Below are 142100 nucleotides of genomic sequence, written 5' to 3'. Positions count from 1 at the left end.
CCCGTGAGCAGGGATTCCCTTTCTCTGCCCCCTCTAAGGGCAGCAGTGCTCTCTGCTCAGAAGGGAACCTTCATGCCCAGGCCTATGACCACCTTCGGGGAGCTGTCCCCCATGCTCCAGAGAGAGGGCTCCAGGGGATCTCCAGCAAGCTCTACAGGCTCCATCCAAACAACCCTGAAGCCTGTCCAAGCTTCCCCCATGACAACTCAACAAAACCCAGCCCTAGCCTGCCTTTCCTCCATGTTATTCCAGGGAAGAACATGCCCCTGGTCTTCCAGCCTCTCTGCCCTCCTCCCCTCCCATATTTTCTGCCTCACCTTGAAGGGCTGCCTGTAACTTGTGGGGCCTCCTTTCTCATCTCCCTTCACTCCCAACCCCCTCCACTCTGGTGCCCACCCCACATGTGTCCCTGGAATCTGGAGATCGTTTTCCAGCAGCCTGCGATGCTCTTGTCAATTCCCTCCTTTCTGAGGCTGTTTCCTCAATGGCGTAGTAAGTTCTACCTCTCCAGATTATTCTGAGAACTAAGTAACCCCTTCCTCCATGTATTCAGCAAGCATTTTTGAGCACCTGCTTGTGTGCAGGCTTTCTGCCAGGTTCTTCAAGATACTGACTTTGGAGGTGTCTGCGATTCCCCCGGGGTCATGGAAGCTATTAGAATAAATGTGGAAGAGCCTGGCATTCTGTCTACACGCTGTGAGGACACCCTATGAAGGTGGGCTCTGTCTCATTTTTCTGCCTTCCCAGGCTCTCAGTTTCAACATCTAAAAAATGGGAGGGTAAGGGGCTTGGACTTGCTCTCTGAAGTCTACCCAAGCCCAGATGGCCCAAGGTCCCAGCCCACCCTCTTCCTTGGGCTCGCCACCCCTCCTCCTTTCTGTGCCCTTCCCTCCCTCTCACCTTGTCTCCAGGGAAACCCTCCAGCAGGGAACAGCGATGAGGTCCCGGAACCTGAGTGTGGCAGCTTCTGTGTTTAGAAATTGTGAAGCTCAGGGGGACCCCCTTCTTCTTTTTTTTTTTTTTTTTTAAAGATTTTATTTATTTGAGTGAGAGAGAGAGAGATCACAAGTAGGTGAGAGTTAGACAGCGGGGGACAGGATGAAGGCTCCCCACTGAGCAGAGAGCCCAATGCGGGGCTCCATCCTAGGACGCTGAGATCATGACCTGAGCTGAAGGCAGAGGTTTAACCCACTGAGCCACCCAGGCGCCCCAGGGCCCCCCCCTTCTTGATAGGGGACCTGATGAGGGAGTGCTGCTTCCCTGACTGGGATAGCTAGTGGCCTGAGGGGAAAGCCCGGTGGATAGGTTGGAGGCAGGAGGGACCAGAGCTCTCAATGAAAAAGGCTGCCGGGGTCTCGCCCCCAGCTCAGTCTCTCCAGGCATCTCCAACCCTCCGTCCCAAGTCTGCACACCAGCTCAGACCTCATCTTCCTCCTCAGAAACGGGCCTCCGTGTGGGTAGAATTGGTGTCGTGGGAAGAACACACATGGGCTTTCGAGCTGGTTATACTTTGGTTCAAATCCCAACTCCACCAGCGAGCAGCTGTGTGATCTTGGGCAAATCACTTCATTACTCTGAACTGACTTTCCTCTTCTGGAAGCTGGGGATACTTTTACTGCTTCTCTCAACAGATATTTACTCTCTGCCATGGGCTGAAATACAACCACAATGAAATACAGGTCTCTGCTCTCCCAGTGCTCAGGGGATCAGGGAGAGAGACAGCAGCCAGGGGTCTCCCCCAGGGTAGTCGTACCTCCCAGGAAGGGTTTGGAAACCTTGGGGGATACTAACGCCTCCTCACAGAGCTGTGAGGGTGAAGTGACATAAAGTACACAAAATATTGAGCACTGGCCTGGCACACAGTAGGCGCTTCATAATGCTTGTTGAATAAAGGCACTGATAAAAGCAACTCTCTCTGAGCTCTGATTACCAGACCATAAAATGGAGCTTGGTAATCCTTACCTTAACAAAGTTTTTGTGAAGATATTGAACTTTGCTTAAAATAATAAATTTAAATCAGTTAATAGAATGTACTACTTGCCAAGTACTGTTCCTCTGAAGATTTTGTTTATTTATTTGACAGAGAGAGATCACTAGGAGGCAGAGAGGCAGGCAGAGAGAGAGAGGAAGAAGTAGGCTCCCTACTGAGCAGAAAGCCCGACTCGGGTCTCGATCCCAGGAGATCCCTGAGATCATGACCTGAGCCAAAGGCAGAGGCTTTAACCCACTGAGTCACCCAGGTGCCCCTTACTTATTTATTTTAAAGATTTTATTTATGTATTTATTTGTCAGAGAGAGAGAGAGAGCAAGCACGCACAAACAGGAGTGGCAGGCAGAGGCGGAGAGAGAAGCAGGCTCCCTGAACAGCAAGGAGCCCGATGTGGGACTTGATCCCAGGACCCTGGGACCATGGCCTGAGCCAAAGGCAGTGGCTTAATCGACTGAGCCACCCAGGTGTCTTGATGTGGGGCTGGATCCCAGGATCCTGAGATGAAGACCTGAGCCGAAGGCAGAGGCTTTAACCCACTGAGCCACCCAGGCACCCCAGTACTATTCTTCTAAACCCTTTGCAAATATTAACTCATTATTCTCATTTCACAGATAAGGAGACTGAGGTACAGAGAGGAAGTTAAGGAACCTGCCCATGGTCACACAGCTTGGATATGGCTGGGCGTGAATGTGCCTGGCAAACAGTAGGAGCTCAGCAGTTGCTGAGTGGCAGGGAGGTTTTAGGCTTGGGATCCAGTTCGAGGCAGGAGGCTCTGGAAGGTTCCCACGAGCGGGAGCTCTGGGTGGGGATGGGTGGAGGTGGAAGAGGTGGAATGTGATGGGTGGGTGAGAAGGACAGGAGGGCCCAGAGCGGTAAGAGGAGGCAGTAGAATACCCCAGACACTGTCCTGGAAGTTGTAATCCTGGGACAGCCAACGCAACCGTGTCTCCTGAGGCAGGGAAGGTCGTCACCAGGGCAGCTTCCCTCCCTGTATGTAAACTCGAACTTTGTTAAACGTCCTGGCTTGCCAAAGAAGCAGGACTAATGGGACATCAAAGGGAAGGGAGGGAAGAAGCTGGGCCAGCAGTAGGCTTCCTTCCTGAGCCTCCCCACCCCTCTGCTCCTGGCCCTGCAAATCCTCTTCCAGGAACCCCTCACCCCCCTCAGTCAGTACTCAGCCCCAGCCTTGCAGCTCTGCAGTCCTGGGTTGGAATCCCACTCCTGCCACTTAGAGGACTGTGATCCTGGATCGTCGCTGTGCCCCAGTCTGTGTACTGCGCGATGGCGAGAATATGTGGATTACAGGAGATGACCTGACCTATGCAAAGGGCTTCGCCCACCAACTTCATGCCCACCCTAGTTGTTAGTGTAGCACATCCAGACATTGGCAGTGCACAGCTCTTCACAGTTTGCAAAGCCCTTTTGCCTCTTGGACCTTGCATTTAATTTGCACAGCAGCCCAGGGAGATGGAGAGCAGGATTAGTAAACCTCTTCACACAAGAGGAAACCGGGGCTCCAGGGGCAAGTGAGTGACTTGCCCAAAGTTACATTGCCCATCAGGTGTGAAACATGGGTCCAAAGCCAGGACGATCTGAACCCATACCCATCACCCTTTCCATTAAACCCTGGCTAATGGCAGTGGCCTAGCATTGCTGAGGGGGAGCAGGGCCCATGAAGGGGCCTGTCCTCTGCCTGGTCCCCAGGTCTCTCCCTGTCCCAGGACTGAGGGCACCCACCCTGGCCAAGTCCAGCTCCTTGGCTGTGCTGTGGGGGCACTGCCCCCTCCCTGCGTGGTTGGGAGATTCAGTGAGATATGGTGTAGAAGGACCCAGGGCCTGGCAGGCCCCACAAATGGGGGCAGTTCTGGCTCCCTCCTCACTTTCTTCCCATGGCCCAGGAGCCAGAGGCTGTGAAGGTCACACCCTTGTCCAGGCCCTCTCGGAATACCTGGTCGTTGGCCCATCCGTTCTTCTGGGACATCATTCCTGGTATGTGGCTTTTGTAGCACAACCTTGGGAAAGAACAGGGCAGAGCAACGGAGAGAAAAACAGAGACACAGAGAGAGGAGAGACGCGGGAGGGAGGCAGTGTCCTCTTCACAGAGTCCCAGGTTGGTTTGTGGCTCCTGGTTTGTGAGGGACATCCCCTTTCTGCTGTCCCCACACCCCCAGGGACTCTCGTCCAGCCCACCATCAGCCTTGTCTCTGTCAGAACCTGCCTCTCTGCTTTCAGCTTTCCGCCTTGCTCTTCTCCCCTTCCCTTCATCTGGTCTCCTGGTTGTTGGCTGCCCTATTCCCTCCCGCCTCCTTTCCCCTTCTGCTCCTCCCACTCAACCCAGGCCCCCCTTGGCTTTCTAGGAGGCCCCAGCAGCGGTCTGGGAGGTGGCATGCCCATCCCCCACCCTTACAAGGCCAGTCCCCGCAGATATCCAGACATCTGGAGGAGAGGGTGTGGGTGCTCCCCAGGTGTCCCTCCATCCTGGCCTCTGCCACCAGGCCCATCCTCTCCGGAAGCTCTCCTAAGTCCCCAGGGCCCTGGCTAATGGAGAGATGTGACTCCCTGAGGCCCAGCCAGGAATCCCCTGGGGTGCAGGGCCTCCCTGCTCCCTGTGGTCTGCCACACCTCTTTTGTCAGCTCAGACCGGGAAAGGGAGGCTTGAGGCAGCACCCTTGCTGTCCCACGGTACCCGCCCGGTACCCAGGTGGAGTAACAGAATGCAGACAGGAAAACAAAATTGGCTTGGAGAGGATCCTCAGAGCTAGACGTGCCGGCCAGAGGCAACAACTGGGACACAGACCTATAAGCCATGTACTCACGGAAATAGACATGAGTTTATAACAATAAACACGGGCATGTGGAGCAGTGCTGATCCTCCGCCATGGCCACGTGCGCACACAGCTATGACATTTGCATTTGGACACAGATGGACCCCCAGGGAGGGACCGCCCCTCGGAAGTGCTCGTATATATCCAGAGAGAGCACTGGGTACATACAGGCCTAGATGCATATCCACAGACATGGAGACACGTGTCTGCGCAGGGACAGCAGTAGGTGAGATCCGGGCACGTGTGCAAAGAAGCAGTTCTGTGTACACGGTGTTGGGTGCAGGTGCAAAGGGCACAGGGACACGCAGAAACAGATAGTCATCCCCAGAGAGATTAGTGTACCTGGTGCCTGATGCATAGACAGTAAGAAAGGCTCATGTGCCTGAAGAAACCGCACGACCAGCGGATGACACAGGGGCACCCCGGGATGGACAAATTCACACAGTGACAGAGACCAGCATGTATGGAGGCAGCCCCCCACCCCCACCCCAGACATGCTGACAGCACTTCTCAGGGACAGCCCTTGCGGCTGCTAAGTGTCTGTGGCACCGCAGAGCCGGTCATGGGGACAAGAGGCATCTCTGCGCCAAGACACCTCCTGGAAGTTTGAGAGCGTGACCTCAGGCTTGGCTGTGGGAGTCTGCACAGCCTGGAACCAGAAGGCTGCCAGGCCCCCGGTGTGACTGTCCTGCGGGGCTCAGGGACTCCCTAAGGACCCTAGTGGGCAGGCCGCTTCCCTCCTTCTCCACCACCTCCCCTGGGGACAGACTGCTGATGGCAGGGAGGGGCAGCCAGCAGGGGACACCCCACCCAGAGGAGACTTCCAGGAGAGTGGAAAAGACCTGTGTGAGAGGACCTGAGGTCTGTGGAGCCCTGGGAGTCTGCACAAACAGAGGGCGGGAGGAGAGAGAGCACATCCCCGCGCTCAGCGCTGGCCCTCTTCTCCACACTCCAGGCGCTTTCCCCTCTCTGGTCCTCACAACGCCTGACAGATGCCCACCATTCTCATCTCACAGCTGAGGAAACAGGCCAGAGAGGCAAAGGTGACTTGTCCGAGGTCACACAGCTAGTAGCTTCCCAAGGTGGTCTTGGTTCTAGGAACTTCAGGCAAAATCACACCACCAGACCCCCTGCCATTCCCCTGGGCAGGGTTAAAAGCACACGCTTTGGACACAGGTGAGCATGGGCTCAGATTGACAGGGACACTTCCTAGCTGTGTGTTCCCGATTAGTGCCATCCACCGCTCGGGGACGGTGTGCCGCAGGGACGGAGACAGTGAGACTATGCGCTCTGGGCCAAGCCCTGTGCAGGGCGCTGGAGTGAAAGCCCAAGAAGACAGGATGTTTGCACAAAAGCCAGGTGGCCCTCGCTGTGCTATAGCTGGGCCCCAGGCACAGGCACTGTCCCAGCTTGGGGTGCAGGCACCTCCTCTCTGGAGGAGGTGGCAATGTTCTGAAGGGTGAATAAGAGTCTGAAGGGACAGAAAGAGGGGCAGTTGAGGTTCAGGACACAGCATGTGAGGAGTAAGGGAGATGCCGGCGCTGGCATGTGGGGAAGAAAGGAAGCAAGTCTGAGATGTCCTGGAGAATCAGGAATGCCAAGCAGAGGACTTGGGATTTTATCCTGAGCAGAGGGGTGACTTGGTCAGGTCCATATTTCAGAGATGAAGGCAGAGAGCAGTTTGATGGGGAAGGAAGCAGGCCAGAGCGGAGGGACGCCAGCCAGGAAGGTAGTCGGGCAGGAGCCGGGTGCTGAGTGTGGGGAGCAGTGGTTTGAGAAATTGTTCCAGAGCCTAAAGCGCTCGCCAAGCTCAAGTGCAGAACGGGAGGGAAGGGAGGCCGAGGCAGCTGAGACATTTCAGGCTCAGTGGGTTGGTTGTGCCACCACCTAGAATCAGAAACCTCAGAGAAGAAGCGATTTGGCGGGGGGAGGGGGTGGCGATGAGTTGGCGGTGGGCTGAGCAGCCTGAGGGGCACTCTGGTGGTTACTCCGGTTACCAGCACAGCAGCCATCTGTGCCTTGCGCTTTGCTGACCAAATCCTGGTCGGTTTTGTTTTTTTGTGGTAGCAATATCCCCACGACCCTGTAGACCCTAGAAGAGGGAGAGGAGGGGAGAAAGTAAAGATAAGAAGTGTAGACATGGCCTTCAAGATGCTGGGCTCTGAGAGCCAGCTGATGGGTAGGGTGGGGGGTGGAGGGAAACACAGGCTCCTGGAAAATGTTTGTACCCCAGCCACGCCTGTGATGCCTCAATGGGGATGGGAGAAGGGCAACCAGGCAGGCGAGGCCGGGGACCTGGGGAGAGGGGAGCTAACGCAGGATTTGGTCCCTGCGGCAGTGAGAAGGGTGGGCTTCCAGGCACAGGATGGGAAATTGGCCTCGGACAGGATGTGGAACAACCGACCCTTAGGCTGCAGGGAAGGGACACGTGAGCAGCTGGAGGCAGGGTAAGGGCTATGAGATTAAGGAGTTTCTGCTTTATGTCTTTTTGGCTTGTCAGGAAGGCTTGGGGTCATCCGCTGGGGAGACTGGTGACTATCTGGGATAATGTCTATGGAGGGTCAGAGAGAGCCACCTAGGGATACATAGAAAGGCTGAGGGGTGGAACTGAGACCCCAAAACAGCTGGAGCACTGAACAGGTCCTAGTGCCACCGCATGGTGACGGCGTGCTGCCCTGCAGTGCTCAGAGGCCCAGACCTATAGGGGAGGATGCAGCCATCTGGGCTGGTCCAGCAAATGTTGTGAAAGAGCAGGATGACCTGACCCTGGAATCTAAGCCCGAGAGAGAAGATGGGGCAAAGGGTATGCCAGCAGGGAAAGAGACCAGAGGTTCCAGGGAGTGCGGGAAGAGAGGCTGTTTCAGGGCTGGAATGAACATTTCAGGGGTGAGTGATTCCAGGGAGAGCAGGTCAAGGGTTGAAGCCGCGCTAAGGGCGACAGTCTTCTGTCCTGGACGACTCCGTTGGTGCCCCTGTGGCCCTGCCCACATTCCTGGTTTCCACCATTCCTGGGCTTCTGGCTGCAACCCCTGCATTTCGGGGCCCTTCCTCACCCCTCACTGGAACACCGTGGGGCCATGGTCTGCACTGCCTCCTGGAGGTGCTCGTGGGGGTGGAGCCTCAATCGTCCACAATGGCACCTGCTCTCCAGCATGCCCTCAACTGGCTTCTTCTCACCCCTGGCTCGCTTCCCCACACCCCTGCCCCTGCTTCCTGGGAACACCTCCCAAATCAGCTACTGACCCCTGAATCCTTGTCACAGGGTCTTCCTGTGGAGCAACTCGACCCAAGACAGGGCGCTCAAACCCTTTGGGTGTTTGTTTCCTGCTCTGTGAGGCGGGGAGGCTGACGTGTGCCTGGGATGTTGGCCGGGCACCCGCCCATTGGGGTGAGGCTCCCAGCACCAGGCCTAGTGCTCAGCGGGCACCAGGTCCAAGCCCTCTCTCATGCACATGGGGTGTGTGTGTGAGAGACAAAAGCTCCTGTCCCCTCAGATGGCCCAGGACAGCAGAACTTTTCTGTTGCTGCCAATCAAGCCCCACAGGTAAGCCAACCCCTCAGGCCCAACCATCCCCGATGCTCTTTGCTGAACACCTGCCAGGTGGCCTCTGGTGCTGGCTGCAGAGGGCTCCCTGGGGACCTCCTGATGCAAGGATGGGCCAGAAGCAACACGTGGTCTGGCCCTCTGAGTTCCTCCGAGGTAAATAAAAATCGTGCTTGCTCCCAAGCACAGAGCCAGGCACCGGTTAAGACTTCCCACACTCCGTCTCCTCTCATCCTCGAAGCAGACCACAAGCTAATTCCTCCTCTTTGTGCTCAGGAGCTGAGGCCTCAGAGAGGGTGGGCCACTTTCCCAGGCTGCCCCAGCCCGGCAGGAGTAGCAGGGCCAGGAATCAGGGCTCGTCGGCCTAACCAGTGCCCAGGCTCCTTGGGAGGCGGGAAGGTGCCACGTTTCCCTCAGATGCCCTGTGCAGCCTCTGCACAGAGAAGGAGCTGAGGAACAAGCTCTGGGTCGAATGGAACCAAATATGGCTCACGGGGGAACTAGATCCTGTTTCCTGTGGGAAGCAGAGCCCCTGAAGGCGTTCCTGTGGCCCCACTTCTAGCACCCAGCCTGGCACAGGGTGATGCTTAGGCAAAGTTTGTGGACCCGTCAAGGAGGTAATAGCTAATATTCCTGTGGAATTTACACTGTGGCCCAGATCTGCTGTAGGACATGCACAATACAATTTTCCCATTCTGTTACTCTGGCTGCTTTCTTCCATGAAAATAATCGTTTCCCTCATCAGCTGCGCACTCCAGCCTCCTTCGCTCTCCCTCTGAGCTAATCTAAGCATGTCTGAAAGATGCCTTTCCCCCTTGTCCCACTAATTAGAAGGTCCCTTCAGTTCCCCAGTGGATGGGGATGTGATAGCCATTGGGCTGCAGCACAAGGCACAACCTTCCATTTCCTACAGGTGGGGCTGAATGGCCCCACTGGACAGATGAGTAAGACTGAGACCCAGAGGAGCTAGATGACTTGTTCAAGGCCACCCGGCAGCCTAGAGGCCGACTTAGGGTGGTTTCCAGATCTGCCCAGCCCCAAAACTCACGCCCTTCCTCCACCACCAAATTCCCTCCCCGCCCTGAGATGCTTCTCTTCCCGATACAGTGTGGCCAATGCAGATCTCAGAATGTGTCAAGACAGTGACACCAGATCCGTCACCTTAGGGTGGAATGAAGGGAGCACCTGGGGATCAGCTTACTAATTCGAGGGGCCAATGAATTATTCAGGCCATCATTAACTTGGAGGCCCTCTCAGACTCACCTCTCTTTTCCCTGCTCCAGACCCTCAGATCCTGGCTCGGCAGACCTGCGGGGCCCCCCAGTGAGGAGATGCTGGCAGAGCTGGGGTCCTGTCTGCTGCTGGTGGTGGTGCTGCTGGGCCCAGGCCCCAGGGCCCATGCCATGAAAGGTAGGTGCTCACGAAAGGCAGTCTCTGTGAAGGGGTGGAGGGTGGCTGCCAGGGTCTCAGGAGGTTTCTATGTGGGAGGCCAGAAAGCAGGAGGCCTTTCTGGGGGGAGTTGACTAAGTTGAGGATGTCTTTTCTTCTGAGACGGTGAAAGACAGTATTTGCAGAGTGCCTGTAAATATGATTGCATTTAATCTTCACCACAAACCTCAAGGTGGGCATGAGTCCTCCATTTCACAGATGAAGAAACTGAGGCAGAGAGAGGTTAAGTAACCTGTCCAAGGAGGCATAGTTACCAAGGGCTAAAGGAATGGCTCCAAGAACAGTGGAAGGTTTATTGCACTTCCCCGCCGCGAGCCAGGTGAAATCAGAGTTCCTCCTGATGGCATTCGGCATCTCCCATGTTTGACCCCAATCTCTATAAAACATCTAGCCTCGGTCCCCTGTGTCCCTTGGGCACCCTGTGCTCTGGCTGAGGAACATACCCCTCCTGGAAATGCTTCGCCCTTTGTCTGGAAGGTCCCTGTTTTCTTTTGCCTTCTGAGAACATGGGACTCATCTATCAAACTCAGATCAAATACCACCTCCTCCAGGAAGCCTTCCACATCTTTCCATCAGCCTCAGAGGCTCCCACCTGGGAGCTCCCAAAACTCTGTGCCTGACCCTGGCCCCGGGTTGCCTTGTGCTGCTCCAGCCCTGTTGTGTCGTGTGCCTGTCTGTGAACAGTATCATTTCACTGGTCTTCAAGGGCTGTGCGTGTTGGAGGGGCTGGGCAAGTGGCCCTCAGTACCTAGTTTTCCTACAGGCTCAAGTGGGGCTTAAAGAAGGAAAGGGAAGGGGCGCCTGGGTGGCTCAGTGGGTTAAGCCTCTGCTTTCGGCTCAGGCCATGATCCCAGGGTCCTGGGATCGAGCCCCGCATTGGGCTCTCTGCTCAGCAAGGAGCCTGCTTCTCCCCGCCCCCACCCCGCTTGCTTGCCTCTTTGCCTACTTGTGATCTCTCTCTATGTCAAATAAATAAATAAAATCTTTAAAAAAGAAGAAGAAGGAAGAGGAGGAAAGAGAATGGGCCAGTCACTTCATTGGTGGAGGAGGTGGGCTGGGTAGCCAGGTGTCTCTCTCCTTCCTGTAGCGGGAGAAGCTAGATGTTCCTATTTTCCAGCCTCTGGGGCTATAGCGGCCCCAGGGTGACCCTGGGGTTCAGGGAGTCTGAGTCGCGGAGACGAAGGCCTCCCCTTGTGCCAGCACCTGGGGCTTCCTTGGCCACAGGAATGCTGCTCCAACACTCCCAGGGCTTTTCTTGGCCTGGCAGGGCTGGGGAAGGACAAGGACAGACACTGGACAGGCTGTCTCTCTGTCCTCTTGCCGTAACGGCACAAATCAGATAGGGTTCCTGCCCGGCCTGCCACAGGGGTCAGGCCTGGAGCCTGATCAGCCTGAGTTGAGTGTACATCTGCGGCTGTTGAGGGACTAGCTCTGTCTCATCGGTGCTCACAGCCACCCCATTTCACAGATGCGTGACTGAGGCTCGGGGAGGCTAGGTAACTGTGAGTTTGCACCACTTCCTCCCTCCAAATTGTCCCCAACTAACGATCTTCTTGTCCCTCCTGGTCAAACTCAAACATCACCTTCCCTGTGAATCTTGTCCCTCCCCTAACAGTGCTGGCACAGCAAGATTAGCCCCCCTTCCCTGGGGCCCCCTACGGCTTTGCTGACAGCTGCCCCCATTCCACAGTGCGCTTCCCCCCTCCCCAGGTGGGGGTGTGTGTGTGTGCTGAGTCAGCCCAGGCCCAGCACATGCTTTTTGGCCTTTTCAGTGAACAGAGCTAGGAAATTAATTTTTTTTGAATAAGAATAAATCTTAAATTCATACTGTCTTTAATTCACACTGAAGATCACAAGCATTCTATTTAATTTTTTAATTTTATGGTTGTATTGCTCTCCTCTTACGTGGAACATCTTAGCTTCTATTGACATTAACAGACATGCTTTATTCCAATTTATAAAATACTGTACGAGAGCAGTTCTGACTGTTACTACAAACAGTAAGTCTCCTGAGTCAAGTTTCAGATTTCTTTGTGCTGCATTCTGTCCCGGGGACATATCCTACTAGGAAGGCACAGTCCAGAAAGTATATTTCCAAGTCATTTGAGATCATTTTCCCCCAAGTGAATGTGTTTCCAACCTGATATGTAGTTAAGTTCTTTCGTTTCAGTTTGGGATTTTTTTAGGGGTTACTTAAAAAATGGATTTTTGCTCATTTAAAAATTGTACTAAAAGTCATTCATGATTCTAAGGTCAAAATTATAAAACAAGTCGCTTTGAAAGAAGTCTAGCTTCATGCCTGTTTCCCTCCCAGGTGTTGACTCCTTCCCTTGAGAGAAAATATTTTTATTTGTTTCCTTCCATTGTTTTCTTTTTTTAAGAGAAGATTTTATTTGTTTGACAGAGAGAGCGATCACAAGCAGAGGGAAAGGGAATGGGAGAAGCAGGCTCTCTGCTGATCAGGGAGCCCGATGCGGGCCTCGATCCCAGGACCCTGGGATCATAACCTGAGCCGAAGGCAGAGGCTTAACCCACTGAGCCACTTTGGCGTCCCTCTTTTTTAAATATAAGCAAACATGTACATATAAGAATGTACTTGTGACTACAGTGAAACAGGCTGTGCGCCTCTTCACTGAGGGTGGGGGCATTAGCATTTGTAATTTTCAAGTTCCTTACGGCACACGCCTAGGATCCGGCATACAGTACTGTTGCATCTAAAATTATAGGTCCACCTGGATGCTTCCATCTCCTCTCCCTGTTTTGTTTTTCTCCGTCGCACTAATCACTCTTCACGATGCTCTGTTTTACTCACTGTGTTTATCATCTGTTCTCCCATCAGAAGCCCACAGGAGATTCCACGAAGGCAAGAACTTTTTGTCTTTTCTGTCCCTGCCGAAACCCCAGCACCTGCCTAGCCCTCAGACGGTATTTGTTGAATGAATAAAAGCGTGCTTGATAAGTATTTGAGGATTCAGCAGATGAATGAGCAAACGTACACATCCATGAATTGATTTAGATCACGGCCTCATGCTCCCTCACCACATCCCAAAGACCCAGCTTTGTGGCCGGGTCTACCACCCAGGGCTGATTGAGCCTTTCTTCCCTCTTGCTCCAGGTGTCAAATGTGGGGGTGTGCTCTCAGCACCTTCCGGAAACTTCTCCAGCCCCAACTTCCCCAGGCTCTACCCCTACAACACAGAGTGCAGCTGGCTGATCGTGGTGGCCGAGGGCTCGTCGGTGGTACTCACCTTCCATGCCTTTGACCTGGAGTACCATGACTCCTGCGGCTTCGACTACCTGGAGGTGTACAACGGGGCCTCGGGGGACAAGGGCAGCCTGCTGGGGAGGTTCTGTGGCCAGGTGCCCCCACCACCCTTCACCTCTTCCTGGCATGTCATGTCTGTCGTCTTCCACTCAGACAAGCACGTGGCCAGCCGTGGCTTTTCTGCAGGCTACCAGAAAGGCAAGGAGGGGGGGCCCTGCGGGGATTGGGGGATGGGGGAAGAGAGCCAGGGGCTGAGGCACAGCTTGCTGGCTGCTCCCGAGCCTGGGTGACCCTGCTGCAGCAGCTCGGGGGACAGGACAGCTTCCAGAGGCGGTCGAGGGGGTCCCTACCTTCGCGGCAGCAGTCCTGGGAACACTGGGAAGGTCTCACTGTACCCAGGGCAAGGCCTCTTGGGCTAGCCGTCATCCTTTTTATCCCATGCATGGCATCAGGGTGAAGGGGAGGACACCATGCTGCCCCTGCTGCCCGTCCCTCTGCGGTGTCCTGACACTTACAGGCACAGGGACCACCCCCCACCCCGCCCCTGCACCTTCCCCCAAGTCCTCTGGAGTAGAAGTTGCACGAGGGCCATCTGTGTGGAGCTGGTGACAGTCTCCCTCCCCAAGCCTTACCTAATGCCCCTTACCTTGCGGAGCCCTACCCCTCCCTCCCTCAGCCTGGAAACCCGCCCCTTGGTCTAGTGAGGGGAGCGGAGGCTTTGCTCTCCTCCCCTTTCCAAAGATCTCCTAGCCTCTCTGCATATACTCAAACCTCTTCCCTTCTCCCAAGGCCTTATTCATGTCAGCTCAAGCCACAGATACCCACAGATGCTCCTGGGGCACAGGGTTCCCCAAACAATGATCGGGAGCCTCCGGTGGGACACCCCTCCCTGAGCTGGCTTTAGAGGTACAAAACTTCGGAATGCTCAAACACAAGAATCACAGACCAATCTCAATATGGTTTTGGAGTTTTGGACTCTTCAGTTTTTAAAATGTTAGGGTATCAAAGTTATAATACCATAAGCAATGTTTTCCAAATTTTTAAAAACAGGAGTACCATTCGACCAAATGGAAGCTTACGTTAATCCCTTATATAGAAAAGAGGTAAAGGGAGTATTTTCTTGGTATGCATTTACTGTATTTTTTAAGTTCAGGTTTTTAACATTTGCTTATTATAAGCCAATCACTGAAAACAGAAGTCAGTACAATGGCCTCCAATAAGTGAAATTTTTGCATATAACCTGTGACTGTGGATACTGTCGTCCAGCTCATTAAAGAGAGCTTAAAGACAGCACAGGAGTGAAATTTGCCTCACATGCAGGCAGATAGATGCCCTGGGGGGCGGCTGCAAAGCAGAACACAGCTCAAAAGCTTCTGCTAAGGATGTTACATGGAAAATGATCTCACAGACTGTCAAAACCTGCTGTCTCGTTTCACAAACAATGAAGTTAAGAGCAGAGAGGGGGTGTGCTTTCCCAAGGTGACACAGCTGAGAGTGGGAACACCAGGACAAAGGAAGTATTAGCCACCCCACCCAGAGCAATGCCCGGTTCACAAAGCCAAGGCCTGGGGTGAGATTCTGGAGTCTTGAGAAACCAGGTTGCCCCCCTCTCCACCTCCCCGGCCTCCAGCTGATGGGGACATTCATCACCACCCACCTTCTAGCTGGATGGGCAGTACTGGGCTCCAGAAGGCTTTCTTTCATCAGCCTGAGAGACTCTGCATGAGCCTTTGCTTGCTGGTTCAGGCTGGGCAGGTCTTCTGACCTCTCGTATTCCCACACAGCTCAGGGAGGCTGTCACTTGCCCAGGGTCGCACCCCTCCTAGAGGACAGAGCTAAAGACGGACACCTGTCTTCAGACTTCAAGCCCATCTCCTCTCTGCAAGCCTCTGTTTCCTCTGTTAGGGAGCTTTGGGAACATTCCTGAACTCAGGCATCTCAGCCTCTGTGTGCAGCCGGCCTGGTAGGAGGGTACAGTGAGAATCACAAGGTCAAGTGCCCAGGCTCTGCAGCCAGGCAGGTCCTGCCTTCCTGTTACCAGCTGGGGTGGGCGGGGCGGGGGGAGGCGCCTGCCATCAGGGCCCCGCCTAGATTCCCGGGGCCTCCTTACTTCAGTGGCTCCTGTCAACCTCTGCATCTCTATGTGAAGGCTTCTTCTGAAGTCTCAGGTTACCTCCATCTTCCCAGCCCTCGGCCTGGACTCTCCGGAGCTGGTGTATGAATGCCTCAGCTCCCTTTCTCTCAGGTCACATAACTCTGAGTGTGCGCCTGACGCCATTCCCAGAGTTCCCCCAACAGGGCTCGGCAGCTGGCTTGACAATGCCCTTTACTGGCCCTTCTATCTCCCGCACAGAGTCCTTGCGCTCACACCCCTGTCTCAGGGCCGGTCTGGGTGAACCCAGACTTCCCCAGGTAAGTTACTTACCTTCTCCGTGCCTCCACTGTCACAACCGTAAAATGGGGAGAAACACTGTGCCTTCCCCTAGGGTGATGGTATTGGTGTCAAAAGACAGTGTCATTGCCAAGTGCCCGGTTTGTGCCTGCCCCTTAGCAAGTGCTCAGTGATGGTGACAAGGCTCCCATGGAATGCCCATGGGGGAGGCACGTTGGGGGATATCCGGTTCCCAAGGGAGGGGTTTGGGGGGGCCACGGGGAGGAAGAAAGTTCAGCTCAGGAGGGCTTCTTTGCAGATGTGTGTGGTGGTGTCCTGACGGGCCTTTCAGGGGTCCTCACCAGCCCCGAGTACCCGGACAACTACCCCAACAACGTGGAGTGCCACTGGGTGATCCGGGCCTCTGGCCCCGCCACCGTCAAGCTGGTGTTCATGGACTTCCAGGTGGAAGGCAATGAGGAGTGTACCTATGATTACGTGGCCGTGCTTGGGGGGCCTGGCCCCGCCCACGGGCATCACTACTGTGGCAGCACGCGGCCCCCCACTCTTGTGTCCCTGGGCCACGAGCTGCAGGTGATCTTCAAGTCTGACTTTAACATTGGAGGCCGGGGCTTCAAGGCCTACTACTTCTCAGGTAGAAGGGGCTGGGGCTGTACCTCGAGTCTCTGTGCATGTTGTGTGTGTCCCTGCTCAGCCAGTGCCAAGGTAGAAGCATGTCACCTCCTCTTTGAAGTCTTCCCGAATAGCTCAGAATTAGTCCAATCTTTCAACTCCTTCTGGAGGTTGTTTGGTTTTGTTTTTGCTTTTGCAGCGTTAATCTAACATTTATCATTTATGTTTGAGGTTGGCACGTTGATCTCCCTGACTACGAGCTCCTATGGGTTTGTCTCTGTACCTGCCACATAAAAGGGATTCCATGTGTGTACAAATGAATGAATGAACCCTTGACAGTGAAATGAACTAGACAGTGGAAGAGATGGAGAAGGAAATAGACGATGACAACCCACTGTGATCTGTGTTAACAGTAAGAATCACGGATGACTTCCTGGAGGAGGAGACAATTGAGTAGTGCTTTGAAGGGGTTAGCCAGAGGCAGAAGGAAGGGAAGGGTATTCTGGGCAGAGATATCAGCATGCCTGAAGGCAGGAAGGACAAAGAGGGTTTAGTGTGCTTGCTAGGTGTTGTTTGGGGAGGCTAGAAGGTAGGGCTGGATGTAGGGCAGTGAGAAAATGAACAAAGTCCTGTCATGAGTCACCTGTCTGTCAAGTCCAAGTTTGGACTCAGCTTCAAGTATTAGGTCTGGTGATTGAATTCCTAACAGGACCAGCCCTTGTGAAGTGGACTGCCAATTGGAATGAGAGTCCTGGCCTTCAGCTAGTTTCTATTTAAAGCAGGCTTTGCGATCAGTTGTCTGGTTTGCCAACCATGGTACCCACCACCCACCAAGCTGGATTTAGGACCTTTATGGAGCCCACTGCCTAAGAGGGTGACAGTCTCCAACTTTTCTAATTGTTATTCCCTCTGTCCCACTCTCCCCAACCCAGGAGAATGCCAGGAGGTGTACACAGCCATACGGGGCAACTTCTCCAGTCCCCAGTACCCCAGCACCTACCCTAACAACATCCACTGCCACTGGACCATCCGCCTGCCTCCGGGCTACCGGGTCAGGCTCTTCTTCCTGGACCTGGACCTAGAGGGTCCCAATAGCCTGACCAGGACCTGTGACTTCGATCATCTGGCAGCCTTTGATGGGGCCAGTGAGGAGGCCCCCCTGCTGGGAAATTGGTGTGGCCACCACCTGCCAGCACCAGTCACCTCGGGCCACAACCAGCTCTTGCTTCTGCTGCACACAGACCGCAGCACCACCCGAAGGGGCTTCTCTGTGGCCTACATTGGAGGTCAGCTGGGGTGGAGTGTGTGGGCGTGCTGATGGCGGGGATGCGGGCCGAGTCTGGGGTCCTTCACAGCTTCCTCCCTCCATCCCACCAATCTCTTCTTGGGAGGCTACAGCATCACCGACTGCTGCTTTGGGACCCCTGAAACCATACCAATGTGGCCCTTGCTTATTTCCACCCCACAGAGCCCTGTCTCCCAGGCTTCCAACTCCACGTGCCCTAGGTCCCCGCTTTTCCCTCCTTCCCCCTTGGGCCCCTGGCATCTCTCATGCGTGGTTTGTCCTGTGTATCCAGGGTTAGTACACAAAATATGGCCATATTCCTTATGATAAACAGTTGATATAACCATGGAGATGTGGACAGGCTTTGCTTGTATCGGTCATAAATCCTGACTGGCAGTGGCTTAGACATGGCTTTTGTTTTCCTCACATAACAAGAATTCTGGAGCTAGGGAGCTGCTTTGTTGGGTTAGGGACTTAACACGGTCTCAGCTAGTATCTCTGGGATTCTCTTGACCTCATGCCTGCAAGATGGCTGCCACAACTCCAGACATCATGTCCACATTTAAGGCAGGAAGACCGTAGAGGAGATGCCAGCTACAAATGTCCTGTCATCAGGAAAATGAAGGCATTCTTAGAAGTCCTTAAAAGACTTTTTGGTCTTGATATTTGAATTTGGCCAGGTGTCCTGCTCAGCTGCAGAGGCGGCTGAGGACATTGGCACTGGGTTTTTCCAGCTTCTGTAGTGCCTGTTAGATTTGCCTGCCAGCAGCCTCCCCCATCTTCTCCCCTCTTCCCGCCACCCTTCCCTGGCCCATGGGCCCAGAAAAACCCCTGCTCTGGACCCATTTTGCCCTCTACCTGAGGAGGCGAAAGCTTCTTCTTGTGCTTGGTATGGAAAGGGAGATTCAAAGAGAGGAAACACTTCACTGTGGTCCCATGGGCCAGGGGTGGCGGGAGTCGGAGGGGGACAGCCAAGACTAGAACCCCTGCCTGCCTTCTTTGTGGCCCAACAGGGCCCAGGGGGAGGGAGCCAGGGCTGACAGACCAGGGCCACATCCAAATGCTGCTATTACCGACCATCCAGTGGCCTCCTCCATGCAAGGGGTCGATGAATGCCCTTTGCAGGCGGTCATTTGGATGAAAAGAGGGAACAGGAGATATCCTTGCTGAGGGTGGATTTCTCTCCCTCACGCGCACACGTCTAAAGCCTGGTCTCCTTTCAAACATCTTCCCTCTGTCCTTAGCCCCTACACAAGTGGTGATGGAGAAGGACTGTGCTATGCCCCGGGAAGCTAGTGGCAGTGAGTGGCTTGGGCAGACCCACCCTCCAGGGCCCCAGGTGGCTCCATCCATAACCTGGGGGAGGAGAGCTGTCCCTTGGGAGAGCGACCCCTCCTAGGGTTTCACTCCAGAGAGTAGGGGACACGGGGTCTGTCACAGCTAGCCGGCAGGTGGTTTTTCTTCTCTGCGGGTCTCAGTTATCCCACTTGTAAAATGAGGAGACTGGGTGAAGGACCTTTAAGGTCCCCTTTGGTTCTGATAGTCTTATTTCCAGGCCTGGGTCCTCCCTCTCCCAGCGATGCGAGATCTTGGACAAGCCCCTTCTCCTTCTGGAGTCTACAGAGCCTGACGGTGGGGCAACTCTGAACCCGACTCTGTTCCAGGGGCAGGAGCCCCCACTCCCACCTGCCCCACCCCCCTGCCCAGATTCCTGTGGGACCTCAGGACCAGACAGGGGCACTCGTGCTGGGGCGAGGCTCCGGAGGTGGCCCAGGCTGCCAGTGGCCTCCCAGCTAGAGGACAACCTCAGCATCAATCAGGGTGCTGCGCCATTCAGCGCTGCCGAGATCATTGTGGGAGACAGCGGGCCCATAAATCGCTAGCTGCCCAGACACCACAGGCTGAAATATGTCTGAGGCATTTCCCGGAGAGGGCCTGAGAGTTCCGGGCCTCTGCCTGCCCGTTCTTCCCTCGCCCGCCCGCTGGCCGCCCCGCCCTCCACCTCCACTGCCCCCTCCCTAACCCACACTGCCCCCGTACACACACATACTCCAATACACCCAGACACGAAAAGCTGCACCGTCTGGTCCTGGAGGGCTGCAGGGGCCCCCCAGATAGGATGGGGGGGGATCATCGATAAAATCTCGGCTCAACCCCTGCACACAACTTCACCTCTCAGAGCTTCAGTTTCCAGAAGTGTAAATTGGGTTTCGTTGTGCCCACTGCATGGGGTCCTCGTGGGGAGAGAGTGGGGCTTCCTTCTCCGCCCTTTGCAAAGCTGCCGTTCTGCCCCACCACCATATATACTCTGCCTTTCCCTGTCCTGCTTCTCTGCTTGATTTTCCCTCAGCCCGCTCTGACACATCTTTCATTTTATGTACATATCGCCCCTTGCACAACTAGAATGTCAGCTCCAAGAAGGCAGGAAGTTTTGGCTGATGGGGTTGGTTTGGTTTTTTTTTTTTTTCATTTCTTTTTCTGTGGTGCTTAGAATAGTGTCCTGCACGTAGTAGGCCATCAAGAAATATTTGTTAAATGGTTGAATGAATTGCTTGGCACATGGTAAGATCAGCACATCGTAGCTCTTCTCATGATTAAGAATATTCATTCATTCATTCACTCACTTACTCACTCACTCATTCACTCATTAATTCACACAGAATTCGCAGCACCTGCCAAGTTCAGTGCCGGGCTGTGAGGACACAAGAAGGCCAGGTGCCTGCCCTGGGGAGCTCCTAGTCTGATGGAGTGAAATGGAGTAACACACATGAAACATCCCCATTAGGCTGCATAGATGTCTCCCGACTCTGGGCCCTGGTTTTCCCGCACATCACCCCTTGGATGGGGTCTCAGGGCCTAGTTCCTGCCCGTAAGACCTCCAGCAGCTCCTTCCCTCCGTCCCCAGTCGTGCCCATGAATGTGAGCTGCTCCCGCACGGACTTCCAGATCCTGATCTCCGCACAGGCGCTGGCACCCCTGGAGCGGACCAAGGTCTACCTGGGCAGCCGCAACTGTGCCGCCCAGGAAGCCGGCGGCACCTTCCGGATCCAGGCCCGCTTTGACACCTGTGGCACTGAGTCTCAGGTAGGGGCTGGGTGGGGGTTGGGGAGGGCAGGCGGGAGGGAGTGCGTCTGACCCCTGCTGAGAGGCACCTGCCATTCCTGAGAATTCAGCTTCTTTTCCTGGCTCAGTGACTCCACCACCAAACTAGATCAGTGTAGACAGCGACAACCCTATTGAAGATTCCTCCTGCAAGGCCCCAACCCTGACCATCCCTGGAGGCCTTCCTGATCTTCCTTCCCTTCTCCCAGGAACTCCCCATCACCCAGGCCTCACCCCTTCAAGACTCAGAGCTGCAGGAGCCCGGCTGCCTCTAGCTGCCCTTTCTCCAACCTGTGATCCAAATGGCCCCTGTGCTCCACAGAACAAAAGGGCCTTTCACGTAACAGGATCCACTTCCCTCCAAAGGCAGCATGGCTTACAGATGAATTTTTTCCACTCTCCGTATATTTTCAAGGCCTTGACCCCAGATCTGGGGCCCTCAGAGTCCCTGGGCCGTGGCCCAAGTATCTCAGATGCCTGCATACTTAGGGACAAGTGAAAGGGGAAAGGAGAGACGCCCCCCTTCCATGGAGAGCCCCCCCCCCCCGCCGCCACGCCTTGGTGTCCAGGAATGTGCCAGACTGGCTTGGCAGAAAACATGCACTTTCCAGCAAACTGTGCCCCCCTGCCCCCCACATTAACCAAATGTCCCCTCTAGCCCACTTGTCCACTCCCCCAGCCTCCAGTGACCTCTGTCCTTTTGACCTGAGGAGAGAAGTGGGGGCAGTCTTGGCCACCAAGAAAATCTCCCCTCACCCTGATTCTGTGCCCTAAGTCCCCCAGGGGTGTTCTGTGGACACTCCACAGAGTCATGAAAGGACAGGGACAGAGAATCCCAGAGGCAGGGAACCAGGAAGTATGACGGACTCTCAGCAGCTTCAAGGCTGGAACCACCACCATAATTTGGAGCCACAGAATCACAAAATCTTGGGGCTGATACCATAGGACCATAAAGGCTGAACACCTTAGACTCCTGGATTCCTAGTGTCGCCCTTATATGTCCTACCTGCACGAACACCCGTCTCTGCCCTGAGTTGCTCTCAGAGGCACAGCTCGAACAGCCCAGGGCAATGCCAACCTTCCTGTGCATCTCTTCAAAAACCCCTAGAACTTCCACTTTATGTGATTTTTCCCCTCCTTTCTTTATCACATGGACTGACTTTACTGGGTCCCCTTCCACTCACAGTCCCAGTCTTCCTTCGCCCAGTGTCCCAGTTCTATACCACAAAAATCCAGGACACCGGTCCTCCTTAGAAGGTGTGGGGACAGACAGGTCGAGGGCACAAATGCAGAAGCCTCCTTTGTGGATGTGGAATCAGAGCCTTTTAGAAGCCCCTTTGTAACTCAGAGGGGTGGCCCAGTGTCCAGGGATGCCAGGTCCCTACTGCTCCTGCCTGCCCGCTCCATGTGAGACAACTTACTTATCTAGAAGCTTCATCTCAGAAATGCCACCACTGAACGTGGGAGGCCAGACAGCCTCAGGGGTCTAACGGCTGCTGTGGACATGGGGTGGGTGGGGAGAGTAGCCCAGTACAGCCCCCTGCCCCGGACCCCACCAGACTGCCCATCACAATGCTGTCCCTCAGATCCTGGCCCGAACACCCCATGGTCTTCTTAGCAACTTGATTCCTGCCTCCCTCATCTGCAGGGGTAGGGAAGGTCACCAAGATGTGCGCCTCTCATTTCATTCCTCGATGGCTCTTCCTAACCCTGGCTGGTGCCACTGGGATGGCCAAGGACTCAACAGGAGGGACACACCATGGCTGCAGGCGTCATTGGGGGGAAGGATTCCAGGAGGAAGGTCCCATAGCCAAGGGATAGAGCTTCCAACTGGGAGGCAGGAGACTTGGCTTCAGGACCCAGCTCTGGGCAAAGTACTGCCTTTGCTGGGCCTCAGTAGTCACATCAGTAAATTGCCAAAAAGGGAGATTGAACTAGATGCTTTAAAGCCCACTTTGGTTCTATCTTCTTTGGTTCTAGTGAGGCCCTGCAGCTAAGAGCTGGGCAGATCCAGGTGAGCGCATGTTCCCTGTCATCCCTGTCACTTTGTCATGTGATCTCAGACAAGGGATTTAACTTCTGGGCCTCAGTTTCCTCATCTGTGCAATGGGAATATTAATGGTACCAATAAGGGAGGGTCATAGTGAGAATGAAATGAGATAACATACTTAAAACAGAGCCTAGGACAAGGCAGATGTTCTTACTGTTACTATCTTTCATAGACCCTGTCTCCTTGAAGCCAGAGCAAGCATGGACTCATCAGATCTGATATCCTTCAGACACCCCATAGTGTCCCTTTGACAGGTTGGAACATTGAGGTTCCAAGTGGGGAGGGAGTCAGTGGCCAAGCTGGGCCTAGAACATAGGCTCCTAGAGTTCTTCTCCCTTGGCACTAGAATCCCCAACTATCTAGAGGCACAGGGTCAGGCCTGGCCCCTTCAGGTGTGAGTGACTGTCCCTTGACCCCCACAGAGGAGGAACAGCACCTCGGTGATCGTCAGTGTGCTGTACATCGACTTCTCGGCTGGTGGGCAGGAGGACATCCATGAGTATGAGGTCCGCTGTGAACCACGGCGCAAAGAGGCTTCTGTCCACCTGCTCTCTGGCTCCGACTGGCTTGGGCCCTATTCTGCGACAGCCGAGCACCTTCAGGAAGCGCCCCCCAGAGATGAGGTAGAGGCCCCAGAGGGCCCTGTGGCCATGGTGGCTCAGGACACCAGTGACATTGTCTTCCTGGGCCTTTGCATCCTAGCCGGAGTCCTCATGGTCATTGCCATCGTGGTCCTGATGCTGCTGTGAGTGGGCAGGAAGCTGGGTGCGGTCTTCCCTGGGGGCAGCTTGGGGTCCCACGGCAGGGGCAGGGCCGGGTGTCATCGAATTGTTGGTGGCTACTGGCAAGTCACCGTCCCTCTCTGAGTCTCACTCTCCTAAGGAGGATCCATGTGCCCTCTACCTCACAGAGTTCGCGTGAGGCTCAGAGAAGAGCCTGAACAGATCTGAACTTTGTAAACTATGGCATGTTGTGTGTGTGTGATTGTTACCGATTTCAAAGATAGTCTGCTATTAAAAGAAGTCTCCGGTGTGTATTACTTGCCAATGTGGAGAGCTGGGGACAGAGGGTAAAACTGACCTTCCATAAATACACAGAGCTTCACCAACTCGGGATAAAAATAAGGGCATCTCTTTATTTTTCCAACTCATCGCTATTCAAAAGCCTTCATTGGCAGGAAGCTCAGTAACCACCCAGGGCCCTCCATTCTCCGGAACTGACTCAGGAACCTTGAGGACTTTGTCCCCAGGAGACCCCAACTGCCTCCCAACTCCAGGAACAGAAAGGAAGCTGACGCCATCATCCCAGCCTCCGCCAGGTGGTGTCGCTGTTGGCGCCTGGTTGTGGCCCCCCCCCCCCCCCCGCAGTGGATCCTATTTGGGGAGGGGGCAGCGAGGCTGCTGGGTGGGATCCCTGTGTCAAACACTGGGAGGCCCACACTGCACCGCAGGGAGGCTGCAAGCAGAGGACTGGTGTCTCTTTCACGCTAGTATTTTCCTTACATCGATGGGGGTCCTTGACTCCGCTGATGTTCCCCTTCAGATGAGTTCTCTTTGGAGACTGGGGGACTTCTTCTACCATTGGACCTCACTCAGACCTACTCCAGCAACCCCGTGTTTCTCTATGTTTACCCTGTGGGGGGGCGGGGGTTGGGTTTCCGGTGCTTTCCTCTGAGGGGCTCTGGCATCCTCCTGAAATTGTTCCAGCTGTCCCCAGAGCTCTATGGATCAAGAAGTGGAACAAACTTGTTAATGAAAAATAAACAAAAAAACGCAGTTACAATAACACTGCTTTCCCCTGCCCACCTGTATATTTGCATAATGAATCCCTCACAATCAATAGAAATCTCCACATGGACCCCGCTGACCACGGGTATCAATTAAACATATTGTAGCCCGGTTACAATTCCTTCAACAACCCAGCCAACATCTGCTTGTTTCCAGCTTTGTCCCCACTGTTGTAATGGGTTCCGAGCACACAGCAGCGAAGAAGTGAAATGAGATTCCTGCCTTCAGGATGCTTAATTACATCTGGTGTAGCAGTGTCAGGGAGAGGAAGGAGACAGTTGCTAACTTGCAGAGAAAACACGAGAGAAAAGAGCTAACAAAGTAAAAAATGAATTAAGCAAGGGGAAAAGAGTTGTCTGGACATTAGGAGAACTGGGCTCAAGTCCAAGTTCTTCTTATTAGTTATGTGAACCTGGGCACTTAGGTCACTTAGATTGCATAAGCCTCGATATACCCATCTGCAATATGGGGCCACTGTTCATAGCGTGCTTCCTCTTTTTCTCCCACCCACCTTCTCCTTTTCAGACTCCTCCAGATGCTAAGCTAACTTTGCCAGCCAACCAACCACCTGGGTCTCAGTTTCTATGGACAGGACTTGTCACATACCAAATCCTCTTTGAGGGCATCCCACAGGGTCCGCCTTCTTGCCTGCAAATTGGGGTGATGTGAATAACACCTGCTCCGTCAGTTCTAGGGGAGGGGTACTACATGAGATCCTGCATGCCCGTGCGCAGCTCCTGAGAAGGATTCAACACACCTCAGTGACTACCTTTGCCCTAGGAGCTCACACAAAAGTTCTGGCCTAGAAAGCCAAGTTTTCAGCCCAACTTTGCCCCTGACTTGCTGTGTGACCTTAGGGAGACCATTCACTTCCCTGGCCTTGGTTTCTGTTTTTCGTATGTGACAAGCGTCATTATCACCTCTGACGCCCCCACCATCATAGCGACTTCCTGCAAGCGCTGACCATGTGGCAAGTTAGGTTGTAGATCTGCTCACTTAAACCTCCTGGTGAGGCAGACAGAATTGCCCCATTTCACAGATGAGGAAACTGAGGTTTGGGGAGGGAAACACCTTACCCAAGGTCATTAGGCGATGAAAAGCTGGAGCTAGGCTGAGAGGAAGCAGTTCTTCCCTGAGCTGGGGACTGTGAACCAAGAGGGGCTTCTTGGGACCCCAGGCCCTGTTCTCAAAACCCAAGGACTGTGTCTGGTTGGGAAAGGACTGAAATGGCCGACAGGGAGAGGTGGGGCTTATCTTCACGGAGTGTCCAGATCCTGCCACTCTCAGCCCTCTGGGCAGCCAGCACGTTGATTAACCTGCCTGAGCCGTGGGAAATGACAGTCTTTATGACAGTACAGTGTCTATTAGAAATGAAAGGGCTGAAATGATACCCATTAGCCAACACGCCCAATCCCAGAAAGTGTGTAGGCATGGCAGATATGGCACAGCTTTCCTGTTCACCGACCAGTGTCCCCTTTGCAGAAAGTGGGGGACTTGAACTGCACCCACTGGCTATGTGACCTTGGCACTGCCTCCTCCCAGCTTGGAGCTTTTGGGTCCTCTCACCAACCTGTCCCTGTAGGACCAAGTTTACTGAAGAGGAGATCCTTGCTGGGCAAAGGGATGTGCTGGCCCTTGGAAAATGCCTTCTCGCCTGTGGGTTGGGCAGACCTGGGTTCATTTGCACTCTTCCCTTGACTCTGTGACCTTGGGCAAGTTGCTTCACCTGTCTCAGACTTCGGTTTCCTCACCTAAGGAACAGGGACACAAAGACTCCATTCGCCGAGTCCCACATCTGTGGTATCATGGTCCCCTGGTGCAGTCCAAGTCGAGGACATTTCCCAAGTGTGTGCTCTGCGCTGCCACTGCACAGACACGCCCACCCCCCTCAGGTGCTCACTGGCCACGGGGAGGAACCGAGCATCTCAGGGTCAGGAGACATGCTCCCTGGAGGGACACTGCCAGCCAGGGGACCCCTCGCTTTCCCCCTGCCCTCCAGTTTCCCCACAGCACTTCAGGCTGAGCCCGGAAGGACGTGGTCTATGTGGTCAGCTTCCTAGGACATGGAGCAGGGTGGAGAAGATGGACAGCAGATCTTTTTTTTTAATCTTTTATTTTTTATAAACATATATTTTTATCCCCAGGGGTACAGGTCTGTGAATCACCAGGTTTACACACTTCACAGCACTCACCAAAGCCCATACCCTCCCCAATTGGACAGCAGATCTTGATGGGCAAAGAGGAACCAGCACAGAAATAAACAAAGTGTTTTCTTTTTTTTTTTTTTAAGATTTTATTTATTTATTTGAGGGACAGAGAGAATGAGAGAGAGAGAGCACGAGAGTGGGGAGGGTCAGAGAGAGAAATAGACTCCCCAATGAACAGGGAGCCCGACGTGGGACTCGATCCTGGGACTCCAGGATCATGACCTGAGCTGAAGGCAGTGGCTCAACTGACTGAGCCACCCAGGTGCCCCAAGTGTTTTCCTCTTAAAGACTTTGGGAGCAAGACAAGGTTTAAATTGATGACTCAGCTTGGGTAAGTGCCAGAGGAGCCCAGAGGGATGAGAGAGCACAAGCAGGGGGAGCGGCAGGCAGAGGGAAAGGGAGAAGCAGGCTCTCCACTGAGCAGGAAACTTGATACAGGGCTTGATCCCAGGACCCTGGGATCATGACCTGAGCCCAAGGCAGACTCAACCCACTGAGCCACCCAGGTGCCCCAGGAATTAGTTTAGAGACTTCGGATGTGTTTGCTTGTTTAGACCTCACAAGGGAGGCACAGCGACTGTTTCTGACCCATGGTCCTATTACTGCTTAGTGATGCCATCAGGCCTCTGAACAGGCGGCCTGACTTCAGAGTCCCCGCTCGTCAGCTGTGGCCCCCACTCTTCTTGGCACAATGCCTCATGCACAGCAGCTTGGTTAAGTAGTGATTGGTCTCAGTGTGAAGCTGCAAAATGGGCCCCCCGGGCTCCCGAGGTCTGACAGGCCCCGACGAACTGCGGCCCCTCACAGGTGCTTTGTCAGTGCTCTAGGCGGCTCCCAACGTTGTCACCAGGGGCCTGTGGCATCCCCAGCCTGCCTGTACTGCTCATGCGGTCGCCAGAGCATACAGCGCCCCAGCCAGGCCCAGCTGCGCTGGACACCCAGCCTCACCGCCTAGCACTGGTCCGCATTCCCCTCCAAAGTCAACGCCATCCTGGCTGGCTTCCCTCCTGGAGAATCAGTGGGGCTCACTGCCCTCTGCTGGCTTCATCCAAGCCCACCCAGACTCCGGGAGCTGCAGACACTTTGGGGAAGGCTGCTCTGGGTATCTCTGTGCCCCAGCCCAAGCCCGGCTAGCACCCCACCCATGCCCAGAGCTTCCCTGGCCATCGGGGCCTCCTCCGCCAAGATCCCTGAGGGAGATAGAACAGCAGGGGCTCCCAGTCCTTGAGCCCTCTGAACACTCTCGCCCTCAGGACCACCCTGCTTTACAAATGAGAACGCTGACAGGCTTGCCGGAGACCACCCAACCGGGACGGGGACTTGAGCCCAGTTCCTTCTGGGGGCTCTTTCCACAAAATCAGAACCACGCAGACTCTTCCAGATGGCCCCTGATCTTTGTGCTGTGGATCTTCAGAGTACTTATTCAAGACTTTGAGTGCCTGGCCCCAAACTGGTAGGTGTTGGGGAAACTGTGCCAGTGGAAGCGGTGTGGGGAGACCTGCCCATAAACCACCAGTAACACAGAGCGGGTGAGTAGAAGAGGAGCCCACACTGCCTGGAGGCAGCCAGGGGCCCTGGAGATGGTGAAGCCTGGGCAGGGTCCTGGGGGATGAGAAGACGTGAAACAGGACACAGAGGAGAGAGGCTGGGAATCTCTGGACACAGAGCACAGAGGAGGGCCTGTCAGTCAGGCAATGGCTGGAGATGAGAGATTTGGGAGACTCAGGGGAACCCCAAGTTCACCAGTTGTGCACAGCACAGAGTAAACAAGAACATGGAGGGCTCAAGTCCGGGAAGGTAGGTGGGGACAGAGGCTGACTTTGAGAGACTTCCCGTACAGTGGCCATGTCAGCTCTTGGCCCCCATTTGGTTACCCTCAGGATCCCCTGTGTATAAGCAGCTCCCCAGATCATAAATCCTGTACACTGGCTTTATAGCTAAAGCCTGGAGAGCAAGTGATTAGCCTAAGGGCCCCTAGAGGAGCCAGAATCACACTTGGGTCACCTGACTCCATGGGACACTCTGTCCCCGCAGCACAATCTCCACACCCTTCCTCCTTCCTGAGGTCTGAGTTCCCGCCTGATCATTGTGGGGGGCAATCAGGGCCACCAACCCCGGGATTCCCCTGGCAATTCTTTTGACCAAGCCCCGCCCCCAGCACCTGGGCCAGGGAATTTCCTTGTCTTTGAACTCAAACACAAACCCCAAACAGAAGCTGCCCCACACCTGAGCTCCAGGAAAATGCAGGTTGAGCCAGTGGGTAGTGCACACTTCTTGGCTCACACCCAGGAGAGGAAAGGTAGCTGTTTGAATAAAAACTCTCCTGGACAGGTGCCCAGCAATTTACAGTTTAGCGAAGTGCTTTCCCCAAACATTCTGTCTTTGATCCTCACATCTGTCCTGAGAAAAAGGGACTGCCCATTTTACATAGGGGGAGACTAAGGCCTGAGAGGTGAAGGGTTGTGGTCAAGGTCACAGAACAATGGCATTCTAGGATCAGAAACAAGTAGACCCGGGAGGTGGCACGTGCTGCCACACATCAATAAATGTCCCCCTCTGATGAGTGTAGACGGTGAGAGTGGAACGGAGGAGCCACTGAAACTGAGTCTTTCAAAAATGCACGGCAGTGAGGAGGCAGAACTTGGGAGGGGGGGTTTCTGGGGAAAGGAAAGAGTGATGATTCGCTGTCATAAAGGAAGCAAAGATTTCCCATATGCCTCTGATGTACCATGCCCCGTGCTGGGTTCCGTACAAACTCCTAGAAAGGATGATGGCGCCCGAGGTCCCCCAGACTCAGAGGTAGAAAGGGAACTGCAATCTAGATGGGCCAGACCCTGCAGGACCAGCGAGTCTTACACTGCCCAAGTCTCTCCCCAGGACCCCCAGGACCCCTTAAGGTCTGATAGAGGACAATACAGCCTCAGGGAGCCAGGGAGGGACCAGAGAGTGAGAAGCCTTGCCCGAGGTCACACAGCTAGGGGAGCAGGAGCTGGAACCAGGGCAGGGGGTGGGGGAGAAAGGCAGGAGCACATTTCCAGCCAGAGCTGAACTTGGGGCTGGCTGGGGGCAGCCTGGAGGTTTGGGGAACCCCTGCTTGGACACTGGGCCTCTTTGCAGCTCCGTTTAATAGCAAAAGGGAAGGAGGAGCCCGCTGGCGTCAGGTGTGAGGACGAGGCGTGCAGGTGTGAGCAGCAGGGCGGGGCGGCTGCTGTGTGTCCTTGTGCACCGTTCCCAGGCACAGCTACACGTGAGCACTGAGTGGAACTGGGGCCTGCGCCAAGGGGATGTGTGTTCGTACACATGCCGGTGTGATTGTGAACATACGTGTGTGTGTCTAATGTTACCCTCGTTGCACTCTCACGAAACCCCATCTTTTCCAGTGTCTTATTTGATCCCCACGGTAGGGCAGGGAGGGAGGCCGGCAGAGGTGGCGGGGAAAGGGAGGCTGGGGGAGGCGAGGGTCTCTGCTCAGTATGAGGGGAAGGGAGTCCGACTTCAGGAGGCAGCTCTGCGCGTGTGTTCGTGGACAGAGGTTCCTGTGTGTGCCTGGGTGGACACTGTGTCTAGAAGGGACCAGAAGCGATGACCCCTCAGGCCTGTCCTGGCTCTGCCAAACATGTTCCTGCAGGATGTCAGGGTCAAGAGTATTTGGGGTCTGTGTGGGCAGGAGGGCGTGTCCGAGTATAGGTGTGCCTGGTGAGAAAGCCTGTGTACGCTGTGCGTGCATCTGGGTTTCTTCTTCTACCAGACCGCTCCTGAGCGCCCAAGGCCACCCAGATGGACGGGGGAGCCAGCTCTGAGGGCTGGCCAGAGGCTCACCGGGTCCCTCTGCCCACCTGGCAGAGCCTGGGGCTGGCGTTGGGCGCAGCGCCACCTTGTGGGGCCACAAGGAGGGATCCATGGTGTCTCCAGGAAGCTGAAGGCCTCCGTGGAAGAAAGCGGGATGGGGCTGGGGACCAGTGGCGTGGGGGACCTGGAAGGCCACACCGCTCCCAGATCCTGAGCCACGAAATCTGGGGTGCACCGATTTCCTGGGATGAAAAAGATCCAAAATGGTTCCCTGAGGTTTTCCCCCTGCCTTCCAAACCAGTCCCTTAGCTGCTCCTGGTATCCTTCTCCCTCCCTGACTCTTAAGTGCTATTCCCATTGACTTGGGATGACAGACACGTGATTAGTCCCTACTGCTCTTAAAGTTACACCTCTAATCATTGCTCTACCTGTACCCACTGTCGGTTGGTTTCCCATGTTCTGGTGAGAATGATGATGGTATGTGTGGAATGGTGTGTGTGTGTGTATGTGTGTGCGAATGGTGTGTATGTGGGGGTATTGGTGTGTATGTGACAGTTGTGATGGTGTACACATACCATGTGGTGGTGGTTGGTGTGTGTATGGTGGTTGTGACAGTGTTTATGTGTGTGACTGTGATGGTGTGTGGTGTGTGTATGTGATGGTTGAGATGGTATATATAATAGTTATAATGCTATCTGTGATGGTTGTGATGGTGTATATGTGGTTGGGATGATGTGTGTGTTGTTGGGATGCTGTGTGGTTGGGATGCTGTGTGTGTGGTTGGGATGGTGTGAGCGTTGGGGGCACAGAATAGAGCGTTCAGATCCCTCACATCTTATTCGACCAGAGCCATTCCACTTGTGTATGTTTTATGGATTGGGGTTCCTTGTGACTTCTAAGAAGGCACGTGTGGCTTTGGAAGGTTTGCAAAGTCATTGCTTGAGGATGACCCGTTGTTTTTCGTTCCTTCTCCATGCCAAGCAACTCCATACCTCTGTACTTTCCCAATGACTGCCATCCCTGTCTAGAGAAACATTGCTCTCTCAAATGCCTCACCTCCAAGAAGCTTCTGGGGCTTAGTGGCATGGACAGGACCGCCCCCTCCTCTACACACCACTGCCCTTCATCTCTACCTCCTCTGTGCTCTTGTCTTACATGCCTAGATGAAGAGCTCAGTAATCTCAGTAATCACCAAGCTAACACTCTTCCCTTCTTCTCTGCTGACTCATGCATGGAGGAGAATGAAGCCTTGTCAGCGGTTTTGGGCAGCCCACAGACTGGTGGGAAAGACAGACACACAGCACTGTGACATCAGTGCCATAACGGAAGGGAGCCCAGAGACCCCTGACCTGGGAGCAGGGAGGCAGAAAGAGGCTTCCTAGAGAAAATAATCCCTAAGTGTAGTTTTAAAGAGGAAGTGTACACCTGGAGAGGAGGTGGGGAAAAGTGTCCCGGGGGTGGAAGGAACAACATGTGCGAAGGCCCACAGCATTAGAGAAAGTGGTTGGCTTGTGTGACAAACTGTCAGTAGCTGAGACTGCAGACTGAAGACTGTGTGGGGGGAGCAGCAGGGTAGAGGGCCTGACAGCTGAGGGAGTCGGGTTCCGGGGGCTGTGGGTGCCAAAATGTGGAGCTGAAACCTCATTCTAAGAGTAGAGCCATAGCCATGACAGGGAACTGAAGAGATACTGACAGAGTCAGATTTACTCTGAATCTTATGTGTGTGTGTGTGTGTGTGTGTGTGTGTGTGTGTGTGTGTGAAAATACACTTGAGTGGCACCAGGATGGCTCAGTCGGTTAAGCATCTGACTCTTGATTTTGGCTCAGGTCATGACCTCAGGATTGTGAGATTGAGCCCTTTGTGGGGCTCCGTGCTGAGCAGAGTCTGCTTGGGATTCTCTCTCTCCCACAGTAAATAAATTTGGCCCCACCCCCGCTCATGCTCTCCCTCTCTCAAAAATTGATAAATAAAATCTTGAAAAAAGGCAAGTAAATGCACTAGAATAAAATTTACCCTTGTAAACAAGTTCTGGGGTATTCGATGTCCTCACACTGTCATGCACAATCAGCACCGCCCACCCCCAGAACGCTTTTCACCCTGTAATATGGCAACATTGACTCCCTTCCGCCCAAGCCCCCCACAGAGACAGTCCTGTCTGTGAACCTGACCCCTCCAAGGACCTCATTCAAGGGGGATCACGCAGCATTTGTCTTTTGGGGGCCTGGCTGATTTCACTTGGCCTGGTGTCCTCAAGGTTCACCCAGGTTGTAGCCTATCGCGATATCTCTTTCTTTTTTAAGGCTGAGTCATATTTCGGCGTGGGTGTTCACATCGCTGCGGTCTATCCATTCACCAGTCGGTGGACACGTTTTAGCTCTTGTGAATAACGCTGCTGGGAATGCGGTCGACCGAATAGCTCTTGCAGATGCTGCTTTTCGAGTCTTTGCTGGGGCAGGGGGTGTACCCAAAGTGGGATTGCTGGGTCATGAGGTAGTTCTATTTTTAACTTTCTGAGGAGTTGATACCCTCTTTTGCAGAGAGGCCTCCCCCATTCATATTCCCACCAGAGGGGCCCGAGACTTCTGATTTCTCTACATTCTTGCCAGGGCTCCTTTTCCTCCATTTGGTCTTTTGTTTGTGTGTTTGCTTATTCTTGGTGGGAGCTATCCCGATGGGAATGAGGTAGTATTTAAAAAAACAAAAACAAAAACTAATCCACTGAGGTGAAATTACTAAGACAAACCTTTTTTTAAAAAAGATTTAGGGGCACCTGGGTGGCTCAGTGGTTTAAAGCCTCTGCCTTCAGCTCAGGTCATGATCTCAGGGTCCTGGGATCGAGCCCCGCATTGGGCTCTCTGCTCAGCAGGGACCCTGCCCCCCCACCCCGCCCGCCTGCCTCTCTGCCTACTTGTGATCTCTCTCTCTCTGTATCAAATAAATAAATAAAATATTTTTTTAAAAAGATTTTATTTATTTATTTGATACAGAGAGAGAGACAGCGAGAGAGGGAACACAAGCAGTGGGAGTGGGAGAGGGAGAGGCAACTCTCCCTGAGTTAACTGAGCCACCCAGATGCCCCAAAACAAACCATTTTAAAGTGAACAATTCAGTGGGCTTTAGTACCCTCCCAGTACTGGGCAACCATCACCTTTATGTAGTGACAAAACATTGTCGTTGCTCAAAGTGAAACCCCTTCCCCTCGGGGTAGTTTGTCCCCAGGGCCCCTCCCCATAGTTCCTGGCAGCCCCTATTTCTGCCTCTCTGGATCCATCTATTCCGGGCATTTCACAGAAATGGAAGCGTGCACCACGTGACCCTTCGTGTCTGGCTGCCTTCCCTTGGCTTCGTGTTTTCAAGGTTCACCAGCACTGTGGCAAGTACCAGGACTTCAGTGCTTTTTATGGATGAGTGATAATATTCCACTGTGTGGATAAACCACAGATCACCGATGCATTTATCCATTGACACACACGGCACTGTTCAGGCTTCCTTTTGATCCCTCTGGATGCTTTCGTGCAATGGCTTGGAGGGAACAAGCCTGGACATGGAAGGAGGGCTGGGGCCATGTCCATGACACGGGCATAGGGTACTGGCCGTGGGAAGGACAGAGCAGTGCGTTCTCCAGAAGGCAGATGGCTGTGAAGTGCTAGGAGGAGGAGTGAAAAATGTTTCCCGGGTTTTATGAGACAAGCTATAGAGGACAAGAGGTTAGAGAAGATGATCATGAGTTCAGTGGGGACCTTGCAAGCTTGACTTGTTTGTGGACCATCCAGATGGAAATGCCCCCATGCAGTTAGAGATGCAGGTCTGGAGCTTCAGAGGAAGTTCTTTCTGGGCAGAGCATGGGACTTGGCAGTCATCAGCGTGTAGCTGATATGATCAGGAGAGAGCAGGGAGGAAGGGCATGGAAGGAGCTCAGAACAGGACCCCGAGGGTCCTTGTACGCTGTATACTCTATAAGTCAGGTCCTGACCGTCTTGCTCACCATCGATCGCCAGACCCAACCACAGTGACCCATGACCACCACTTTAAAAACAGCCACTCACATCTGGTGGGATGAAGGGAGGAGTCCGCAAAAGCCTAGGACGCAAGAGGAGAAACCAGAAAAATATGATGCTGGAAAAACCGAGAGGAATGAGTTTCAAGGATGAAGTGGACGGCAGCTCTTGCAGCCATCAGTCTGCGTGACAACCGACAGCCCCGATTTACATGTGGGAATGGAGAGAGCCCTGGTGGCCCAGGCCAGTGACGTGTGAAAGGGGAAGCCAGGGACAGTGCCCAGTGAGCATGAGGTCAGGTTTGCAGAGCGGTGCCAGGTCGGGGTAAGCCCGAGAACCCTGCAGGAGAGATGCAGGCCCTGGAGACCAGAAGGCCTCATCTGGTCAGCCTCAGGAAGCCAACTGAGTAACCTTGGCTGAGTACCTCCCCGCTCTGGTATTCGAACGCGGCTGCTCTTGAGGGGTCTCCGTGACTCAGCTGCCTCCTTCACTAGCTGCTACCCTCGATGACGCTCTCCAGGACCAGCCCCGACTTGGTGTTGTGACCCAGGCCCTTTGGCTCTGCAGAAGGAAGAGCTCCTTACCTCAGGGAAACTTTCCCTTTCTTCTTCCTTCCTTTCTTTCTTCCTCTCTTTCTTTGTCAAGATTTTTTTTTAATTTATCTGAGAGAGTGAGAGCGTGCAGACGCAGTGGGGTAGGTGAGAGGGGCAGAGGCAGAGGGAGAAACAGGCTCCCTGCTGAGGAGAGAGCCCAATGCGGGGCTCGATTCAAGGACCCTGGGATCATGACCTGAGCCGAAGGCAGACGCTTAACAGATTAAGCCACCCAGGGGTCCCACCTTGGGGAAACTTTCTAAGAGGCCTTGGGAAGTAGTTAGGTTGGGAAGGCATAACTAGAAGTTTCTGGATGCTGCACCAGAGTTTCTAAGACTCCAAAAGAGTTTCCTTTCCTCTCTCCAAATTTTCCCATAAGCCCCAGGCACAGCAGATGGGGTGGGAGAAGCATCTAGGGAGAACTGACGGACATTAGACACCTAGCGTCAGGGAATATTGGCCTTGCATCCAGATGGCTCACAAAACCCCCCATCCCTCCCTCACTGCTAGCCCAGTGGGGACACTCATCAGTGGTGGGGGAGCTCTGAGGTAAGAGGAGGGACATCAGGACTTCGGGCTCAGCTTGCTCACTTGCTTGCTCCTCTCCTCCAGGACAACCTCTCATCAACCACGGAGGCACTTGACTTCCTAATGCCCTGACGTTCTAGGGCTCCAAACTGCCATGCAGAGACCAACAGCAGACACAGAACAGCATCAAAGATCCCCTAGAGGTGGAGTGACCAGAAATGGGTGTGGGGATCAAAGATTTCCTTGCTATTTACTGAGGGTCTACCAAGCACAGGGCACTGTGCTAAGGACAGATGTGCAGCCTAGGAGGTTGGAACTCAGGTTCTAGTCCCACTTTTGCCTTTAACTCCCTGGATGGCCTGGCTGCAAAAACAACCGTGCTCAGGAAGAGAATCATGGGGAAGGGGCACAGATCACTGGCCCTACACCCTGAGTTTCTGATTTAGTAGGTCTAGCCTGGGTCCCCAGAATTTACAATTCTAACAAATGTGAGGGTGACACTGAGGTTGAAGGTGGAGGGAATGCACTTTGAGACTGCCGGCCTAGCCTTTCCCCTTGTCTGAGTCTGAATTTCCTTGGCCAGTGACAGGGAGAATCATACCAGCCCTGTCTACCCCTGCTGAGGGGTGCTATGAGGTGCAATTCTGAAAACCAGGTGAATTGTGGAACTTCTCAGAGCTGACTGGGACCTCAAGATCCATCTGCTTTGAACTCCCAACTTGACAAGAGAAAAAACCGAGGAGCAGAGATGGCACAGACCAAGGTCACAGTCAATTTGAAGGAACAAAGCTGGAATGAGAGCCCCTATAAACTCCACCATTCTCCTGGGGTCTCCCTGCTTGAAGGAAATGTTTTAGTATGCACCTTCCTTCCTTCCTTCCTTCCTTCCTTCCTACCTTTTTCTTTCTAATATTTATTTCTAATATTTATTTATTTTCTATTATTTATTTATCTTTCTAATATTTATTTATTTCACAGAAAGAGAGACACAGCAAGGAGAGTGGGAGAGGGAGAAGCAGGTTTCTGCTGAGCAGGGAGCCCAAGGCAGGGCTTGAACCTAGGACCCTGGGATCATGACGTGAGCTGAAGGCAGATGCTTAACAAATGAGCCACCCAGGCGCCCCAGCATCTTTCCTTTAAGATGAAGTGACACTACATGGTGTTTGTAGCAGGTGCTCTGAGAATCTCACCTGTGTTCTTTGGTCACTACCATTTCTGCACATGCCAACCCAAGAGCTTCCAGGTGCCAGCTCTGGCAACTCTCCCTGAGGACTTTCTCTGGCCTTGGAGCCCTCCCCGCCTGGCCTGCATGCATGCAGGGAAGTTGCCAAAGACTCTACACCTACTTCCCCCGAGCAGCTCTCAGCCAATGATGGGGGGATATATACCCCAGCTCCCTCGCCCCTCCATTGGGAAAATTTTGAGGCACACTCTCCACCATTACCCAGGATTCCACAGTGGAATCGAGTGCTAGCTGGTTACAGCAGAAACTTGCTTGCTAATAACCTGCTTTGCTTCTTTTCCTTCCTTGTCTCACTTTCTAAAAACACCTCTAAGAGGCTAGACCTCTCAAATAAACTATTTGTTTCATATACTTGTTTTAGGGTCTGTTCCTGGGAGAACCAGTCTCAGACAGTATAATAATAATAATAATAATAATAATAACTTTCATTTATTGAGCACCTACTATATATATCAGGTATCACACACATATGACCTCATGTGATCCTCATGACAAGACTCATCACATCTAGGTAACTGCTGAGACGGTTCAGGTTCAGAGGCCTGGTCAAGGCCTGTTGGCTGGTAAGCTTTCAGTAGGACAGGGTGCCAAGGGACCTGGGCTTCCTCCCAGAAGGCCCAGCCCCCACTGGGTGGTCATGCCCAGAGAAAGGCAGTCTGGGGCACTTTTAAGCCCTGACAAAGTAGGCCCTATTCACAGTGGCAGCAGTGGGACTCCTTCTAAGGGTCTCATTAGCTGAGGATATTGATGGAGGAGGAGACAGCTGAGAGGAAGAACAGGCAAATACCTTACGGTGACTGCAATCGACAGACTGATTTGTGACCACTCCTGGAAATCCCCAGGAGTACCTGGGGGACACATGGAGAAGGATAGGCTCCTGCCTGTGTAGAAGGGGATTCAGGGCTGTTATCTCTGGTCAAAAACAGGACTCCATTGTGTAATCCCAGGTGGGTGAAGCTGGGCAAAGCTTCCTAGTGTTCGTGTGGACGGAATATGGTCTTTGTTCCTGGAAGTGCAATGTCTTGCTTTAGACTTAAGTTTCAACGCCAGTCTGCGCCATAGTAAATATTTTTATTATACAAAACGACAGCTATAGGGGTAATGATAAACCCATGGGCTCGTGTACATTAAAATATGCTCCCTGGCTGGTACTCGCCGGCCTGCAGTAGACTTCACACTGGGCCCATTTTCCCCGGTGGGAGCTTTGAGTGTGTCCCCTCGTTTCTGGCCTCAGTTTCTTCACGTGTCCCAAGCGAGGTGGCTGAATGGGCCCCAAGCTCTGAGGTCCCAGGTCTGGCAGGGCCCGTGGCTCTCCCCCAGGGCCACTTAGCAAACACAGGCAGGTTGCTGGCCCAGTCTAGCCTGGAAGCAGATCTGTAATTGAGCCTGCGGGGTCCCTGTGACAGGCACAGGCTGTAAATCTCAGCTGGGGAGGCAGCCCAGGGAGATAAATGGCTCTGCAGCTGACTCTCCTTGCACTCTCGGAGCAGCCCACCTCTGGGGTTAACGTGGAGAGAAGGGAGAACAGATAAAGCTATTCCCCACGGATAAGATGCTCAACAGGGGTGGGGGTGGGTACGAGGACCCAGGCCACCCCTGCAGGGAAGGAGTGGTTGTAGAGGGGGTCTTTGTTCCTTGGAGCCCATGGACATGGACGCAAGAGGATTTAAGCAACACAGTGATGTGTCATAGATGGAATGTCACGGAGGATTTACATGCCCTCCCGTCCCTCGGGCTCTGAGCCCGGACACTGTGTCTGAGTCAGCTCAGTGTGCCCAGCACCAAGACTGGGAGAGGGTAGGCATCAGTGAGTATAAATAATAGAGAACAATCATGATCACTAATGAGAATGCTGATTGCTACTAATAGCTAACACCAGTCGGTGCCAGGTCCTGGGCCTCCTGTTCTGCATGTAATCCCAGAAGGCGTGTCTCCATGACACAGAGATGTTAAGTCACTTGTCCAGGAACGCTCAGCTAGTAAGTGGCTGAGCCAGGAGTAGCTTGGCCCCCGGTAGCTTGGCCCCAGAGCCTGGGCCCCGATCCATTCTGCAAAATGATCAATACAGTAGCGACAACAACAACAGTGAAAATTCATTGTGTCGGCGTCTGTCACGGCGACTGTGGGAGGAATGGATGAAGGATGGGCCGGCGTCCACTGGGCAGCCTGGCAGAGGGAAGCAAAGGATGAGGGTTAAGAATGGTCACCGCCTGTCTGAGGAATGAGGAGACACTTGGAAAGACCGGGGCGTAAAGGGGCAAGGAGAGAGATGAATTTGGGGAGGGAGGCAGGGGCCAGGACCCCACGAGCCTCGAGGTGCCAGGCGAAGGAGCACAGGTTCAGTCACATGGGTGAGGGCAGGGAGTGACGGGCAGGACCGCACCAGCTCCCACTAGCTCTGAGACCTTGGACAAGGCAAATCCCCCTCCTGGAGCCTCAGCTTTCTCATCTGTCAACTGGGGGTGATAATCCCACACTCTGCCTCACAGGGCTTGGGCAAGGATTAACAAGGCCACAGATGGAAAGGATTTTGTAGACTGTAAAAGATTTCACACATGCAGGTTGGGGGCTGGGATAGAAAGAAGTGGAGGGACAGTAGTTGTGGATGTAGTCAACTGCTTTTCACAGAGAGCCTGTAACTTTACACCAGCTCTTCCTGTTATGAAAAGTAATGCCATTTGCACAAGGTGCTGCTACTTGTCATTTGGCCTTTATGGCCTCACTTGAGGATCCTCAAAGCTTGAAGTGAGATGTAATTATTCCTGCCTTACAAGGGAAGACACCGGGGCATGGAGAAGCGGCCTAACCCACGCTAGCTGTGTAAGCCAGAAGGGAGTTGATGCATGGTATAAGTTTACAGCTGTGCTGTAACTTTCTTTTTTTTTTTTTTAATTTTTAAAAAAGACTTATCTAGGGGCACCTGGGTGGTTCAGTCACTAAGCACCTGCCTTCAGCTCAGGTCATGATTCCAGCGTCCTAGGATCGAGCCTCACGTGGAGTTCCCTGCTCAGCGGAAAGCCTGCTTCTTCCTTTCCCTCTGCCTGCTGCTCCCCCTGATGGTGCCCTCTCTCTTTCTCTCTGTCAAATAAATAAAGAAAAATCTTCAAAAAAAATTAAAAATAAAAATAAAAAAGACTTATCTTTTTATTTGACAGAAAGCGAGACCATGAGTTGGGGGTGGTGGAGGGAGAGGAAGAGAAATCCCCAAGCAGACTCCCCACTGAACCTGGAGCCCGGTGCAGGACCCATCCCAGGACCCTGAGATCACGACCTGAACTGAAATCAATAGTCGGACACTTAACCAACTGAGCCACCCAGGCGCCCCTGCCCAGTCGTGTTCTTTTTGGTCTCACAAAACCTGACTGACACCGAGCTGCTTGTCAGAGGCCAACACCTCCAGAGGGCAAACCAAGGGCACAAAGGTGCCAGACGGCCAGACACAGCAAGAACTGTTGGCAGAGGCATTCTGGATTGGACTACTTGCGGTCCTGACTTTCGGTCAGTAACCTGGGAGGTCTGTGACAGGTCATCACTTGTCATTTAACGGAGGCCCCAACTTGAATTCTTTGTTCCAAGACTGGTCTGTGGAGGCAAAGCCCTGCCTGGCCTCTGCATCTCAGCTCAACCTATGGTTTTCTCCCCCTTGGGAGAGCCAGGGTAGTCTGGGACTAGGAGGCACACGGGCTCACAGGCAGTCCATCCGGGGCGCAATCCCAGCTCTGCCACCCAAAGCTGTGTGACCTTGAGTAAGTGGCCTCCTGTGTCTGAACTCCAGTTTCCTGATTTGTAATACGAGGATGATAATGCCTGCCTCAAAGTTCTGTTGAGGATTAAAGAGCTCACAGTGGTTCGCGGCCCCTACAGGAAGCCCCGGGGAACAGGTCAGAGCGTGGGCTCTGGAAGAGGGAAGGGGAGACAAGAGCCTTCCCTTACACCAGGCACCTTTTCGTAATCTCTTGTTTTTCAACCACGGTGGGGGAGGGGGGCTATCCAAAATAATGCATGTAAAGCTCTTAGCACAGTCTTGACAGATTACTCTGTAAATGTTAGCTTTTATTGTTATTATACACATATTATTATAAATTGGTTTTTAAGAACTCTGTTTCTTTGTGGAAAATGACTCCTGCCCCACCCCCCAAAACAAAATGCTTCCTGATGGAGCGAAACGGAAGTGGCTAAAGCAAGTGATGCTTCTTAGTCAGAATAAAGGAGTTTCATGGGGCCACCACCTGCCTTTGACTTGGCTCCTCACTGAGTCAGGCAAAGCGGACACCCGAAGACCGGGAGGAACACGGCAGCTTTGCAGAGAGAAAGGCTGGCCCACTCAGGAAGGGCCTTGAATGACCGTCTATCCATCCACAGCCCAGGGCTTGGCACCTGTCTTTGTGGTTTGCTGCCTGGGCAATCCTGGACCAGTCATCAAACCTTCCCGAGCCATCAGATTTTCACTTGCCTAATGGGGACAATGATACTTCTAGGCCTTGCAGGACTGCCAGGCGGCTTTGAGAGAGTTCTGTGGAAGCTACCATGATCACATCTTCATCTTCATTGTTAGAAGGCATTTGGGCTTCATCGGGGACAATGTGGACCAGGACAAGGCTTTCTGCCTGCTGTGCTAAGTTTGGATTTTAGCAGTTAGAGAGGTCACTCTTAAGGCCAGTGTGGAGCAGGGACCGGAAGGGAAGGGCGAGGTGGGGACTAAGTAGGACTGTGCGTGTGACCCTCCCGTATCTACCCCATTTGGCCTCTCTGGACAACACCTTTAGCCATGAATTGAACTCACCCAGCAAAAGGATGGTTCTGGATTGCAACAGGGAAACAAAATCTGAATGTAACTAACAGAGCTTTACCTTATCCACTTGCCTGGGATGGTATTTATGCTAATCCTATTCCAAGCAAAAACAACTCAGACCTCAGCTCTGGGTTCTACACCATCTGTCGGCCCACACGCTCTGGATTAGGGTTTCCTGTGTAGCACAGACAGGGCTGCTTGGCTGTGTGGGGACTCATGGGCCAGCTCGAAGGTGTGGAGGGGAGCCACTCATTCAGCACCCATGTACGGAGCCCTGCTAGCGGCCCAGCCCTGTGCCAGGCACTGGAGACCCAGAGGAGGGACAGACAAGTTCCCCTATCCCAAGAAGTGTGTGCTGTGGTGGGAGTACGCCAGAAAAAGAAATAATAACTGAGTATAGTAAGCAAATAAGTTGAGATGGGGTTCAATGCTGTGAAGATGTGCCAGAGAATGGCTTGGGCGTGAGGGCCTAATTAGAGAAGTTGGTGAGGGAAGAGCTCTCTGAGGAGGTAAGACCTGCACAACAAGGAGTCACCACGGGGCAGTCCGAGTGTGCCAGGGAACAGTGAAGGCCAACACCCCAGCAAAGGGCCAGAGTTGATGAGTTTGAGGGACAGAAAGCCAGAGCAGCTGGAGCCAGGGGTAGGAGATAAGATGGCGACGGGGCCAGAGAGGTCAGGACCTTGGGGACATTGTAGGCCTCCTGTGTGATGGGAGCCACTGAAGGCTTTACACAGAGGAGTGACATGACCTACAAGTCTGTTCTAGATGCTTGCTCCGGCTGCTGGGTGGAGAACTGATTACAGGAGGGACAAGAGCACATGCGAGGAGACAAGACAGAGGCTCTGGCACTGGGGTGTGGAGAAGAATAAGGGTGGAGGTTCCATTTTGGAGGCAATAATGAGAGAAAGAAAGGGAATGTTGAGTGCCCAGCACAGTCTCTGGTGGGTAACAGGAGTGCGCTGTATGGTAGCTGGGATTGTGATGATTTGATTCTCTACCACGCAGCGTCTCCAGAATAGTATCTGATCAGCTTGAGGAATGGCCCGGGGGCCCCCATGATAATGATCGATGCATTTCCCCTCATGGGCTGTCCTCAAATCACGTCCCCCATGGCCACAGGGACTGTTTGCCTCTGAAGGGAACCTCCTCCCAACGGCCATGCGTTTTCTGGCTCTGAGGGAATCCAATCCTGAGTGCTTCCTCAGGGAGCTCTGCTGTCTGCCATCAGGTAGGAGAGGATGGGCCTCGGGCATGTACGGAGACGCACTGACACAGCAGAACCACAGGAAACTCAGGGCCGATGGCAGTCTCGGTCCCTGTCTAGCATGGTGAGATCCCGGGCGGGACCTCGCCTGGTCTTCCAACGCCCTCACTCAGTGTGTGCGCACTGAGCTCCTGCTCTGTACTAGACTCTGGGCCAGGGACACGGGACTGAATCAGACACATCCCTGCCCTGAAACTCAGGAAGGTGGAGGAGGAAACAAACAGTGCCCGAAGTGTCACAGGTGCTCAGGCTTTGCTGAGTAACCGTGACCTGAGTAGCCAGCCCCTGAGAATGTTCCTCTGCTTTTCCTTATGTCTTTTCCTCATCTCAAAAATCACAAAACACTTCCCAAGTAGAAATTTCGAGCCCACACTTCGGGCCCTCACAGACGTCCCACACCTCGTTCTCCCACTCTCCCTTCAGGCCATTCCTCCTCTGCCTGCACGTGGGCTCCAGCCATGTGACGCATGTGATTGCTCCCTGGTCTCTGGCATTCCTCTGACATGCATATACCTTCCTCGTACCTGGAGCACCACTTGTCCCACTTACTTCCTGGTAAGCTCCGAGATACCCGGCAAAGCCCAGTTCCAGAGTTGGCGTTTTTGCAAAGCCTGATTCTCTCCAGACCACAGACAGGGTCAGGCCGTCCCTCCATGAGGCTCCCATAGCCCTCCACCCACTCCTCTCTAGGGTAGATTGCTATGGACTGATGCCTCAGTGTCCCCCCACTGGAAGATGAGCGAGGATATAGAGCCGCCGTCAGCTCCTCTCATCTCAGGGCCTGGCATAGAGGAGTGGGATAGGCGGTAAGCTTTTTCGTTCATGGGGGTGAAAACGGCAGGAGCGTGGCTGTAGAAGACATAGACGAGAGGCATAAGTATGAGTGCAGAGAGCTCAGGAAGTCTCCAGACAGATTTCAGCCACTGGAGAAAAAGCTGGTGGAGAAGACGAAAACCAGATCCCACTCAGAGAGGTGAAAAAGTAGGACAGGAGAACTATTTGGGGTTGTGATAGGGGATATAAATATTGATTATGTTTATGTGATGCCCTCAAGGGCTATTAGCTCTGGGCTCATTTTCCAACATAAATAAGAGAAGATAACGCTTGCCATTAAGGACTTAAGGTCTATTAATAGGGAACAAAATACCTGTACATACAAACATCCTCCCCTTCTTTACCTCGAGACCATTTCGTGATAATACTCTCTTATTCAGATGTGGGGATTGAGACCTGGAGGGTTGAAATAGCTTGCCTAAGGTTGCCAGCTGAATAGCAATGAGCCAATGATGATCCTACTCGAAGGCAGTCATGAAGAGCTGTGGAGGAAAAAGTCTTGCCAATCACAGAATGTGTGTCTCACACAGCATGTCTGTATATTTTCTGCATCAAAAACATTACAATACGTGAATTTATATTCACTGCGCAACAATAATCTGATTGGATTATAACCCAAAGTATAAAATAGATACATGTGAGCCCATACTGAAAGGATAGGTAGAGAGACAGACAGACAGACAGATAGATGGATGGATGGATGGATGGGAGAAAATGGACAAATATTCCTTAAGGAAGAATTCCAAATAATAAGAGTAGATACTCCACCCAGGAAGGGGAGTTTAACCATGACCACCTTTGAGTAGGGCCTGGTGACTTCCCCCAAGGAACAGAGTATGGAAAGGCAAAGAGAGTAACATTACAGTGGAGAAACTGGGCAGACAGTTCCTTAACCCAGCCACGGCGGGTAACATCCCCAGCAATAACGTCAGTGGATACCATGTGCCCCTGTCGTGCTGTGATGGGAAGGGCAGCTCACTCCTGGGGTATTCCTCCCCCATGACCCATAACCCCAGTTCAGTCAGCAGGACTTCTTCAGACAAACCCAGATTGAGGTACCTTCTACAAAATACCTGGTCAGCACCGCTCAAGACTGTCAAGGTCAGAGGAAAAAAGGAAGACAGGGAAACTGGTCACAGAGCAAAGAAGACTGGAGAGGCAAAACGAGTAAAGGCAATTCAATCCCAGACTGAATCCTGGAACAGAAAAGGAACGTTAGTGAATTTTCTGGTGAAGCTGGTGAAGGCTGAACGAGGTCCGGAGGGTAGTTCATAGCAACATAGCAATAGCGGAGTTCTCGTTTTGACAAACGTACCCCACTACTGCACCATGTAACAACAGGGGAAATCGGGTGAGGGCCATATAGGAGCTCCCTGGGTGATCTCTGTCACCCTTCTGTTAAGTCTAAAATTATCTCCAAATAAAAACTCTATTTTTAAAAAATCAGGTAAGGAGAGGGAGAGTCCCTCCCCCACCACTTTACCCAAGCCTCCTTCTGAACTGGGTACACACACATACACATCTTCTTCTTCAATATGTTCCTGCAGGTTTCTCCCCCTTATATAAGTGGTTCAGCCAGTCTCTATTGTTCAGTAACTTCCCTTTCTCCGTGGACAATACGTATCAGTGGTGTGTCTGTGTCAGTAGATTTTCAGTACAGATCTACGCTGTCCAATATAGTAGCCACTGGCCGCAAGCGACTATTGAACGTTCGGAAATGCAGTTAGTCCAAACTGAGATGTGCTGATGTGCTGTGCGGTGTGAAATACACATCAGATTGTGAAAACTTAGTACAAAAAAAGTGAGTAAAATATCTCAATTGTTATGCTGATTACATGTTAAAGTGATCCTATCTTCAGTGTATAAAGCTCAAATACGTCACTAATTTCATGTTTCCCTTGACAGTTTTTCCACGTGGCTCCTGGGAAATTTAAAACCACATATGTGGCTGGCTCGTGTTATATTTCTCTTGGACAGTCCTGCTATATAGATAAACTCATTCTTTTTCTCAGCTGCATAGGGTCCCCCAATCTGTAAGTACCACACTTGACTCAACCATTCCTCTTCGACTGGAAATTGAGATAACTCCTAAAATTTTATTACTGACCACGCTGCAATTAAATCTTTGCAATGCCTACTTTGTGTGCTCATAAGAGTCTTCCTCTAGAGCGGGGGCTGGCTAACCAAAGCCATGGACCGAATGCCACCTGCCACCTGCTTCCATCAAGCTTTACTGGAACACAGCCCCACTCATTCATTTCCATATTGTCTATGGCTGCTTGTGCACTCCAACATGGGAGCTGAGTAGTTGTGAGAGGCCATATGGCCTGCCAAGCCTAAAATATTTACCAACTCTCCCTTTATAGAAAAGTTTGCTCACACTTGATATAAGAGTTGTTAACCGACAATTTGGAGGCTATGCTGCAGGTCCGATTCCCCGGAGAGGAGACCAAGAGATGGAGATTAGCAGACAGGAAGTTTGTTAGGTATTGTGCGGCCTTAGGATGTCGTGGATTTGATGGGCTCCAGCTTACGGTGAGCAGCTGTGGCTGCACAGTCCAAAGCCATGGGTTCTGCCGGATCATATGGTTCATGCAGCATGGCCACTTGTACTTGTTTAGTGCTTCTTCCCTGGTGGGTGTGAACATGAACTACAGTGAACTTCACATTTGGTGTCTGCTCTCATAGTCCATCCACATGCCCGTACCCCAGATCTTTGTCCCCGATTTTCCGATCTTATCTTTCCAGACCCCTAACCAACCTGCCAAGCCATTCTCCACTGCCCATCAGATCCATGTCTAGTCTAACCGTGGGCCCCCTTTCCTTCACAAAAGGTGGATGACTGAGTGCTACTCAGAGCTTGTTCACTGGAAGGATTTCCTCCTCCACCGTCTTTCAAGGACACTGCAGTGGGCCCTGCAGTATAACAACAGTCTATTTTTGGCTTGTTCACACGTACTGAGCTGACCCACCCATCAACAAAGCTTGGCTTTTTTTTTTTTTCTCCTCCTCCTCCAGCCGGAGGGAAGGAGCTCCTCAGGCAGCCATAGGGGACCTCAGGGAGAGGCGCTAGTGCAAAGATGGAGGCTGACCTAAATGGCTGGGCCACCTGCTCATGCAGCTGTCTTTTGCCCTTTGGCCCTGCTGTGCCCCATCCCGATTATACCATGTCTATCATGATAAATTGCTCTTGGCCTTGTGTGACCTTCGGATATGGTGGATCTGATCGAATCCAGCTTATGATGAACACCTTTCGCTGTATGGTCGACGTGATGAGCTGTGGTCAGATGATCTGTCTCTACCAGAATCCTTAGCCGTGAGGCCTCTGACTCTTCGTAGTGTCTTCTTCTGATCTCTGCAATGGCTGTGTCTCATGAAGGCTTCCAGTATACATGTCGTTCATTGCCCATCTGGCCCAGTTTGATGTTCTGCAAGATGTCTAGGCAGGATAGGTCTTCTCAGACTGGGTTGAGAGGGGACAGGGAGGTTAACAGCCCTGGGGAAGGCTGTTGCAAACGAATATGAACTCTTTCTGTTAGGGAAGGACATGAAAAATGCTCCCCAGGCTGATAGCCACACGGCCTGTACCTGAGGATGGGTTAACGTGCTCTAGGAAAGATGCCACGTGCGGCACAGAGGCTGCAAACAGAACTACCGATGATTGATTTCACTGTAGTTCATGGTTGTCTTCCAGGATCCCCCTCATTTGTGCAGGGACCAGACGGGTGAGTGGAACAGAGATAATAAGATCACCGTCCCCGCATCCTTTAGGTCTTCAAGGATGGCATTAATCCTTGCCCTTCCCCGCTTATTAGTAAGGTTGGGCATCTTCTAATATGTTTATTGGCTTATTTCCTTTTCTTTGCATTCCCATAATTCATAATTATTTGTCTGTTTCTCTCATTAGACTGTGAGCTTCTTGGGGCCAGAGACAATGTCTCCTTTATCCCCGTGACCCTTGGACCTGGCTGGTAAGAGCTCAACAAATATGCACTGAATGAACAATTTGAACAGGATGAACAAGCAGCATTTGATTGGACATCCTGGGTTTCTTGATCTTGAAACTAAGCTCCTTAGCTTATGGGTAAGGCTGTCCCTGACAGCTATTTTATCATTTTGGTTGATTTAAAAGAAAACACAATGTCATCCAATCAAACTATCTCTCTTTTGAAACCAAGGCAGTGTCACCGACCTAATCAGAGCTCCCAAAGCCTTGTTTTCTGGATGGACTCCCTTTGATAGCAATAATGGGCAGTAACAAGCTGAGCCCCCTCCCCATCTGGCTGTGATAAACGCACCCAAAACACATTACAAATCTCAAAATGAGGCTCTGGGGCCTGAGGCTGCAGCAAAAGAAAACCAAGGTTGACAAGCACAAGTTTAAGAACCTGATATTCTATAAATGAAAAAAGGCCAGCTGCCTGTTCCTTCACTACTGAACAAAGTAAATGCATTATCTGAGCTTCCTGCCATTTTTCAAACCTGGGACTCTCTAATGATATCTGTTTGGTCAACTCTAAACTTCATTTGTTTAAAAAAAAAAAAGATCTTTTATCGACTGAATCTCAAGTGTGTCTTTCCTTTGCCTTTAAGTTTTTGGCCTTAAATTTTTAAAAATTTTTCTTAAATAGGCTTACATAGGAACATTTTTATCTTTGTAAAACACACACCTTATTAGGTTCCTCACCTCCTCAAAAACTTCTCATGCCTCCCGTTATCTGAAGGCCAACATCCAACTCCTGCACAAGACCTCTGAGGCCCTGGCTACATTCTTTTTTTCCCCATTTCTCTCCACCATTCCTAAGAACTTTATGCTCCCACCACACATTACTTGCCTCTACTGAAACAAGCCATGCCCTTTCTACCTATGCTTTTGCACACACACTGCTCCCCCTGCGAAGAACCCCTGCCTTTTAAGAGTTAGTTCAAACATTAACTCTCTGTGTAGACTTTCCTTCCCTTAGAGCAGTGTTAATTGTTCCTTTTCCCACTCTCTCAACATTTTAAATAAAAATCTACAGTAAATATCTCCTATCTTATAATTATTTACCTATGTGTCTGTCTCCCCACCAGACTAAGAGCTCCCCAAAGATAGAAATTATATACCATACATTAGTTTCCCCAGCCCAGTCCCAGAAACGCAGCCGACAGGCGACACATGTTTGCTGATTGAATGCATGAAAAGACCCAGTCCCTACCCAGGGGCCCAGAACCTCCAATTTAACCACAAGGAAAGGACCAAAAAGCTATCGGAGTGGACTTTAATAGCACTTATTTTCCCAATTTCCTCTAGCAACTGAACACACCAGGAAGACATATTGATGCCTAGACTTACAGGTAACTCAGAGGTCTCAGGAACCTCTCCGATCCCAGTTCAGGATCAGGATCTGACCCTTTCACTGTGGACAGGGTGGAGCTAAGAGGCGCTTCTTAGTGGCCGGGCAAGCTTACGTGAATATCTGCGAGCCTCCTTCCCTTTGCCAAGCACTCAGAATAGCTCCATTAACGTTCATGGAAATTCTGCACATGCATCAAGGAGAAAACAGCCACAAATAACACAGCCTGCTTTCCAAATCTCCAAAGCACATCTCTGCAATCACTCCACTTTCTAACTATCACCACTGAAGCCTTTCAGCCAGACAGCAATTTGTTTTCAACTTACTCTGGGTTCCTAAGTTAGCAGAACTCTTTGGATGTTTATAAATGAAGCTTCCTCCTTCCTGTCCCTCTCCCTGCTCCAGCTTCTCTTCCACACAGCCCAATAAGAAACTACACAATTCCTGCTTGCAATCAGTCCAGACTCCTTCACTTTGTGCTCAAGACCTTTCAAATTTGTCCTGGTCCTTGCCTTTCTCTCCAGCCTCATCTCCAGGTACTTTCCTGCAGGTGTCTTCCACTCTAGCCATCCCAATCACCTCCCAGGTACCACAGTTCTGAGGTTTCCCATACACCTCAACCACCTAATTACCTATTTCTGTCCTTTCAGACTTCACACAGGTAACACCTCCTCCAGGAAGCATTCCCTGACTGGATCAAATGCCTTCTCTGTATGCCTACAGCTACTCATTCAGCTATTCAGTAAATGGTCATGAAGGCCTAGTTTGTTCCAGGGCTCTGTTCTAGGTGTTGGACGTACAGCAGGAACAAAACAAAGACTCTGCTCTCAAGCTTAAATTCTTAAAGGAGGTGTAGGTGATGGATAATGAAGAAATAACTGTTTCAAATGGGGGATAGTCTGAAGAAAATAAAACAGGTTAGGGTCTTAAACAATGCTTGGGAGAGAAGGATGTTTTATGTAGGGCAGTCAGTGAAGGCCTCTCTGATAAGGCAAACAGAGACCTGAATTGAGTGAAGATAGGCACATGCAGATATCCACGGAAAGAGCACTGTGATCAGGGGAAGAGGTAAGTGCAAAGTCCACAAAGCAGGAATGTGTCTGGTGTGTGTATCTGGAGCAGTAAGGCAGCCAGTGGGACCACACAGGGGTGAGAAAGGGAGAGAATTTTAAGAAATGAGGTCAAAGAGGCAGCCAGGAGCCAGATCAAGTTGAGCCTTGCAGGACATGGTAAGGGCTTGGGATTTTGCTCTGAGAGAAGGCACTAGAAGGTTTTGAAAAGCTAGAATCTGTTTTACATTTTTGAAGGTTCATTTCAGCTAATGTGTGGATTCTAGACAATAAAGGGAACGAGGGTGGAGGCAGAAAGGGCACAGACACCTGCACATCCATTAATTCCACAGTTATGTACTGGGTACTACTATAGGACAAGCACTCATCTAAGGACTGAAGATACCCAGACTAGAAACAGGAATTCCGAATACTGGCAGGATTTCTGAAGGAAGTTACAATCGAGTGCAGACAGGATCAAGAGCATAACCATAGAATATGTGGGTATGTACAGATCAGCATACAGGGTATTACAGTGGGGACAGGGGAGAGGATTAGGTAGACAGTAGCATTCCAGAGAAAGAGAACAACATGAGAAAATGCTCAGAGTGGGGGGTGACACGATGGACCTTCCCATTTCGATAAGTCACTTTATCTCTAGCACAGAGAAGTCAGTTGGAAGACATTAAGACTGGAGGCAGAAGGACCAGTTAGGAGGCCATGTGGTCATCTGGACAAGAGAGGATAAAGCCCTGAAGTCGTACTAGAGATGGAGAAGAGACAAGAGAGTCTAGATCTAGGTGAGAAGTGAAACCATAAAGACCTGACTGGGTTGAGGGCAGCAATGAGGAGCCTAGGCTGACCCCCAGGTGTCTACCTGAAGTGCCAGTATTGTCAAGTGAAGAAGACAGGTCACATTTGAGATGCCCACGAGACATCTGGGAGATAGTGTCTGAAGCTGAGGGGACAGGTATGGGCTGAAGATACAACCTGGAGTGTCCCCGGCGTGCACACAGTGCCTAAGAACATGAATGGGGGAAATCGACCGGGAGGACCGTACATGTCAAATAGACTTGAGTTTTGAGTTGTAAATCTGCCACTCACCATCTGTGTGACCCTGAGTAGTTTACTAAACCTTCTGAGCCTCACTTTCCTCATCTTTAATTAGGTACTAGTATTATTAATTTTCTAAATGTCTCCCACAGTGCTGAGCACATGGTTAAGTGCTCAGTTATTATTCCAGCTCTAAGAGTTTTGAGCAGTGGGGAAATGAACAAGATACTCTGCTTGGTGAGCCTCGAGGTCCCATTTGTAGCTACTGCTAGGGATCCCCAGTGCCCCGAGGAATGGGTGGTCAGTGAGTAGGTGCTAAACAAATGAAGAAGTCTAAAAAACGGAAATACAACAGATGAGAGGGTTAAACAGGATTATTAAACCACGACGTAAAGATCAACGTCAATGCTAATAAATTATCTTAGAAAAGGTATCTAGTACTTAGAAGGCAGATGACATTAGGCCCCTTCCTTTTGTCCTTGCTTTTTAACTTAGCTCCTCTATTTTTTTTTTTTTAATTTTAATCTCCCCCATTCCACTGGCCCCTTCTTTTCAGATTATAGACATACACTAGTCTCCCCTAACCTAAAAAGCCTTCCTTGGGTCTTATTATCACCCTCAAACTCTTATCCCATCGTTCTTGATTTTCACCAGCTGTCCCCTTTCTCATCCCCCGAACACTTTTCAATGAACAGGACACATCTTTTGTGTGGGGAAAAAAAAAAAGCCCCAGTTTATTATTACAAATGCCATTTACTTAACTGTTCAAGCAGCCCTATACAGCGGCATTTCATTTTAGGATATAGATGTATTTTTTTTTCTTACTATGATATTCGTTTCAAGAGAAATTTCATTATGTATCTTCTGCGAAGCCCTAAACCAAGAGGCAGTGTATTCAAATAAACCCCAAGGTGTGGGGAGGCTTCAGGCCAGCTCCTCATTAGAAGCCTCAGCATGGGGGCTCCGGAGACCAATGCAGAAGGTCTTCCAGGGAGAGCTGCAATGTTCAGATAAGTGAGTTCTGGAGAGAAGGGGTAGTTGGCTGGCTCCAGCAGGCTCACCCCTGGGGTAGAGCAAAGAGAACAGACAGGGGAGTTCTGAGAGGCACGGGAGCTGTCTAAACTCAGGGGGACGGGACTGAGCGAGCCGCCGTGGTAATTGAGTTTCAGTTACCCGCAGGGTGGCGAAATCAAGTAGTCACTTCGTCTGCCTGACATGGGGGAGTTTAGAGGTGTCCTTGGCACACTCGCAGTGAAATCCATCCCCCTCTCATGGGGCTGGGTGATGGCGACCCTACTGAGCTCCCCAGTGACAGCCGGCTATGTCCCACGAGGCGGCACAAGCGCACTAGAGCTAATGAAACCTCTCCTGCTGCCTGGCCCGTGGGGCTCTTGGCAGCCCGGCTGGAGGAATGGCACCAGGGGAAAATTCAGCGCCACCGGCAGCAGCCGCCACCCAAACTGCAAAACGTCTTTGAATGGCAGCGAGAGGGGCCCATTTTGCTTTCTGCCCAGCCCAGCGCTGGAACCATCCTCGGGTCATTTTTTGTGGTTCTGTACAAACGTGCCGACTGGCAGCGAGCCGTTCTTCACCTGAGCCCGGATTTCAGCTCGGTGCTTTAATGTGAAGACCAGGGCTCTCACGGTCCGCCGGTATGGCCCGTTAATGAGGCGGGAGCAGAGATGAAACGCTTCCTGCTCGATATTTTCAACCAGTAGGTGATCCATCTAAAAAACAGCAAAATTATCAAATTAGGGCCTTGCGTTGCATATGGATTAAAAGCGAGAGAGGCTGGAGCACTCTGCTCAGAGGCCTCCATTAATCAACTGAGATTCAAGGACATCTACTTCCTGTCACAAGAGAAACAGGAAGAGCAAATTAATTCCACCCTAGCAATTAAGGAACAAGGCCATGTGCTTAGTGACAGGGACCTCAGTCACAACCCCTGCCGGGTGGTAATATTTGCCATTATAACAGGAAACTGGCCGGCACTAAGCAACGGGTACTGGGCCCTGTACTTTACCAACCAGGAAACCAAGACCAAGGATAATAAATCAGTCTAACAGTTTATACTTTTTTTGGTTTGTTTTTAAAGTGCCTTTTAACCCCTTACAGCATTTCAGAAACACAGGGTCTGGGTCTTGATATGTGTGTAGAGCAGCTTATAAATCACTTTTCACATTTAATGCTCACAGCTCCTGTTACCTCATTTTCTCAATGAGGAAATAGGTTCAAGGGTGAAGAAAGGTTCAAGGTCTTACAACTAAGAGGCAGAGCCAGGACTCTGACCTGGTGCCCCGACCCCAAAGTTCGCGTTCCTCTTCTTTCACCGTACTAACTGGCCCCTTAACATTCGGAGGGACCGGCTGAGTCTGAAGAGAGCTCTGCGGGGCCAGCTGAGCAGAACAGGCCTGGGGGATGGGTCCTGCAGCAGTTCCGGGTGGTCCAGCTCCGGCCCAAGCCTTCCTCAAGTCACAGACCTCATTGGAGCAGCACAGGTCTGGGTCTCTGTCCACCATCAGGATCCAGGCCAGACTGAGCTGCTGGTTAGGCGTTCCCCTCACTAACCCTCCTTTCCAGGCCCATCTCTCCCACTACTCATCTTGCCAGTCCTGACCACAGCCCAGCCTGAGCAAGCAAAGTGTTCTGACATACTGCTGGGCCTCTGCCCACGTATAGGCTCCCTAAGCAAGGTCCACTTTGCCCAGGAAACATGCCTATTTGCATGTCAAAGCTGAGCTAAACACCAAAACCTGGAAAAGTAAATCCGAGCCTAAAGGACTGGAAAGTCTTCCTTGGGTGGTCACAATGTCCTAAGCTTCCCTTAGACATTTTCATAATATAATTATCTATTTTTTTGGTTCCTTGAAAAGAGGAAACAAATTTCTCTTTCTTGCTTTTTTCCCTTCCCTCCTTACCACACCACTCATTCAAATACTTAGTCAGCACTTACTATGTGCCAGGCACTGTGCATGGGCTGAGGAAAACGCAGTGAACAAGGACAACAGTCCTTGACTCCATGGAGAGCACAGCCCCGTTGGAGAAAGGTAGAGAACAGGATTCTGAGTATACCGAGTACTAGGAAAGGGGACAGGAGTTAAGTGCTGGGCTGCAGAGCTATGACACAGGGCCCCATCCCAGGAAGGCAGCACCTGGCTTCGGGAGGGAATGATGTTTGATCTGAGAACTCTGGCCAGGTGAAGGGCGTTTGCCTCATGAGAAATTCACTGAGCTCTGTGTATGTCTTCTGGGCGCTTTCCTACGTATGTCCTATACTTCTGTTTAAAGGAAAAAACCCTGTTTTTTCAGTTCTATACCAGCGCTGTGATGGGAAAAGCAAGCAAGCACCTAACAATTCTCATGCATACCTCCTATTAAATGAAGGCCAATCACAATGAGGAAAAACATCAGTGGTATTAAAATGTAAATCATAAGGGAAGATAAGTTATCACACACCCACCCGTACAAGATCATTGCACAAAGTGAAGAGTGTCTATCTTGTAAGTGCCTTGGAATATTTCAAGCGGACCCAAGTTATTGAGAGTTCTTGAGTCAAGTTTTGGGTGAAAGGACCAGAGTCTCACTGAGATCTTGAGGAAGAGAGATTTTGCTGTGAGATACATCCATATGAGTGGGAATGGGAGCAGCAATGGGATACATCTGAACAAAGGGGAATAGGAACAAGAAACCTAAGGATTTAGTCAGGAATCACATCCTTTCTCTTGTGGGTCTCGAGATCTGCCTGGTCTCTTTCTCACATCTTCTTGCCCCCTCCTTTTGCCTTACTCACTACCATTTTTTTTTTTTTAAGATTTTATTTATTTATTTGACAGAGATCACAAGTAGGCAGAGAGGCAGGCAGAGAGAGAAGGGGAGGCAGGCTCCCCGCTGAGCAGAGAGCCCGATGCGGGGCTCGATCCCAGGACCCTGAGATCACAACCCGAGCCGAAGGCAGAGGCTTTAACCCACTGAGCCACCCAGGCACCCCTACTCACTGCCAATTTTAAGCGCCTTATTCTCTCCCCCTGTGCTACACATCTCTAGCCAGCTTCTACTCCCTCACAACTCCCCCAACATCCCTTCTGCTTCAACGCTCCCACCGTTGTTGTCCTTGCTGTTTCCTAGTTCGCACTTCTCAGAGACAGAGCACCTGATGTGCCCAGCTTATCTATTTGTACCTGTAAGTTAACTGTGTGTTATTCAGTTGTCCCGTCACAGACGAACTGGCTTCAGCTGGGCAAGATCTAAGACATGACCACCCAGCGCTGTCTTTCCTCAAGGATTCTGAACCCAGTGGGAAATGGTGCCATAATCAATTAGTGATGTCTGCCACCTCAGTAAGCTCTTTAAAAGCAAGGTGAGGTCGTCTTCACGTGTTTACTTCAAATGCAGAGCTTCCCACATTGTCCAGTTGACTATTTATTTGCTGATCTCCCTCAGAAGACTGTGAGCCCCTTGAGGGCTATTACCATGTTGGTTCATTTCTGAATTCCTGCTCTATCCCTAGCACTGGTATGGGCACACAGCAAGTGCTCCGGAAGTTATTTGTTAAGCGAGTTAAGCGAGTAAACGAGTATCCTTCTTCCATGCGTATACCTTCCTGCTTTCCTGTTCTTTTGGTGATATTCTAGACCCAACAGATAAGGTATGAAATATATTGTTTCTACTTTAATATGTATTATCTGGCTTGGAAAATCCTACCCATTAACAAAGGCCAATTCAACTGTCATCTCTTCCATGAAACCTTCCCAGATTCGCTCATCAGATCTCACTGTTCTGTCCTTTGTGTGTCTGTACCATTTGCTAGTACCACTATTTCAGACATATTTTCATCCTGCCTTATATTTAGTTAGTCATTGACAGACTCTCAGCCAGGAGAGAGTAAGCTTTCTTAAGCCCAGGGAATGCGACTCATTTATGTTTACATTCTTCCTGGCACCAGCAGTAGTAGTACTAAACATCTGTTGAATTGAATATCCAGTGGAAGCAAACTTTGTATGAGTTTTCCAACAGTATGATTGGATTTGTACACATCTACCCGCACTCCTCTTTGACCACTTGAATACATTTATGAGAGAGCTGGTCAAAGCCAGAGGTGCAGTCTGAGGCCATTAAACAAAGAGAAAACTAACAGTCCCATATGGGGACGTACCCCTGACCTGGATCTCATTAGCACCATCTGACAACCAACTGGGCCAACCAGCCAGGGTTTCATAACTCTTAATGATACAGGCTCACTTTGAGAATCAGGTTCATTTTTTTTAATGACATAATAGGAAAATGATCACAGGCCGTGAGGTAGGAAGGAGAGTGGATAATGAGGAAGGGGAAGTAAGAGAATGACACCACAGGGGACGTTCATATGAGGAAAGATCTAAAAGACAGGGAAGAACAAAGAAGATCCGGAAGGGAGAGAAAGTAAAGGGGACTGGGGCATGGGTCTCAAAAGTGGAGTTTTTATTCATCTATCCCATTATTCCAAGAACAAGGAAACAATCCATACATCTGGAAAGCAAGACCTGTACAGAGTAATAAAGAGACGCACCTTTTTGCTGTATGTGTATATTCTACATCTGTGGCTTTTACTACTAAAGGATATGACCAAAACAAACACCATGGAAACATTTTTTTTCCACAAAAATATAATGCGTGATTTTGCAAAAATACACATGCTAGGATTAAATTGTAAAGGCTTTTAAGTCATTGGGCCGGTAACTTACCCAGTGGTTTACTCCTGCCTGATAAAGTACATTTCTAGAGATCTGATGTCTGACTTGAATGCACTCAACATTGGTTACTGTCAAAGACCAGATACCAGATGAGATGGTTCACTGATTTACCCTAACATGGAAATGTTTCAGATGATGATAGGTGCTAGGAGTTTACGTTATATGAAAGTGTTTATATTTCTATTCCCTGACATATCAAACCGATAAAAGTACTATCAAATGCTGTTTATGCAAGGAAAATAGATTTTTTTTTTTTTTTTTTTTTTGTGGAGGAAGATGGTAAGATACACATTTTTTAATTTAAAAAAATTATTCTTTGGGAACAAAACCATTCAACTATGCTTAATCTGATATTTTTTCCAATTACATTGGAAAGCACGAACGAATGTATCACTTTTTTAACTTTGCTTTGTAACACTTGAGTGCTTACCACTTGATGTGCCATTTAAAGGATAATTAATGGATAAACTAAAAGGATAATTATTATGGAGTTTAATATAGCAGGCAAACTGCTCATTAATCCTTACAAGCATAGCTTCGTTATTATCATTTACTTAAAAAGATACCACAGGGAGCTGGTATTTACCACCACATTAACTACATATTATATACCCACAATCTATGTTTCTGCAATAATTTTGGCTTATTTTAAAAATAATCGTTATGTAAAATATTAAATAGCAAATCTTGTTGGCTAATCGACACTCTGCAAAATAAGGCTTACAACCTTTACATTTTTCTCTTTCTTCCAAGGGTTTAATAGTCATATTAAAGCTTCCTATAGGAAAAGTTAGGCAAACTTACAGCAATATTAATTCACTGTAAATATCAAATAGACATTTAAATTATAAATATGAAAAATAAATATATATAGAAAAGGATATACAAAATGACCCTGATATTGATTGAGATGTAAAATAAAACACAAATGTAAAAATTTGTCAATTTTCTGCAGTTATTTAAATAATCAATAAAAGCATCTTATGGAACATTTGGCATATGAGTAGCGCTTACTAATATGGTATAATCATTAACTTGCCCAATATTCATTTAAAGAGCTTTAATAATTTAACAAACAGCAAATGTACCAAAATGTTAACAAGATTATGTCTGGCGGTAGGTTCAATGGTGATTTTGCTTTTCCTTTCTTTCTTTCTTTTCTTTTTTTTTAAAGATTTTATGTATTTATTTGACAGACAGAGATCACAAGTAGGCAGAGAGGCAGGTGGAGAGAGAGGGGGAAGCAGGCTCCCTGCCAAGTGGAGAACCCGATGTGGGGCTCCATCCCAGGACCCTGGGATCATGACCTGAGCTGAAAGCAGAGGCTTTAACCCACTGAGCCACCCAGGCGCCCCTTGCTTTCCCTTTCTATATTTTCTCATTTTCTAGCATAAGACCCAAAACTCCAATTTTAAAAAGTAAATAACATACCACACGTCCATTTACCTTTCTTTTATAGATTCAGACAGAAAGGTTAAAATATTTTTTCAGAGAATGCAGTGACAGTTCTAGCATTTAGACCCAGACATTTGAAACTGTTTCTTTTGTTAATAATGTTAAATTATTCTTCAAGGACACTTTAATAGGGATACCTGAAGAAGCAGAAAAAATATGGATGTTATGTCTGATTTTTCTGGAATATTAACTGACCTGTAAAATTTGTTTATGATGATTAGTATCACTGTTAATGAGCAGAAATGAAAAGGACAGGAACAGAAGAGCTGATGTACGGCACGTAGAAAGTCATTCACATACCTAAAGCTGTAAAAGCTCTTGTGCAAATGAAGACCCATTTCTCAAAGGCTGAGATAACCAGATAATCAGAAAGGGAGAATCGCTGGACTAGCCATGGAAAAACATTTAGACAGACCTTCTATTGAAGTGCGGAGCGACCCCAAAACGGAGACATTTAGGAAAAATGCCCAGAAGTTACTCTCAGAAGCCTAGCACCTGTATCTCAAACCACTAACGTCTGAACCATGAACTGTGAAGACAACAGAGATTATGTCTAGCCAACTGATTATATGCCTTGGAACTAAAAGTATGAGCATTGACAAAAAATGGGGGAGTAGAGTCTTTCCAATAGACACCATTTATTTTGCCAACAAAATTCCACAGCACAGTCCACACCAGAATTTTTGTTTTGCTGGGAAGGGGAAGAATTTTAAATAGGTAGGAACCAATATCCATTAAATAACTTCTAATCACCATACATTCTACTATTCCGTTATATAAGTGTTTCATTTAATCTTTCCAATAATTATAGGTAGTAGGAATTAGAACACTCATTTTACAGATTAAAAAAAAAAAAAGTCTCAGAAATGTTCAGGGGTTTGCCTAAAATGACACAACCAGTACGTACTAGAGCCAGAGTTTTAATCCAGGTCTTGCTCCAAAGCCTGGAGCAATCTTTCTAGCATACTATCTTTCTAGCATACCAGAATCCTTAAAGAAAAAATTAGTTAGAATAAAGCTATGCCACTAAGACCACGAAAGATTTATGAAAATGTGAGGTTCATTTAACTAAGAGAATCATGTTCCGACCAGGACATTACCTCTAATTCCAAGGCTTCTGAGAGTAACTTCTGGGCATTTTTCCTAAATGTCTCCGTTTTGGGGTCGCTCCGCACTTCAATAGAAGGTCTGTCTAAATGTTTTTCCATGAAAGTTCTCCACTCAGTGTAAATTTCTCCGGCAAGACAAGCCACTTCTGGATCTGAGTGCTGACGCATCTTATTCACGGTGTGACCTGGAACAAGGAAGGAGAAACCAAGGGAAAGGTGGCTCTGGTGTCTTCTGAAAAGGACAGGAACAGAAGAGCTGATGTACGGCACGTAGAAAGTCATTCACATACCTAAAGCTGTAAAAGCTCTTGTGCAAATGAAGACCCATTTCTCAAAGGCTGAGATAACCAGATAATCAGAAAGGGAGAATCGCTGGACTAGCCAATGCAATAAGTCAAACAATGGAAGCATGATCAATAGATACTTAAAATGGAACAATTAAAAGTATCAGCTCCTTCATTCAAAAATTGCAAGAAAAGAAAATGAATTAAGCATTTATCTTGTCTTCCTGGTACATATTATATTTCAGAACAACCAAATAGCCCTACTTATTGAGGGAATGTTCTTTATTCAGCTAATAAGTGTGAAAAGATTGACAGAATTTTTAAACATTTCGTAGCCCGTGATGAAGTAATTCATTCAGGTGACAAGCATCAGTGGATGAACTCATTCAATGAAAGGTTGATGGAGAAATTTATAATGGAGGGATGAGCTGTCAGCACTGGAACCACTAATCAATCTTTGCACCCCTGAGAGTGGGACTCTCAGACAGAGGTGGCACTTCACAGCCCTACCTATAAATAGTCTTAACCTTCCTCCCAAAGAAAACGAGGAACCAGAATCCAACCAGTCTTTCAAAGCTAACCTCTGGTTTGCAGAAAATAAGAGACAGAGGAATGAGTTAAATTATAGTATGAGGAAAAAGATACATCCAGAATGTGAGACACTCCGTAGGACCGCAGACCTGATTTCTTCAACAGTTACTGGCATTAAAAAAAAAAATTATAATCAAGTTTTTTATTTGAGTGTAGTTGATGCACAGTGTTACATCAGCTTCAGGTGTATAACATAGCGATTTGGTAAGTTTTTCCACTATGCTATGCTCACAAGTGCGGCAACCATCTGTCACCATAGAACACTAGACAATCCCATTGACTATACTCCTTCTGCTCAGTCTTTTATTTCCATGACTTATTCCTCCCATAATGGAAGCTTGTATCTCCCTCTTCCCTTCACCCTTTTTGCCCAGTCCCCACTCCCCTTCCCTTTGGCAGCTCCGAGTTTATACTCCTGTGTTTATAGGTTCTGATTCTATTTTTTGTTTGTTTATTCATTTGTTGATGGCTTTTTTTTTCTTAAAGGGGGTAAGGTTATGGACTGCTATAGATTAAGAGTCTTTTGAGTTCAAACTACCAAATTCAATGTGTGATTCCAATCCTCACCGCAACAAATCAACCAACTAATAAAAAGAGATTTTGAGATATACAAGGAATATGAATTTACACTAGATATTAAATTATACCATGAAATTACTGTTTGTTAAGAGTGATAATGGCACTGTTGTTATGTAAGAAAATATCTGTATTTTTAGATGTAGTATGTAGAGTATGTAAGTATGTAGAGCTGAAATTGAAAGAGGTCTAGGAGGGGCACCTGGGTGGCTCAGTGGGTTAAAGCCTCTGTCTTCAGCTCAGATCATGATCTCAGAGTCCTGGGATCAAGCCCCTCATCGGGTCACTGCTTAGCAGGGAGCCTGCTTCCTCTTCTCTCTCTCTGCCTTCCTCTCTGCCTATTTGTGATCTCTGTCTGTCAAATAAATAAATAAAATCTTAAAAAAAAAAAAGAGGTCTGGGATTCTGCTTTAAAATATTTAAGCAACAGCACAAAAACACAAAAATGGGAAAGATGAAGTAAGTGGGACCAAATCTTAATAGTTACCAAATTTGGGTGAAGGGCATATGGGGGTGTGTTCTATTATTTTATTTTTATATGTGTTTGAGATTTGCATAATAAAAATGGAAAAAGAGGCAAAGGATCTACAAAAGTACTTAGACAAAAACAATTACAGAGAAAAGCCAAAGAAATCAACTAAACATTTGGAATTAAAAACTTACAGAGAAATATTAGATATATTTTTTAAAAAATCAATAGCTTCCTTACGTCTATAATAGCTAGTATGAATACAGTAGGGAAAAATCCTGCTTACATGAGCAAAAGTGATAAAGCACTTAACAATATATTAACATATATGTTAATGCTAATTAAAATTGGGAAATGTTGCCTCCAGTTGACTCCAACAGCCCTGAGTTTCGAACCCCTTAATGGCATCTCCTACATGCAGCCAGAGTGGCCGTTTTAAAACTTCATTATTTCCTGTTTTAGAGATATTTTTTCTAAAACATACATCTGACCATTTCGCTCCTCCACGTAAATCTTCCAGTGCTGTACACAAACTTGTATCTTGTCACACAAGTTCCTTCACAATCCGTCCCCTCCCACCTACTTTCCAGTGAACATCCTATCTGCCTAGAATACCCTTGCTTCCCCCTTTATCTGGTTAGTTTCCATTCTGCCTTTAACTCAGTTCAGAAGGGGTGCCTGGGTGGCTCAGTGGGTTAAAGTCTCTGCCTTCGGCTCAGGTCATGATCTCAAGGTCCTGGGATGGAGCCCCACATCAGGCTCTCTGTTCGGCAGGGAGCCTGCTTCCCCGCCCCTCTCTCTGTCTGCTTCTCTGCCTACTTGGGATCACTGTCTGTCAAATAAATTACAAAAAAAAAAAAAAAAAAAGTCAGTTTAGGAGTCCCTTCCTCTAGCAAGTCCTCCGTAATACCCCCCGTCTTGGGTCGGCACCTCTCCTCCTCTGTGCTTCCTTAGCACCTTGTGCTTCTGTTCCTCACAATAATTGTGGTAATTAGTTGTAATTAGCTGATCAGCTACCTCTCTAACCCACCAAAGAGAGCTGGAAGGCAAGAGCTGTGACCTGTTCATCTTTGTCTCTCCAGCAGAAAATAGTGGCAGGAGGGAGGGGTCGGGAGAGTGAGTATGAAGTAAATGTTGGTGGAATGAAAGACCCATATGAAGAATGACATCTTTTACTAAAATATAGGAGGAAATGGAATGAAGGGGGAAAATGCACCACATTATAAGACAGAAAGGTTAGTACAAAGAGATACGAGTAAGACACAGTTCCTGGAATTTGACCCAACTCACTTGCCCAAGTGTGCACAGAAATGTGTACAAAAATACCCTTATAATACTGTATGTGATAGTGAAAAGCGAGAAACAATTAGAAATCCATCATTAAGGGTCCAATCTGTTAAATAAACTACAGTCCATTCGAACAAGAATACCTCGCAGCCATAAAAGACTAGAAGAGCTCTACATGTAGTAACATGGAAAGATGATTACTTTACTCAGGTTCTCTGAAGAGCACGCACAGTATGAGCCAATATTTACTTTTAAAATTATATTTGTGTATACATATAAGCACATAGATTTGTTTATAGGCAGAGAAATAAGTCTAAAGAATTTATAACAAAATCATTAACCGGGGTCTCCTCTGAGCAGTAGGACTGCGCACGTCTGCGCAGTTCAGCTCCGTCGCGTGGACAGGCTCAACCTGTAAGTAATGCTAACAGCACGGGCTGTGCTATAACAGAAACAGAGGTACACTCAGATTTCTCCGAACACAGATCCCTTCGCTTCCATGTGTTCCCCTTCTTGTCCTTTTCTCTCTCCAAGAAAGACACTGTTGGTCCAGCTTTATATGTGAGAAATGAAGGTGCACAAGTCCCCCAAACTGAGTGTCCTTTTGTTGGTCAAATCCAATGGACCTTCTCCACCCTGATGTGACATGCTCCCCCTGTGGCCTCCAGTGCTGCTGTCTGTCTTCTGAAATACTCTCTTCCATTGCTTTTTGAGACACCACCTGTGACTGTTCCTTCTCTCTCTTCTGCCGGCTATGTATGTCTTACCTAACCTTTAATTATTGGTGAACCCGAGCTGGGCCATTGTCCCTGGCCTCTTCTCTTCTTTCTCCACCTGCTCTCCCTGAGTAATCTTACCCACTCCTGTGGTCCAACTGCCATCCGCAAGGAGATGACTCCCAAATATGTATCTCTAGCCCAGAGGCTCTCACTGGGCACAAGACCCAAATGTCTAGTCTCTGGACACCTCCATCTTGCTTCTTTCGCAAGTGCCTCAACTCGATACTTTTAAAAAATTTATTTAAATTCAGTTAATTAATTAACATATAGTGTATTATTCGTTTCAGAGGTAGAGGTCAATGATTCATCAGTTGTATATAATTCCCAGTGCTCATTATATCACGTGCCTTCCTGAATGCCCATCACCCAGTTACCCCATCCCCTGATCGGAAGCAACCCTCAGTTTGTTTCCTATGATTAAGTAACTCAACATTTCTAAAATGGAGAATGGAATGCATTATTATCCTCCTCAGTCCCTCTTCCTGTACTTCCTGTACGTAGCACCACCATTCACACATCATTTCAGGCTCCTTAACATTTTTGATCTTTCCCTTTCCTCCTCACCCCCTTTTCTTCCTCACTGCTACCCTAATTCACGTCCTCACCACCTTTCTGCAGGTTTACTGCAGAGACATACTAACCAAACTCTGTTGCCAGTGTGGCCTTCCCCAACGCATCCTCATTACTCAAGTCAAAATAACTTTTGAGAAACACAATTTGAGGGGCACCTGGGTAGCTTGGTCAGTTAAGCATCTGCCTCTTGGTTTTGGCTCAGGTCATGATCCCAGGGTCCTGAGACTGAGCTGGCATCAGGCTCTGAGCTCAGTGGGGAGATTGCCTGAAGATTATCTCCCTCTGCCTCTGCCCCAACACACACATACACGCACACACATACTCTTTCTCAAATAAAACATAAATTTTTAAAAACACAATTTGAGGGGCACCTGGGAGGCTCAGTCCGTTAAGTGGCTGCCTTTGGCTCAGGTCATAATCCCAGTGTCCTGGGATCAAGTCCCATATCAGGCTCTCTGCTCAGCTGGGAGCCTGCTTCTCTCTCTCCCTCTGCCTGCTGCTCCCCCTGCTTATGCTCTCTCTCTTCCCCTCTCACTGTCAAATAAATAAATAAATCTCTAAAACAAAACAAAACACAATTTGATCTCATTACGCCCTTACCAAAAGCCCTTCAACAGCTCTCTCCACTGTCCTTAAATTAATTCCTAAGTATAACATTCAAGCTCAATGACCTGGAAGCTCTTTGGCCTTACCTTTCACCTTGTCACCCCCTTCCTCCTTCCGGTCACCCCCAGTCCTTCTGCCCCGTGGCTTTCATGCAGTAAGTTCCAGTTGTGGAGAGCAACTTGCAGGTCCTTGTTTCAGGTCAGGCCTTCTGGCCTTCTTCCATTTCTGCGCCTTAGCTCACACTGTTCCCTCTGCCTAGAATGTTTAAATGCCCACCTTCCCCTCTAAACTGTAAACACCTTGAGGGCAGAACGCCATACCTTACTCCAAGTTATAGTCCCAGCTCCTGGCATGGGGCCTAGCAGAGCAAAATCAATAAATGTTTGCTGAACTGAATCAAACAGTTAAATAAAAACCATTAACATCTGGCTTTCAAATTGCTTTTGTACTCCCATTTGAATATGGATGCAGTTGATTGGAAAAATCACACAACTGCAAACAAAATAATGGAACTATACTAGAAAGAACTGAATCCAAAGGCACTAGGAAAATGAAAAGTTTCTAATTCTTACCCACTGTGAAGAATTCTTCCTGCTTACCATTCCAGATTGTATGTGAATTAACCCATTTAGTTTTTATAACTAAACAATGAATTAAATACTAGTATTATATCACCTTTTACAAATGAGAAAATGAAGCTCGGCAAAGTAACCTGCCCAGGGTTTCGCATCTACTAAGTGTTAAGCCAGGATCTGCACACACATGGCCTGATGACAGAGCCTGCACCCTAAACCCAGAATTCCTTGTACCTCTCTGTCATTAGGGACTAGCACATAGGGAGTGTTCAACGAAGCTCTGTTGACATACTGCTCTTCAACTTCTTGCTGTTCCCAACTCAGAAAAGAGCACAGGCCTTGAGAGCGCAGAGCACTGGCCGAAGGGCAGAAAGATTCACCTCTCAATCCAGGGCAATGGGGTCACCTCACAGATGCCCCACAGGGTCCCCGCCCAGACTGGTCAGGACAGTGCTGCCAAACCAGTGAAGCCCTCCCAGAAAGGACAGTACCATAAGGGAGCCCAGAAGGATGCAAGATTTGCCAGCAAGCGGGCGACAGCAGGAAACGCCGTCGGTCTGGGGCAGGAAAAGAGAAGAGAAGGAAACCCTTTTCTCAAGAAAAAACAAAACAAGATGAAATAATAAATTTTAGATCAGAGAGGGAATTTCATGGTAACAATAACAACAGTTAGCCACTGTGCTAAAAGCTCAGAACAGGTAGGTGCTGTTATGATTCCCCATTTTGGAATCTTTACCTTGGTAAAGAACCCAAGGACCTAGAAATTCAGTGGCTTGTGGGATATGGCAAGTAAGAAGTGGGACCAGGTTTCAAATGTAGGCAGTGTGGCTCTAGAGCTCATGTTTTAACCCTATACTCATGCCCCTGGTGATGAGACAGTCCTACGTCTTCCTGATCAAGAAGAAAAAATGTGAGGCTCTGTGACCTTTCCCCAAGGTCACAAGTTGGTCAGTGGCTACATCAAGGAAGTTAATGATCTGCCAAGTCATTATTTGCTCCATGAAGTTTATGTTTGAAAGCAGGCAGTGCCACTGGCTGGTCTCATGATCTAAGTCAAGTCCCCTAGGTTTAAGGGCAACGGGTTTCTGCATCCCAGAACACTGGTAAGAAAAATTCCCTGCAGGAAGCAGTCTTTTGCTCATTTGACAAACATTACCAAATACGAAGTATGTACCAGGCTTTGTGCTAGACACTGGGACATAATGTTGAGCAAGACAATCCTGTACCCAAGGAGCCCCAGGTAGTTCTTAGCATAGGAGAAGACACCTAAACAAAACAAAATATACAAAAGTGTTACTGGTTGGTCCAGGATCCTAAGACAGTATTGAAGGGGAACTCCAGGGAGGGTCAGAAGGACAGAGAGTTGATTCAGCTGACAAAAGGGCCAGGGAACACCATGAAAAGAGGCAATTCTTGTCCTGAGTGTTGACAATGATTCACGAAGAGAAGGAGCACAGTGAAGGAGATGCCGGAACCTGAACTAGCATGGCATAATTTAAGGACTGTGGGAATCAAAGTAATGATCCTCAAGGATGTCCATGCCCCAATCCTTAGAACCTGTGAACATGTTACCTTACGTGGAAAATGGAACTTTGACAAGATTAAGGTTAAGGACCCTGAGATGGGAAGATTAGCCTGAATTATCTAAGTGGGCCCAATCTAATCACACAGGTCTTTAAAAGAAGAGACAGAAGGCTTGTGTCAGAGAGATAAGATGTAAGAATTCAACCTACCACTGCCAGCTCTGCAAAAGAAGGAAGGCAACCATGAACCACGGAATACAGGTGCTTCTAGAAACAGGAAAAGGCAAAGAAACCGATTCATCCCTAAAGAATCCAGGAAGGAATGTAGCCTTGCCAACACCTCAATTTTAGTCCAATGAGAACTGTCTTCTGACCTATGAAACTGTAAGATAATCTGCATTTCAAGGTTTTAAACCACTAATTTTTGTGGCAATTTGGCAGGGCATTATTCAATAGAAAATGAATATACGAATCTATAAGAAGTTCAGTATTGCTAAAGCAATGACACAATCTATTAGACAACTTGAAAAGAACAGGCCATCTGAAAGGTCCTTGCCATGAACTTATTCCATAACCTTGAGCAAGTTAAATCACAAACCCATTCATTCACTACCTCACTAACTCATTTATTCACTCAACAAACATTTTTGGCTTCATACAGAAGACTGGGTTTCACCTGGGTCTTAAGGGGAAAGCAAGAGTTTACCATGGACAGAGGTGTACTTTTAGGTTTCAAGAGATGACATGACATGATATAAACACATCATAGTTTTGTCACTTATTATTTGGTTTTCTGACCAAGGGCAAATTACTTCAAACTCTCTAAGCCTCGGTTTTCCCATTTGTAAAATGAAGAAAATTGTAACATTCCCCTCATACGCCTGTTATCTGGATCAAATGAGATCACAGATGGGAAAGTACTTTGACGGTACAGGGTTTTTCAGTGTTGTTGATCAATCATAAATGAAAATAAGACATCTCTGAAATCAGATCAATAGGACAGACATATAATTTTCCCATAATAGTCATATGTGCAGTATTGCAAAAGGGGCCACGCTTGCTCCCCCTAGTCAAGAGGGCAAGGCCTGACCCCACCGCCTTACCGGACATTTACCCCATACCCCTTGCCCACTTATTTCCTCTATAATAAAGGTATCTAGTCACAGAACCCTTAATTCAGTGCCAGGCCCAAAAGCTTTTGCCCAGCCAGCCCCTGACTTTCCAGACCACTTGAGAAAAGTGAGGTCACACATTTCTTTTGCGTGTTAGGGTCTGCATGTCATTTTTCTGCCCTGCCTCTCTCCCTCTTCCTTTTTAATTACACTCCCTCTATCTCTGCACTGGCTCCTGTTCTCCCTCCTACTTACCCACCACAGACATTCTCTCAGTTTCAATCCTTTAGCCTTTTCTTTTACTTTTATTCAGAGAATTCAACCACTTAGGTGACTGTAAGCAAATGCTTTTGGGCAGATGACTTCCAAATACGTATTGTCCGTCTTACATCTCTCTTCTGATTTCAATCCACTGTTCCAGCTGCCTGTTGGACATTTCTACCTAAAGAGTTTATGTCCCAGCAAAATCCTAGGCATGTTGACTAAAATGGGAATACTAAGAGAAAACTCTCATTTGGGGTACATAAGAAAAGGTACTAAATTCTGACTTAAGGAGGTATGTTTGAGCAGATGGCAAAACCCAGAGAAATGCTCTGATAAAATAAAGGCCCATATGGCTGGGGTCCGGGGCACGATGGCAGTCTGTCTGCTAACTAGGAAAGAACCCTGCCCCAAGAGACATGGGCTCTCATTACATTTCTGGTGCCAACCTCACTAAGTGGCCCTGGATAAGTCACTTCATCTCTCTGGTTCTGAGCTTCTTTGTTTATAAATTGAAGGAGCTAAATGGATTTAAAAGTGTTATGACATTGACTTTAGAGAATTCAGAAAAAGAAAACAAAAATGGTCAGATCTCAACACTAAACAGGCAAATAATAAAAACAATTCACAAAAAAAGGACAAAATACCCAAAAAACACAGACAATTTATTCTGTGCAGCAAATGAAAACAAGATGCTATTTTTACCTATTAAATTAGTAAGATTTTAAGAAAGCAGCAGGAATATAAATCAGGACATTTCTAAAAGTCTTAAATTTCAAAAATTAGTGAGGACAGGAGATACATACCTAAGAGTCACCTGAATTAAGTCACCTCAGTTAAACTGGAGAAGTGGACAAGCTCTCTGGTTAAGTTCTTTCTTTCTTTAAAGATTTTATTTCTTTATTTGAGAGAGAGAGAGACAGAACATGAGCATAGCATGAGCATTAGCTGGGGGGGAGGAGACAGAGGGAGAAGGAGAATCGGATTCCTGGCTGAGCAGAGAGCCCAATGAGGGGCTTGAATCCAGGACCCTGAGATCATGACCTGAGCCGAAGGCAGATGCTCAACTGACTGAGCTACCCAGAGGCCCTTCTGGTTAAGTACTTCTAAAGCAGTGGACTGAGGTCTGAGATTTTTGGAACAGCACCGTCTGTTAAGGGAAAGGGACGAGAACGAAGAAACAGAGAAAGGCAGGAAGTGGGATATATAAAGCTAGAGCGAGCCATGGAGAACATTTTTGTCCTTGTCATTTTCACTGATTTGATCAATATATCCTGAGCTGCTGCTATATGCCGCACTAACAGTTGAAACACACTGGTGAATAAAAGAGCAATGTCCTGCAAACACAGAGCTGCTAGTTATGAAATAAAAAACAAAGAAGCAGATAAATGAGTCATTATAAACTCAGATAAGGGGTATGAAAGAAATAAACATATAAAAAAATTGAACATATAAAAAAATAGACACAGAATTGGGAAGAAGTTCAGTGTCATTAACGTCAACAGAAAAGAGAGTAATCAATGGTCTCAAGTTCACAGTTCTAGGAAGATGAGAAATGAGACAAGACTACTGGATTTGGATAGAAAGAAATCACTTGTGTCCTGCAAGGAAAGAATAGTGGTGTGGGAGAAGCCAGGACAGAAAGGGTTTTAACGAAGGAGTGAGGAGGGGCAGAAATGGAAGTTGTATCAATCATTTTTAAAGGAATGTGGCTATAAAAGAGAGAAAGAGATGGAGGAAAGGACAATACAGAGAAAGGCATATTGGTGTCCTCATTCCCTCTCACCTCCACAGTCAGACCTTGCTAAGGCTGGTCCCTTCTCCCAGACAAGGTCCCTCTGTGAGCCTGTCACTCAGCAGGTTAGTGTCTCCTCTGTTCCAAAAATCAGAACTTTCTTCCATCTCACATTCCCTTTCTGATACTGCTGCCTCTCTCTTTTCTTTCAACACAAACCTTTTTTTTTTTTCATGATTTTATGTATTTATTTGACACAGAGATAGAGAGCACAAGCAGGCAGAGAGGCAGGCAGAGGGAAAAGGAGAAGCAGGCTCCATTCCAGGACTCTGGGATCATGACCTGAGCCAAAGGCAGAGACTTAACTGACTGAGCCACCCAGGTGCCCCTCAAATTGTCTACTATCAGTTTCATTTCCTTATCTTCTCCTCTCTCTTCAAGCTTCTGCTCCCAACCTTGCTTTTGAAACTGTCCTTACCAAAATCGTTAAAGACCCTACTTTGCAAAATCCAACATCCAATTTCTAGATCTCATTTATTTGGCCCTTTGACAACAATGGGCATGCTGATCTCGGCCACCACCCCTCCATCCCCAGCAAATACCCCACTCCTTTCCACTGTATGACAGCATGCCCTCCTTTTCCCCTTCTCAATTTCCTTCTGTAAGTCTCTTCAATATTGGTATGCTGTAGGATTTGGGACTTGGCTCTTAGCTTTTCTTATATATTCTCCCTGGACAAGGTTACTTATTTCTATTGCCTCAATGTCTGTCTATATGCTGATAATGACTCTCAAATAGATATATATGGTCTCTCCTTAGCTGCAGTCTTGTACATCCATCCAATGTCTTATTGGACATTTCCTCTTGGCTGTCCCACAGTATGTCAAACTCAGTAAGTCTAAAATTGAACTTTATTTCCCCCATCTCTATAGTAATAAGTGGTACTGCCATCCACCAATTTGCCCATATTAGAAATCTGGGCCTCAACCTTCATTTCTTTATTTTCATTCCCAACATCCAATCAAAGGCTATGTCCTTTGGATTTTATTCCATTTATATCTCTTGATTCCAAGCACATGGCTCCATCCCCATGATCACTATCCCATCCAGGCCACTCTTATTTCTCACCTAGACATTTTAATTGCTTTTAACTGGCTTTCTTCTAGGTCTGCTTCTCTTCAACACTCTTCCTGTGTGGTGGACAGATTTTTTCTAAGATGCAAATCTGAATATGTCACTCCTCTACTCAAAACCCTTCAATAACAACCACTTATTATTTTCCTTAAGATCTCAGGCTTTATGGTGGACTAAAACTATCCACCGCAATAGATTCTGGATAAAAGTCACCTCATTCTCTCCTCCAAGACAGTAAGCAGAGGCTAAAGGAGTGGGGTTATCCTAAGGAGTGATGTTAACAGCAATGCTGCTGAAACTCTTAACTTTGGACCAGTGGTAAAGTGGGAGAGCTAACTGTGGGACTCTGATACTGGGCTGGGATCCTTGCAGGGTGTGCTAAATATTCCAGGTCAGAAGTGGTCTTTGACTACTGGCAGAAACAAACAAACAAACAAAAAGAGTTAATTCTCTAGAGGGAAGCTCCAACCTAACCCCACAGAATTCCCATGGATTAAAAGGGGGAAAAAATGAGCTCACAATTAAAAATCAACAAGCACACGGAAAGGCAAGCACCAAGGGAGTCAGAAGAAACAAAGATTTAAATCCTCAAGAACTGGGACGCCTGGGTGGCTCAGTTGGTTAAGCAGCTGCCTTTGGCTCAGGTCATGATCCCAGCATCCTGGGATCGAATCCCACATTGGGCTCTTTGCTCAGCAGGGAGCCTGCTTCTCCCTCTGCCTGCCATTCTGTCTGCCTGTGCTCTCTCTCTTCCCCTCTCTTTCTCTGATAAATAAATAAAATTTTTAAAAAAAATCCTCAAGAACTACAAGTCCTAAAATAGATGAAGAATACAGAAGAACCATACATTAATATTTAAAAAACAAAAAGCATAGGGGTGCCTGGATGGCCAGAGGGTTAATTGTCTGACTTTGGCTCAGGTCATGACCTCAGGGCCAGGGTTCAAGACCCAAGTTGGGCTCCACGCTCAGCGGGGCATCTGCTTGTGGATTCTCTCTCCTTCTCCCTCCCCTCCCCCACTACTTACACATGCAGCTCTCACTTTCTCTCAAATAAATAAATAAATCTTTTTTTTTTTTTTAAGATTTTATTTATTTATTTGAGAGAGAGACAGTGAGAGAGAGCATGAGCGAGGAGAAGGTCAGAGAGCGAAGCAGACTCCCCATGGAGCTGGGAGCCTGATGCGGGACTTGATCCCGGGACTCCGGGATCATGACCTGAGGTGAAGGCAGTCGTCCAACCAACTGAGCCACCCAGGCGTCCCGTAAATAAATAAATCTTTAAAAATAATAAAGAAATAAAAGGCACAGTGAAAAGGATGTACAAATACTATTGAAAGAGACAGATTGGGGTGGGGAAAACTTGTAAAAATGTAAAATGGCTTTGAAACAAAGAACTCCATGAATGGGCTAAACAGTAGATGAGAGTGAGCTGAGGAGGGAATTAATGACTTGGAAGATCTGTATCTGAAGAAACTTCCTGGAATTCTGTGAGATAAGGAGATAGGATGACTGATAAGCTAACTGTTGAATCCCCAACTAAAGGGAATAGCAAAAATGAAGGAGGCATTTTTGATGAGATAATGGCTATAAAATTTCTACAAATGAACATAAATCTGCAGATCCAGGAAGCAAAATACATAAGAAATACGTGCTACAGTAGCCAGTCTACTAATAACCTCCAACGATCCTTAGCTCTTGGTATTCATAACCTGTATGCGGTTGCCCCTGGGGCAAGATTTTACCTGGGTTGGTCTGTGTGACCAACAGAATATGACAGAAGTGATAGCATGCCACTTCCAATTTCAAGATTTCCATGAAAGACGCTGTGGCATCCATCTTGGTTGCTCTCTCTCTCAGAGGGCTTGCTCTGGGTAACGTCAGCTGCCATGTCATGAGCAGCGGTAAGGAGAAGCCCAAGTGATGAGAAAGTGAGGCCTCCCACCGGCATTCTTTTTTTTTTTTTTTTTTTTTAAGATTTTATTTATTTATTTAACAGAGAGATAGAGAGAGACAGTGAGAGAGAGAACACAAGTAAGGGGAGAGGAAGAGGGAGAAATAGGCTTCTGGCTGAGCAGGAAGCCTGATGTGGGACTTGATCCCAGGATCCTGGGATCATGACCTGAGCCAAAAGCAGATGCTTAATGACTGAGCCACCCACGCATCCCCAGCATTCCTTTGAATGAGCATGTTGAGATGCTCAAGCCCTGGTGAAGATTTCAGATGACCACAGCCCCAGCCAACAGCTTGAAAGTAACCTCTTAAGAGACCGTGAATCAGAACCACCCAAATAAGCAGCTTCCAGATTCCTGACCCTCTGAAAAACCATATGAGGTAACAAATACTTAAGCTGCTAAATTTCGGGGGACTTTTTACCCAGGGATGGGTAACTAATACACACACTAAAACCAAACAGATTTAAAAGAACTTTCTCCATCTGGTCCAGACTGTCTCCCATTTCACTTCTTGCCACACTCTTTCCAGCTTATTACATTTCAAACACACCAAGCTTTTAGTTTCTGGAATGCATCATGTTCTCCCCCACCTCCAGCCCTCTATACAGCTCATATGATGTTCCCCACTTCCTAACATGTTCTTCAACACCTTCTTCTCTACTTCCAACATGTGTACTCTGTTGGCTAGCTTCTACCCATCATCAGAGCACTCATCACACTGTATGATAAAGTCTTATTAATCTGTCTGCCCTTCCATTAGACTGCAGGATTCAAAAAGGGGGATAATATCTGTCTCCTTCATTATTACGCCAACACAGTTCCTAGCACAAAGAAAGTAGTTGGTAAATATGTGTCCCTTATAGCCCATAGGATAGAGACAGGCAGGAGTCTAAAGGTAGAAGAATATAAACATTCTCAGGCAATGATCCAAATGAATTTTCAGCCTAGCTACTGAAATAACTACAGCAGAACCGAGAAACCCCTATATTCCATATAACCTGAGGTTTAGGGAGGATTTGGGGTAGGGTTAGTACTCAAAAGTTGGATACTTTCCAGCTCCTCCTAAGTTAAGCCCCTGTGTTACAGTTTCATTATGATCCTTGAATTGAAATCTATGAACATTAGACATACCCATTCTTTTTTTGTTTGTTTGTTTGACAGAGAGAACGAGAAAGCACAAGCAGGCAAAGCAGCAGAGGGAGAGGGAGAAGCAGGCTCCCCACTGAGCAGGGAGTCTGATGTGGGGCTCAATCCCAGGACCCCAGGATCATGACCCAAACCAAAAGCAGTCGCTTAACCAAGTGAGCCATCCAGGCGCCCCAGACACACTCACAACTGTATTCAAAGGACAAACGGAAATAATATTTTTAAAAGTAATCTCTCTGCCCAAAGTGGGGCTTGAACTTACAACCCTACGGTTATGAGTCATATGTTCTACTGACTTAGCCAGCCAGGTCCCCCACAAACAGAAATATATATATATTTTAAAATGATCACCTGTTCTGCATTTGTAGGACAATTCCAGCCTATTCCAGCGTATTTAAGATCTGATTAGAAATGGTGTTTGTGGTGTCTGCCTAAATACACACACACACACACACATACACACACTCGCGTCATGAAATATTAATCACTAGTACCCTCTACTGGTGGAGACACCTTATGAGCCCATATGAATGGTCTTATTGCCCTCTAGTGACCACATAAAGAGAAAATCTAGCAGCAGATGGGAGAGTCTCCTTGGCCATCATGATAGGGTTTTACGTTCTTTAAGCATCTAATTTTCTCAGGTTCTGGTTTATATTACAGGGGTGCAACTCTCAGGACTCTTGGGGGGCCCTCTGGGGGATTTCACAGAGCTCTTGCCAGCTGTTAGCGCCAGTCTGAAGCTGCTCTCTCTTTTGCTTCTCATGAACAAGAGGTCAAGGGGAGGCAGAGAAGGCAATGGTTGCACTAGCGAGGGCAAGAACAGCAGCTGTGAATGACTACCTTGGACTCCCTAGGGAGTCGGGAGCAGCTTGAGGAACACATGGTGGTCCTCCCTCGCATATTATTCACAGTTGTGTACTCTACTAAAATGGCAATTCAACCAAGTCCCCAACTTACCTTTTAAATATCTCAATGCTGTAATAAATGATGTAGTGGCAAATGTTGCTATCATTTTGTTTGTATAAACCACACTCTGCGAGTTATTTCTACTCAAGACAGAAAAGCTGAGATTAAACATCAAGATTTAACTGAAATGTCATCTCTTCTATGAAGCCTTTTCTGAATTCCCCAGATGTATGTGACTGCTCTGTCCTTTGTGCCAGCATGTGCCTTGTACAGAACAGAAGGATAGCCAGGATATTATTTATAGGTTTCTGTTCATAACCTACAATATTTTCTGCTCCTGATGTCTACGTGCTTGTTTCTCCCACCAAACCCTAAGTTCCTTGAGGTCATGTTTCAGACATCTCTGCACAACCAGCATCAAACACACTTAAAAAGTTATCCTTAGGGGCGCCTGGGTGGTTCAGTGGGTTAAGCCTCTGCCTTCGACTCAGGTCATGATCTCAGGGTCCTGTGATTGAGCCCCATATATTGGACTCTCTGCTCAGCAGGGAGCCTGCTACCCCGCCCCCCTGCCTGCCTCTCTGCCAACTTGTGATCTCTCTGTCAAATAAATAAATTAAAAAAAAGAAAAAGTTATCCTTAGATCACTGATGGTTGCCAGTCCATGAGTTAAGTACAGAAACTGATGTAAGCATTTAGAAACTTTAATAGCAATTTGACCAAGTAATTCTGTATCTGCTGACTCTAATGAGAGAAAAAAAAAAAGCAGGGCATGTATTTTGTATATTTTCTTTTTCTGGCAATTTTTATTATATATTATAAAAATATTGGTCTGCAACCAATGGAGGATTTTTTAAACAATGGTCCTTCACCATAGATAATTGGGGAGTACTGATATGATTAATAACTTAATGTTTGAGGGAGGGAGGAAAGGAAGGAGACAAAATACAAGCACTTTTCATAAAATTCAGAAGGAACATACCTATCCTTGTTGATTTTAACACTTCCCTGGAGGGTATTTTCTTCTTTAATTCTTGTAAAGCTTCCACTAGATTCTCTCTGGTCTGATCAGGAAGCTCCAGTGTAGTTTTCCATCTTTTTATGTCTTCTATAACCACAACTCTCTGGGAAAAAGAAAAGTCATTTGGAAAATGGAACATTTTCATTAGAAAAACATCTGCCTTCACCTGAGCTAATGGGGCTCCTATTGACATATGAATTATTGATTATGACCTGAACCAAAGCACAGTGTGTATGATGGCCCCAAATGATGGGTAATTGCTTAAAAGCAGGTCCCGCTTACTGCCAATCAGGAAGAGAGTTACATCTATTAGGAGAAGTGCAAGTTTTAATCTAACCATGTCAGACACCGCTGGGCACTTAGCAGAGAGAGGCAATAAGGATGAGAACAAAAGAAAAACGATACTAAGGTGAACCAACCCTATAGCTCACTTAAGTGTCTTAATTCACACGCAAGGATGGAGAGTGAGGAAGTCATAAAGGCATATTTATTTCAACAATAAAAAGCATGCCTCAACAGCTCCCCACTTCCTACATGATAAAATTCAAACTCTCTTATTTGAAAAAAAAAAACTTAAAGACTTCAAATGCGTAAAAAGGTAGAGTAACAGTAATTGAAAAAAGTTAACATTTTGCCATTTTGCATAAAATAACAAAACAATGTAAAGTTTGTCCCCTTATATCTTCTCCTGTTTCTAAAAGAAATCGCCACCTTAAAGTTGACACGCATCTTTGCGCTAAGTGTAGAATAGAAACAATTAAGGAGGTGGGGTTGTGATCTTTGCAACTGTTCTGTAATTGTGAAATTATTTTGACTACAAATTTAAAGAAAAATTAAACAAAAGAGTAAAGTTGCTTTTATAATTACAAAAAAAAAAAAATCTTATCTTGCATGGTTACTACGCTGGGGGAGGTGGGTCCAGTTACGGAAAGGAAGGGGGCACAGAGGGCTTCTGGGATTCTGGTAACGTTCTGTTTCATGGCTCTGGATACTGGTGACACAGATGTGCTCACTTTGTGAAGATCTGTCAAAATGTCCACTCATGATTTGTCCACTTTTCTATATGCAGACTATAGTTTGATAAAAAGCAACTAAAAAAAAAAAAGTGTCAATTCCCTTCCCTGGCTAGGGTCTGCTTCCAGCCTAGCATGGCGAGATGTCGGACTCCTGGCCCCATCTTTGCTTCCCCTCCTCCCCTCCTCTGCTTGTTTGCTTTGACCTCTGACCCTTCCAAGTTACAAGCTGGGAAAGGAACGGTAAGGGAAAGCCTTCACTTCTTTTGTGATACTCCCTCAGGTGTGTTCTCTAGTCTCGGCAGCCGTGTAAAGCGGACTGTTTTTCTCTTCTCGTATGGGATGCTTCTGTGGCTCCTTGGAGACCTCCCATTGTTTTGAGACAGCACCTGCAGTTCTGGGAATGTTGGCCATGCCTCATTCAGGCAGCTGATTACACGTCCCGTTTTTGACAAAACACTTTACAGACTCTCTCTGTAGGGGTGTCATTGTCCTTCCAAGGATCCTTTTGAACCTAACCCCTTTTAATTCTACTCCAGGCCAGCCAGCATTTTCTCTATTGTACCCACATCTTTGCCCTGAAGAATACTAAGGGTTAACAGCCTTCCCACACAGCCACTCCCTCTTTTTAGACTTTCCCAGGCACGGGTCTGGTCTCTGTGTGCACCAGCTCCAGGAACAGAGGTCCAGTTCTCCAAGGGAAAATACCACAGCCCTCCCACTTTATCCAAATGAACTCTCTCTCCTCTCCTGCTTTTTTTTTCCTCCTCTCTTCCTTTAACTTCAACCTTCTTTATAGCCTAGAGTAGGCGATGCGTTCAGGATTCCAAAACTGGTCTTCATGTACTGCCTTCACAAGTTCTACAGTCTGCAGTCTAGAATCTCATTTGGGAACACACTTTCCTTTGTTCTCAGGCTTTAGGTGCTTTAGTCAAAAATGAGAAGTCCTTTGTTATGATTTGCTACAGTATAAAGCACTATCATTAGTGCTAAATGGTATGTAAAATAAATAAACAAAACCAGGTAAGGGGTTATATTCCATAGGAAGAAGGTGTAAAGTATAAACAGAACATTTTACGAAAGGCTTTTTCACTCATTATATTTTCTTGATTCATTCATACTGATATACATAAACCTAGCTGATCCATGTAATAGTAATGAATAATATTCCATCATTTTTATATACATATGTCTTAGAATTCTAAAATGTATTCCCCTAATGGTTATCTAGGGTCTCCCTACCCCATATTTTTCCAGTTATAAACACTGCTTGGATGAACTCCTGCTTATGACATATTCAATACTGTCTTCCATCTCTTGACTTTCAACTTTTCTGGGTCATTACGCTTTACATAGCCTATGGTGGCTTTATTTTGTACCCATCCGCCACCCAATCTGAGCATCTCTATCTTTTTAACAGGCAAGGGTAATCCATTTGCACTTAGTATAGGCACGGATATAACAGGAAACACATTCTCTTTGCTTCTTTTTCTTTTCCTTTCATATCTTTGCTTTTAAGTTTAGGTTTCTTTGATCTTGTTTTTCTTTACGGTTTGGAAATGATATATCCTATTGCTATCATTTTAGTGTTCACCCTTACACGTTTTAAGATGTAAGCTCAGTGAAATCTATCAGTGTCCTCCTCATAAGCCTCTACTGTGGAAACCCCTATTAGAAATATAAACAACTTGTCTGTCCTTCATGTACCTTTTCTTTCACATTTTTCTCCATTTCTCTGTGATGCATTTCTAAGTGATTTCCTCACATCAAGCTTCCAATCCACCATTTCTTTCTGTAGTTCCAGCTAGTCTACTTTTAATCTATTCAATGTGTTTCCACATCAGCAAATAATTTTTTCATCAGACGGCTTAACATTTCCCGCAAAAATCTGCCCACTTTCTTTTCACACTATCCTGTTCTTTTCATTTCTAGTCTTTTATCTCTGTGAAAATTCACATAGAGACCTCTTTGAGATTATACTCTTATCGCCAATTCTTGGGATAGAAATGCTATTATTTATCTCTGTCTGCTCATTCTCCCTCTGGGAAATCCATTTTCTTGGAGAGTTTGTAATTTTGACCATGAGTTCATCTTTTTTTTTTTTTTTAAATCTTCAAGTTTTTTTTTTTAATCTTTTCTTTTAAAAAGTTTATTTATTTATCTGACAGACAGAGATCACAGGTAGGCACAGAGAGAGGGGGGCAAGCAGGCTCCCCGCCAAACAGAGAGCCTGACGTGGGGCTCGATCCCAGGACCCTGAGATTATGACCTGAACCAAAGGCAGAGGCTTAACATACTGAGCCACTCAGGCGCCCCACCATGAGTTCAAGTTTAATGGAGACTGTTCTCTATGGGAATCTGGTGCCCCAGGTTGTGAGGTGTTTTTTTGTTTTTTTTTTTAAAGATTTTATTTATTTATTTGACAGAGAGAAATCACAAGTAGATGGAGAGGCAGGCAGAGAGAGAGAGAGGGAAGCAGGCTCCCTGCTGAGCAGAGAGCCCGACGCGGGACTCGATCCTAGGACCCTGAGATCAGGACCTGAGCTGAAGGCAGCGGTTTAACCCACTGAGCCACCCAGGCGCCCGGTTGTGAGGTGTTTTAACAGGGAAATCTCACATTTGCCTTGGCCAAAACCTCTGGATTTCTGTTTCTATACCAGTTTTTATGCTATTTTTCTTTTGTTTTGCCCAGAGTGTAAATTTAAAACTATGCATGGTCATAAGAGTGGGGTGCTAATTTATTGTAGTCAATTCTTTTCCCTTCCAAAACTCCTGAGCAGATCACAGTCTCATGCTGTTTCCTTGGACTAGTGGAGGGCATGTTTCTAGTTCATTTTTCACAAACTCGGTAGACCTGTTTTGGCTCCCAGCTGCAGGTGGAAATTATTAGCCTGAGCCCTTATCTGCAGTTCCCATACTAGCCCTAAATCTCACACCCCAAGCATTATATCTGGCTTCATAAAACTGTTTAGCTTCTGCTCCCCCTTAAAGCTCAGGGTTTGAATTTCCTCTCTCTTCCTGGCATCTGAGGATTTCTCTTTCTTGCTTTCAAGCTCAGCTCTGTATTAGAGACTTTTTATCCAGCATTTCCACATGGTTGGAAAGCGGTTAGGGATTCCACATCAGACCATTCCAGTATAGGAAACTATAGAAACCCACACTCTAGCATGGCATAAAAGGCCTTACCTGACTTGGCTCCTGACATCTTTTTCAGCCTCACCATTTGGTCCAGCTATAGCAAACTATTTGAAGCTGCCTAAACGAACTGCAGTATTGCAGACCCTCTGCCTGGGATGCTCTTTTTTTAGCCTCAACCATATGATAAACACCTGTTTATATTTGAAGACTCTTTTCAAGCATCCCTTCTGAAGCCTTTCTTGACTCTCTCATACCAAACTTGACCACACTCCCTTTTGGGTCCTCTGTAATGTGGACATACTTCTATTACTGTATCTGCCTTTTATGCACATACTTTTTAAAGGCTGTCTTCCCCTCTGACTAGGAGCCATTTGAGGGTTGGTACAATTTATCTGTCTCACTAGCCCCAATGCACAGTAGGTGTAATTGAAGAAAGCCATCTCTACCCATAAGGACTGAAGCCCAGTGTAGTTTTCAGATCTGAAATTTTAGGTCAGAAATAGAAAAATCTACAGTCAATTCCAGAACAGAAGAATCCCATATATATCTGAGAATGTTTCCTTATTTCTGTCCAAATATGGGACCCAAAATAGGTATTTCAAGTTGTTCTCTGAATTAGTTAGAGGGACAAGGGAAGCGGACACAGGGTATCAAAGGGGAAGTTACATGAGTAGTGGGAAGCTCATCACCAGAAAGAGTATATGCTGTCTCCTATACCATCTGGTCTTAGAGTTGTGGCTGGCTGAAACATCAGTTTTTGACAAGATGGAAACCATCCCACCAGAGAGGGCAGGGGACAATCTACTGGCTGATCAATCCTACAAAAGGAGCAAAGGTTTACAGACCACTCTAAAGTACTAAATCTAAAAGAATTAGCATATCCTAGAATCTTTTAATAATTAAAAAAAAACTCCTCTTATAACTAAGAGAACAAATCACTTTCCCTTAAGGGAGTAAGAAGAGATTAACCAAATTAACCTTTACGATTCTAATGTATACTACATGAACTCTACTGGGTCTCACCTTTATTACATGTGATACGGCTACAGCAAAATTATTTCTAACAAACTGATAACAGAAGTCCAATGTTCCTAATATTCCAAGATTTTTATACCTCCTCTGCTGGACATTCAGATGCCTCCACTTTCCCTATAGGGGGCAGATAGCGAAACCAGACTGTCTAGTTCAAATCCCAGCTCTGCCACTTACCACTGCATGACCTTGGGCAAGCTACTTGATCTCTCTGTGCCTTAGATTCTCCAACTCTAAAATATGAATGATAAAAGCATCCATTTCACAGAGCTGTTATCGAATTTAAAGAGTTAATATATGTAAATATTAACTGGCACAATCCCTGGCCCATAGACATGGGCTCAATAAACACCAGCAGTAATCACTACTATCGCTCCCATCATCACCAGTCCCGGCTCTAGTTTTCCTACCCAAGCCTCTCCTTTTCCACATGTGAAAAGAGGAAATTATTGGTCAGTTTTACTGCATGCCAGGCACAATACTTAGCCCTTTCAATACACATTTATCTATTCAGCTCTCATGATAATCCTGCAGGTTAGAGATGTTTCTGATGTTATATATATATATATATATATATATATATATATATATATATATGTATAATTTATGTGTATGTATATATATATATATACGTACAACTTTCTAATATTACTGACGAGGAAATTGAGGCTTGAACATTGAGGCTTGAACATTCAGCAGATTCTTGGTATTTAAATATGATGCTGGTATGTGGGAATAACTTACTTAGTAAAGTAGATCTAACTCTCTAGAACTCACATTTAAATCAACTTGTTTTTAAGTTGTCATTGTGTACACATAAAGTAAGCACGTTTGCGTGCACACAGCAAAGAAAAGCCAAAACTGCTTATTGAGCAGTTCTGTGTCACTACTTCCCCTCCACCTAGCCAAATCTTTTCAACCCTTTAAGATGCTCTGAGCACTAAAACAGACACTGAGCTCTTTCTTCTGAACTCTTAACCCTTACTGCCTAAACAACAATTTTGTAATGGACTACATATGATTTCCTACCACTATTTACTAATTTCTTATAATATGATCTCCCAATAGGAAGTCCCACAAGGGCTCATACTTTCATCTTAAATTTCTTTTATGTTCCCTGGAGTATCTAGCTTACTGCTGGGCATAAAGTTGTTTTGCAGTAATATTCGTTAAACAGGGCATCCCCAGATAAGAATGATTATTGTTTATTCAATAAATTTTTACCTACAATGTAGCAGGCACTGCATTAGACCTTGGAGCAGAATCGGAACCTAATATGATACTCGGTCATCAGGAGTTTATAGTAGACTGCGGAAAAGTACAGTTAATCTGATAATTAAAATACAGTGAGGTAAGTGCTATGAGAGATATCTGAACCAAGTATAAGACAGTATTGAAGAGGGAAGGATTAATTCCCCCCAAAGGACCCAGAAAGCACTTCAACATTCACTTATTTAACAAATACTTATTGACCACTTGATATGTGCCAAGCACTGTGATAGGTCCAAGGATACAGAAGTAAATAAAATTCCAAAGGCTCCTGTACTCATAAAATGTACAATTTGGGATTCACAGGGAAAGTCACACTTGAGTGGGTTCACAAATGAGCACAGCAGTCTTCACAAAAAGAAAAGAAAGGTTTTCCAGGAAAAGGACCAGCATCAAGTCAAATTCCTGGAGACATGAAAGAGAACAGTTTATACAGACTCCAGCAAAATATGGGGGTGGCTGGAGTTCATTCCTGGGAAAGGGGAGCTATGAAGCATGGAATGAGAAGGCTCCCTGGGGTAGATAAGAAAGGGACTCATATGCCATGCCAAGGCTTTTAGGGTTTTAGTTCATTTGGTCATTCTGAAAAATGCACTGTGGTCTTCTATATACCAAGATACCAAGCCCTGTGCCAAGTACTGGGGACACAAAAATCAGTAAGACATAGTCTTTCAAGAAGCTCAGAGTAGGGGCACCTGGGTGGCTCAGTGGGTTAAGCCTCTGCTTTTGGCTCAGGTCTTGATTCCAGGGTCCTGGGATGGGGCCCCACATCAGGCTCTCTGCTCAGCAGGGAGCCTGCTTCTTCCTCTCTCTCTGCCTGCCTCTCTGCCTACTTGTGATCTTTGTCAAATAAACAAAATCTTAAAAAAAAAAAAAAAAGAAGAAGAAGAAGAAGAAGAAGCTCAGAGTATGGTAGAGTACAGCATTAAAAAACAAAACAATACACAGCATAGCACAAAGACAGTAGAACACAGATAAGGGCAATGACAGGGGCATGTTTACGATACAGGGATGGATGGGATGCCCGGGTGGCTCAGCTGGTTAAGCATCTGCCTTCAGCTCAGGTCATGATCCCAGAGTCCTGTGATCAAGTCCCACATCAGGCTCCATGGTCAGCAAGGAGCCTACTTCTCCTTCTGCCTATACATGTTCTCTCTCTCTTTCTGACAAGTAAATAAAATCTTAAAAAAAAAAAGAAAAGATATAGGGGTAGCTTAGAAAAGGGAATAATTAGATTGGCTTTCTAACTGGGGGACAGAAGAATGATTGGGAAAGGCCACATAGTAGAGGAGACCCCTGAACTAGTCATGGGGGACAAACAGGAGGTGATAAATTGATGATAACAGCAAACACTTGCATATTAGTTCTGTTCCAAGCACTTATCATATACTGACTCACTCATCCTTCATAACTACCTTATAAAACAGATATTATCATTAATCCCATTTTATAGATAAAGACACAGAGAGGTTAAAGAACTTGCCCAAGGTCAAATAACAAGTGGTACGGCTGGGATTTAAACATAGGCCGTTTGGCTCCAGAGTCTGTGTTCTTAATTACCACACTATACTGCCACCAAGACAAGAGAGTAAGGCCATTCCAGGCAAAGAGTACAGCATATGCAAAGGGTACGGAGGTATGAAACAGCACACCATGTTGGGGAAATTGTGAGTGGCTGCCACTGATAGAATGGATAGGATGGTTAAGCAACTGCCTTCGGCTTAGGTCACAATCCCGGAGTACCAGGATCAAGTCCCACATTGGGCTCCCAGCTCCAGAGAGAGTCTGCTTCTCCCTCTGACCTTCTCCTCTCTCATATAAATAAATAAAATCTTAAAAAGAAAAAAAGAAAAAAAAAAGGAATGTCAACAGCAAGAGCAGCAGGGGTGAAGCAGGCAGGTGCCAGGTCAGAGGGCCTCGGGTGCCATTAAAAGAAATGTCTTCATCAGTAGGTAATGAGAAACCACTATAGGACTAGGCAGGGAAGTGACCTGAGTAGATCTCCTTTTCTTCTATTCCTCTGGCTTAACTGTGGAAGGGAGAATGAGATAGGATGCAGGGAGACAATTTACCAGACCATGGCACTGCTAAGATTTTTAAATTTAAAGTGGGAGATGTTAAGGACAAGAATGATTTTTAGGAGACAAAACTGAAAACTGGATATAAGAGAGAAAAGAGTTAAGGATGGTTTCTAAGTTTCTAGTCCCAGTTACTTGGTATATGGATTTAAAAGTAAATACACAGGAGGAGGCGCCTGGGTGGCTCAGTCAGTTAAGTGTCCAACTCTTGATTTCAGCTCAGGTCATGATCTCTGCACTGAGCAAGGAGCCTGCCTAAGAGTCAGTCTCTCTCTCTCTCTCCCTCTGCCCCTCCCCTGCTCACACTCACGTGCTCTCTCTCAAAATAAATAAATGAATGAATGAATAAATGAATAAATAAAAATAAATACAGAAGAATAAAGAATAGGTTTGGGAGAAAAGCTACTGCATTTAAAGGGAATGTTATTTTCTCTACACCTAAAGCTTATTCTGCAGCTTATTCTGCTTCCATAATCTTTACATGGTATATTCTCATCTTCACACAAAGACTCTCAACTGGGGCATAAGCGGGGACACAGAGGGGAGAAGAGGCAGGTGGAAGTATACTAGAATCCAGATGTTTGCATATGAGTGTACGAGTAGTTCAATTAATACCCTTCTCTTTTTCTTCCAGCTTGGTATCACAATCCTGCCCACCACCTTCTGTCACTGAGAGTCACTGTTGTATATAACTCCATGAGTACTCTGACAAAAACAGAGACAGTTGAAAATTTTGGTTATGCACAGAACTCCAAGACTGGGAGAAGTTTTTAAAGACCATCTAGAATTCAGTAGCTTTCAACTAAGGGCTACCTGGAAATATGTGAGGGCAGTTTTGCTTATCACAGTGGGAGGTACTGTTGGCCTTTAGTGTCTGAAGGCCAGGGACGGTAAATGTCCAATAACTCACTGGACAGTTTCAACTAATGAAGAATTACCTTGCCCTATGTGACAACAATGTTCCTTTGAAGAACTACCAATAGGGGTGCCCGGGGACCTCAGTAGGTTAAGTGTCTGCCTTTGGCTCAGGTTGTGATCCCAGGGTCCTGGACTGGAACCCCATGGCAGGCTCCCTGCTCAGCAGGGAGTCTACTTTTTCTCTCCCTCTGCCCATCCACACTGGCTTATGCTCTCTCTCTCTCAAATAAATAAATAAAATCTTAAAAAAAAATACTGATAAAGTTTGACCCCCACATTTTACAGATGAGGACAAAGTGGAAATGACTTGCCAAAGATCACCCAGTTGTACTAGAGGGCCTAGAACTCGGGGCATCTGTTTATACACTCCTGTACTGCTTTCTAATATGGGTCTGGTAAGCCTGTGGCACATCTGGAAGAGGAGTCCAACTCAGTACATAAATCAAGTACTCAGAACACCACCTTGCTATCACAGCCCTGTGCGCATCTTCTCTAGCCCCAGATCCCACTCTCACCATCAGAGATCCAGGCTGTAAGTACAAGTCTGGCAGTCATCCGCATGGAAAGCATTACAATAAATAAGGTTACCCTGGCCAAATAAATAAAACGTGACAAAGTTCGGGAGCATAAATATTAGGAGACTGGTAGAGGAGGAGGAACCAATAAAGGAAACTGAAAAGAAAATGTAAGAAGTTGGGATGCCTGAGTGGCTCAATCAGCTAAGCATCTGCCTTTGGCTCAGGTCATGATCCCCCAGGATCCTAGGATCGAGTCCCTCATCAGGCTCCTTGCTCAGTAGGGAGGAAGAAAATAAAATATAAGAGGTCAAGAAGGATCGAGTCCCTCATCAGGCTCCTTGCTCAGTAGGGAAGGAAAGAAAATAAAATATAAGAGGTCAAGAAGGCAAAGGGAACTAATTACAAATGTTTGCTTTTAGGGAAATAATTCTTACTTTATCATTAATTGGATACCCATGTCCATTGATTCCTTGTTGCCTATCCTGTATTTATTCCTTGCCTCTTCTTTGCGAAAAGAATTCAGACATGAAGAGTTTGCAAAGAGTCCATTAACACAGTCTGTTTCCCATTCTCAGCTACAGCTGCAGGCCATGTGATACAGTTCTGGTCAATAAGACAGGAGAGTAGTATCATCACCCAGGCTTACTGAGTTTGTACAGAGTACATAGAATCATATTTCCTATTTTCACATTCCTAAAAGAAAAGAAAATGTTGCAAAAACACTTAAGGGGCTTGTTCTCTCAGCCAGCAAAACATATGATATAGCCAAAGTAATCAGAAGAGTGATAGAAGTGCATGCAGAGATTGGTAAATAGAAGTCTGTACAGAGTAAGGAAGAAACAAATTAGCAATGATCCGGGACACTTCGGGGAGAAAGTATAGGAAGGAAGAATTCATAGGTCTTCCATAGTAGAACTCCACACCGCCTTGCTACCAGAGTCCTTTCCACATTTCCTCTAGCCCCAGGTCCCCTCTCACCTTCAGAGATTCAATCGTGGCCTGCTTGTAAATCTTTCCACCAGGAGCTTTCTTCTGAGGACTATTTTGGATTCTAGGCGTTCGAATGACGAATTTATCCATTGCTAGAGGACTGCCAACTACCTTCACGTGCTGGCAGCGCTTTCTGCTCAAGAAAGAGGAAAGATTCTAAAACGTCATCAAAACTGCTATGACGTACATGGACTTCTATTCTAGAAGCATTCCTGAATTATGACGATTCTTGGGTTGAATTTACAGGAAAGAAAATTTTGTCTTGGAAAATAAATATCTTCCTAAGAACTGAAACTGTATACAATAATCGGTGTAATTCCCGAGTTAAGACGTGCCTAGCATTCAGAGTGCACGCTGTGCAGGGGATTCCAATACTGGGCCAGGCATTGAACCCGGTGATTCTAAACGCCTTTTTAACTTAGGTGAGGTTGAGACAAGGTTAAGAGTTCCACTGAACTCCATGAGGCTCAATATCAACAGCTACCCCACCATCACCACAATCCTAAAGGTTCGCCTAGTAACAGGCAACCATTAACCACCTCCAGATCTCAGCAGGGTCCTCACAACAAGCAGCAGCCAACTCCAGGAACTGCTCGGTGGTGCAAGGACCCTAACCGCGACAGTCGTGCCCCGGATCCCTGCGCAAAAGGAAACACCATCCTCCTCTACCCTCAGCACTCAGGAGCCCAGGAAGGGGAACCTAACAAAGGTCTGACGTGAGACCCACCAGGAAAAGCAGCCCTGCCAGCAGCTGGACCCTTCCAGAGTGCACCCTCTGAGGACCCACTCCTGTCTGCACCTCGGCGATCAGAATTAAACTGACGCTTCTTTCCTGGACGGTGGTTTCTCCGACCTCAGAGAGCCTCTGAACCTCCGCAAACCACATTCCCCAGAATGCACTACAAAGGAGCTGGTGAGGCGCGCTCAGGGCGACTGTAGTTCTCCGAGACCGACTTTCCCGGCCCCACCATGTTTCGCCCGCCTGCAAAGAACTACATGCCCCAGCGTGCCCCGCGGAGGGGGAGGCCGGGTCGCTCTAATACTCGCGATGATTGGATCCACCTCTTCCTGCCGTCCTAGAAGTTCTTAGACCTGGAGGTGGGGCGAGAGGCGGCAATTTTGGGCGGGTCAGGGCGGAGCTGAGGAGACGGCGGAGGCGGAAGCTGCGGCCTGAGGGGCGGGGAAGGGGCTGGCCCCGGAAGGCAGAGGAAACCCTGAAAAGAAAACAGCAACAAGCTGAGCTGCTGTGACAGAGGGAAACAAAATGGCGGCACCGAAGGGGAGCCTCTGGGTCAGGGCCCAGCTAGGGCTCCCGCCGCTGCTGCTGCTGACCATGGCCCTGGCCGGAGGCTCGGGGACCGCTTCGGCTGAAGCGTTTGACTCGATTTTGGGTGATACGGCGTCTTGTCACCGGGCCTGTCAGTTGACCTTCCCCTTGCATACCTACCCCAAGGTAGGTCCCGTCCGAACCCGGCTACGACCCTCCCTTGGCAGCCCATCTTTCCGCTCTCTCGCACTTGTGTCGGCTTGGGAACCTGGGTGTCGAATCCACACCCTTCAACTGCTGTCTCCCACCTGTGTAGCTCCTGTTTTCCTCCGTAATTCTACCAGCACCCCTCTCGTGCTGTAATTACCGGAAGTTTGTGCTGCATCGACCCTATAATAGACTGGGGACGCAGAGATGAGCGAGACGTGACCCATTTTCTCGGGCAGCTTGCGGGGTGGCAGGGAAGACGAGCACTCCGATGGGGAAGAGGATATAGAGGATTAATGCAGGGTCTTCACGTTCGAGGGGTGTCAGGGATGGTGGGGGGTAGGAGCGAATATGCAAGCCCACAAAAGGTTAGTTTATAACCCGTGTTTACCGAGCGCCTCTCTGGGCCGGGAGCGCACACGCTGTTGTGGGAGTCAGAGAAGCAGACAATTACACCGTGGTATGAAATATATTAAGTCAGACCTAGTAGTTGTGAGACGCACAGGAAGGGCTTTCCGCCTGTCTTGAATTACTGTGTGCGAGACGCTGCCACTAGGGCTTGGGGTGGCTTAGAGAAGAAGCAGTTAGGTTTCTGCGTTCAAAGAACTTAACCGTTCAGTGCAGAAGACAGAAGGAATTCGTGGCGCGGGTATAGAAATGAGACTGCCGGTGGGAGGTCAGGGTCCCAGTTTACCGAAGGGAGTGACCCTGCTTTCACTTCTCATTCGCCTGCGGTTGATGCCTTTCCTTTAATTCCATTCTGCTTCTCAAGTTTGGTTTTTTTTACCCCCAGCTTAGGAACTCTGTTTACTCCACATTCTAAATTGTGTGGTGACTCCCCACCCTTTCCCATATGTAATTTGGATATATGCTTCCTTCCCCCCACTGGCTTTTTTGGTAAGAGCTTTTGCTGTTGTTACTGGTCTTTTCCTCCTTGTATTTCCTTCATCTCTGTGCTGTTGGCTTAACCGTGTGACTAGCCCTCTTTGTGCTCTCAGACTACAATGGAACCACGAGGAAAAGGCCAGTGAACTTTAGGATGTTCCTTATTGGCAAATGTTTTCAGGTCTTTGAAATGAAAAGCTCTAAATGCTTTCACTTCCTATATGCCTGTTTACTGCAGGATTTTACATTGCATGGGGTTTATCAATTTTCAAGAAAAAGTGTAGGATATTGATTATCCTGAAATTTTCAGTCAGACACAAATTATAACAATCAGGAGAAAGAAATGAGAGATTCTGACATCCAGATTTCAATCAATGTGTATTGCCCTAAACACATTACTGTGTTCTCTACTTATAAATCTGTCATCATTAAGAAGATTGTATGATGAAACTCATTAAGATTTATTTGGCCTGACATTGAATGGAGGCTTGTTTTGTTTCCTTCTAGTGTTTGGTTGTGTTTTTTTTTCCTTTTTTGAGATTTTCCTAGCAAACTTGTAGTATGAGTCGGGATGCTGGGAGAATAACTAAATAATATAAACGTTTCTGGAAACTTCAGGCACTTTTTAAACATCCACTATTTAACAGTTTTTAACAATTGATATGCTATCTGTTAGTCATCTTTGCTTATTCATTAAAGCTGTTCTCCCCAGGAACTTGGAAGTCATTTGGCTTCCTGTATGTTAGATGGACTTAAAATTTATTAACTGTCTACTCTCTGTTCTCCAGTTTGATGAGAGATTTATACTCATTATCCCTTATTGTCACTACCATGCAAAGTAGGATTTTACAGTGGAGACTCTGAAAGGTTAAGTGACTTGCCTAAGGTCACATAACTAAGAGGTAGTGGAGTGGTAGGAATGCAGTCCTAAAACTGGCTATACTGTGCTGCCTTCTATTAATAAAGTTGTGTTGAAAAGACTTCGTTTACTTATTTCACTGATTTCTTTTGGCCCTCCAAGTTACTGTGCTTTGCAGTCAGGAAAAAGCAGTGTGTGTTACAAGAAATTAGATGAATTTACAAGCTCAAGTAACCTTTCGTCTGGTATTTGCAACTGGAAGATAGAAATCTCATTTTAATGGCTCTTTTTCAGAATGAATTATTTGTTGCAAGAAAGTAGAATAGCTGTTAGTAAGTGGTTATTTCAAAATTCCATTATAGTTACCATTTAGCTTTCCTCAAAAACGCAATTGCATAATTTGTCTGGATTCAAATACAAGAGACATGTGTTATTTTAACAACAAAGCTAATTAGAACCAACCTGGTCATTTTTAAAGAGTGTGGGCTCTGGAACCATACAAGCCTGGGTTCCATTCCCAGCTTCACTTTTACTCTCTGTGTATCTTTGCTGATCACTTAACTTCTCGAGACTTCATTTTGTCAACTGTAGTAAAAAACAACAACAACACCTCACACCTTACAGAGCTCGTGTGAGGATTAAAGGTAAAGTATGTGGCACTCTTAGCACATAAAACCAGTTCTGGGAAAGCAAATGCATATATTCTATAAATGGTATCATTGAAGTCCCTTTAGCTGGCATTTAGTTTGGTGGGGAGCACCATTTCCTTGTGCTCTAAATCAGAGGAGATACATTTAATATAAGCTTGCCAATCATTTGAGATACATAGAGCATGAAATATTTACTTAAAATAGTAATATTATCTAGTACATGAGACACTTAGTTGGAATAAGGATATGATTCTTAATAGCTACCAGTTGAGCCCCTACTCTGGGTTGGACATTGTATAATAACCTCAAGTGTTACCATGCTGTCTGGCACATTGTGGGTGCTCATTAAATACATTATTATTATGCCTATTTATTAGATAGTATAACATAATATTCATTTGTGGATATAAAGTGTATAATCCTTATCGTAATCAAGATTGATATAAGAGTATTGTCCCCATCTTACAACCAAGGAAACTGAGGCTGAGAGAGATTGTCACTTTGCCAAGATTGTACAGGACAAGTTGTGCAGCTGAGCTTTAAAGCAGGACTGATTCCTGGACCTAGGCTCTTTGCAGCATGCCATACTCTCTTTCGGAAATGGGGTTGGAGGGCTTATTGGCTTGGTTTAAGAAAAGAAAACCTACCTGAAAATGAAATGGCGTGCAATAGAGCTCATACTAATGAGCTCAAGCTTCCTCTGTGCAGTATAAGGAGATATGTGATGCTCCAAATACAATAAATGCAGCTAGAATTAAAGTCCAAAAACACTCTAGCTTCAGAATTCATAACACTTGTTTAATGTCAGACTGCAGCCATCTCCTCTGAATGGGTTGTTGCTGCTGAATACATCTCACTGATCCTTCTGCTAGAAAGAAATGCATACCTTTCTCTTCCATGGATTGCTAACTGGTATATGCACATGCTGTTTCCCTCCTTACTAGGTGCCCGCCAATTTGTACACAGTGGATCACACAGTAAGTTGAGGGGGCTCCCCCACATGTACTGGTTTGTGTTGAGTACTGTGTATTTCATCTAACAAAAGCCTGTTGAAGACATGGTTATTAGTCTTATTAAGCAGTTACCATTTTCCCGTAATGAAGAATCCTATCCTGAGCTCCCATAAATAGACAATGATGCCTGTAACTGTTGTTTTCTGTTTTTTAAAAAAATCTATTACCGTGATTAACACTACTACCATTTATTGAGCACCATCTGTGTCCCAGGCACTATACGAGGAATAGCTATGTTCTAGCATTACTGAGGGCTTTGGAGATACTTCATAGCTATTTCCCCTTCACGATGAGAAAACCGAGATTTAGATAGGTAGAGTCACTTGTGCAGCGTCACTCACCAGAACAGTTTTAATCCAGGTCTGGCTGATTCCAGAGGACTTTCCCATACACTGCACTGTTGCTCTTGTTTGTGTGTTCAGTTAAAGTAAGCCAAGTTTAAAAACGCCTTTCATGAAAGCATTTTTATAGATATATGCCTCAGTTTGTGGGGCCTTTATGGAACTATTTGCCATGTGAAGCTAGTTAGGATACTTTTTCCTGAGAAGCCAGATGAATTGTATAAATACTTATGTGGCAGAGGGATGCCATTCATCCTGAGGTCTTTGCTTACTCATTTCTACTTCTGTTAAAGTTCTGATTATGTCACTGTTATTTTTATTTTCAAATTTTTCCCACAACATGTAATCTTGGAATATGGGAAAAGGGTTTGGGTTTTTTTGTTTTGTTTTGTCTTTTCCCACTAAGCTTCTTTCTTGGGTATCACTTTTAAAATAAGAAACTAAAACCTCTTTATATGGCAAAGGTCTTGGGTATTACCTGGCTCCTATCGTATTTCTTGCTTTCAGTTATAAACTTTTATTGGACATTTTATAATAAACCCTACTAACTGTGTTTTCTTTTTGACCTTTTTTCCCCCCCAAGGGAAAAAGATTATTTTTTTGGTAATCCTCCTTCTTCTTGAACTCCCTAGGAAGAGGAGCTGTACGCATGTCAGAGAGGTTGCAGGCTGTTTTCAATTTGTCAGTTTGTGGATGATGGAATTGATTTAAATCGGACCAAAATGGAATGTGAATCTGGTAAGATCCTATGCTAACAGTATATATAGCATTGCAGTTTTTTGGGTTGTGTTACGCTTCTTATGTATTTTCCTCATAAGATGACAAGCATATTGTTTAAACTAATTTCTAGTTTAAACTAATCTCTAGTTATTACGAGGTTACAATTTTATCAGCTGCTGCCAGAAATTTCATGGACTGTTTTTTTTTTTTTAAGATTTTATTTATTTGACAGACAGAAATCACAAGTAGGCAAAGAGGCAGGCAGAGAGGGGATGGGGAAAGCAGACTCCCTGCTGAGCAGAGAACCCCATGCAGGGCTCAATCCCAGGACCCTGAAATCATGACCTGAGCTGAAGGCAGAGGTTTTAACCCACTGAGCCACTCAGGCACCCCAGATTTCATGGCCTTTAAATTTCATCTATAGGTTTCCCTGCTATATGAAAGTAGAGCATTCCTGTGAAACCTTTCCTAAGCCAAAATGGCATAGCATAAAGAAGCAATTACCATTACTTTACATGGAAAATTTTTTGAGTGTTCTCAGACCCAAAAAATAAGCTTTCTTAGGCTTTTCTGGTACCTTAGGACACATCTTGCTAAGAGGCTCAAAGTAAATCAAGATAAAACACAGAATCTCACAGACACTGTCAAAGCTATGGTAGCTTGCCTGCCCAGCACAGTTCCCAGAGAAGAAGCTTGGTGGTGCTGCCCTTGCTGCTGAGGAGCACGGGCTGCCTCTGTAATGGCTCACTGCAGAGCAAATGCTGAACTTTAAAGTTTTCGCCTTCTTTTTCATAAAAGCATGAATCCTCTTTGGATTTCTTTTGGTTAGCAAAAATAGGTATGAACTTCTGAAAAGTGGGGGCTGCTTCTCTTTGTTGAGCCAATGTTTATTTGGTACTGTGGGTAGGACACATTTGTGTAACCAGGCATTCGGTTTAAATGCAGTAGTAATTACCCTTCTCATAATTTATCGCTACCTTTTCAGTGGATAGTATAATTTTCTTAAGCCTTTCAATCATAGGCCAGTTGATTTAGCTCAGCGTTTTTTGGGTTTTTTTTTTTTTTTTAACTGAATCAGGCCTTTGACTCACTATTTAATAGTGTATTCTTTGTGGGTCATGCTGATAAAAGTAACCAGAGTCTGTCATCTCTTAAAACACTGTTCTTACCTTTTGGTGAAAGAGATGTGTTTAATAAAAGAAACCTGTAATCAAGACAAAATTGACATTTAACTTTTTAAAGAAACTATAGTGGAATTCTCTCCATTCATTACATTATGCTGCTTATTCAGTATAGCAGGAGGTGCCTTTGTCCCCACCACTATGCCAGGACTCCTATCTAGTCTCCTTGATATCATGACGTTATTTTTTAAGGGCTCAGTCTCGTAACTGGCCATCTTTATATGTGCATAATGCTGTTCAGTTTATTATCTAGCACCTTGGAGAAGTAGATTACAAATACGTGACTGGGTCGGAAAGAAAAAAGAAAAAATTGTTACAGTGGTAAAGTGTTCTATATCATAAGAAGGAACTGGCTCTGCTGAACTAAATGAAGAAGGTGTGCACCCATTTCAACTTTAGAATCCTGCTATAGGACATTTTCTAAGTTCAGGTTCTCAGATTTAGGGTGTTAAAACTGATTGCTTTGTTGGATTTTTCTTTGGCATGCAAATACCCTTGATTCTCATCCAAATCTTAAAGGTAATGTCACAGATCGGTGTAAATCACTAAAATACATTGTTTTGTTCTACTCCATGAAGCATGGTATTCCCATTTTAAACATATAGAAATCAACAGTTGAAGAGGTTGAACAGCACAGCCCAGGTCACATACACAACCAAATGTGTATGAAGCCAAAACTTCAGGATGCCAGACCAGTGTTTTTTCCACTTTGCAATCCTTAGTGATGAGGATCCCCTTATTTTGACCGTCATCATCTAGCCTGAGCCTGAGTGTGTAATCAGTAGATTTATACTGGAAACATCTGATGTGTGGGAGGTAGGAGATGCGAGGTTTATTAAAATAATAAATTTGCTACTATTATTGAATTTGAAAATTCATATCTATGAAATGCTTTTTAAGTATAAGAAATTTTTTTTTTTACAAAATGCCAAATCCCTTCTTTTCTATCCTTTCCCTTTTTCTTTCCTTCCCTCTTTCTCCTCCGTCTCTCTCTCTCTTTTTCCTTGTAATTTGACTGTTTTTCTCTTACAGCATGTACAGAAGCATATTCCCAATCTGATGAGCAATATGCTTGCCATCTTGGTTGCCAGAATCAGCTGCCATTCGCTGAACTGAGACAAGAACAAGTACGAAACAATACTGCCTTTCAGAATTGCCTGCTTAAATTGCACTGATTTGTATTGAAATGTTTATCGCCCACTAGATACTGTTTTAGTGTTATATTTCATAATTAGTTTTCAGCAAACAAATTAAATGTTTGCAGATAGAAAAGTCAGTTGCATAATTACTTTTGTATAATGCTTTGCTGTTGAAAGTTACGTTCATATCCATAATCTCTTTCGTATTTTCTCTCGGTCCAGTGATGATAATATCCCCATTTTGCATATGAAAAAACTGAGGCTCAGAGAATCAGTAGTTGACAGTCATTTTTTTTTCATCCCAGCTGCTGTTGCCTGAACTTAGATCATCATCCTTTCTCAGCTGTATTACTAAACTTGCAAACTATTTTTCCACTTCACCCCCCTCTAGTCCATCCTTCAGTATGTGTTCAGATATTTATCTTCTAAATGGAAATCTCATCATGTCATTCTCCTCTCTTATATACTTTAGGAGCTGCGCCCCCCCCCCCCACCCCGCCATTACATACAGGGTTAAGTGCAAACCACTTATCATGGGCTGGCTCCTGATTACCTCTCTTAGGTCGTCTCTTTTCCCCACCCCCCATACTCTATACTCCAGACATTCTGGATAAAGTTTGTTAATTTATTAACTTTTGTAGAGGAAGTACAGCTACATGGTATAGAACTCAGAAGGTAAAAAGAGTATATAGTGAAAAATCTCCTACTCCTGTATCTCCTGGCCATTCAGTTTTCCTCTTAATGTACCCAGGGTTACCAAGACAGATGTATTTTATGCATATACAAAGATGTATGTGCTCCTTTTTTAAAATACAAGTATACATAAATAATGTCAATTCATTCTGTTTTTCATTGTACAATCCACTGTGTGGATGAATCGTAATTTACTTAAGCAGTCTCTTTTTTGGAGATGTTGGTTGTTTCTAATCTTTTTCATTTATAAGTGATGTTGCATACTTTGCACATTTATATCTATAGAGTAGAATCACAGTACAATTGCTGAGCAAGAGGTATCTGTATTTTAATTTTGAGAAGTAGAGCAAAATTATCCTCTCTGGAATTTGTACCAATTTTTAAAATTGAGATGTAATTCACATGGTATAAAATTCACCCTTGTGAAGTATTCAATTCAGTAGTTGTTAGTATGTTCACAAAGCTGTGCAACCATCATCACTATCTAATTCCAAGCATTTTTATCACCCCAAAAAGAAACCCATACCCACTTTCCTTCTTCGCCTGACAATGTTCCACTTTTAATATATTTTAAATTTGTGTTTTCTTATGAGTAATGTTAAACATGTTTTCTAATTTTTAAGAACCATTTTTTTCTCTTCGTTGTATACATACTGAGTAGTTCTTAATTTTTATATGATGAGTTATTTCATGGTTTTGTTCCTTCTACTCCCCATCGTTCTATTGAATCCCCTTGATTCAGGGCAGGTGTCATTTCTTTTGTGAAGCCTTCTTAACCCCTTCTCATCCTGGTTTGGGTTAGGTGGCTTTCTTTATACATACGTATTACCCTATTTTTAACCTCTGTCCTATATAGATTACACGATTAAACACAGGTATATGTCAATGAATAAAATACATGTGGTCCCTGGTCTCCTGAAATATATAATCTCAGTGAATACCTGTTTGCTGAATTAATCAATGAAAAATCTCACAGCTGTTAGTGGGAAAATAGAATCATGAATATAGATCTTTTGATTCTATAATCTGATCTCTTATTCCATAATGCCTCTCTTTTGAAATATAGCAGAACCATAGCCATCCCTATAGTGCAGCACATGGTATCCCATACTTGTGCTCTAGAGAGGCCTACTGCTGCTAAGTAAATGAAAAGGTCAGAATTGGGGAGACATGATATCCATTAATGTTAAAATCAGTAGTTTACTATATATATTCAGCCCATAAGTACTCCCCTCACCCTGCCCTGCTATCAGATGTCTCACATTTGACGTATATATTCTTTTTGTTTGAGTTTTTTTCCTTCCCCTTTTCCACTGATGTTCATTATAGCATGATATATTTACATAAAAGCATTGAAGATGAGGAGAGTATAATTTGTCCCTCCCCCTTCAACCTCTTGAGGCCTTGCTAATCCTAAATTAATCAAATCTTAAGAGTCTTCACAATTTTGAAGATTCAAAATCTGATTCAAAAGTTTGTTATTCTGATAGAGGTGACAGGTAGTTTATAAATGTGTTTGGTGGCAAATTATAGTAGCCTGGATCTTAAGCTTTATCACAGTTTATTTGTGTAGGAAACTAAGAGTTTAATGCTAGTTATTGTGGTAGAATCACTTAACCTTTTTTACCTCTCCCAAGATTTGGGGAATGCTGATTAAGTTTGCTCTCTTGAATATAAATCTATAAAAATAATAGATTTCTCATGATTTAACTTTTTTTTTTTTTTTTTTTTTAAAGCTCATGTCTCTGATGCCAAAAATGCATCTACTCTTCCCTTTAACTCTGGTAAGGTCTTTCTGGAGTGACATGATGGACTCTGCTCAGAGCTTTATAACCTCTTCATGGACTTTTTATCTTCAGGCTGATGATGGAAAAATAGTTATATTCCAGGTAATAACTGTACTTCATAGATTCATTTAAATGCTGACAGTAGTTAAGTGTACATGTTTTAAATGAATGTCTTGGCATAGAGCGATATACATCATCAAATAATAATTACTGATTTGGCCTACATTAAAACATTGGGCATCAAGACACAGTGTGACTTCCTTCTGCCCATCAGAAGCCTATCTCAAGCCTGTTTTTCCTTATCTAATAAGAACTCTGAGTCTTCTAAATTTTATAGTGGTTAAATTGATAAAATGAAACCTCTAAATATGAAAGATAAAAGTAATGAATGTACTTTGACTATAAATAATGACATGAATATATAAATCACATATGAAAGAGCTCTATGACATAATTTTTAGTTTTTTTGCAGTGCTTTTCTTCATAACTCTTATAAGAGCTTGTTGAGAGGGACGCCTGGGTGGCTCAGTTGGTTAAGCAGCTGCCTTCGGCTCAGGTCATGATCCCAGCGTCCTGGGATCAAGTCCCACATCGGGCTCCTTGCTCCACGGGGAGCCTGCTTCTCCCTCTGATTCTGCCTGCCTCTCTGTCTGCCTGTGCTCACTCTCGCTCTCTCTCTCTCTCTCTGACTAAATAAATAAAATCTTAAAAAAAAAAAAAAAAAAAAAGCTTGTTGAGAAAGCATATTTGCCCCCCTCGAGAAGTAACTTTTCTCCTACCTCATTATTGACCATGTGATGTGATGATAATAACTTCTTTTCTTAAAGGTTCTTAGGCACTAGGTGTTTACATATCTTGTCTCAAATCTTCAAACACCTTCCTGAGGTTGTATTATCCCTCTTTTATTGATAAGGAAACCAAGAGTCTAACTTTTTGAGGTCACCCTGCCAGTAAGTAACAGAATTAGGCTTCAGACTCAGGTAACTTTCATTCCCAGGCTCATATCCCACCCTATCATGCTATCTTCCTTTTAATTTGGTAGTTAAATTCCTCAAATGTACCACAAACTATGTTGTGGCACTTTCTCTTAAGTAATAATTAAAGTAAACCTTTTAATTATTATTGCTAATAGAATGGCTCACTGTAAGGCAAGTATGTAATTCTTAGTACTACCCTGAGTCTTAGGTCGTCTATATATACCTTGGTAATAAGTAACACACAGAAGGATTTTCCTCTTTAAATTCATAATTTCTGTGTCCTAAAGCTAATTAGCCTAAAGCTTAAATTCAATCTCAGGGTGGACCCCTCATTTATTCCTAATTATATGTGAGATTAGCTTTGTTTCTCTCTTTGTATTAACTTGAGTGCAACTAGCCTGGAGAAACCCCTGCTCCAGAGGGTCTGTGCTATATGGAAGATGTGAAGTACGGAGTATTTAGCTGTAGTGTGTGAATTACTCATACTTAGGGAAGAATGGAATGTTTCAGATGAGAAAAATAGAGATAATAGGTGTTTAGCCCCAGATTTTGGCAGTCTGCTAGAATTAGAATTCATTTTTGCAGGGTATGCTATTTAATGCAGTATGTTATAATTTGTCCCTGTTTTTTAATTTTTTTTTAATGTTGTCAGAAAGTTAAACTGACTAAATACTTGACGATGCCAGAAATCTGTCTGTTTCTTTGCAAGGCACTGGATCTGATGTTTAGGAAGTGCAATTAAAATATATTGTGGCTAATGTGTTTTTTTTTTATACCAGACTTCTGTTACTTTTTCTCAATTTGAATGTTTATACAGATGATGTGTTATAGAACTTGTTACTGAGAAAAGCATAAGAAGTACAAATGGCTTAATTGCTTTCATTATCATTTTAGTCTAAGCCAGAAATCCAGTATGCACCACAGTTGGAGCCGGAGCCTACAAATTTGAAAGAATCATCGCTAAGCAAAATGTCCTGTAAGTTTCATTTCAAGTAGCTTGGGATAACAACATGGGCAAATCTGGTTGTGGTCTGGGATTGGTTGTATGATTGTTCTTACACTAATAGAAATTGAACAAATTATTTCTAAACAGTGGTTCTCAAACTTTAGAGTGCATTAGGATCTGGAGAGCTTGTTAAAACAGATTTCTGACCCTTACTTCCAAAGTTTCCAGTTTACTGGATCTGAGATGGGACCTGAAAATTTGCATTTCTAACAATTTCCAGATTTTGTTGATACTACTGGTTAGGGGACCATGCTTTGAGAATCAATATTCTAAAAACATGTAGCTTGCTTTGAAGGATATTTGACTATAGACTAATGAGGTATTCTCACATTTCCGATATGCTAACCAAATAGTGAAACTATCCCAAAAGTGTGAGTTCTTGTTCTATTTTTACTTCCATGCTAGAAATAAATTTTAACTTGTAGGAATGTAAAACATCAATCTAAAGCTGAGCTTACCTTTGAAAATGTGCTAGTTCATACCTTACTTTAGATACTGATTTCATTAACTTTCTAATTATTTTGTGATTAGATTGAAATTAAACAGAACGTTATTAAGCAGAAAGCAGCAATGTCAACAAGAATTTGAAAATAAAATAGGAAATCCATAATGTGGTAGAATATCTATTTGGTTGTTAACATGCTAGAGGAACTTGCATTCCTTATCAGGGCATCAGATTACACTTATAAAAGCAACTGGGTATCTATAGAGCCTATCTATCTAGGGGTAGTTTTGAGACCAGTTTTTGGGATACAGGATATCATAAATTGTACCTTGTTATTTCAGCAGATCTGCAAATGAGAAGTTCACAAACACATAGGAACTATCTTGAAGATGGAGAAAGTGATGGCTTTTTAAGATGTCTGTCTCTGTATGTATTCCTGTTTATTTATAAGTATAGGTGATAAAATCTGGCTTGTATCAGACAGATGCATTCCTTTTTATTGTTTTAAAATTATATTAGCTGCTCAAAAACAAAAAAATAATGTTTACATTTTTCCTACCAACTTGTATATTTTAGTTTGCTTAAAAGGTAGTACATACTACTATAATAAAACCCAAGTAGATAGTTTCTTTCACAGTACAGAAGCATTCTTGTTAAGATGCCCTGATTTATGTTAAGAAATATGCTTCTTCAGTTGTTTAAATTAAGCTTTAAAGTATGTCTGAATACTTTGGAGTTGGATTTTTGTTTTTAATCTTCGTGGGGAGAGTAGGGAGGGTAGGTAAGGGGTATAGATTAAGGAGAGCTTTGTATTCTGTCCTGAGGAATGTCAGCTCTGTATCAGGGATCCTTAAAGATGACAGCGGTAACGGGTACATTATACCCTCCTAGGAAGGAATATCAAGCCTTCTGAGAGTGAGGGGGGTTTTATTAAAATATGTATGCTTCTCCTCCTCCAAAGAGTTCTGATATGAGCTCTCCTCCTATGGACCCCCCCCACTCACCCCTCCAAAAAAAAAAAAAACCACAGAAAGGCAGTGGCCCACAGCACTTACTGATAATTCTTTACCGCATCAGATACAAGCCAAGTGTTTGAGTAGGGATGGTAAACAAATGCCCTTACAGTGTGTGTGCTCGCAGGTGTAATGCTGCAGTAGTCCAGACCACCTGCCTCCTGTACATTCTTACACTAGAAATAGTTTCTGGGGAGTCTGCTTCTCCCTCTCTCCCTCTGCCTGCTGCTCCGTCTACTTGTGCTCTCTCTCTCTTTCTCAAATAACTAAAAATCTTTAAAAAAAAAAAAAAGAAGAAAGGAAGAGTTTCTTGACAGGTTTTATCAGGTGTCAGCAGCATTATTTTGGCAAAATTAATTCCTTTTACCAAACAAAGGCTTTAAAGACTGGGTAAGAAAATGAGGGTTTAACTTTAAATTTTCCCTTCCTTTCCTTTCTAAATCTTGGCAGCATAATCTTTCTCTCTGGGGTATTTAGGATTTTTGGCAGTTTGATGGTCTCATGAAACCTAAGTAATCACTTAATCTTGAGTTACAATTTATTCTCAGTGCTGTACTACCTGGCAGCTTATTGTTGACTTATATCCTTTAGCACTTTGTCATTATATTATGTTCTTTTAAATCTAAGATTTTAAAAGTAATTTTGTAAATGGTTACTTTAGGAAATAGCTAACTTTTTAACTAGAGCTTTAACGCCTAGAAGTTTCTGTGTACAAACAGGAATTATAATAGCATTTTACATTTTAGCAAAAAATAACTTTTTTTTCAATGCTTTTTCCCTTCATTGAGCTCATTTGACTCTTAGAAAAGTACCCTGTGATAAGTAGGTGGGTCAGAAGTGAATTGCCCACCCATAAGATTATAGATCCACTACATCAAAGTTCAAACCTAGCTTTTTAAATGCTGCATCTTTTGCTTATCCTGTTCTGCCATAGGTGTCTATTTCCTGTAGGGTCATGAGTTCTTCATGGTGACATGCGAGATCACCTAGCCAATCAGTGGAATCTGGTCTTTTGACTCTTAACTGCAGTGCTTTTTATTGTGTACATAGCTGTTACAGAGATACCCTTAACTTCCACAGTGGAATTTGAGGACAACTCATTTTTTCACTTACACTTCTTTTCAGAGAGTCTCTTATATGCCAGGAACTGTTTCAGGGACTTGGAACCTAAAGAAAGATGTTCAGTGTCTGCCTCTCTGGAGTTCTCAAGTCTAGCATGGTAGAGACAAACATGGAAAACATGAACAAGCAGAGATGATTATTCTATATCATACATTCCTCTCATACGTAGTACAGAGTATTCCTTCAAAGGGAAGATTGACAGAGGGCATAGACGGAAGTCTTAATGACCAGAGATTTTTGTCAGTTGTAGCAGATTTCTTTAAATTTTTTTTCAGCTATGCTGGCTTCCTACTAAATATATGAGGTATAGAAATGTGTATGGAGAGTCAGGAGAATCAGAGACCAAACTAGGTGGACAGGAGCTAGATAGGAGCAGGAAAGTAATCATATCTAAGTATTGGGACAAGGGGTCCATGCAAAGGATAGAAGATCGGTTGGAGAGTTTGGTGAATCTTGCAAGCAGCTATGAATCTGGGTGAGGGACAAAGGGAACAAGAGGTAACGGAGACAGTTGAGAACCATAGGATTGTTTTGTTGTGGAAGTGGAAGAAACAGATGGACTCCAAAGTGAGCCCCAGTTTTCTGGCTTAACTAGTTGTTACTGGAATCCAAATGTCAAATATATCCTTCTTATTTCATGGAAATTCCTTAGTATTTGGGTTAGGGCTGGAATATATAAAGTGGGTGTTTTTTTCATTAAAAATATTTTTTTGCTCTCTTTCTGAATTGGAATACTTAAAGCATCATATAGGCGTTCCCTGTTTTTAGATGCAGTGCATTTTCCATTGTCTACCTCTTTTGCTGGGAGACAAATAATGACTGTGCATACCTTTTCCTTAGCATGTTCAAATGTTGGCAAACCATCAAGTGAGTGGGTTATGGTGGTAAGTATAGACCTTCTATGAGGTAGTATTGGATGAACGCAGATGTGAAAATCAGACTACCTGCAGTAATTGCCACAGTTTTTCAGAACTGGACTATTAAAGATTTAAAAATAGCTTGACTTTTTCCTATTCTTTAAATCTTAACCTATAGTTAGACAAAAAAATAGGTTTTTTGGGAGATTATGGGAAAAACTCTAGTTGCTAATCTTTGTAACCTCCCTGGTTTTCTGAGCCTGAAAAGAACCTGTTGACACTGACTTTCTGATGTTTTAAATGTAAGAAAAATATAACTATTTCTTTACTAAGATATGCTAGAATGGGTACAGAATGCCTCATAATAGATGTGCTCTTATAAATTGAAATGTAAGTAAATCTTAGCATATTAGTTGTTTGAAGTATTCTGGGGAAGCTAACTTCTAGAAGCCTGTTGTGAATCTTTTTATAAAATAAATGATCATTTCATAATGTATCTGTTCTATACCTTAAATCTTTGAAATACTGGGTTTTCTTAAAGCAAGTTTAACTATAGTGCCTTGCAAAATATGTATGACATATGAATAGCAGCATACAATTTATAGGACATTTGATTTACATTATCTCATTTAGTAATTAAAAAATAACTGACAATAATTTGCTTTACTTTTACATATTTAGCAAAAAGCCAGTATATCTGATTTTTTTTAAATTATAGAAGTGATAGCCATGTTACAGAAACTTGAGAAATGGAAGACCCTAATATAAAAGCTATTATGATATTTCCTTTTCTGAGTAAGTTTTTAAAATAGCTTTAAAGGTAGTACACGTGAAGGTTTATTTGTGTTATTAAAGTAAATGCATAAGGTTGATGACTTTCATTATTAAGAATTTGTTGTTTTATATTACGAAACTTTAACATGACTACCTATTTTTCAGTAACTCTGGGTGGATTTTAACCACGACTCTTGTCCTCTCGGTGATGGTATTGCTCTGGATCTGTTGTGCGACCGTTGCTACGGCTGTGGAGCAGTATGTTCCCTCTGAGGTAAATTTAACCCAAGCCCTTTGGCCATTTGAACACTGAACTGTGTGATTTGCCATTTTAAATGCCTAATTTGTTAACTGGAAAAACAAGGCCTCTCTACTAATGGAATGAGAGAAAATTAGGTGGTTTTAATCACACATGGAAAATGGCAGGTTTGCAGAATGAGAATGACTGTCACCAGTTTTCTGTGACACTAACTACTGGAGTGCCGAATATGTTGGCTGGTTTGAGTAATGTGTTTCTCACTCGCTGGTTTTCTGAGCCTGAAAAGAACCTGTTGACACCAGTTTCTAAAGTGATCTGTGAGAAGAAAGACTTGTAAAACTACTTAGAATTTTAAATTAATTGCCACAAATGTCAAGGAGTAATTGCTGCTTTAGGAGCAACAAGGCTGGAGTATTTGATTTTTGAGTTAATATGTGCTGATATCTAACTCCAAGAGAGATGGAAAACTCTTGTGACTTCCTTTGGTAATTAAAATTTAACTGGCCCAAGAAACCTAACCATGTAAAGGATTTTTGTGTTGGGAAAAGGCTATAATTTGGTGACTCAGCTTAGCTTTCAAGAAAAGAAAGTTATTTGTGTAACTAAATAGAGGATAATAATGTGTATGGACATCAAATCCAACTGAAATAAACTTTTGTTTTCTTGTGCTTCCAAAGTGTAATGGGAAAATATTTAAAAGAAGAAAGGAAAGAAATTAAAATAGAATCTACTAACAGATAGTTAGCATGTGCCTAGCATGGTGCTTGAACAATAGTCTTATCTTCATAGGGTTTAAAGATAGCTTTTTAAAGTAAAGTTTACATATGGGTAATGATTATGATAATATATTTCATGTTTTTTATTAAGATGCTATGTGATCTAAGCAGCTAGAAACTGGAACAGGATAACGTTGGTCACTAACATTTATAGAGTTCTTTAAACTTTATAAAATATTTTCATGTATCTTCCATATCCAGCAATACTCTAGAGCAGGTTTTGTCATTCACTTTAGAGATGAGTAAATACGCTTACTTCATCCAGGTGACTTCCTGGCTTTGCACAGCTGTGAAAGTATTGAGACTGGAATTCAGCTCATGTCTTTTGACTTGCAACTCCTGTCCTTTTCCTCTATACTCTTTCCTGTGGCTGATAAGATGGCACAAATAATAAATGCATAAAGTGTTAAGGAAAGCAGAGTCTGTGTGCTCATATTATCAGGAAGGGCTTTTGGATAATGAGGGTCTTGCTCTGAATTTCGAAAAATGGATAGTAAGGCATGGAATAGCAGAGAGAGGAGAGTGGATAATTTTCCCAATTATAGACAAGAATAAGCTATCAGGTGGGGTGCCTGGGTGGCTCAGTCGGTTAAGCTTCCAACTCTTGATTTCAGCTCAGGTCATGATCTTGGGGTCATGAGATCGAGCCCCAAGTCAGACTCCGTGCTGGATGTGGAGCCTGCTTAAGATTCTCTCCCTCTGGGGCGCCTGGGTGGCTCAGTGGGTTAAAGCCTCTGCCTTCGGCTCGAATCATGATCCCAGGGTTCTGGGATCGAGCCCCGCATCGGGCTCTCTGCTCTGCGGGGAGCCTGCTTCCTTCTCTCTCTCTGCCTGCCTCTCTGCCTACTTGTAATCTCTGTCAAATAAATAAATAAAATATATTTAAAAAAGATTCTCTCCCTCTGTTCTTCCTGACTCCCCTCCATGCTTGTGCTCTCTTTTACTCTCTTCTTGGGGGAAAAAAAAAAGAGAATAAGCTATCAAGGAAGGACTGTAAGGAATTGATGAGAAGAACTTCATTAGGAAATCAAATGGATAAAGTTAGACAGGATTGGGAAGAACTTTGAATTGTGAGAAGTATTAGAGAATAAGTAAATTTCTATAGAATTCATCTATTTATGATATGAATATACAGATAACAGACTCTTGCTGCATTATCTACTTGTGTTCTTGTTTAGTTTTGATACCTATATTTTTTGTTGTTCCTGATAAAACTAAAATTACTTATCTTACATGGGCATGTCTTTGCCTGTTACTTCCTTTTATAGAGAGCTGCCCTGTGCTCTCTATATCCTCATATTAATAAAGCCTTATTGACCCCCACCCATCCTGTGGTACTTCATTCCTTCCTTTTTGTATCAGCACAGTTCCTTTTCCTTACACCCCAGGTACCCCCTTGTCAAAGAAAGACTCTATAGAGATTGGTCCAGTTATTGTCAGGAAGGACTGGCTGACCGGCCTCAGGTGGAATTTACGTCAATCCACCACAACCTGAATCCTGGTCCCCAGGCCAACTGATTGATGTCAAGCACTTTCTCCCAGGCACTGTTCTGAGTGTTTTACCTGATTAGCACATTCAGTCTTTCAGTAACTTGTGAGATGGCTCTGTTATTATCCCCATTTTCCAGATACGAAATCTACAAAAGAGGGTGTACAATTGCCCCAGTATCACTTACCTAGGTATTCTCACTCCAAAGCCAGTAGTATGCTGAAGTCTCTTTAATTAGCTTGAAATCCTAAATAGGAGAGTTGATTATGTATTTCATTCAGGAGCTGATCTCCTATGTGCCCTCTTTGACACTAGGAAGATAGATACCAGCTGGACCATGTGGTTCATGTTTTGAGCCAGGGTCCTCAAATTTCTCTTATCCAAACAGTTATGGGCATTTCATGGTTTTTCCTCTTATCTCCTTACTCAACTTAATGGAAATGACCTCTTCTCATTGTGGTTTTGGTTATATCTTACAGACCTGGGGATCTTTCCCTTCCTTTCAGATGATTCTTGATTTTCTCTTCCTTCAGATGTTGTCACTGCTCTAAATTTTGTTTTGATTGTATAGGTTTACTTCTGTGAGAAATTATCTCCTATTTTTTAAGTTCTTTGGGGAAACACCTCACTGTTCCCACATATAGCTTAGAGCCTGTGATCATAAAACTTAAAGCATCAGCACTACACACGGTGTCCTGATGGCAGCTGTTATATTTCCCCAAGATATCTCCCCTAGATATCTTGCCCCTCTCTAGAACTCTGCTACATATCCTTAATAATCAAAATTATGGCTGCATCCTCAAAAGGCCTGTACTTTTCTAAGGAGATATGTTTTCTGGGAAAATGTATGGAAAACAGCCCCTTAGATTCACTGCTTTTAGGCTTTATTTTCTATGTGAAACCCCCTCTTGCTGGGTAATAATGTTGTTTCAACTGCTGTTTTTTAATTATAAAAATTCTGTGTACTTACTGTAGAAGTACACTTAAAGTACACATAAAGAAAAAAATCACTCATCATCCAGAACTATTATAGTATTTCCATTGTTTTTTTTTTTTTTAAGATTTTATTTATTCGAGAGAGAGAGAATGAAGGGAGAGAGAAGGAGAGAGAATCTGAGGTAGACTCCTGTTGAGTGCAGAGCCCTACACGAGGCTCAATCCCACAACTGAGAGATCATGACCTGAGCCAAAACCAAGAGTCTTGGATGCTTAACCAACTGAGTAGTGTTTCCATTTTAGTGTATTTTTTTTCAGCATAAATAATTTTAATACATACTAATATTTTGTTTTTTGTTTCAAAATATATTGCAGTATAAATACTCTGTCCCTGGTACTTTTTTCCTCTGTTTACTGTAAAAATAGCTGAAAACTTAGCATTGCAAAAGCTATGCAGTTTTCTTGGCTAAAATCCACCTATTTTTCACTTTCGTAAACATTTTCATTGATTTTATCATTGAAACATAAATTATTTTTTACCCCTTTCCTTAGTAACATGAGACTTCATTTTAAGTTTTAACAGGTATGATTCAGGTGTAAGCAATGTTATTTATATTTTGTTACATTACTTACATATATGATCCTGTGTGTTTGTAGGAAATCATGAGCCTGCTGAGAGAATGTGTGTCTCTTCAGTACTGACCTGGTATTTGGGAGCTCAAACATGAAATAGAACAAGTTTCTTTTCCAGTCACTACAAAGTTTAAAATGGTGGTGATAAAGATCCGGAGTGTGATCCTAGAAACATATGAGCAGCTTTGTTTTTCTTATTTAGGAAAGCTCTGTAATAATTCCTTTTAGCCTGCTTTTTGCACATAGTAAGTACTCACCATATATCATTTGATTGTAATGACCAGGAAAAGGTGGCAAAGAATTTCATCTCTTTGGCTGATTTTATAGTCTTTTTTCTTTCTTTCTTTCTTTTTTATTTTTTTTTTTTTAAGATTTTATTTACTCACCTGCCAGATAGAGATCAGAAGTAGGCAGAGAGGCAGGCAGAGAGAGAGGAGGAAGCAGGCTCCCCACCTAGCAGAGAGCCCAACGCAGGGCTCAATCCCAGGACTCCAGGATCATGACCCGAGCCAAAGGCAGAGACTTTAACCCCTGAGCCACCCAGGCGCCCCTCTTTGGCTGATTTTAAAACAGTTTCATTTTCGAGTGACTTGACTTATAAAGGCTTATTCTCTTTTCTGTACTTTTTCATCAAAATGACTTTTTGATGTCATTTTTGAAGCTTTATGGGATGACACTTGGTCTTCTTGAGCTATCTATTTAGGATAAAGAGTTGTCATTCGTACTAGTCTTCATCGGGCAGCTCAGACTTGACATGTGAGAACAGGATGCAGCCATATTGGATATTTCTTCCTGAAGATGAGGCAGAATATGCTATTGTAACAGGCGATGATATAGATGCTTCCTCGGTGTTATCTCATCATCTGTGCTTCTTTTTTTCTTATTTATCAAGATCGTGAGCCTCTGATTTCACGTGGTCAGTTAAAAAGGGTTTTAGTTCTCTTGAGCAACTCCCGTGCAGCCTGGTTTCAGCATGAGCTGGACATAGTCCCTGCCCGCCCTGGTCTCTAGTGGTTGCAGCTCCTCTCCCTCGCAGTGCCTGAGCAAGTGCACCATGGAGAGAGCAGGAAGTGGAGACTTACCTTCTAGGCATAAATTGTCCAGTTTATATTTCTTGTCACCAATGCCTTCTGTTCCAACAAGGAAGTTTTCCTTTGGGAATTGATCAGTAATTCTTCTTATGTCTTAGACAAGATTCTCTATCAGAGCCTGACAGACCCTTCCAAGTTGGACAGTGTTAAAAACTGAACACTGACATTCCCAACCCCTAGGAGTACACCCTGACTCTGGTCGATACAGTCCTTTACATAACCAAAGATGACCTCATAAGTAATTTGGGATGCAAATTTGGGATGAAAATAATTTGGGAACCGTTGCCAAGTCAGGTATTAAAACATTTATGGAGTCTCTTTAGGCTGGTGCAGACCTCTCCGTGACCGGACAGTTTGGTGTTGGCTGTTATTCTACCTCCCTGGTGGCAGAAAAAGTGACTGTGATCACAAAGCATGGTGATAATGAGCAGTATGCCTGGGAGTCTTCTGCTGGGGCTCCTGCACTATGCATGTGGGCCATGGTGAGCCCATTGGCTGGGCTGCCCAAGTGGTCCTCCACCTTCAAGAGTACTTGGGAGAGGCTGGTCAAAGAAGTGGTCAAGAAGCACTCACAGTTCATAGGTTATCCCATCACCCTTTATTTGGAGAAAGAATAAGAGAAAGAAATCATTGATAAGGCAGAGGAAGAGAAAGGTGAGAAAGAAGAAGAGAAAGATAATGAGAAACCCAAGACAGAATATGTGGGCTCAGATGAGGAGGATGATAGAAGGAAGGACAACAAAAAGAGAAGAAAGAAGATAAAGAAGAAATGTATTTATCAGGAAGAACTGAACAAGACTAGGCCATTTGGACCAGAGACTCCAATGACATCACCCAGGAATAATATGGAGAGTTCTACAAGAGTCTTACCAATAACTGGGAAGACCACTTGGTAGTCAAGCACTTATCTCTAGAAGGTGAGTTGGAATTTAGAGCATTGCTATTCATTCCCTCTTGGGCTCCTTTTGATTTTGAGAACAAGAATAAAAAGAACAGTATCAAACTCAGTATGCTGTGTGTTCTTCATGGACAGCTGTGATGAGCTGACATGAAAGTATCTCAGCTTCTTCTATGGCTGTCATTGACTCTGAGGATCTACCCCTGGACATTGCCTGAGCAACAGAGCAAAATCTCTAAGGTCATTTGCAAAAATACTGTGAGCATGTACCTTGAGCTCTTTGAGTTGGCAGAAGACAAGAACTATATAAAAAATTATATGAGGCAATCTCTAAAAATTTAAAAGCTTGGAACCCATGAGGACTTGACTAACTGGCAACACCTCTCTGAGTTGCTATACTGTCACATCTCCTTTATGTCAGAGAGGAGAGGAGAGGACTTGTCTCTCATGAAGGAGACCCAGAAGTCCATCTGTTACGTCACTGGTGGGAGCAAGGAGCGCGTTGTTACCTCTGTTCTTCTTTTTTTTTTTTTTAAGATTTTTATTTATTTATTTGACAGACAGAGATTACAAGTAGGCAGAGGAGATAGGCAGAGAGAGAGGAGGAAGCAGGCTCCCCGTCGAGCAGAGAGCCCGATGCAGGGCTCGATCCCAGGACCCTAGGACCATGACCTGAGCTGAAGGCAGAGGCTTTAACCCATTGAGCCACCCAGGTGCCCGTCACCTCTGTTCTTGATGACCACATGCAGAAGCAGGGCTTCAGGGTAGTTTAGAGGACCGAGCCCTATTGACAGGTACTGCATGTAGCATCTCAAGGAGTTCGATGTGAAGAGTCTGGTCTCTGTTAGATGGGAGAGCGTGGAGCTACCTAAGAATGAAGACGAAAAGAAGAAAATGGAGGAGAGCAATGCCAAGTATGAAAACATCTGCAAATACATGAAAGAAATCTTAGATAAGGGGTGCCTGGGTGGCTCAGTTGGTTGGACGACTGCCTTTGGCTCAGGTCATGATCCTGGAGTCCCAGGATCGAGTCCCATATCAGGCTCCCAGCTCCATGGGAAGTCTGCTTCTCCCTCTGACCTTCTCCTCGCTCATGTCCTCTCTCACTGTCTCTCTCTCAAATAAATAAATAAAATCTTTAAAAAAAAAAAAAAAAGAAAGAAATCTTAGATAAGAAGGTGACCATTTCTGGGCACCTGGGTGGCTCAGTCAGTTAATCATCCAACTCTTGATTTTGGCTCAGGTCATGGCCTCAGGGTACTGGGATTGAGCCTGCATAAGGGAGTTTGCTTGAGAATTCTCTCTCTCTCTCTCTCTCTCTCTCTCTCTATCAAATAAATAAATCTTTAAAAAAAAAGGGGGGGTGACAATTTCCAGTGGACTTAGGTCTTCACCCTGCTGCACTAACTAGCACCTAACCTTGGACAGCTAATACAGGAGATTGGGAAAGCCCAGGCACTTTGGGATAACTCGACAATGAGCTGCAGGATGGCCAGAAAGCCCCTGGAGCTCACCCTTGCCCGCCCCATTGTGGAGACACGGCAGCAGAAGGCAGAGGTCAACAAGAATGATGAGGTTGTCAAGGACCTGGTGATGCTGGTGTTTGAAACTACACTTCTCTCTTCTGACTTATCACTTGAGGATCCCCAGACCTACTCCAGCGGCATCTGCCTCATGGTCAAATTAGGCCTTGGGCATTGATACAGATGAAGTGACAGCACAGAAACCCAGCACTGCTCTTCCTGATGAGATCCTCCCACTTGAGGGTGATGAGGATACCTTTCTTGTGAAACAAGTAGATTAGGAGTTTCTACCTACAGACCTTGTGCCTTCTGTATAGTGTCCCCATGGCTTCCCCAGTGGCCTTCGGTGGCCCTGGCCCACCTGGTTCCCTCTGCTGATTCCAAGTGGGTTTTTTCCTTCTGTCTTTCTAAGTCAGGACACAAGGGCCTTGAACATCTGACATTGGGTTTGGATGTGTATTGTGGGGTTTTTATTCATTTTGTTCGGAATTAAAGTATGTGAAATAAAGAAGACGCAGTTTTATACAAATAAAAAAGAAGGGTTTTGGAAGGTTCCTAATAACATTCACATTAGTAAATCCCATACGTTGAATAACTGATGGTCACATATGTGAATAACTTACTATGTGCCAGGCTGTGTTCAGGGACAAGAGATAAAATTGAGATTATGATGATCAAGGTGGAACAAAGTGAAATGACAAAGGTTCCCAAGACTCAGGAAGTAGGGTGAATATGTCTTAAATTGTAATAAGCATTATTTTCTTTGTCTTAAAGAAAAAAAGACCAAGAACCTTGCTGTTCAGAAGTGTTAAGTCTGCTAAAAGAGTCAGAAAATTAGAAAACAACATACTTTCCACGGTTTTCAAATCCAAATTCTGTTAAGAAACTTGAGTTTTAGAGATTTAAGCAGCTTATCTAAGATCATTTAACTGGTTAGTGGCAGAACTAGGCTTAAAGCCCAAATACATATTTACTAATTTTTTAACTTTTAAAAGTAATACGTGTGGGGTACCTGAGTGGCTCAGTCGTTAAGCATCTGCCTTTGGCTCAGGCAACAATCCTAGGGTCCTGGGATCAAGCCCCTCATCAGGCTCCCTGCTCAGCAGGAAGCCTGCTTCTCCCTCTCCCACTCCCCCTTCTTGTGTTCCCTCTCTTGCTGTTGCTCTCTCTCTCTCTGTCAAATAAATAAATAATCTTTAAAAAATAAAAGTAACACATGTTCCTTAATTGTCTTCTTTTTCTTCACTTCTCAGGTAAACCAGTTAGTAGTTTAAGCAATTTTTCTAATTACCACATTTTAATTTTATCTTCTGTTTTTTGTTTTATCAACTTTAGACATTATCTAAGGTCTTCCTACTGAAGGATGAGGAGCTTGGTTCGCTCATACTGTTTCCCACATCACCTTCATCTCTGCACATTCTGGTTTTTATAATGTAAATTTTGTAGACTTTTAGTGATCACTTTATAAATTTCAATTGACTCCTTATTACTTCCTTTCCTTCCCTCTTCTCATACTCTTGATCTTAATTTTCATTAGTTATTATGACCCTTGACAATAAAATGCAGATGTTAGTTCTTCTGTATATATAATTCAGTGCTTTGCTACAGGTTGACTTGAATAATTAAAAGCCAATAACCAGCATTTACAGCATTATGATTATGTAAATATTCAAAACAGAACCAGATACAGTGATGAATAGAGTCACATTCAAGCAAATAGATCCTGAATTACTTAAAATTTTCTCAAGAGAATCTTGCAACTATCTCTGCTTAATGGAATCTTTTTTCTTTTGTTGCTAGCCTTTTTCCCATTTTCTAAGTCATCTCAGCTGCTTCTGTTTGTTGTATTCTGTGTGTTTTGCTTTCTTGAACTACTTTTGCTGGAGCACTTTCTTAAATAATTTTTTTCATAAAGGATGCTTGGGTGGTAACTTACAAAGTTAATATTATTGAAAATCTCTGTTGTACCCTTGTTATTAATTGGTAATTTGAGAATGCAGAATAGACACAAAGTCGGTATACATACTACAGATTATCCAAATGCTCCCATTCATTTCTCTGCACACATTTTACACTTTCTTCCTGCTCTAGATAGCTTCTTCCATGTCAGTGTTTGAAATTATACAACAGTTCCCGGTTGCCGTTCAAAGGTCTTTAAATGCTTTTAGGTAAATTTCCGAAAGTTTTTCTTGCCCATTGTCCCAGAGCAAATGATCACATGCTAATTCTGAGTTTTAAGGAGGCCACGTTATATCAGATTTATGTCCAATCCATCAACCGCTGAATTTGTCTGAAAGATATTCCCTTACTGGGAAAGTATAAGGTACTGGGCTGCCTCTTTGTTGCAGAATAGTTGTTGGCTTGAAAAATTGGCAGCAGGGACGCCTGGGTGGCTCAGTTGGTTAAGCAGCTGCCTTCAGCTCAGGTCATGATCCCAGGGTTCTGGGATCGAGTCCCGCATCGGGCTCCTTGATCGGCAGGGAGCCTGCTTCTCCCTCTGCCTCTGCCTGCCTCTCTGTCTGCCTGTGCTCACTCGCTCTCTCTCCCTCTGTCTGTCTCTGACAAATAAATAAATAAAATCTTTAAAAAAAAAAAAAAAAGAAAAGAAAAATTGGCAGCAGACCACATCTGAAACGTGTTTGAGTCAGCATCCATCACAACAAGCACTTTTAGAACATTTTCTTTACACCAAAAAGAAAGCTCGTACTCAGTCGTAGTCACTCCCACTGCCTCCCAAGGACCACCACAACCACCCTGAGCCAAAGATACCCAAAATGTGGTCTCTCATGACCCTTTGTACTTCGTATGATGTGGTGAGGGTTCATCTGTGTTGTAGCATGTAGTGGTACTGGTAGATACTTAATCTCTTGAAAGTGTTCTTTATTCAGCATCTTTGAAAAAATACTTTTCCAATATCAAGTACTTCTAGGTAGTTTTTACCTCTGTCAATCATGTCAGCACTTCAGTTTTTAATTGATAGATTCAGAGATTTGTTGCTTTGTGAGTTAATGAAATCTACCTATTCCCTAGTAAAAACTTTTCACTTTGCTTTTTGGCCTTTGGGAGATAGACCTAATCCAAGTAGACCTACTTTCAAAAGATGTTAGACATTACTGTTATACTCGAGGAAGTTTTATGCTATTTACCTTGATTCTGTTTTATGTTTTCATCCTTCTGTTGTAGTATTTTCTTAGATATGATAGAAATAATTTGAGGAGCTTTTATGTATTTATGAAGAGACTTATATCTGTTGTTGAAGTGTTTCATGTATATTTTTTGTTCTACTCATAGCCTTTTGAAATATCTTTTTCCAGTGTGTTAAGTCAAAACTTAGCCCAAATCATTTGATCACTTGTTCAGAGAGCTAAGGATCTTAAAGGAATTGATCACCTAACACATCAAACATCCAGCATTAGTGTTCTTGGTTGGCCCACACTAACTCCATTTAAACCTGAGCATTCTTGATACTTAGTTATTATATTTCTAAGTATTTTAAGTTGGGACATGTGGAAAAGTTTTCTTTGGCCATCCGTTGGGAGCTGAATCATGTATCAGTAACACTGAGTAAAAGTATTCTTCATTCTTGAAATGTCTGTATAGAATTTTTGTTTTTGTTTTACCAAATACCTGTAGATTAAATTGTTATTTGAAGACATACACATAGAGGTTCTTAACTATTCAAATTGTTAATGTGCATTGATTTTCTTTTGCAGAAGCTGAGTATTTATGGTGACTTGGAATTTGTGAATGAACAAAAGCTAAACAGATACCCGTCTTCTTCTCTTGTGGTTGTTAGATCTAAAGCTGAAGACCACGAAGAAGCAGGGCCTCTACCTACAAAAGTGAATCTTGCTCATTCAGAAATTTAAGCTTTTTTTTTTTTTTAAAGTAAGGGTAATAGACATCTAAATTTTCATTCCTCATAGAGCTTCTAAAGATGGTTTCATTGGATAGGTCTTAAAAAATCACTATAAAATGCAAATAAAGTTACCCAAATCTGTGAAGACTGTATTTGCTGTAACTTTATCTGTAATTTCTTTTCTAGTAATTTAAGAGACGGATATTTGGGATTGCATTTTTATTTTACTAATATCTGTAGCTGTTTTATTATTTACATTGTTTTTGTTTGTTTTCTTTCTTAGCCAAATTCTGTGAGCTGATCATTGCTCTTCCCCACCTCCTGCCATAATACTGTCTGTCACCTTAATTAATAAACTCAATACTCGATAGGATTTGATGCTTTTGCTCAGAAATGGCCCACAATGTGTATTTTGAAATTTAGCAGGAAATGCCCTTTAATGACACTACACTTTCAGTTGTATTGACTGAAATCATTAAAATTTTATTTGAATAATTATGTGCTGAAATTTGAGTTAATATACTCCCGATTTTCCAGATTGTTCCTTTCCCCCCTACCCAACCAGAAAAGAATTTTGAAATGTTCTGTCTATTGCTATGTAACAGGATGGTCAGAGAACAAACTGAAGCGAAGATGACCCTCCAAAAAGTGCGTTGTATGTTGTATGTGTAGGCTATCAGATTTTTGTTGGATGAGTCTTTCCAAAGAACTATTTTTCTTTGTTAGGAAGCATATCATATGTAAGTTAAAGATATTTTCAGAGAAAATTTCTCATTTTGCCTGTGAGAATTAGACTTGCGATGCAGTATTAAGTATAGGTTTCACTTGGCAAAGACTTGTTATTATCATTCTTTTAACATACAGTGATGCAGATTTAAAAGGAAGAGTGACACAGTACACCACAGTCTCAGCATGAAGTGTTACAGAACTTTGCAGAGCAGTGCCTTCCCGATGCCCAGGGCACATGGGGCATTGCTGGCACAGGCCGTAGAGCCACTGGACCGCAGGGAGTCACACCTTACCTGCCAGCCAGGCCACCGGCTCTCAGAGTCAGGAGGACACACAGTTAACTACACAAGTAACACTTCGGTCACCAAATGATAGGTCTAGATTTGGAAGACAGAGGGTTTGAAATTCTGTGCACACATCCAGGTGGAGAGGAGGGAAGGAATTACAAGGCAGTCATCAAGTGGTCATTGTTTCTTATTTTTTTGTGAGAAAACAGTTGAAAAACATGAGGAAAAGATTGGAGTCAGCTAAACCACCCCCCCCAGCATGATACACGCTTATGTCCCTTAGTTGGGCACAGGCTTCCAAGTAATGCAGTGCACGAAGCAAGCAGAGGGGGAGATCTGCCAAGTGCTGCACGTGTGTAGCGGCCTCTGTTAGGAAAGGCCTTCCCTCTGAGGGAAGTGAAGCGCAAAGTGAAGCCTAGATAAGAAAGAGCAAATGAATAATTTTCCCAGATTTTTCCCCCTTCCTTTGGTCTTGTTTCTCTTTGCTTCCTGAATGAGGTGCCCCTGCGACACTCTCATTTCTCTTGAAAGTCCTGATTCAAGTTTAGCTAAACTTTCCCCTTGTTTAAGAGACAATTCCATATATGTGGAAATACCCAGTCATACCCAGTTATTTAGTAAGCACTCAAATATTCGTGTTGTGCCTTTTTTAGTTTAGCATTAAATCAGACTGACGTTTTTGAAAAGAGTTTTACTTTAAACAAAAAACTCACCACCCCTCTAAAAATGCATAAGCATGTTTGACTTGAAATTCCAACACAGTCAACAAAACCAGTCCCTTTCTTAAAGTTTAGCCCTTCTTGGATGGGTCCCTCTTCACCTGCTTCCATGAGACAGGCAGCATCTGCTTTCCTACCACACAGCATTTTGAGAATCTTATCTTGGTCCTAGGCAAATTGTTAAGACCCTTGAGTCTCCGGTTCAAACCTCCCATATTCCTAAGGTCCTTGTATGAGGTCCCTGGTCTAAGAGATATACTAATTCAGGCAGTTGCAGACATGTTAGTAACCACCGCAATGAATGTTTTAGGCCCAAGATTGCCAGTCTCTTAACAAAACTTTACAGACCCTTTTATTTATGATATATTTTCCCAGTAAATCAGAAATTACTAGGTTATTTGGCCTATCAGTCTTGTCTCAGATTTCTATGATGTGTTATCAGCCAACCTGAACTGCTGATCATCACATGAAACCTACTATTTTTACTTCGATAGTCCAGCCAAAGCAAACAACTTTATCCTTTGTTATTGGCCTGGCTTTATCTTAGATATATGTGTCATTTGCATTATTTTTGAAATATATAAATTAGCTGTTAAGATTTTTATGGGCTCTTAAGTATCTTAGGATACATATTGGGAATTATTGATCTAGAGGCTTTAGACCTTTCCTGATAAAATTAACCAGGCCCCGCCCCCTACCTCACTTTTGGAGCAGACTATAAAACATGTCTGATCTGAGTCCCCATACTACCACACCATGGCGGGGATTTTGTGCAGGTATCCTGTTCCAGATTCCCAGTTTATCCAACAACGCTGTGAGAGCCCGAGTGTCCTGCCCCATGCTGGGCAATAGGACTTCAACAACAAACAAGACTGGTTGCTCACAGACTGTTAATGTGAGAAGGTCTATGACAAGATAAGCATAGAGTATAGTAGGAGGACATAGGAGGGCCTGTGGGAGGAAGTGGTATCCAAGCTTAAATCTGGAGGAGGACGTAAAGTCAAACAAAAAAGTACTCCAGGCAGTGGGAGCAGTGCACTCAAAGACCTAGACACTGGAGGCTGGGGACAGCAAATTGGTTCCCAGGTTGTGATAAAACGTGCACAAGCACAGCCATAGATGTGGCTGGGCAGGCAAGATCATAAAGGACCTTATAAAACCTGGACTTGATCCTGAGCACAGTGGGAACCATAGGAAGGCTTTAAGCAGGGGAATTACATTGTTTTAGAACCATATACTTGCCAACAATGGGGAGGATAGAATAGACGGGCAAGTTCAGAAGTCGAAGATACCATTTCTGTAGTAACCAATAATATTTACTAAATTATATACTTACCCAGCCATACTGAAATGGGAAATTCTGTTCCCTTCCCAGAGTGTTCTCTCTCTCTTTTTTTTTTTTTAATGCCTAATACTATTTCATTTTACTTCACTTATATTTTTGAGCCCTTATCTATAAGTCTTTGTATCCCCCCACTCTATTTTTGGGTGGTAAATCCTAGGACTGGTCTTGGGGTCCTGATCACAATCTAAGTGTTGCCAAGCAGACTGGGAAGGCTGTTTTATGGAGCCCTAGCTTCTTACCAGACGAACGATGGGCTAAATTTTTAAAAACCACAATGCTAGGTCAACTTACCACCACGCTTAAAGTCTAGGTTTGCCAACCCAGCCTCTACCAACCCAGTGTGCTCCTGAGCCCCTCCCACCAGGTGGCCAGTTGCTAAGACTGTCATGTTTACATTTGTGTATCATCAACATCCGAGCTACCTTTTTAACCTTTCTTTCCTTGACTACTTGTTCTAAGCTTGAGTCCGGGGGTGGAAGTATGTACAGTAATAGAGATAAAAGAGTGAAATAGTGGGAAATGTGGCCTTCTGGGAGAAGCTAGCTTGTACAATCTTGATTTTCCGACTCCTTGCAATAATTAGATTGGGAAGCACAGTTTATATGCCTTTTCTCAAATTTGTGCTTGCTGAAGCTCCATGTACTTCCGATTGTGTTCTCTTCCTGTGATGTTAATGGCTTAACTTGTTGAGAGCAGGTGTTTGTAACATTTTTCACACCATGGACCATTCCAGTGATCTGATGAAGCCTGTGGACTCTTCAGAATCGTGTTTTTAGATGCCAAACACTAAATATGAAGGACTGCAAAGGATGTTAAACTATAGTTATTAAGATATTTTTAAAATTTTGTGGTTGTGTATATATGTACTTCTTTATTAACTCAAATTAAGGTGTAGTGGTAGTTCTAGAGCCTCTGTGATTCCAAAGTAATTTCAGGTTATTATTTCTAAATACCTGCAACCATTGTAATGTGATACCTGAATCTGTGGTTTCTGTTGGTGACAAAGTCGCAGGTGCTGCTCATAGACTGTCGATTGTGGCCTATAGTCATAGTTAAAGGAAATGCTACATTTCAGCTAGAAGTTAGTGAGAATAAAAGAATAAAGATTTATTTTTTTTTCCCATCCAAGTGCACTAAAACCGGTGGGTTAGAGGTTGTCTAACTTTTGTCGTGTTTTTTTTTTTTTTTTAAGTTTTTATTTAAATTCCAGTTAGTTCACACACAGTTTTACTTTGTCATTTTAGGAGCAAAATATGTTTGTTTGCCTGCTCAGTTCTAAACTATTTGGGGCCTTTTTTCCTTTTTTTTTTTAACTGTATCTTGTGTGCTTTTCATACTTGAATTGTTCTGCAGCCTTGGGACAGCAATAATTAAAGGCTTAGGTGGAAAGAATTCAGCGACTGGTTAGACAACAAAAGCTTGATAATGTTACCTCAAGATATACTGTCAACACAGTCATTGCTGGGGCCCTGCGTCTGTTGGTTCATGACACATATGTCTGTAAACTTCAATAAAATCTGGATCATCTGCATTAAACAATATTGTAATGCTGTCTTGTAACAGGGTCTGCTCAGCTCTGTCATGATGGTGTTTGTCCACACCCTCCTCCAAGTCCTTTGGAGCAGTCTCACCATCCCCTTCAATGGGTGCTGACCACATTCTTTTAGGAAGGCAAGCTGGGGCCCGCCATTTCCATTCCAGAGTTGAATAGACAGTCTGAGACAGGAGAGGCACCAGTCAGGGCTCCGCAAGTTATAGGAGGCCTTGGGGAGGAGTGATAAATGCTGAGCCAGGGACAGGCCTCAACCCCTAGGCAGGTCTGGGAGGAAGTCCCTGGGTCCATCTAATGGTAGTGTCCATTAGGATTCTCTAACCCAGAGATTGGCCCTGGACTAGAAAGCAGTTCCTTGCAGCTCTCCGTAATTGTCCACAAACCAAGGCCTCCAGAAACAATACTGTGCCCCCAAAGGGAACAGAACATTTTCACATACATGCACTGACTTCATTCTAACCACCATGCTCTGAGACAAGTGTTCTTGTCCTCATTCTCCAGGTGAGGACATGAGTTTCAAGAGGCTGTGACTTCACACCTTAAATTAGTTGGGCAGAGTTGGGATGAAGACCCAGGTCTATCTGCCAAGCTAAGTTTGGCTGATTTCGTGTCCAGTCTCTCCTAGCCACTACCGGGCCAAGACAAGCCTCAGACAGGAAGGCATAGAGGGATAGGTTAATCTGGGGAAGGAGGAAGAGTCAAAGAAGGCTTCATGAAGTGAGATTTTTAGTTGGTTCTGGGCACAAAAGATGGATTTAGAAAGGCAGAGGGAGCCCTCAGAAGCTACTCAAAGCAAGTGACAGGCTACAGTCCAGCATAAAGAAATCCACAAATCAAGAGAAAGACAAACCACCTGTAGAAAAATGAACAACAGATATGAAAAAGCAACATGCCAGGGAGGAAATCCTTACAACCAATATACAAAAATGGGCAGCACAATGCATGGAGTCAGGCAAGGCTCTCCATTTGAATCTCCTGAGGACCTTGTTAAGATGCAGGTTCTTCAACAGGGCTGCAGTGAGACCCTACTTCTAACCAGCTCTCAGATGATGCAGATGCTGCCGGTCTGAGGAATGCTTTACAGAAGTAAAGGTGTGGGTACAGGAGCCAGACCTGTATCCCAGCTCTGCCTCTTTTCAGCTGTGAACCTTGGGCAACTCAATGTCTCTGTGCCTCAGTGTTTTCATCTGTAAAATGGAGATCATGGTCCCCATACCCTGTGGCTGGGAGGACTAAATGAGTCCTCCATACAGCATTTGGTAGTGTGTGGTAAAAGTGAGTGTTCAGTAATAGTGATTAGTCGTAGCAATAGTAATTACTAGAGGTGTACAAATGAAACCACTGGCATCCGAAGACACCATTCTGTACCCACCAGGTGTCTGAGAATGATCGTTTTGAGGCTGGGGAGATGGAAGTTGGAAACTCTCACACGCTGCTGATGAGAGTACAGAGTCATATGGCCCCCTGGAAGAGCAGTGTGGCCAATTGTGCTACAATCGAGGTGCCCCTACCATGGGATTGTGTCAGTGCGTCTGTGTGTCTGTGTGTCTAGAGACAGCAGCAGCTCCTGAAGCATACATAGCATATTTAGGAAACTGGTTGACTCTGGGGAGAAAACGAAAGGAATACAACTGGGGAGAAAAGAGGCCTTTGATTTTACTAAACTTAATAGAAAAGTCTAAAGCAAAAATTACTAAATCTAAATAACTAAATCTTAACTCTGGAGGGTAGAATCATTATTGCTTGTTATGTGATTTTTTTCTCTGCTTTTCTGTAATAATTTTGGGGGCCTTTTTTTTTTCCCAGGGGAGGAAAGAGGGGAAGAAGGGAGAGGTTAAAGCACAGAGAGGTCCTTTTATTGGGGCACCACTTTCTTCAGGAATGAATGGAAAAGGAGTTTAGAGAGGTAAGTGGGAAAGCCGAAGCTCAAAGAGGTTAGCTCAGAGGTCACACAGCTAGTGGTGGGAGACGCTTTGGACTATCAGCACCCAAGTTCCCACTCCTGCTAGAAGTGTACCGAGGCATGGCTCGAGCGGGCCCCAGCCAAGGCAAGGGAGATCAGCAGGGTTGCCCAAGGGAACCCACGGTAGACACCTCTAGTTAATCACAAAACCCTGAATCCTGACCTCAGAACCCTCATGAACCCCACATCCAGACATCCTCTCGCCGTCGATTGCCATTGGCGGACAAATGAAATCTAGTTAGCATCTTTGGCAGCTGCAGTAGGGGTGTCCTTCCATACACTCCCCACCCCCACCCATTTCTCTTCAGAGCACGAAACCTGGCTTGCCACTGCCAACACTGGCAGCTCTTCTCCCACGACAGGCCAGCAGAACCAGCGGGCTTTACCTCTGGCAATTCTCAGCCAACGACTAGCAAGAGATGGTAAGCAGACCCCCACTCCATGCCCTCACCATCAGGCGGAGTAACTTGGAGGTGTGCCTTCTCCCTTGTCTCCTCGAACTCCTCAGCAGGAGAAAGTTCCATTTGCACCTCATGGGAATGTGCCTAATCACATGCCTCTTACGGGGTCCTTCGCTTCCCTGTCCCACTCCCCTCACTCCCCAGCTGGTATTTCCAGGGATCACTCCCAATTAAACCTATTCCCAGTCTGGTCTTATGGTCTGATTATAGAAGTCCCCAAGTGCCCCCTTCATTTGGCCGAATCCTTTCATTCTATGCATGAGGGAATTGAGGCTCAGAAAAGGGGAGCAACTTGCCTACACCAGCACCAGTGGCAGGGCCCTCTCTCTTGGCTGAGGGTTTGGCCCTTCCCAGGGCAGCTCCCTCTGGAGGGTTGCTCTGGCATCAATCCATCCTACCCCCACCTCGGCAGCTCCAGCGGTTCATATCCCAGTGCAAAACAGAAGGCCAGTCCCAGGGTAGACAAGCCCTAGGCATCAGGGGCAAGCTGCCCAGTGACCTTCCCAGGAGGTCCCACACTCGAAGTCCCGAGGTGGACACCTTGCCTCCCTTGGTATTCCAACCAGTCCCTGGAGCTCCCAGAGCCTTGGTCCCCTCAGCCCTGGGATGAGGCTTCCTCCTGCAGGGCAGGAAGCCAAGGTTATTCAGGTGAGTGACCTGCCTGTCCCTCCTCCATCATGGGCACTGTCCCCCAAAAGACAAAAAGGCGCATGGCCACTTTTTAAAAGAAAATAATTTAAAATTATGCTTGTTTTATAATTTTAGTGGAAAATGCATATTCTGGCCTCATAGATTACCTATTAAATTGACTAGAACAATAAGAAAATGATTCCTGTTTTAACTAGAATGTTAATTCTGGATATTTTTGCCTGGACGTTCATGCAGCTGAGGGTCCTGAGAGCCCCTGGTCTCACCACAGATGTGGAGGAAAAAGCAGGTCCAACCCCTGCCTCCCACTCCCTACTGTGTGAGCTAGGGGCAGTTTCGTCCTGTCTGACCACAAGCTCTTTGTCTATAATGTGGGCATGAGGATTCCAGCCTTGGAGTGTGCTGTCAGAGGCCAGAGGGCGGAGTGAGGAAGGGCCATGCAGGAACCTGGGAGGGGACTGCCCACAGGGAAGGTGTGGCCAGGCCAGGCCTCAGTCCTCCCTCCGCCAGGCTGTCCCTGGCAACCAGGCCAGAACCTGTGCTGAGTTCTCTGCATAGGGCCCCAGGGCCAGGATCCTAGAGCTGGGAGCAGGAGGCCCGAGACATGAACAAAATCTTCCCCCAGGTAAGAACGACTTTAAAACGCTCCCCGACCTGGGGAGGCCAACCCTGGAATAAAGAGTGGGCTTAAGTGAAGAGGGGAGCAGCTGAGGTGGTCCAGGTCTCCCTTGCTCTGAAGGCTCCCTCCCAGGTTGTAGGGGACCCCACATGTGAACCAGCCGCACAGTTCCGGTGGCGAGCGCTGGAAGGGGGACAGAGGAGCCAGGTGCACAGGAGACCAGGGGAGGGATCAGTCAGCATTATGGGAAGGAGCCTTAAAGAAAGCCCCCTCCATGGATGAGCCTGAGCAGGTCTGAAGGATGAGTGTTGGCCAAGTGGACAGTGGAGAAAAGGGCACTGTGGGCAGAGGGCAGTGTGGAATCATGAGGCGGGCGTGATGGGCTTGAGGTGCTCAGCACGCTGGCATTCCCAGGATTCCACACAAGGCTCTCCCTGACCCTTCTGAAAACCCCTTCTGGCTGGCTCCCAGAGGCTGGCCCTTGGCCCACCTAAGCCCTGCCCTCACTCTGTTCTCTTGGGCAGGGAGACAGCGATGACAGTGCTGCTGGAACCAACGCCCTCCCCCGAGAGGAAGGTAAAGGACCGAGCTCCCCAGTGGGCTCCCTTGAGGCTGGGCCGCTGCTTCAGAAGCATGAACAGGACTCCCCAAGTCCCCCACTGTCCCTCAGACCTCTGCCCCCATGCTGACGTCATGTCTTCCACTCCCAGCTTCCTGGCCACAGGGCTGATAGTCACCTGTTTAAGAGGGCTGTTCTTTCTCTCTATGCCTTGAGCGCCTGTGTGTGCTGCCTATCACACACCCCACCCTACATACTGTTTCCATGATGACTGAAAGAACTCTGCAGCCAATTCCCTGACTCCGTGGGTTGACATGGACTGTTCTCTGTACTTCTGAGAGATAAAGTAGACAGGATCACACACTAAGTTAGCTCCTACAGTGTGCCACTAACTCACCATGCACCAAGGACAGGTTGCTTTGCCTTTATGCATAAAGGAAGAAACACACATTTATTGAGCACCTACTGTATGCCCGTCTTGGCCCACATTTGTCAATGAGGAAACAGAAACCAGAGGTAGGTAGTAATAATAACAGCTCTAAAGGATCGGCAAACCCCCCAACCCCCCAGCCCACCCTAGTCTGTGCTTGGCAGTGTATGGCCTCTTGTAGTACCTAGGACACCTCTGAGAAGGAGGCCTGCTTGGGGACAATAACAGATGAGGAAGCTGAGGCTAAGGGACTTTGGGGAGCTTGGCCAAACTGGGATCGCACACAGCTGGGAGGTGGGGAGAGGCGGATGGAGTTCAAATTCAAGTTGGGATTCCTCTTGTGGCAAAGCATCGTGCCTTCATTCTTCCAGCGGGGCTCCCACTGGGCGTGGTTGTGGGGCAAACGGCCTCTTTCTCCCATATGTCCAGAGAGGGCTGGTGTGGAAGGGCTCTGAGCCCTGCAGAGTGGTGCCTTTGTGGGGCCCGGCGCCAGTGCTGCCAGTCCTATCTCAGGTCCCTCCCGGGATCCCTCCGCCCAGGCCTGTGCTGCACAAATATTTGAGAAGCAGCTGCTTGAATCCCCGGGCTCCACGCTGTCTCCCTGGTTACCTGAGTTGGCGCTGTGTTCGCTGATGACGTCTAGGGAGCCACAGAACAGCCCTGCAGGGGTGGTGGGTTTCAGCTCAGTTCCCTGCTCATTTAGCGCCAGGCCTTCCCTCCTACACGCTTAGCGCCAGGCCTTCCCTCCTACACGCTCTCCCTGGAATGCCTTCCCCTGCCCACCCCCACGCCCACCCCCTCAACCCTGCCTGTGCAAATCCCACCCTTGCTTATCTTACCCCTCCTTCCGGCACCCATGGCCCCTTGCTCACACTTTGTTGATACTTTAGCACCCTGGACCACAGCTTTGGGAGTCCAGGTACAGGTCTGCCTAGCACAGGCAAGCGGTGTAGGAAGCTCTGGACAGGGGAGTGAATCAGAGGGAAGGGCCTCGAACTCACCTGAACTGGGTGCCTTCCCGTGTCTCCCGGATGTCTGGGTCAGAGTGGTCACAAAACACTCACTGGGTGCCCAGTCTCGCGACTGGACCCTGTGGACACACAGATGCCGAGACCTGGCCTGCCCCTTTCTCTGAGATACCTGCAGACAGCAGTGGCGCCCACACTCTCCCTTTCCCCACCCATGCCTTGTCCTTCTGAGTGCAACAGCAAGCTCCCAAGGTTAGGTAAGGACCACACTGTGACGATCCTCTGTCCTCTGCACAGCAGGATGCTCGTAGGTCCTCAATAAAGCTTTCTTTCATGATTTTCGCAAGCAGGCAAAAATTAAAGGTACAAGGTAAGTTAAAGGGGCGGATGTCTCATCTCATTGTTATTTCCACGGTGCTTACGTAAACAGCCAGGCACATAGTAAACACTCAATGAACACTAAGAGTAGCTAAAACCTTTAGAGCACTGACTGTATGCCGAACACTGTTCTAACTGGTTACTGGCTTAGCTTAGTCCTCTCAACAAGCCTAAGGGAGATATCATGACCCACCCCCCATCTGCATGAGGAAACAGGCGTAGAGAAGTCAAGTGACTTCTCGGTGGGGTCCAGCTGGGAGTCCAGCCAGCATCCTGGCTGGCTCCAGAATGGATGGTCACTTGGCGTTGACTCAAGTCCCAGCTCTGCATGAGGTGATCTGGACCTTTTCTTCTCTGAGCCTCAGTTTCCTCATCTATAAAATAAAGGTTTTGAAAAATAGAAGTAATTGCTATGAAGGGCCTGCTTTATTTTTTCTGCAGGCAGAGGCTCACTAAAACAGGTGTCTGTTTCTCCTGACCTCCTGAGGAGAAGTCCTCGAGGGAGGACAGCGGGGCGAGGGCCATGATGCAGAGACCTGGATGCCCACCTCAACTGCTGCTCACCAGCCACTGGCCTGGGCAAGGGACGGGTGCTTGGTGGAAGTGGGCCCACAGGCAGAACCGGGCGCATCATGGAAGTCTCAGGAGCCCCATCCTCCAGGGAGTCCTTCCTGCTCCCAGCCCCAAAGGCGGGGAGGTGCACCTGTAGGGCTGGGCAAGGGGGATCCGCCACTGGTTTTCCCACCCCACACGCAGGCTGCAGCCCCCTCTGCGGCTCACGCCAGGGCGCCTGCCTCTCAGCCTTCTTGCTGCTCCTGCTGGTCACTCTCGCTGCCCTCATCGCCCTGGTCTCCATCCTGGGATTCCCACCACACACACCAGGTCAGAGTGGTCCAGACTGGGTGGGCTGGGCTTGCTCAGAGGGGATGGGGAGCCCATGAGGAACCATAATGCTGTGAGTTTCTGCCATGAGATGCATACGGGACTCTGAGCTGCTATTTGCCCCTCTGTATAAGGAGTTACTGAGCAGACTCCGCTCTGATGTCTCCTTCCTCAAACAGCCTGACCTGACCCCCAGGCTGGGCCTTGTGCCTCGGCCCCCATGGCTCCCACACCTCCTGTGGGGTGCCGTGCATCTGTGTGTCTGCCTCCACCAGAGGACAGGGACATATCTTGTCCATCCCACAGCCCTGCCTCATGGAGCTGATAGTTTGGAGAGTAATGGACATTAATCAAAGAAACCCATTAAGGCGGGGTTAGCGGGGGCTCTGCAAGTCTGGATCCAGGGCCTCTGACCCAGGCTAGGAGTCAGGTGGGCAGCTTGGAAAGGGAAAGGGAGCTGAAGGGCCATGAAGAAAAGGAGGGCAATGGTTAGCGGAGAGGGAGGCAGGAAAAGCCTCCCGGGTGCAGGGAATGCCAGATGCAGAATCCTGAGGGTGGGAAGAAAGGTGAGGAGAAGAAGACACAGGAGGACGGGGGGCTCCAAGGGCCAGAGCAGTGGACAGGGCGGGTGCCCTGTGCTGGGGAGGGGTCACCGTCCAGAGTGCCATGGGCAGAGGCTCCAGCTGGGGGTGGGCTGTCATTTCTGAGAGATGGCTCTGTAGCCAGGTTAGGGGGGTACAAAGGGACATGTGGGGACAAGGGGTAAAATACACAGTACTCTACCCACCCCTCCCGGGCAAGAACATGGGCACTGAGTAGAAGTGCACACGTGAGGAGTTGCCCTCACGCGCCCCGTGTACCTGCACATGTGTCTGTGTGTCAGTGTATGTGCACGTCTATCTGTGTGCATGTGTGTATGCATGTACCTGTCTGAGAGTGTGTGTCTGTGTGCACGTGTGTGAACGTCTGTGTGTATGCACACGTGTCAGTGTGTGTATGCATGTGCCACAGTGGGAATTCTCTGAGACTCAGTCCCTCTCCCGCTGGCTGAGGCTGCCCCAGGAGGTGAGAGGCGGGTGTTGGGTGCCCAAACACACATGCATAGACCGAGCCCGTCTCCAGGTGGCACGCACGTGTATACACGCCCACGCACAGCCGTGGGGCCGGGGTGACCTCCCGCCGTCACTTTCGCTCCTTTAATTCTTCAGAGCAGCCCTGGGTGGGTTCCCTCCACACCTCCCCATGGGAAGGAAGGGAAGACTCTCAGCTGCCCAGCATTCCTGGACACTGGGGGGCTGGCCCCAGCCTCAGGGAGGAGCGGGGACAGCGGGCTTGAACTGTCAGCCGTGTGACTGGGCCTTGCACCTTCTTGAGCCTGGGTTTTCTCATCTATAAAACAGGGCTAAGGATGACACCTCCCAGAACTATTTGAGGAAACAAGAGACTACAACTATCAAAGTGCTCTACAGTCCGTAGTTGTGCCCAGATGTCAGGGATTGTGGCATAAAGGTCCCCAGCCAGCCCAAGAGATTGTTTCTGACAGCCTGACCCAGCACCTGGAGCTCCACCATTAAAACCACTTCACTGACTACAGCCCCGTTCTCAGGAGCTTCTGTGAGGCTGACAATCAGCTCTCAGTAAAGGAGAGAACACATTCTGTGTTCTAGGGTTGATCACACAAAAGCTTCTATGTAATCTCCCCAGCAGTCCTACGGGGTGTGTGCTCTCGTCCCCACCGTACAAAAAAGGAATGTGAGGCTCAGAGAGGTCAAGTCATCTGCCCAAGGTCTCACAGCCAGGAAATGGCAGAGTGGGAGCTTCAACCTCACCTCTGTCACCACCCAGCCCAGCATCCTCCCGGCAACCCCAGACCCTCGGGACAGCTCAGTGTGGGGCTGAGTCGGGGGAACTTGTGATGCCCTTGTGCACACCACTCTTGCCCCTCTGGGGTCTCCCCCTGCCAACTCAGGGGCCCAGACCTGTGTAACGCTGATGAACAGGACGGGCTTCTTGTGCCATGACCAGAGGAGCTGCATCCCCGCCAGCAGGGTCTGTGATGGCGTCCGCACCTGCGCCCACGGCGAGGATGAGGACGAGACCATGTGCCGTGAGTACCTGCACAGTCTTGCCCTGCCCCAAATGGACCTCTCCAGGTTCAGGGTTGCCCCCCATGCCAGTTCTCCTTGACCTGGGGGCCCCTGTGCCTGGTAGCGGAGTCTCTGCATTTATTTCCTGAACAGACGATGAATGAATGAATGACAAGTGAATGAATGCATGAGTGACAAGTAAATGAATGAATGAATGAATGAATGCATGCATGAATGAATGGGTTCCAGACCTTAGAGACCTGACAGGACCCAGGAGAGGAAAGCCATGGCTACATGGACTAGGCAGTTCCCATGTAGGAAGGAGAGAGTCTGGGGGGTTGGAGCACGTGTGGTGGGAAGTGGATGGGGGAAGTCACTGCATCAAGGACCTTTTAGACTAGAAGAGATGTTAAAGTTCATCTCGTCCATGTCAGAGCTCATGCCCAAATCCTCTCACACACCCAACAGAGGCCACCTAGGCTCTGCTTGCATACTCCAGCGATGGGGGGCTCACTATAGCCCGAGGCAGCTGCTCCCCTCCCTCGTCACATGGTTTCCATGGGAATGTCTCCCTTGGACTGAATTTAGAGCTGTCCCCTGTAGCATCCTTGATTGGTCCCAACTCTCTTCCCTCATCTGAACCACATTTGAATTCACCTCCCATGATGGGGGCACTGCATGGATTTGAAGATTGCTTTCTTGCCCACTATGAGGTTCCCCCTCCCAGAGCCACACTCCACACTCCTACAGTCATCCTCCCTAAGGCTGGTTTTCTCCACTCCACCGGCATACCACAGAACACACACCAGCTGCCCTTGTCCCCCGCCTCGGTCTGGCTCCAGAAGCATCCATCACACTCCTGGCCAGCCCTGGCTAGTCCAAAGGACAAAGGCTTTTCCCCTCCCAAAGGCCTCTCGCCATGTAGCCCCTTCACACCACCGCCTAACACAGAACCCACCTTCAAGGAAAGTGCTCTGACTCCCTCTCTCACAAAGTTTGTGAAGCCACGTCCTCTGCGTTCTGGTCCCCAAGCGCAAGACTTCACATTTGTTCTTGTTTCGTTCCTGTTGGGAAGGAGGTTTCCTGGAGGTGAAGGAACTTGAGCCTGCCCTTGACAGTGGAGTGGTTTTGTAGAGGTGTCCGAAAAGACACTTCTGGAGGAAGGAATAGTGCAAGCAGTGGTGTGAAGTGGGCGTGCCCCGGAGTTAAGCCAGGAATGAACGAGGGAGATGCTGCTCTCTGGGCATCTTATGCCGAGGGGGAGGGAAAGAATCCTCCTCTCCCCTTGATTTGACGTCCTCCCCAGGAAACCTTTTCCTGTGCCCTTCTCCCTGTGAGCCCGGGTTTGAGGGGGTGGCCAGGACAGACCACCTCCAGAGAGACGTCTGGAGGCCAGATGTGAAGCTCTCCCTGCTTCATCTGTCCCCCTGCAGGGGATATGCCCCAGAGCCTCCCCAGCTTCCTCGTGGCCCGCTGTGGAGACCCGTCTTTCTGGATCTACTCAGACCAAAAGTGTGATGGGACCAACAACTGTGGGGACTGCTCAGATGAACTGAGCCCAGGTAGGGGTCTGGGCACAGGCTTGACTGGGGCAGCAGGCTAGACAGTGGCCAAAGGGCAGAGTTTGACCAGAGAATCTCAAAGGTTCCCTTGCCTCCCCTTCTTGCATAGTGTGAAGAAGTTTTCCACCCCTGCTTGAGTGCCTCCAGTGGTGGAGTGCTCACTACCATTCCAAGCTGTTCCTTCTGGAGGCCTGTTCTTCCATGGTGGGGCACCTACCTTCAAGGGCACAGATGAGGAAATCAAGGCCCATAGGGTTATGCAAGGGGCACATACAAGGCCGGACTGGGATTTCAGCATGAGTTTCCCTCCTTTCCTCTGCACCTCTCAATGGGTGATTGAGGGTGTGAGGAAAGCAGGGGTTGTGAGGAAAGCAGGGCAGGAATCACTGGTCTCAAACTTATATGTAGGAAAACTGAGGCCAGAGCAGAGAAAGGACTTCACAGAAGAAGGGATAGGAAAGGAACAGGGATGTAAACCCAGGTCTCCTGGCTCCAAGTCTGGAGCTCTTTCACTGCCCCAACTTTCTTTTCTATTTCTTCACCATTGTTCAAGCAACAAACGTGTGCCAAGCCCTGGGAAGGGCTGGCTGTGCCTGGTGCCAGCTTCTGGTGGGTGATAGTCAAAAGTCAAACCCATGTCCTACCTGCAGGACTAACATCATGCTGAGGCCAAAAGGCCGTGCTGGGGAACTAGGGAGGGGTACTTCACGGGGAGGGGTGCAGGTCAGAACCAAGGGAGGCTTTTCAGAAGAGGCAGTATTCAAGCGGCCTTAACAGAGTGGGGCTCTAGGGAGCCTGGGGTGCCCCGGGCCAAAGGAGCTGCTCTTCTGCTGTGCCCACAGTGACGACGTGCCCACCCTGTGGCCCGGGCTGGTGGCGTTGCCCCTCGACTGTCTTCGGGTACTGTGGCTGCATCCCCAGGAGCCTCTGCCGCGACCACACACAGCACTGCTCCGACTGGTCTGATGAGTACTCCTGTCCTGGACCCTGAGGGGGCCCCCAGGCCAGAGGGGAGGCTGGTTGGAAAGGCACTGATAGGCCTTCACAGGAGCAGCGAATGCAAGAACACAAGGATGGGAAGGAGGCTTCAAGGTCATCTAGGGGATCCGTGCACCATTGTCTCTGAATAAGAGTTGCCTCTCCTTGCTTTCAAGTTGTTTATCCTCTCCTTGAATGCCTCCAGGGACAGGGGCTCACGACCAAGTCAGATCACTCCTAACCAAGATGAAGGGGATCCACTTTCCTGATTTTAGGCATGTCTCCAGGACCACACAGAACAAATCCGTTCTCTGCCCCAAGAGAGGCTTGCAGCTCCTGATCCTATCACCCCTTAGGAAAAAGATAAAACCAAGCCAAGGAGTTCGGATCTCATAGATGCCACATATATGTGAAGTTGCCACTTTCTGCTCCCTTGGGGACCCAAGGCAGATATTGCTGGGCTCACGTGCAGCTTATATTTTTCTCCACTCAGTGATCCTAGCAGGCCCTGCTGGCTGATCACGGGAGATGGCACTCGAGGCAGGGTATTGGCTATCCTACCTACCCTTGGAAGCCATCCCGAGGGCTCTGAGCTGGAGAATAGAAGGTCAGGAGAAAGAGCAGCTTGAGGTGCTCCTCACTGCCCTTCTGTCTATCCCATTCTGCACGCTGCCACCTGTAACCAGTTGCCCAACCCAACAACCCAGCTCTCCTGAGGAAGGGATTGCATTTTGGTCCTGGAAGCTGAGTGAATGAGCAGTTTCTCTGATACTTTCCAGTTTCACAACAGCCAGACAGACAAGGATACGTATCCCTGTTAAACAGATGAGGAAACTGAGGCCTAGAGGAAGAAATGACTTGCTCAGGTCATCCAGCAAAGTCAGTGCCAGAACTGGAACCCAAGCACGGTCTCTGGCGTCCCACCTCTGAAGCCTTTCTGCTCCCAATGGGATTATACCTTGGCCAGGGACAGAATCTCCTTGGGGTACTTTAAAAAGGTAATTTCGTGGGCAGCTGAGTGGGTTGAGCATCTGACTCCTGGTTTCAACTCTGGTTTCAATCTCAGGGTTGAGAGATTGAGTTCTGCGTTGGGCTCTGCGCTGAGTGTGGGTTCTGCTTGGGATTCTCTCTCTCCCTCTGTCCCTACCCCTGCCAAATAAATCTTAAATAAATAAATAGGTAAAATAAAAAGATAACAAATTTTTAAAATCTTAAAAAAATAAAAATAAACAATTTGAAGGTCAGAGTGTGATCCACACCTATTCCAAAAGAAAGACTTGCAATTTGGAATCTGACCAACAGAAGAGTTCCTGATGAGGAAGACAGATATATCCTCATTGGAAATTAATAAAATTGGTTTTATAAAGCAGTCTTTGGTGAGTTTTGAATTGAACATGAGCATCTGAGAGACTGTTAAGCTCCAGTCCATTTTCTCACAGAGCAGCCTCCAGGCACCTGCTCTGGGCCAAGGCCATTCCAGGCACCCAGGAGCAGAAAGACCTGATCCCAGCACACGAGGAACCCAAGGTCTCATGGAAGGGACCCCTCATGCATAGGGGATGGGTGGGGCAGCAGGAAAGGCCGGGCTGAGGCCACCAAGGAGGTGCCTTTGGGGAATGAGGACACAATCCTGTCCCTGAGCCTGATGGCCTGAGGACCCACTCCTGGGACAAGGTGCCTCAGGGATCCTGGCTGAGGAACAGTCCCCCTTGTCTGAGCTTTCCTCCAACCACAGCCTAAGTGAGGCACTTGGGGCTCGCTGGGGACACTGTCAGTTCTGATGCCTTGGGCTGGCTCTGGAGAGAAGAGTTTCTAGGGGAGAGGGGGAGGGGAAGGGCATTCCCCACTGAGGGGCCAATGTAACTGCAGATCTGGATCTGGGGGTGGGACTGGTATAGCTGAACCCAGGAATGCATAGCAGGTCCGAGTGGCCAAAGCACCATCTGGGGGTAGGAGACAGAAGGAGATGAAGTCAGGAGGTGAACTGGGATGTGATCCTTCAGGGCACAGCCCATCACACTCCTTCCTAAGGGCAGCGGGTGTCGTCAGGGGTGATAAGCCAGGAAACACCCTGGACCTACAATGACCTTTAACTACACTGTCCAAGAAAGAGATGCCAGCACCTGGACCAAGTGCACACAGGAGGTGGTCAAGAGTTACTTACTGGTGGAACACAGGGACCTCAGGGAGCAGGGGAGGGGAGGGAACAGGGGGAGGGGGAAGAGTCCAGACCTGAGACTGGTCCTCCCGCCCTGGGGGCGCCTTCTCCAACAGAAAGCCAGTCTCCAGGGGAAGAGAGGGCTTATGTGGTCCCTGGGCAACAAGAAAAGGTCCAGAGGCTCGTTCCAGCCCTCAGAATGCGTTCCCCATGCCGTGGTCTAGCTGTTGGAAACAAGGCTTCTGGGAGGGGGCCATGGGAATATGCCCCTGTGTGCTCATGCTGGTCAGCCTCAGTGGTTCGGGCAGCGGGAGCGCACCCAGTTCCCACCAGGAGAATGCATCCTGCCAGTGCCTCAGATGGGCCCTGCAGGGGATGGGCGGCTGGCCCCACTGGCCCTCCTGTCCTGGGCTTCTTCAGTGGCCCTTTTCAGCAAAGTGCCGAGGCACTGGCACCACGGGCTGCCCCATCATTTTACCCGCCCCTCCTAACCAAACACACCCACCATCCTTTAGGGGTTAAGAAGCTTCGTTTCACAGGACGAGATGCAAGGCTGGGACACACTGGTCCCAGTCCACTCGGTGTGTCTGGAGCAGAGCAGGACCTAAAGCCAGGTTCCCAGGTGCACACAGTTGGTCCCTGCGGAGTGTTTGCTGGGAACCAGGCACTGTGCTCATTAAGAGCTTCACCTCCCGGGTGCCTGGGTGGCTCAGTGGGTTAAGCCGCTGCCTTCGGCTCAGGTCATGATCTCAGGGTCCTGGGATCGAGTCCCGCATCGGGCTCTCTGCTCAGCAGGGAGCCTGCTTCCTCCTCTCTCTCTCTCTCTGCCTGCCTCTCTGCCTACTTGTGATCTCTCTCTCTGTCAAATAAATAATCTTAAAAAAAAAAAAGAGTCAGATGCTTGACCTACTGGGCCATCCAGGCATGCCTAAAAAAATTTAAAAAAAAAAAAAAAAAAAAGAGCTTCACCTCCCATTCTCCTCCCAACAGTGCCCTGAGGGAGCTACTATTTGCACACACACCCAGGGGCCCCGCCATTGGCTGGGGGTGGAGCCAGGCATCTGGGGGCTCAGTGGCAGTAGTCCACTGTCCAAAGCTCTGTTTCCAGAGGTCTGGGAAGCTTCTTGTGGTGGTGCTGCCCATGCAGGGCCATGATGGAGCCCAGTGGGAAGCCAACCCGGGGCAGCCCAGGCTGAAGAGTGCAGGGAGGGCACCTGGTGGCCGAGGGAATGTGAACCAGTACCCCTGGGTGAGGAAGAACCTCTGAGGTTGGGTTGCAGGGAGTGAACTTGACTCTGCACGCTACGTGATGCTGGCAGAAATCTTCAGCAGGAGGAACACGTTTGAGTCTTTCCTTCTGAGGAGGGGCTGCAGTAAAGGCTCTCTTCCCAGCCTCAGGAAGAATGATGTCATCAGCAAACTATCCTGCGTCCTTATTGAGAAGAAAGATCCAGAATGTGAACGCTACTTGGAAACCTTAGAGCTTTAAGCAGAAGAAAGAGGAGTGCTGAGCACTGTGCCAGGGGCTTTAATGAGTATTAAAAGGAGGTAATTAGTCAGCAATATTGCCAACGTATATGTGCCTTGTCTCGTGTGTGCGTGTGTGTGTGTGTGTGTGTGTGTGTGTGCGTGTGTGTGTGCCTTGTCTCCTGTATCTCATTTTCCCTAATACACACAAGCATCCCAGGCACCGGTCTGGTTAGTCACACTTGACAGAGGCACACCAAGGCGAAGTTGCTTGCTTGAGATCATAGAGCCGGGATCAAACCCGGACAGGTCCAAATCCAGAGGCTGCCACACCCCTTCCTTGACGTCTCGCTCTTTCTCAGCCAGCAGTCTCTGGAAGAGAAAGCTAGAGCTCAGGTCAGGGGGCAGCAGCCTGTAAATGGGAGGTGGCTGGCGCTGGAGTTTGCTCTTTTCCTGTTTATTGGTTCTTCTTCTCAGAAAGAAACAGGTACCACAGCAACCTCCTGAACAATGTTCCATAAACCGGGTCCAGAAAGACACGGAGCCCAGGGCAGCCAGCCAGGCCCTTCCCCCAGTTCACATCAGCAGAGGGGCGGTGGGGACTGAATGCCGAAGCCTGCTTGGGGAACCCATGCAGCCAGCGTCAATATTTGCCATCTCCCAGCTTCCCTGGCCCTCCTCAGGCTGAGATCAGTACTGTGAGAACAACAGGTTCTTTGCTGTGCAAACACGCAGGGATAGATGAATGGAATTTAAAAAGGCTCAGCCTTCGCCCCAGGGTTTGGACTAGAAATCTGGTCTGGATTAACTCTCTGAGGTCACTGTTTGCTTAGGACTCTCCGTTCATCCTTAGACTCACCGAACCTCAGATGTTGGAACCAGGGAGAAACCCATAGCCCAGCCAGGCTTTTGACAAGAGGACACCGGCACCCCTCAAAGTGGCACCGTCTGGTGGTCATCACTGGGATTCTGAGAGCCACCCAGCAACTCTGGGTCAAGGAAGAAAAGATTTCTCTGAATATTCTTTCAAAAAAATAATTTATTAACATATAATTTACATACAGTAAATGCATAGATCTTAAGTATATGTTAAGTTCTTTTTATTTTTTTAAAGATTGTATTTATTTGACAGAGAGAGAGATCACAAGCAGGCAGAGAGAGGGGAAAGCAGGCTCCCTGCTGAGCAGAGAGCCCAATGCAGGCCTTGATCCCAAGACCCTGAGATCATGACCTGAGCTGAAGGCAGACACTTAACAATGGAGCCACTCAGGCACCCCAGTCCAAGAGTTTCTAAAAACAGCTTTATTGAAGTATAAAGACATATAGTAAGTTACACATAGTTTCAGTATATATTTTCATAAGTCTGACATATGTATACACCTAACGAAACTACGACAATTAAGATAGTGAACATAGTCGTCTGCCCTCAAGTGTCCTTGTGCCCCTCTGTAATCCTTCAGCCTGCCCCCTCTCTAGTCCTCCCCCTCACACTAAGGCAGCCAGTGATCTTCCTTCTTCAGTATCATCTGTACATCTTTTTTTTTTTTTTTAAGATTATTTATTTATTTATTTGACAGAGAGAGTTCACAGTAGACAGAGAGGCAGGCAGAGAGAGAGAGAAGCAGGCTCCCTGCTGAGCAGAGATCCCGATGCGGGACTCAATCCCAGGATCCTGAGATCATGACCTGAGCCGAAGGCAGCGGCTTAACCCACTGAGCCACCCAGGCGCCCCTCATCTGTACATCTTTAGAATGTTATATGAATAGAATCGTGCATATATAACCTTCTTGTCTGGCTGGCTTCTTTCACTCGGAATAACTATTATGAGACTCACCCATGTGGTAGCATGCCTGACATCCTTTTTACTCTTGTCTAGTATTCCTTGTGTGAATATACCACAATCGGTGCATTCCACGCTGAAGAGACGCACTCTTCACTTACGCATTCATTTGCAAATGGACTTTTGCATTATTCCCAATTTCGGCTATTGCAAATAAAATGGCTACAATCATTTATGTACATATCTTTATATGAACATAATATTTTCAATTATCTTGGGGTAATACCTAGGAGTAAAATGGCTGGATGTGATCGGTGTATGTTTACCTTTTTATGAAACTGTTTTCCAAAGTAGTTGTATTGTTTTATATTCCCACACTGCAATATGAGAGTTCTATTGTCCTATATTCTTTCCAATACTTGCTATGGTCAGTCTTTTTCATTTTAGCTATTTTTTTTTAATTTTTTTACGTATTTAAGTAATCTCTACCCCCAAGATGGGGCTCAAACTCATGACCCCGAGATCAAGAGTTGTACGCTCCTCCTACAGAGCCAGCCAGTTGCCCCTCATTTTAGCTATTCTAATAGGTATGCGGTAGCATCTCAGTGTGACTTTACATTGTATTTCCTTAACGAACTGATGCTGAGCACCTTTTATATCTTTGCCATCCACATTTCTTCCTTGGTGAAGGGTTCGTTCAAATCTCTTACCCATTTTATTTAGATTGTTTGTTTTTTCATTACTGGATTTTGACTGTTTTTTACATACTCTGAACACACATCCTTAATCAGATGTGTGATTTGCAAATATTTCTCCCAGTCCGTGGTTGGTCTTTTCACTCTTTTAACAGTGTCTCTCCAAGAGCAGACATTTCTTTGTTTTGTTGAAGTCCAATTTATCAGATTTTTTTCTTTTATGGGTCATGCTTTTGGTGATGTATATATGAAATGATTGCTTAGCCCTAGGTCACAAAGATTTTGTCCTATGTGTTCTAGAAGGTTTACAGTTTTGGTTCTCTAATTAGATCTATGATCCATTTTGAGTTAATTTTTGTACAAAGTCCAAGGAATGAATCAACATTCTTTCTGTTTTGTTTTTGCCCATGGTATTGTTCCAGTATCATTTGTTGGAAAGACAATCCTCTCTCTACTGAATTGCCTTTGCATCTCTGTCAAAAATCAGTAATCTATATATTTGTGCTCTATTTATTCCACTGATCTATTTGTGTGCCTTGATGCCCGCATCATACTGTCTTGATTACAGTTGCTTTATAAGAAGCCGGGAAATTAGGCAGTATTAGTCCTCATATGTTGTTCTTTTTCAAAAGTTTTTTTTGCCTGTTCTATCTGGATTCTTTCCATTTCCATATGAATTTTAGAATCAGTTTGCCAATTTCTATAGGGAAGCTCTGCTGGAATTTTGATTGAAATAGCATTGAAACTGTAGACGAGTTTTGGGGAGAACGGACACCTTAACATCGCTGAGTGCTCCCACCCATGATTACATCATCTCTCTCTATTCGTTCTCCTTTGCTTTTTCCCAGCAATGTTGTATGGTTTTTCACTGTATAGGTTTGTACATCCTTTGTCTGATGTGTCCCTCATTATTTCCTGTTTTTTGATAGCAAGGGGCATTTTAAAATTTTAATTTCTGATTTTTTGCTGCTCGTATATAAAGATAGTTAATTTTTTGTACATCTTTCATGTATCAGATAACCTGTTAACCTCTCTTATTGTTCTATATTTTTGTAGATTCTATCAGATTTTTCCATATACATAGTCATATCATCTGTGAATAAAGACAGTTTTCGTTCTTTCCAGTCTGGATGGCTTTTATTTTTCCTGTGATTCCAGGGCATTTACAAGGTTGAACAGAAGCGGTGAGAGGAGACAGGCTCGCCTTCCTCCTGATCACGAGGAAAAAGCACTCAGTCTCGGGATCACTATCCTTCACCGCCCGATGTCCAGTGTCTTAAAATTGTTGCTTCACGTATTCTGCCTGGTTTTTTGTTTTGTTCCAGGCAGGAAAACAAAGCTGGTCCCATTATTACACCTTGGCTGCCTTCTGAATCCTCAGAGCAGGGCGGAGGAAGGCGCCTTCCCAGAGCTTTCCAGCCCCACCCCCTTGCAGATTCCTTCTACCTCATTCATCAAGAAGCAGGGGTCCAACCATCACTGCTTCATTTTAGAGCCTGGGAGATGGAGGCAAGGTAGCCTCCAGTGTTGGGAATGGACGAGATTAATAGCCACAAAATTCCCCACTTAGCCTGCTCGGTGCTGTGGGGAAATATTGGACCTGAGAGTCCGAGGGAGCACCCTGACTTGCCAGCAAGCCTCCCACACGGCCGAGCCGTTTCCCACCTGCGCAGCACACTGAGATTTACAGAGCACTTCTCTTGGAGGATCCTTGTTCTCACGCCATCATCTCCATTCAGTTTCCAGAAGAGGAGTCCTGGCATCTGCCACTTAAGATTCTTGGGCCAAGGGGCATGTTATTTGATTAAACTGCAGGTTTTGGGGGCACCTGGGTGTCTCAGTGGGTTAAAGCCTATGCCTTCAGCTCAGGTCAGGATCCCAGGGTCCTGGGCTTTCTGCTCAGCAGGGAGCCTGCTTCCTCCTCTCTCTCTGCCTGCCTCTCTGCCTACTTGTGATCTCTGTCAAATAAAAAATAAAATCTTAAAAAACAAATCAAATAAATAAAATGCAGGTTTCGGGGTGCTTGGGTGGCTCAGCGTCCATCAGACTCTTGATTTAGGCTCAGGTCGTGATCTCGGGTGGTGGGATTGACCCTTGAGTTGAGCTCCACGCTGGGGCCAGAGTCTGCTTCGGTCTCCCTCAGCCTCTCCTGCTACTTGTGCGCGTGCGCGTACACAAGCCTGGACCCAGGCGCAGGCCCATGGCACGCTCTCTCTCTCTCTCTCTCTCTCAAATCAATCAATTAATCAATCAGTCAATCTTTACAAATGCAGGTTCCTGGGGCCAACCAGCAATCAAGAATCAGAACGGAGTGGTGGAGCTTATCGACACTTTTTTTAAAAACAGAGTCCTTGAGTGACCTTTGAAAGTTTCTAGGAATCACACTTTTAAAAAAATCAGTCCTTGAGTGACCTTTGAAAGTTTCTAGGAATCACCAAAACCTCAGCCTGTGATTTTCTTCCCAGGAGCTACAACACTTAACTAGATGTGCTATCTTGTTAAGTTACATCATCCCTTTCTACTCCTAACCTCATGAGCCTTATATGGAATGAATTTTTATAATAAAATGAACCAAAATGGTCTTTTTGACCTTTTCACAGAAATATTTGAGATGGCCAGGGAAATTTGACAAGTGTTAAGAGATTGTCAAGCCTAGAAGGGACTTTCAAGGTCATCTATCCAACCCTCTACCTGATTGTCTCTGGATTATCTCTGTACCAGCCTTGCCAAATGATCCCCGAGCTTCTGTCTGCACACTTCTGACGATGAGGAGCTTGCTACCTCTCCTAGTAGCTGTGAGCTTAGAAATTTTCTTCCATTACTGACTCAGATCTCTCTCTAGTTAGTTCTGGATCCAGAAAATGTATGTGTTCCCTCTGTCCCAGGAAAAACCATCTCCACTGCCCCCCGAGGCCTTTCCAGCTGCACCAGCCCCAGGTCACTGGCTGTCCCTCCTGGGATCAAGGGTTTTAGTCTCTTGAACAAGCCTACTTGCAGAGCCCCACAGGGCTGCCTTCGCCGGCCTGTCACTTGGCTTCCCCTCGCTCTGTGGAAGCTGACTGCCTTCCTGAAGTGGGGGGAGCTGATGTCACAATGGCTCCCCTCCTCTACTAGAATGCTCCTCGCGGCATAAACACATGTCGTATGTCAGTCTGTCTGATGTTAAAACAACCTGCTTCTACGCCAAGTTCTCCTCGGGCTACCTTCACAACTCCAAGTCCAACTGCTTGTCGGCACCAGGGAAACCCTCCCCTCTCGTGGTTTCCATCATGGGGCCCTGCTCTAGCTCCCTCCGCCCTCCACCCTTTCTTCTTGGTTGGTTCTTCCTCCGCTTCCCTTTCAATGCTGCCACTCCTGAGGTCTCCTCATTAGCCACCGGCCCACCCAGTTATTATCTCAGCGGCTCCTAATGTTGTTGGCAGAGTATTTTCCTCCCTGGGAGAAGGTGATAAGTGCTATGCAGCCCCGCCTTAGGGTGGCAGGAATCCCACAAGGATCCAAACACAGAACACTTTGCATATAATTCCGGTTCCGAGCCTGAAGTCTGTTCTTCCTGCCTGATCTCATTCCCACCCTGGCTTCTTCCCAGTCTCTGTTCCAGGCCCATAACTCTCTGGCCCCTTAGACTCACAAATCAGCGATCTCCTGGACAGTTTGATCCGATTGTCCCGCCTCAAACTTGACAAGCCCCAAACTGAACTTATCTGGCCCCCAAACTTGTTCCTTCTGCAGGACTCCCCGTCTGGGTGGTTGCTGTCCTCAGCCTAAAGACCTGGACATAGTCTTTGACCACTCCCTCTCCGGGAGATCAACACCAGATCCTCCCGGGTCCCCCGCCAAGCTCGCCAGCTGCAGGGTCTGTGTTGTGAACAGGAGTGCATGAAGACATCTCGCTGGCGTCCCTTCTGCTGCCTCTCTGTCCCTTCCCTCAAGCCTGCCTTGGCTCCCTGTCCTGGGCAGCAGCTTCCGTGGAGAGGCCTGAGGAGTCTTTCTAAGCCACAGGTTTCTGTCATCCCTGCTTTCCTCTCCTGCGTGACCCCCTAGGATTTTCAGGATCAAGGCCTTCCCCGAGAGTGGTCCTGGCTGACGGGTCCCCCTTCCTCTCTCAGCTCTCTCCCGCTACCACTGCCTTCAGCCCCCAAACTCCCGAAAGCCTCATCTGGGCAAAGGCGGCCACTCTTCCCCACACTCCACAGAACCGGAACTGCCCAGCCCCTCTCTGATTTGCTAACTCACGGTCATTCTTCGAAAGTCACGCCAGTCTCATCATCTTTTAGGAAGCGTCTCAGACGTCACACCTCTTGGTTACCCATTTTAGCATTCCTTCACTGTGGCTGCAACACTCCCAAAGCACCCCCAAATCATGGTACTGATCACACAAAGCTGTACATTGGAAGTCACTTGTCTGTCTCCTGACTGTCCTCCTTGAGGACAGGGACCCTGTTTCATCTGTTCCGCCTAACTGAGCTCGCAGTGGGTGCCCAATAATTGTTTGCCATATGAGCGAAAAGATGAATGTATTAGTAAGCAGTCTACAGAGAGAAAAAACAAATGTGTGTGTGTGTGTGTGTGTGTGTGTGTGTGTGTGTATACACAGACAGAGAGGGAAGGTGGGGAGAGGTTTACTCTGGGAATCTCCGTCTTTTCTCTTAGGCCTA

At 46.5% G+C, this 142100-nt stretch overlaps 4 protein-coding genes and 1 pseudogene across 11 annotated transcripts in view; 4 read left to right on the top strand and 1 right to left on the bottom strand.

Annotated features, from left to right (window-relative positions):
- The window catches only part of LOC132001787 (NADH-cytochrome b5 reductase-like), a 47678-nt gene extending 24415 nt beyond the window's left edge, over positions 1–23263 (top strand). Inside the window, exons 7-12 of one of the 2 annotated variants that reach the window (XM_059376647.1) lie at positions 9643–9769; positions 12924–13271; positions 15764–16099; positions 17010–17363; positions 20268–20446; positions 22937–23263. In XM_059376647.1, the coding sequence (XP_059232630.1) occupies positions 9643–9769; positions 12924–13271; positions 15764–16099; positions 17010–17363; positions 20268–20446; positions 22937–23263 (1671 nt within the window). Of the gene's footprint in view, positions 1–9642; positions 9770–12647; positions 12752–12923; positions 13272–15763; positions 16100–17009; positions 17364–20267; positions 20447–22936 lie in introns of those variants that run through there. The other variant, XM_059376648.1, reaches the window with a different exon arrangement.
- A 28439-nt stretch (positions 23264–51702) lies between these two features.
- TCEANC2 (transcription elongation factor A N-terminal and central domain containing 2) lies at positions 51703–87729 on the bottom strand. Its single transcript, XM_059374830.1, has 5 exons — positions 87503–87729; positions 86764–86908; positions 75781–75922; positions 59276–59469; positions 51703–52718 (listed from the first exon to the last, which is right to left on the bottom strand). The coding sequence occupies exons 2-5, from the start codon at positions 86863–86865 to the stop codon at positions 52530–52532; spliced, it is 627 nt and encodes a 208-aa protein (XP_059230813.1). The 5' UTR covers positions 86866–86908; positions 87503–87729; the 3' UTR covers positions 51703–52529.
- Positions 87730–87945: 216 nt separating this feature from the next.
- Positions 87946–115670, top strand: TMEM59 (transmembrane protein 59). 4 transcript variants are annotated; one of them, XM_059374825.1, is made up of 9 exons: positions 87946–88228; positions 91588–91620; positions 92630–92735; positions 94931–95025; positions 97467–97619; positions 99389–99470; positions 100287–100371; positions 103877–103985; positions 115030–115670. In XM_059374825.1, the coding sequence occupies exons 1-9, from the start codon at positions 88040–88042 to the stop codon at positions 115183–115185; spliced, it is 1008 nt and encodes a 335-aa protein (XP_059230808.1). In that variant the 5' UTR covers positions 87946–88039; the 3' UTR covers positions 115186–115670. The 4 variants fall into 4 exon arrangements, with proteins under 4 accessions (XP_059230808.1, XP_059230810.1, XP_059230811.1 ...); XM_059374827.1 differs by having other exon boundaries at positions 87948–88228; positions 100290–100371; XM_059374828.1 differs by lacking the exon at positions 91588–91620 and having other exon boundaries at positions 87949–88228.
- On the top strand, positions 104131–109890 carry LOC132001534 (heat shock protein HSP 90-beta-like; annotated as a pseudogene).
- Positions 115671–123390: 7720 nt separating the features above from the next.
- LDLRAD1 (low density lipoprotein receptor class A domain containing 1) lies at positions 123391–132699 on the top strand. Of its 4 annotated transcripts, XM_059376641.1 has the most exons (7): positions 123478–123504; positions 124023–124074; positions 126275–126471; positions 126590–126715; positions 128685–128822; positions 130236–130364; positions 131207–132699. In XM_059376641.1, exons 3-7 carry the CDS (start codon positions 126357–126359, stop codon positions 131353–131355), a joined length of 657 nt encoding a protein of 218 aa, XP_059232624.1. In that variant the 5' UTR covers positions 123478–123504; positions 124023–124074; positions 126275–126356; the 3' UTR covers positions 131356–132699. The 4 variants fall into 4 exon arrangements, with proteins under 4 accessions (XP_059232625.1, XP_059232626.1, XP_059232627.1 ...); XM_059376642.1 differs by lacking the exon at positions 126275–126471 and having other exon boundaries at positions 123391–123504; XM_059376643.1 differs by lacking the exons at positions 126275–126471; positions 126590–126715 and having other exon boundaries at positions 123391–123504.
- Positions 132700–142100: the final 9401 nt, after the last annotated feature.

The sequence above is a fragment of the Mustela nigripes genome, chromosome 14 (genome assembly GCF_022355385.1).
Source record: "Mustela nigripes isolate SB6536 chromosome 14, MUSNIG.SB6536, whole genome shotgun sequence".
NCBI lineage: Eukaryota > Metazoa > Chordata > Mammalia > Carnivora > Mustelidae > Mustela > Mustela nigripes.
This window is presented reverse-complemented; position numbering and strand designations above follow the sequence as displayed.

Bases quoted from the DNA above. Each gene is read 5' to 3' on its own strand.
- TMEM59 (XM_059374825.1), top strand. From the start codon at position 88,040: ATGGCGGCACCGAAGGGGAGCCTCTGGGTCAGGGCCCAGCTAGGGCTC. The intron at 97,620-99,388 runs GTAATAACTGTA...TTATCATTTTAG, and splicing joins GAAAAATAGTTATATTCCAG to TCTAAGCCAGAAATCCAGTA. The intron at 100,372-103,876 runs GTATGTATTCCT...CCTATTTTTCAG, and splicing joins TTTTTAAGATGTCTGTCTCT to TAACTCTGGGTGGATTTTAA.
- LDLRAD1 (XM_059376641.1), top strand. From the start codon at position 126,357: ATGATGCAGAGACCTGGATGCCCACCTCAACTGCTGCTCACCAGCCAC. The intron at 126,472-126,589 runs GTCTCAGGAGCC...CCCCACACGCAG, and splicing joins GAACCGGGCGCATCATGGAA to GCTGCAGCCCCCTCTGCGGC. The intron at 128,823-130,235 runs GTGAGTACCTGC...GTCCCCCTGCAG, and splicing joins TGAGGACGAGACCATGTGCC to GGGATATGCCCCAGAGCCTC.
- TCEANC2 (XM_059374830.1), bottom strand. From the start codon at position 86,865: ATGGATAAATTCGTCATTCGAACGCCTAGAATCCAAAATAGTCCTCAG. The intron at 59,470-75,780 runs GTATGTTCCTTC...TCCTTGTTCCAG, and splicing joins GTTAAAATCAACAAGGATAG to GTCACACCGTGAATAAGATG. The intron at 52,719-59,275 runs GTAATGTCCTGG...GCTGTTTTTTAG, and splicing joins CAGAAGCCTTGGAATTAGAG to ATGGATCACCTACTGGTTGA.